The 144,179-nt window shown below is 42.4% G+C and overlaps 1 protein-coding gene across 1 annotated transcript; it reads left to right on the plus strand.

The window, feature by feature from the left end:
• The first annotated feature begins 11,890 nt into the window (after nt 1–11,890).
• Nucleotides 11,891–112,309, plus strand: NUAK1 (NUAK family kinase 1). The gene is made up of 7 exons (XM_040408351.1): nt 11,891–12,557; nt 63,985–64,105; nt 90,549–90,700; nt 95,268–95,333; nt 106,718–106,837; nt 109,092–109,224; nt 109,760–112,309. The coding sequence occupies exons 1-7, from the start codon at nt 12,261–12,263 to the stop codon at nt 110,884–110,886; spliced, it is 2,016 nt and encodes a 671-aa protein (XP_040264285.1). The 5' UTR covers nt 11,891–12,260; the 3' UTR covers nt 110,887–112,309.
• The last annotated feature ends 31,870 nt before the right edge of the window (nt 112,310–144,179 follow it).

A 144,179-nucleotide genomic window follows, 5' to 3' on the forward strand; every position in this document is an offset into this window, starting at 1 on the left:
CTCTTTGACAGCCTTCTCATCCTTCTCGGACATGGCACCATATACTTGCCCTCTTAACTCCTCCCCCTCTTTCTCATCGAGGCAGGAGGCACTGGGGTCTTCAGAAGACTCCTCGTCTTCTGGCATTTTCTCCAGAGGCTCACCCAGGACACTGTTCTCCTTTTGGGGAGGAGTCAGGAGAGCTAGCCCATCGTAATAGCCAGGATTCGAAAACTGATTGTTCACCTCCTCGTACCTCTACCCCAGCAGGCTGCTGGCTATTTGGAAGGCCTTGTAGGCAGAGGGGACGTCTTCCAGGCCTGGGCTACACTCTACCGCGGGTCTGTGGGCTTAGGCATCCACATCAGCCCCATCAACTGGTTCAGCAGAAGCATCTTTCATCTTCTCTGCCTTGGCCAGCACCGCAGTGCCACCATCTCGACCCATTCTCAATAGGCTCTAGCTTAGACTTCTCCAACTCATAGACGTTCTTCCAGATGTCATCCTTTAAGCTCACGAGATCCTCTATCTCTGCTCTGAGTTGCTTGTTCAGCCTCTCAAATTCACCTCGCTCCTCAAACGCTTCTTCAAGGGCTCTAGCCAAGTCTCCGCTCGGTCACGTTCTTTGGCATATCGAGTCGAGATTTATTTCTCTTCAGCCAGCAGTCGGTCAAACTTCTTCTGTTTCTTCTCTAGGTTAGACATAATTTGCTTCTGGTGGTCGAGGTCCACCATCAGATCATCCAATTCTTGCAGAAGTTTGTTCTTGGTTTTCTCCAACTTTTCGGATGTCAGACCCTTTTCTCCAGGCGCTGAACCATCAACTCAATGTTTTTCAACAGTTTCTTCTTAACTTTTCGCACAAGCTTGTGGGAAGCGCCCCGCTTTTGGGCCTCCGGTTCCCTCTGCTCCTCGCTCGGCTCTGCTGCAGCAGATGTAGGAGTATCACCAGGGGCGTACATAGAAATCACTGGGCCCCATAGCAAGAATCTGAATTGGGCCCCCTAACCCCACCCACTACCCAGTCCCACCTCCTGCCCTGGCTCCTCCCATGCCACACCCCCATTAAAGAATCCCTAATGCCCCCCAAAATGCCCAGGGGGAAGGAGTAGGAGAGCACACTGTCCACTATGAGCCCCCCAAACCCTTAATGCCCCCCAAAATGCTCAGGACAGTGTTCTTTCCTTCTACTCCTCTCCCCCCTGGGCATTTTGGGGGGCATCAGGGTTAGGGGGCTCATAGAGGACTCGGGGGGGTGGAGGCTCATAGAGGACAGTGTGCTTTCCTCCTACTCCTCCCCCCCTGGACATTTTGGAGTAATGGGGGCATTAGGGGTTGGGAGGCTCATAGAGGACTCGGGGGGGGGGGGGGGGGAGACTAAGAACAGTGTGCTTTCCTCCTACTCCTCCCCCCATTGGGCATTTTGGGGTAATGGGGGCATTAGGGGGGCTCATAGAGGATTCAGGTGGGGGGGAGGCTCATACAGGACAGAGTAGGAGAAAAGCAGACTGTCCTCTATGAGCCCCCCAAACCCTTAATGCCCCCCAAAATGCTCAGGACAGTGTGCTTTCCTTCTTCTCCTCTCCCCCCTGGCCCTGGGCATTTTGGGGGGCATTAGGGGTTGGGGGCTCATAGAGGACTCGGGGGGGGGGGGGGCGCTCATACAGGACAGAGTAGGAGGAAAGAAGACTGTCCTCTATGAGCCCCCCTCCCACTTCCCCACAAGTCACAGAACAACGGGAAATCATGGCCCAACATTCCCTCATGTATGAGCATATTAATAACATCAAAGTTCACAAGTCCCAGTTCTTATTGGAGTCTCACACTCAGTGAGAACCACAGGATAGTCCTTAATATCCACATGACTGTCCAGCCCCTTTATCAGTCTTAGGTTTCACTATCGTGCTACCTCTTACCCGGGCTAGCATAGGATCTCTGAGTTTTTCCATCCCAAACCTAGCTTTTGTTACGAGCAATTTAGGCAACATAGTAAACTTCTCCCATGCAGACTCCTGTGGGGGAGCAACCACAACAGGCTTACCCGCCTGTTCAGACACTGCTTTTTTCACATTGTCACATATTTTTGCAGCAGTTTCTCGACTGGGAGTCTTACCCCATACTGGCCCAGCAGGTAGCGACTGCTGCCGGCTCACTGTCACGGGGTCTGCCACACAATCAACAGGAACATTCTTACCCCCTGATGTCACGGGTTCAGCAGCCTCGGGAGACGAGGACATTCCAGGGACATCTCTACCGAGATCATCATTCTTCTTCCGGACTTTGGATACCTGCCCCTGGTATCACGATCACCTGCAGACTCCATGATGCAACCGTTGCTACTGGAAACGCCCTGGCCTTGAGTCCAGACTTTTCCTGGACGGTCACTCCAACCGCATCTTTTAGGACTCTGTGCACATTTGCAAGAAATATAGAAATTCCTGAGAGCCAAACCGCTCTCCACCTCCTTTTCTTCCCGTTGGTTGCCCTTGGCAACGGCACATATCTTTGTCTCCGGAACTCCAACCGCAGAACTTGAAGCACTTTTCCCGCTCCAAATCTGCCAAAAGAACGGAAAGTCCTTGCCCAGTATTAACTCTACCCTCAGGGTCTCGCATTTCAAGAGCTCCCACTGTACGGAGCTATAGTCCGTCACAAAGGTCAGTGACACCGTAGTTTATGTCTCTGGCCCCCTCGCTACAAAGTCCAGAATTTCAGACAGGACCCGAGACACTTGCTGGCGGGAGTCTAGAATGACCCCTAGCGGGATTCCTCCGATCACTAACTTGCAGGATTTCTCCCAAGGGCTATACCATTTTGCAGCCATTTTCACCGGTCAATCTCTCGCACTGGGCTTTTGGCCCTTTGAGCTCCACACAGCAATTTCCTTTGCAACCCAGCAAAAAAAAAAAAAAAATTCCAAAACTGCACGGACGCTGCCCTTTGCTGCGATGTTGTTGCTCCTAGCAACCACTTTGCCTCTTACTTTGTGTTGTCCTATCAGCACAGACGTTGCACGCATCCTCCATCAATTGGGAGGGGTAGCTCTCTTTCACTGGGGTCACGCTCACAGATATCTTCACAGATAACGAATTTTCATGTTCAAACTGTGCTTTATTGTGGCAAAGCACAAACAAACAGTACAAAATAAAAGCCTGCCCGTCTGGGCACTAACTAAAACATAAGACATGTCTTTCTGACTCACCTACAGTATACATAACAGTTCACACACTGTTTCAGATTTCTCAGCCCAATAGTCCACCAATCCCCAGGCTGCAGCACGGTCAGAATATCTCCCAGCCTCGTGGTCTCTCAGCCTTGCCCAGCTGAGACCACATTCACAGAGCCTCACCAGGCCTCTGTTTGCACACCCCTTACTGACACCCTGGGATGTGCTTTATGCCAGCCTGAGTACCTCCAGCTGGTCTCACCTGTGGTGGAATAGGGGTGTGAGCCGCACTATCCACCCCTTCCTTGCCTCTAACCTGTGTGAGATCTGTCACTGTCTCACACATGATTACCCTACTAAGCAATATACCTGGTTTAATAGGGTTGATCATGCTGACAGAGGCTATTTAAAGTGCCAGTAGACAGACAATTATAACTACTTGCTGCCCCAAACTAACTGGGGAAAGTATCAATTGAGACACCTCAAATTGATCCAACAAATAACTAACCAAACAACCCAAGAGGCTCAGCAAAAACAAATGGATGACTATAATGTCAATGCTGAGGCTAAACCACTATGTGTAGGAGATCATGTAAGGTTACGAAAACAACACAGGTCAAACAAACTGGAAAATAAATGAGAGTCTGTGCCCTATAAGATCAAAGCAATACCAACTGCTAAAACATATCAAATAATTAAACAGGGTGACAACAACCTAAAAATTGTACACTGTAATCAATTGAAGCTGTGTTTATTATTATTATTTATTATTAAAGCGCCATTTATTCTATAGCGCTGTACATATGAAAAGGGGTATACATACATAATATAGACAATTGCACTAATCATAAACAAAACGAGTTACAAACTGGTACAGAAGGAGAGAGGGCTTACAATCTACATGGTATGGGAGAAGGACACAGTAGGTGCGGGTGAAGTTGGTCATGGCGGTATAGAGGCAGCAGGGTCACTGGTTGTAGGCTTGTCTAAAGAGGTGGGTTTTCAGGTTTCTTTTGAAGGATTCCACTGTAGGTGAGAGTCTGATATGTTGGGGTAGCGAGTTCCAGAGTGTGGGGGATGCACGGGAGAAATCTTGGAGGCAAATGTGGGAAGAGGTGATAGGAGAGGAGAGAAGGAGGTCTTGTGAGGATCGGAGAGTGCATTTAGCTAAGGAACTTGGGGAAGAAACCCCTACATCTCAATAAAATGTTACTGCAAATGTTCCAACTGAAATTGTATTACCAGAAATGGATTTAAACCAAGCTACGGTCAGGGAAACACCCGTTTGCAGAGTAAGGGTCCATTCAAACGTCCGCAAAATAGGTCCGCATCCGTTCCGCAATTTTGCGGACCAATTAATTTTCAACGGGGCCGGAATGTGCTGTCCGCATCTGCATTTCCGGATCCGCACTTCCGTTCCGCAAAAAAATAGAGAGTGCCAGCGATGTGCGGTCCGTAAAATGCGGAACGCAGATTGCAGGTGTCCGTGTTTTGCGGATCTGCAATTTGTGAATACGCAAAACACATACGGACGCGTGAATGGACCCTAAAAACTACTTTATTTAAAAAAGTTGAAAATGTCCTAAAAATTTTTTTCTTAATATTCTTTATTTAGGAAATTTCGTTTTTTTTTAACTAAAGAAATAGGCACCTTAACTTCAGCTGTCCTAAACGCTTTAGAATCAGTAAATTTGTACTGTCATTGATGTACTTGTGTACAGATTCCACTGTACTGGTGGAATGCAGCGAGCGCTGTACGGATTGATGCTCCTGCCTGTGCCCCTTTATCTTGGTTAAATCCTGGCACAGCACTAACCAATGCGCTATGGCGGAATTTAGCTGAGCAGAACGGGCTCCTGATGAGCCCACTTTGTTCAGTTTAAAGCTCTGAATAGCACATTGTTACAGAAGAGCTTCCAGCTGAGCAAAGTGGGCTCAGACAGGAGCCTGCTCTGCTCAGCTAACTCCTGGCATAGCACATCGGTGAGTGCTGTGCCACGATTTAGCCAAGATCAGTGGGCACGGGTGCTCGTAGCTGCCCCATTCCACCAGTACAGTGGAATCTGTACACAAGTACACCAATGACAGTACAAATCCGCCGTCCCCATTCACTTCAGTAGAAATTGTCGCTGCAAAGCTGATGGTGAGCAGATAAACACTGAAGAGAACACAGTACTCACATGAGCGCTGCTTTCTCTTCAAACAGCTGATCACCAGGGGTAACGGCAGTCAGGCCCCCCCCCTATCTGATATTGATGACCTTTCCTGAGGATAGGTCATCAATATTGGAAAAGGGTAGAACCCCTTTAAGTGTTTAATCTATATTAATGCTTTGTACCCTATGGTTTGGAACTGCCTTTGTAAAGAAAAGTCTTCATAGGAGGTGTAGAAAAATCATCTGCAATGTTTTGTTTTTTTGATGTTACTGACAATCCATGCATCCTCAGAAAAGGAAAAGTGTACCAATGAAGCTGAAAAAATACTATTGTCGAGCTGGAAGCTATGCACAAAGGATTTGTAATAGTTGCATTTAGTAATAATACTGTATAGGGCAAACTAGATGGATCTTGTGGTCTTTTTCTGCTGTCAATCTTCTTTGTTTCAAATACCAGCCGGAGAGCCAGTGTAAAATGTAAGAGAGCACCCAGTCCTACATGTCCAAGATCTGCGACCTGATCACAGAACTTGCTATCCTGTTCTGTCTCAGCAGTGACAAACGATGACCTTTCCGATGGCCTTACTGAAGTTCACCAACTTTCAGCTTGATGACCGCAGTCTTGACCCTTCACACCCTGACCTCCACCTGATCTCCAGGTTTTGCCTGATCCTTCAGCGTTCCTCAACAGTGTCCCTTAACCCCCATGGGTCAGCAGTCTACCAAAGACTACTCCATGAGGTAGAGGCCTGGTGGTTTCTCAGTAGTGGAATCCAGATACCTCTACAGGAGTTAAAGTGTGAATCCCTTAGGAGTATCCCCAAGTGAAATCTGTTCAGTAGACACAGAAAGTCTACATCCACTTCATAACACCTGCGAGTATCGGCATGATAAGTTGTAGAGTGTTTTCAACAATCTTCTGTAGACTTTTAGAAGATATATTAGTTATAGATCATTGTTGACCATGCTCTTGGCTTCCATCTGTTCTGTTGTAGGAGCATTGACACACACAGGACAGCATTTTTAAGACATTTGTCTAGTTATCATTGAACTTTTTCACCCCTTTTGTTTACTTTCTAGATCCTTTTATATTAGAGCATTGAATTTAAGTCGGGAGAAGGAGTTGGAATGCAGAGATCCAAGTTACACTGCCATCTAGTGTACAGGTTAGAGGAGTGTGAAATTTTAAAATACTGATTCCTGTGGAGAGATGTTGTGGAGTAAAAATGTAAACTACCAGCATGAAGTCTTAAAAAATATGTGGAGGTGCCTGATTAAGCATAAAGGTGAGAAAAGCAGATCAGTATAATAGGGCCAATGGTTCTTAAAAAATAAATAAATACATTAAATTTCTGGTGTGTACTTCAAATCAGAGAAGACCTTTGAATATGGACTGGTGGTACAATATATATTTAAAAAAATGATGGGACTGTGTCCCTACTCACTGTGGTTGTACAGTATTATCCCAGAGGTGTCCCCACAGTATGGTCTGCACTTGACTTTATACAGTTTATACAGAGAGATCAGGCTACAGGGCAGATCTATCTTTTTTCACCTTTGCCCTGGGCAGAAAAGGAGATTTTGGGGTCTCACACAAGAAAGATACTCAGTCCAGTGGCAGCAATCCAGCCCTGCCTGAAGGCTCCGTGGGTCCTGGTCAGGAAATGAGGTAGTGGCTTCCCTCTTGCTTTAGGCCACAATGCTGTCTAGAGGGCCGGAGTCCTTAATGTTTTCTCTGCTTTTATAATTCATTCCCTATTTTGGATTCAAAATTGCATAAAAACCGTGCATATGTGGCCGTACCCTAAGGCCTTTTCAGGCCTGGCCATTAAGAGTTTAAGGGAGCATAAATCCATTCTTTTGCAGGAGTGTGGTCTCTGGTGGGATTCAACAATTGTGAAGAGAAATGGCACAACAATCATGGCACAAATCGATACCTGCTCATAGTGGGCAGAGAAGGACACAAACAACTTTTAATAAATGTCATGAACACCTTCGCTCTACCATCTCCACTTTGGTGTAAATTACTCCAGGTTTGCTCTGTCACCTCAGGGCTTTCCTGCCAGGCAGTTTTTAGGGTGGCTTTCCCATGGATGGAAACACCTCAAGTAATAATGGCATCCTTTGTGTGGCTGGCACTTTCTTGGGTGAGTAAAGCACCCTTTGGGGTGGCACTTCCTGGAATTATAGAGGAACCCGTTGTGGTGACAGCCCCCAGGATGTCACTGCTTGGGGTGGAAAGTGAAGAAATCCGTGGCACATCACACTTCACTTACTACGGGACGACCTTTCGTCCTCCGTGGGCACCCTTTACCTACTAGGGTGTGCGGATCTCATTACCTCCTATACTGCTTGGGGTGGAAACCCCTGTGATGGTAACCCTTTGGTGTCAGACACTGCTTGTGGCAGAAACCCCTGGAATAGCACCTCTTGAGGTAGAAGCCCCTGAGATGGCAGCCCTTTGGTAACTAGAATACCCTTTTAACCTTTGCATTTTCCCAGTCTCCCTTAAAAAGACCTTGATACAGGGAGAGGAGGTGGAGTGCCCAGCAGCCCAGGTCAGTGACACAACTGAAGAAATCTGGAGTAGCCTGAGTAGCTTGGATGATAAGGATTGGACTGCAAGGTTGATAAACCTTTAAAATACAGTAATATCACTTTGCTCTTCTCAGCCAGTGTGTGAATGCCTAATCTGCTTGTACATTTTCCTTAAAGGGGTTGTCCGGGTTCAGAGCTGAACCCGGACATACCCTTATTTTCACCCCGGCAGCATCCCTGAGGCTAGCATCGGAGATCTGAAGTCAATTCGTTCAAATACTTCCGTTTTAAGGCTATCTAAATATACTAAAATGTATTGCTTCCGTGGAGGCAAAATTCGTCTCACCCGAAGTCGCTGAAGACTTCAGTGAATGAATTCGGTAATCACATCTGCGTCTTTAAAGGGAGTCTGTCACCACATTTGAGCATATTAGACTGATCAAATAGCGTTATATGTGCCACCCAGAACTTAAAAACGGTACCTTTGTTGTATCTAATGGAGTTTTCTTTCAGCCAAAAATGAACTTTTAAGATTCTGTAAATGCGCCCTCTCAAGTGCCCAGGGCGGCGTCTCAATCGTCCGAGCCCCAGGCAGCACCTCCTCAACGGCTCATAACCCCGACCTCCGTGTGCCTCTGCCCGCCCGTTTACTCTCCTCCTCTCTCCTTTTCCACTGCGCTACGAATTTGACCGCGCAGCCGCAGTGGAAAAGGAGAGAGGAGGAGAGTAAATGGGCGGGCAGAGGCACACGGAGGGCGGGGTTATGAGCCGTTGAGGAGGTGCTGCCTGGGGCTCGGACGATTGAGACGCCGCCCTGGGCACTTGAAAGGGCGCATTTACAGAATCTTAAAAGTTCATTTTTGGCTGAAAGAAAACTCCATTAGATACAACAAAGGTACCGTTTTTAAGTTCTGGGTGGCACATATAACGCTATTTGATCAGTCTAATATGCTCAAATGTGGTGACAGACTCCCTTTAAAGACGCAGATGTGATTACCGAATTCATTCACTGAAGTCTTCAGCGACTTCGGGTGAGACAAATTTTGCCTACACGAAGGCAATACATTTTAATGCTGTTCGGAGACAGCATTAAAACCAAAGTGTTTGAACAAATCTCTGATCCAAAGCTCGATCCGCGCAGCACTAGTAGAGACCATGGCAGAGAGAGTTACAGTGCCCAGGGATGTGCCATTGTCTGGCTGATAATCTCAGCTCAGGGGCGTAGCTCATGGCTCATGGATCCTGGTGCGAGACTTCAGCTTAAGCCCCCCTTCCGTCAGTGCTTTGTGGCAAGGGGCAGGGAAGCACATAGCCTTCATGCTGCCTGAGGCAAAAATTGAAGCTGTACCCCCCATGCCAGACTCTCAACCTAACCCCTTCCCTCCAGCCAGAGGTGTAACTTAGGCCTCTTTCACACTTGCGTTGTCCGGATCCGGCGTGTACTCCACTTGCCGGAATTACACTCCGGATCCGGAAAAACGCAAGTGTACTGAAAGCATTTGAAGACGGAACCGTCTTCCAAATGCTTTCAGTGTTACTATGGCACCCAGGACGCTATTAAAGTCCTGGTTGCCATAGTAGGAGCGGGGAGCGGGGGAGCGGTATACTTACAGTCCGTGCGGCTCCCGGGGCGCTCCAGAATGACGTCAGAGCGCCCCATGCGCATGGATGACGTGATCCATGCGATCACGTGATCCATGCGCTTGGGGCGCCCTGACGTCACTCTGGAGCGACCGAGGAAGCCGTACGGACGGTAAGTATGCTGCTCCCCCGCTCCCCGCTACACTTACCATTAATTCCGGATCCGGCCTTGCGGCAAGTGTTCCGGATTTTTGGCCGGAGCAAAAAGCGCAGCATGCTGCGGTATTTTCTCCGGCCAACAAACGTTCCGTACCGGAACTGAAGACATCCTGATGCTTCCTGAACGGATTTCTCTCCATTCAGAATGCATTAGGATAATCCTGATCAGGATTCTTCCGGCATAGAGCCCCGACGACGGAACTCTATGCCGGAAGACAATAACGCAGGTGTGAAAGAGCCCTTAACCAGCATGGACTTTCTATAATACCGGTGTCTTCTTGTGCAGCACAAGGGTTTTTGGGCCCCCTCAGGCTCCTGGGCCCGGTAGCAACTGCTACCTCTGCACCCCCTATAGCTACGCCCATGTCTGAGCTCCAGAAGATATAGGGAGTCATTTAGTATACTTAAATACACCCAAATTATCCGTATTTCAGGTGCACGCCGCTATCTGCGACTTCGCTCATGAAGGTCTAAAATTGCGGGCGGGGAAGGGCAGGGGCTGGCAGGTCTGTCTCATTTATCATGTTTACGCCTGTTTTAAGTGTAGAAAATGGTCTAAATGTAAGACAGCTCGGAAGCTGTCTTACATTTAAAACTGGCGCTGGATGCGCCAAAGTTATGGAGAGGCCGGCGCCTTTATTAAGAAGGGCGTCTAAAATGCCGGTCTTAATAAATGTGCCCCATAGCTTCCATGCAGTGACCACCAGAGGGCGCAGATCCTTCCCCAGCCAACCCACTTTTGCATGACTAGCCAGAGAACCAGGACCCCGGCAGGAGGAGGTTGCTCCCCATATCTCGGCTCTTGGAAGTGATGGAAGCTGGTGTGACATGGGTAGTTACTGCTTAGCTGAACTGACACATGGTGGTCGGGGGCTTTATCTACATCCAGGGTCTTAAAGGGAACCCGTCACCAGTTTTATCCTGCCCTAACAGCTCCAGCACATACCATTGTCCTGATATTCATGAGCTCCTGGCTTTCTCCACCCCCTGCCAAAGATTGACAGTTTTTTTCCAACTGAATCAGCAGTGGGTGGGGGTGGAATCAGCAGCTCATGAATATTCAGGATTCATCATTATGCACTGGAGCTGTTCAATACAAGCTTTTATCAAAACAGCTGGGTCACATAAAGAAAGTGTTAAAGGGGTAGTCCAGGTTCATCGCTGAACCCGGGCACAACCCGATCTGCATTCCTTTTGCCACCACTGCACTGTTTGTTTACATTTGTACACTGCTAGGCAGAGGCTCCCGCCTAGCAGTGTTTCCATGATGTCACCAGCTCTGATGAGCGGTCTTTAGCTCTGCCCTAGCCTGCAAAAACAAGCTAGGGCAGCGCTAAAGCCTACCCATTGGTGCTGGTAACGTCACCCGGCTCGCTGCTGGTCAGAAGCCTCCGCCTAGCTTACCCATGGAGAGCCCCGTACGTCACCGGATCTCAAGAAAATTCCTTTGCCCAGCGCAGGGCAAGGGGGAGCATGAAAAGCTCCGATGCTCCACTCATTCATGGTGAATGAGTGCACATCGGGTTGTGTCCGGGTTTAGCTCTGAACCCAGACAACCCCTTTAAGAGGTTCGCCTAAGAGTACTTTCACACTAGGGGCTCAATACTGGAAAATAACTGATCAGTTTTACCCTAATGCATTCTGAATGGAGAGTAATCCGTTCAGGATGCATCAGGATGTCTTCAGTTCAGTCTTTTTGCCTTTTCAGGACGGAGATAATACCGTAGCATGCTGCAGTTTTATCTCCGGCCAAAAGACTGAACATTTGCCAGATGCAGCATTCAAAATACCAGACTGCTGGATCCATCCTTCCAGTCTGCGCATGCGCAGACCTTTAAAAATGTGAAAGAAATTTTTTTTTTAACGGATCAGTTTGTCCGTATGACAAACGGATCCGTTCTTACAATGCATTTGTGAGACGGACCCGCATCCGGCAGATTGCCTGATCCGACAGTTCCGGCGACGGAACTGCTTGCCGGATCACTCTGCCGCAAGGGTAAAAGCAGCCTTAGTTAGGACATGATAAAACTGGTGCAGATTCCCTTCTAATGTACACTTCTTAAAGGTGACTATTATTAGTGAATGTGATGTGGAGCCTAGATAAGAGGGGCTTTGTTAGTCGACTAGAAGGGGCACCAGGATCCATCCGTTGAACTGCTCGCTGACCCCAGCTCCAGCCTTGCCTGGAATGTGAGGCAGAAGGGAGGAGGGACGGGCTGCTCCACCCACACCAGCTTTCCCTCACACAAGAGGAGAGGACGGGGGATGAAAAGGGCCTCTCACATCAGCCCGTCAGCATCCGCCGAGGAGCATGGCATCAGGAGAGGTGACTGGCAGTCCTGGCAGCCGGCACCGCGCACCTCAGGGCAACCGATCCCCAGCACTGCACCCCGCTCACCGCTCAGACTGAATGGGAAGAGCGCCTCAGCCATCATTACCTCGGAACAATTGGAGGAACCTGAGACAGACCTGGCCACCATGGCTGTGGCCACCATGCTCTGATCTCATCACACCATGGGGAGCTGCTGACGAGCCAGGCTCTAGTGTATCTTCTTCCATGTGCCAAATGCGCAGCTGCAGTAGCCCAACACTCTGACCAGTCTGTAGTCAACCCCTGGAGACATGGATGGAGATGCTGAGGTGGACAGACTGGAGCCCAGCGAGGATGATGAGAAGAGCAAAGAGCATATGGAGCCTGACAGGGGCACCCTGGGCATGGTGGAGCAGATGAACCTCTCCTCTCCATCCCATACACCTTCAGAGGAGGAAACGACCCCAGAGCTGGTGCTCAAGCAACATGGGGTCAAGAGGCACCATCACAAACATAACCTGAAGCACAGGTACGAGCTACGGGAGACCCTGGGCAAAGGCACCTATGGCAAAGTCAAGAGGGCCATAGAGAGGTTTTCTGGCAGAGTGGTGAGTATGTGCCTCAACTTGTAATGATGGTTTACACCGCAACCCAAATGTTTGATCACAGTCTGTAATAAGTGACACCTCGTCATTAGGGATGAGCGAATCGACTTCGGATCTTTCCTCCGAAGTCGATTCGCTTATCCCCACAGGTCATCTTAGATCTGTCAGTCCATATGGCTGACCACCATGATAAGGAACTGCATGTTGGTCCTATGGTAGCTGGAGCAAGAGAGCTTCAATGCAAACATGTATGACTGCCATTGTCTCATGAATGGTAAATCTACTTAGCAATGCAGGTAACATTCTTCACTCTCGTTGATACATCTCCTCTTCGAAGCAGATTTCCTATTCAGGATCCCAGGGAGCTTGAGTTAGAAACCCCTCCGATGGGAGTTGTAGTGGCTGCCATATTGGTTGGGACCCATAACTGCATTTGGATAAGGATTTATTAATCAGATTTTTTTTTCACTTTTATGGGAAATGTCCCTTTAAAGGAAGTCCGTCACCAAGTTTTTACCTATTAAAGGAAGCCTAGGGGCTGGTAGGGCTTGTAGACACAATTCAAGCTGTACCTTTTTTAGGGCAATCTATTGCTGCATTGTGTTGAAAAAGATTTGTTCGAATATGCAAATGAGCAATTCGGTGCATCGAGGGTGGGCCCAAGCTCCTCAGAGCACCAAAGTGCCATCCCTCTGTAGCATATGTCACTTCTCTTTGACATGTTGACAGGGTCATGCTTCTGAATACTGCTCTCGACTGGCCCTGTAATCTCATGTAGGTGCCGTGCACCCGAATTTTGGGTCATACGTGGTACAGTTCATCTCTGCAGTGCCAGATGCTGTACTGTGCATGTGCCGAAACTCTGGTGCACAAGTGTACTGGGCCAGGCGTGAGCAGTATACAGACGGCTAAGTTCCATTCTGTATGTTAGTGATTCAGTTCCTATTCATTTGCAAGATTCTGCTTACTGTCAGTGAATGGAAGCATGCATATTTACACCCAGAGAGTGAAAACCGTCTGCAGAACAGCCACAAAAGTCCTTGCCCTGTCCTGATAATGTGTTACGTGAATGTATCTGTGTAGGCTGGAGTCCAGGCTGTGTAAGATGCATTGTCTAGACTGGACACAGTTATCGCCAAGGGGACATTCACACGATCGTATCCATTTTGCGGTCTGCAAAACACGAATACTGGCCGTGTGCGTTCCTCATTTTGCACGTCCCGCCCTCTGCTAGAAATGCCTATTCTTGTTCGCAAAATGGACAAAAATAGGACACGTTCTATCTTCTTTTGCAGGGCTGCCGAACTGACATATGGATGCGGAGAGCACACTGTGCCCCATTGAAATGAATGGGAATGGGATGCAGGATGAAAATACGCTCATGTGAATGCCCCCTAACTCTGAGCTCTGTAAACCTGTTTAGGACTGTACAGTTTTTTTGCCTCTTTACGTAAACAAGATTCTGCTCACTGACAGCAAGCAGGCAGTGGTAAAGAAGTGACCACTGGGGATATTAGGACATGGAATAGGGTGTCTCATGTAGGTGACGGTCACTTTGATTCTCGTTTGATACTTCTGTATACTGACTGTCTCATGAAACACTCTGTGAGGTCTCGCAACAGTTTATCTAACCTTTGGACCCAAACGGGATCCGGGCCGAGCTGTGCGCAGTAGTGTCGCCGCTGAGCTCAGTCAGACGTGTACACCACTGATTCAGTGTGAAGGCAAGCCAGGGGTGTCAGGTGAAGGCATCTTGTCCAAGAGAGATATTTGCAGTGACGTCCGGCACTTAGTCTCCCGCGTGCCTGAAGGGATGACTGGAGCATAGGGGCATGTTAAGTGTATTTTGAGATAATCTTCCGAATATGTTCCCTGTGATGGAGCCAACATCTCTGCATGCATGACATGACCTATTAAACCTTGATGTTCTAACAGTCACTCCATTGTAAGCAATCTGCCGTGGATTAAAGTGGTTTTCTCAGGAAGACAACTCTTCAGATGGAAGCTGTGGTGACCCCTGCAGATTTATTCCTCACCGAATAGCTCATGTTTCCAGGTTGCAGTTGACTATCTGTGTAAATACATGGCCAACGATGGTACATGAATGGTCTGAGTCAGCCAGAGAGGGGCGTTTGGTAAGCAGCTCCCCACCGTGACTCATAAACTGGGTCCCGCATGATATCCATATTTTCCTAACATGTTATATGTAGTATGTACAAACCTCGTTAGTAAGTACCAAAATGCGTTCCCCCTTTAATGCGAATGTCTGAAATAATATTTCAGGATGACCGTTTACTAATTCAGCCATAACTTTCAGAAGGGTATATATATACACACAGATTGCATTGCCAATATAGCCCTCTACTGGCCACACATCAGTGCGGGCTGCATTACATTCAGAGGAGGTTAACTACTTAAGGGCAGGGCCATTTTCCGTTTTTGTTTTTTTACTCCCTGCCTTCCAGGATCATTTACCTGGTAAGTGATCTTTTTTTACACATACACTGAACAAAAATATAAACGCAACACTTTCAGTTTTGCTCCTATTTTGCATGAGCTGAACTCGAAGATCTGAAACATTTTCTACATACACAAAAGACGCATTACTCTCAAATATTGTTCACAAATCTGTCTAAATCTGTGTTAGTGAGCACTTCTCCTTTGCCGAGATAATCCATCCCACCGCACAGGTCTGGCATATCAAGGTGCTGATTAGACAGCATAAATATTGCACAGGTGTGCTTTAGACTGCCCGCAATACAAGTCACTCTGAAATGTGCACAGTTTAGCCTTTCTTGGGGGGGGGGGGGGGGGAAACAGTCAGTATCTGGTGTGGCCACCATTTGCCTCACGCAGTGCAACACATCTCCGTCACATAGAGTTGATCAGGTTGTTGATTGTGGCCTGTGGAGTGTTGGTCCACTCCTCTTCAATAGCTGTGCGAAGTTGCAGAATATTGGCAGGAACTGGAACACACTGTCGTATACGCCGATCCAGAGCATCCCAAACATGCTCAATGGGTGACATGTCCGGTGAGTATGCTGGCCATGCAAGAACTGGGATGTTTTCATCTTCCAGGAATTGTGATCCTTGCAGTATGGGGCCGTGCATTATCATGCTGCAACATGAGGTGATGGTCGTGGATGAATGGCACAACAATGGGCCTCAGGATCTCGTCACGGTATCTCTGTGCATTCAAAATGCCATCAATAAAATACACCTGTGTTCGTTGTCCATAACACATGCCTGCCCATACCATAACCCCACCACCACCATTGGCCACTCAATCCACAACGTTGACATCAGCAAACCACTCACCCACACAACGTCACACACGCTGTCTGCCATCTGCCCTAAACAGTGAAAAATGGGCCTCATCCATGAACAGAATGCCTCTCCAACATGCCAGACGCCATCGAATGTGAGCATTTGCCCACTCAAGTCGGTTACGACGACAAACTGCAGTCAGGTCCAGACCCCGATGAGGATGACGAGCATGCCGATGAGCTTCCCTGAGACGGTTTCTGACAGTTTGTGCAGAAATTCTTTGGTTATGCAAACTGATTGTTGCTGCAGCTGTCCGGGTGGGTGGTCTCAGACGATCATGGAGGTGAACATGCTGGATGTGGAGGTCCTGGGCTGGTGTGGTTACATGGGGTCTGCGGTTGTGAGGCCGGTTGGATGTACTGCAAAATTCTCTGAAACGCCTTTGGAGACGGCTTATGGTAGAGAAATGAACATTCATTGCACGGGCAGCAGCTCTGGTAGACATTCCTGCAGTCAGCATGCCAATTGCACGCTCCCTCAAACATTGCGACATCAGTGGCATTGTGCTGTGTGATCAAACTTCACATTTCGGAGTGGCTTTTTATTGTGGGCAGTCTAAGGCACACCTGTGCCATATTCATGCTGTCTAATCAGCACCTTGATCTGCCACACCTGTGAGGTGGGATGGATTATTTCGGCAAAGGAGAAGTGCTCACTAACACAGATTTAGACACATTTGTGAACAATATTTGAGAGTAATGGGTCTTTTGTGTATGTAGAAAATGTTTCAGATCTTCGAGTTCAGCTCATGCAAAATGGGAACAAAACCAAAAGGGTTGCGTTTATATTTTTGTTCAGTGTATTTTAACTCTTAGATGGCTTGTCCCATAGACTGCAGACTTACCATTGCAGCCTATGGAAATTGCACTATGTTCCTGTGGAGGTCTCCCATTGCTATGGTAGCCTCAGATCCTTCAGAGGGACCAAGGCTACCACGAGGAACGAACAGCTCCTGATTGCCATAAGAAGGAGCTGTTCGTGCCCGGGAGCACGGTGCTTCTGTCGAAAGCCGCCTCAGATGCTGTGGTCACAGTTGACCACAGCATCTGAGGGTTACATGTCTGCGATCGATGTTTAACAGCAAAAAACTGGTGGCTATGAAGCCCATTGCGCTCAGGAGCGGGCACCATTTTTTAAGAATGGACTTTCACATAAGACCAACGCTACTATAGTTGGGAGGGCCTTGGACATATTTTATAGGAGGGCCTGTGAGCTTGCAGCTATTGCGCACCTTGGCATAAGGTCAGCAATGGACAAAATACTGCAGGCTTTGAACCCAGTTGAATGAAGGAGACACCTATATGATCTCCAGAACTTTCATAGAAATTGTTATAGGTTCTGTACCACTATAGCTTAAAGGGTAACTCCAGGCAAAAACTAAAAATTTATACTAAAGCCAAAGCATGGAGCTAGATATGCTCACAAAGTTTCTTTCACCTAAATGTATAAAAAAATATACACAGCATCACAATGATGACTACCCCCTGCAGGATACTAACAGGACACCAGTGATGATGGGGCTTTGATAAAGATTTATGTCTCTCAGGCTCCATGATGCATCATTTCTATATTTTCACCTCTGTGGGAGAGGCTGTGTGCACCACTCACTGACATCTACTGAGAGGTAATTGCTATACAGCTGACTCACTTACCGGCCATGGAGACATGGAGATAGCAGCTACTTGATGCTGCAATCTATGTAGTAGTGCTATGGTCAGTGATATTTCATACTGTTCTGGGCCTAAGCCTGGTCTGCACTTCCTATTGCTATGTCACTACTGTTAACTTGAATTAGACAACCGTATCCATTACTGTTATTTGCATCACATTTTGCTCCAATTTTTTTTAACATCTGCTGTAAAAACAACTTCTAATTTTAGTTGGGTTCTACAGAACTAAAACATGACGCATTTCAATACATAAGCAAATTACGGAGACGGCCTGTTGTTATAGCAATAGGAAATTTTTTGCCGGTGTGATTGTTTTCCATGGCAGTGTGAGACTGAGAAGTAAGTCAAGAGGAGAAATTTATTATAAAAATGGAAATCAGTAAATCAGTATCTGATACTTCTCAGCAAAGTTCAGAACATTTCTCTTCTAGACGAGCACCATGATATTTTGACAGACCTACTTGGACTGAAATGATGTATGCACAGCATCCTTCTAGAATGCTCTCAGAATAAAATGTGAATTTTAAAGGGTATTCTCACAGAAAGGATGGGGGACTAGTCTGGGACCTCAACTGATGGGCCGGCCACATGAGTAGATTAAGGACTAAGAACAGGATTGGTTTATCTAGCCTAGACTTGCTTGTTCAGTTTTGTCATGGACCCTGACTCCCTGAAGTCCATTAATACAATCCACTGAAATGTTTCATCCTGTGGTAGGAATACTACATTTAAAGTAGTGGATGACAACCAGAAGTACAAATGAGCATTCTCAGCAAGTATAACCTTGGACCATACTTGCTTGATTTACTATGGATGTGTCCATATGCCTATTAGGACAAAGAGACATAACACAGGGGTGAGTAGGCTCCATGTTTTGAGGGACCCTCCTAGTCATAGTGGAGGGCCATGTAAAATGGTGACTTCAAGGCCCAGAACAACCTTGTATCACATGTTCATCTAATCGAAAATATGAATAGGCCTGCAACTTACAAAAGCTGGACCACTGTCTGGGAAGCCCCCACAAGTAAGGTGACTATCCAAGTTGGAAAACTCACATTATAACCATTAGTGATGATTAGAATATTGTTAATAGGATTTCCCCCAATTTGTGTTGGTTTGATGGCTTCTGTTACTCCATTACAGTGGATAGTAACCATGTCTTTTCAAATGCAGCAAAGATCATAACTATCCCATTTCTGGCATTGGTGATACCCTCCCCCACTATTTGGTGTTTTAAAGCCTAGTCGCATGTCATAAAGCATTCTTTTGAATGCATTTAGATCTCATGGGATCTGTCGCCAGGTTTTTGCATAAAGTAATGTCAAAGACCCTGATTCCTTCTCTGGGTCACTTATTTTTATTGGTCTGTAGTTTATTAGCTGCATCGGGAGTTATAATGTACGGTATCCATGTGTTTCTGGTTAACCCGTGACTCCAGCCTCTGCCTCAATGAACAGCCATGGAGATTATACTACAGGGTGGGCCATTTATATGGATACACCTTAATAAAATGGGAATGGTTGGTGATATTAACTTCCTGTTTGTGGCACATTAGTATATGTGAGGGGGGAAACTTTTCAAGATGGGTGGTGACCATGGCGGCCATTTTGAAGTCGGCCATTTTGAATCCAACTTTTGTTTTTTCAATAGGAAGAGGGTCATTTGACACATCAAACTTATTGGGAATTTCACAAGAAAAACAATGGTGTGCTTGGTTTTAACGTAACTTTATTCTTTCATGAGTTATTTACAAGTTTCTGACCACTTATAAAATGTGCTGCACATCTCGTATCATCTGAAGGCAATCGTCTATGCTGTGAAGATACGTAATGTGCAGCACCTGAAACTACGGATACTGGAAGCCTGTGCTAGCATTTCTCCTGCGGTGTTGCTATAAGTGTGTGAAGAGTGGGAGAAGAGGGTTGCATTGACAATCCAACACAATGGGCAGCACATTGAACACATTTTATAAGTGGTCAGAAACTTGTTAATAACTCATGAAAGAATAAAGTTACGTTAAAACCAAGCACACCATTGTTTTTCTTGTGAAATTCCCAATAAGTTTGATGTGTCACATGACCCTCTTCCTATTGAAAAAACAAAAGTTGGATTCAAAATGGCCGCCATGGTCACCACCCATCTTGAAAAGTTTCCCCCCTCACATATACTAATGTGCCACAAACAGGAAGTTAATATCACCAACCATTCCCATTTTATTAAGGTGTATCCATATAAATGGCCCACCCTGTAGTAATGTTGGCAAGATGGCAGGATATTATTGGTTCCCAATAAAAAAGCTGTGTAATTCAGGACTGATCTAGCTGTTCAGTCTGAAGGTGGCCATACACATAAGATTCACATCAACTGTACCCACCAATTTCGGTGGGAGAGGCTGGCCATCTCTTGTGTGTGAGATGTCACAACTGTCCCCTGATGGCAGATGTCGAGAGGGAGAAGGATCGTGTATTGGGCTGTTGGATTTCACCATGCCTTTTGATCTCGCGGGAGATAAGCTGCCATTCTCCTCTCTGCCCTGAGAACACATGGACCCGGCAGAGCATGCATGTGTATGGGGGGATCGGGGATCGGGCGAGATAGCTGTCAGCTGAACGAGTATTCACCTGACACATCTAATGTGTATGGCCAACCTACAGCTACATTTACATATAGTGCTGTTTTCTACATTTCATCTAAAACTAGAGGTGACCATGCACATTAGATAAATCATGGTAAACCATCTCATTTATATGGGGGTATCCCAAATCTTCATCGACAACAGATATGGAGTTCAGAAGGACGGGACATGTTTGATTTCAACATGGCCCATTCTTTGTTTTCATGGGAGATAAGCTACTGCCAGAGATGTTTGGCAGCGGCTTATGCTCTTCTCCCCAAGATTTAGAATACATCTGATTATTAATCTCTATAAAAGGCTTAACTGATCTTATCACAATTGTTTTCACAATGGTAGTGAGTAATCTGGGAGGAGGGAGAATAGCAGTTTTCCATTCTGCACCCTGGCAGACAATCCAGGTATTCATCTAGATGCTCCTCTCATATAAAGCCAGCCTAAGGCCGAGTTTCTTGATTCCTTCCAGTTTGCCTCCTGATGGATAAAGCTATGGTATAAGGAGACTGTGTCACTCAGCAGTTGGATAAAGTTGCTGATTTGCCATGTAAATGGCTCATTAGAATGGAAACTGATACCCTGTCTGTGGGGAGAACACCAGAACAAAGCTCATTCCTGTATGGATGCTGAGGAGCACAATACAGTTTCATATAGCCCAGTCTATTGCATATACACCCCTTGACAAAATCAATAAAATAGTATAAAGCACCCAGATAGTATTGTCAGATACCTGCAAATCTTAGTCTCAGGCAGTTATGTAAATGATGCAGGTGTGGACTGATTAGACACTGGGTCCTGCCACAAGAAGGAATACACGTGCCTCCTCCGCTGCTGTATAAAAAGGATCTCAGAGGCTACTTTTGGGTAGTGTGCCTCTTGATGAGAGATCATTGACTGCTAGATGGGCCTCTATGACGCACTCAAAGACATTTTGCCCAGTTGGGGCCCATCATTGAACTGATATAAGCAGGTTGGTCAATTTGACAAATTTCGGACCTAGCTGTTAGGAGGGGGCAGCAGTGGTTACGTGAGGGCACGCACACACGGCAAACAGCTTCCAGATACCATTGACTATAATGAGATCTGGTCGGACAGAAACCGTTGCATACTTCGTTTTTTGTCCAGCCAAAAGATGGCATTTTGCCGGAAAGTGTCTGGAACCCTGCCAGATCCCATTATAGTCAATGGGGTCTAGCGGTGAATGTCAGTATCTTGCTAGGCCTGCTGTATCAGTTAACCCCTTAGTGACCACCCATACGCCTTTTTACAGCGGTCCCTAAGGGGCCTTAGACTGGGCCGCCGCTTTTTTACGGCGGCCCAGTCTAAGCACTGCATGGGTCTCGCGGGGAGCTGGGGCCCGGCTCTCACGTGAGAACCGCGGCCCTTCTCTAACCGCCCGGACCGGCAGGAGTGCCGATCCTGGCTGTTTAACACTTTACTTGCCGCGGGAAATGGCGCCCGCCGCATGTAAAGTGCTGACAGAGGGAGCGGACTCCCACGGGGTGCTGATGTGTGTGAAGGCTTGTTGGGGTCTCGTGTAGGCCCCAGACCAGCCTTTGGTAATTTCCAGCAAGCTGTGCCTCTCCTGTGCAGCCTGCTGGTCAATGTCAGTATAGCACTGATATTAAAATCCAATGCACTATAGGGATAATGCATTGCATTTTAAAATCAATCAGAATGTTCACTGTTATAGTCCCCTCGTCGGACTATTAAGTGGATAAAAAAAAGTTTAAAAGAACAAAACCCATTTATTCAATAAAAAAAATCCCATAAAAAAATTACGCCTTTTTTCCATTGAAAATACGCTTTTCATTGAAAAAAATTGCAAAAAAAAATGTCCCCCATATGTTTGGTATTGCCGCGTCCGTAACGACCCGGACTACACAAATATCATGTACATTATTCCCTACAGTGAAGGCCGTAAAAAATAAAAAAAAAAGACAGAATTGCTAATTTATTCTTAGTTGCCACCGAAAAAACGTAATAACAAGCGATCAAAAAGCGCCATTTACTCCAAAATGATACCAATTAAAAATACAAGTCGTTCTGCAAAAATCAAGCCCTCACGAAACTCCATAGAAAGAAAATAAAAAAAATTATGGGTCTTGGGAAGCTGCAATGCAAAAACATTTTTTTTTCTTTTAAAAAGAGGGGTTTTATTGCAAAAAAAACTAGTAAAACGGAAAAAAAAAACATATCTATTTGGTATCACTGTAATGGCAGTGACCCAGAAATAAAGATATAATGTTATTTATACCGAAAAATGAACGCTATAAAATTTATAACTATATATTTTTCCCATGTCCATCCCAGAAAGAGTTAATAAAAGTTAATCAGAAGGTTATGTGTACCCCAAAATGGCACCATTAAAAACTACAACTTGTCCCGCAAAAGACAAGCCCTCATAAAGCTATATCGACGGAAAAATAAAAAAGTTATAGCTCTTGGAACGCGACGATGAAAAAAGGAAGAAAAACGCTTGGTCAGTAAGGCCCAAAACAGGCTGGTCACTAAGAGGTTAAACAGAGGTGTGAACCTACCCTTGTATGATCTTTTTAAATAATGGTGGAACTACAATGTAGGGTTGTCCAGATCTAATGATTCTTCCAGATACAATGTACTTAGCTTTACATAGATATTATCCACATTCCATAATTTGTATGATGTCATCAAGAAAATATGTGGCCAAGCTATTGTGTAGGTGAAATACAAGTGATGCAGCCACATTCCCGTTCTTCACTGGCATTAAATATTGGAATCGCTGAGAACACATTTTGTGTGTTGAAAGGTTGGGGGCCCATTTCTAGCAGACTTGGTGAAATTGCAAGAAAATGTCTGTGAATTTTTTCATAGACTGATTTTTTTATTCTTAAGTATACCCTGACGCAGAACAGATGCGGTACGGTCAAATCCAATCCAGAGTCCACAGTCGGTGAGTGAAGCCATAGTATACAACCCCCAATTTAGGCCTTTATTTTCCATCCTCTGACAGAAGGAATATTTTTAGGATTTTCTAAAGTAAACTTATTACTTCACATTACTGCACCTACCACGTGTACCTCCGGATTCCAGACAAAATGTATGGATTACCATATATAAGCTTACAGTATTCCTAGTTATCCATTGATGCTTCATTTCTTCTATGTGGAACACTGGAACGTTATATATCTAATCCTGCAGCGTCTCATTCCAAAGCCGTAAAGTGACACTATTTTTGACTTTTCAGTCTAAGTAAGCACTAACCACAAAATTCTGTGCTAGTTTCTTTATATATCGTTATAGCAATCAGAAGCCCATTTTTCTAATACACAGCTCCAAATTTGCATCAGCCACCACTAGAGGGAGCTTTAGAGCTTACTACATACTGGAGCTCAATAATAAAACCTGAAATAATGAAACTCTTTAAAGTGGTGACCGGTCAGATTTGTATCATTCCGAGAGGACCTGTCACCAATCCTGACTTGTCTTCTTCAGTAAATACTTAAAGCCTCCATGTAATAATAATTTCTCTTAACTCCACGTTGTGCCCTTACTTTGTTATTCCTCCTGAATATTCATGAATTAACTGGGTGTTACCATTTACCTTGTCATAGGGTTGTGTCCTTTCAGTACACTTCTCAGGATAGGTCATCAATATCCGATTGCTGGTGATCCGACTCCCTGCACCTCTGCAATCAGATGTTTATAAACAAGCGCTGTGGTCTCCTTACAGCATACTAAGTACAGTGCCAGACATTGCTTCTCTCTCCCTTCATTTCGAGTAGGGATCGACCGATATTGATTTTTTAGGGCCGATACCGTTAATTTGTGAACTTTCAGGCTGATAGCCGATAATTTATACCGATATTCTGGTAATTTTCATTTAAAAAAATAAAAATTATTCCTACACAAATCTGCAGAAAATTTATATGTTTATTGTTAACGTGTATTTTTTTTTATTATTTCTTTCATTTATACTTAATATTTTGGTGTTTTTTTCGTTTTTTTTCTCCTTTTTTTTCCTAACTTTTAGCCCCCTTAGGGACTAGAACCCTTGTCCTATTCACCCTGGCTTCAGTAGCGTCCTGGCTGCCATGGTAACCGATCGGAGCCGCAGGATTACACTGCTGGGGCTCCGATCGGAGGAGCAGGGGAGAGGGGATCCTGTGGCCACTGCCACCAATGATTAATACTGGGGGGGGGGCAGGCTTGGGTGGGGGGGGTGCACTGCGCCACCAATGTTTTTAATACTGGGATGGGGGTGGGGGTGGGAGGCGCACTGCGCCACCAATGATTAATACTTGGGGGCTTGGGGGGGGGGGGTGCACTGCGCCACCAATGAAGAGAAATCTCTCATTAATTCATATACAGGAGGCGGGAGCTGGCTGCAGAATCACATAGCCGGCTCCCGACTTCTATGAGCGGTAGCTGCGATCCGTGGCACCTGAGGGGCTAACTACCGCAGATCGCAGCTACCACTCATAGAGGTCGGGAGCCGGCTATATGATTCTGCAGCCAGCTCCCGCCTCCTGTATATGAATTAATGAAAGATTTCTCTTCATTGGTGCCACAGCCCCTCCCCTTCTCTTGTCCTCCTTCCTCTCACTGGCTGCAGCGGCAGCAGCACAGGGGGGAGGGAGACACTGCTTCCTTCTCCCCTGTGCTGCTGAGGGAACACGGAGAGCGCTGAGAGCAGCGCGATCTGTGTTCCCCATACGTTATCGGATTATCGGCAAAATAGATGCCGATACCGATAACGGTCAAAATACTGAATATCGGCCGATAATATCGGTAAAACCGATAATCGGTCGATCCCTGATTTCGAGGGCCATTTTCTAGACATAGGAATGGGTTCCCAAGTCGGGACTCATAGCTATCTGATATTTGGTGCATATGCTAGTGATATGCCACAAATCTTGAGATGGAAAAAACCCTTTAACCACTTTACGTCCGCCCATAGGATATAAACGTCCTATGGATGGACCTCTATTTCTGAAAGCACGTTTTAAAACGTCCTTTCAGAAATAGCAGCTGCACGCTAATCGTGCAGCTGCTGATCGGGTTGCCCGCTGTCAGTGACAGCAGGGCAACCCAGTGAGAAGGCAGGGACAGTGCCCAGGTGTCCCTGCCTTCAGGATCGCTGCATACACAGCGCTCACCGAGCGCTGTGTATGCAGAGCAGGAAGCGCTGTGCGCTTCCTGTTCCTGCCCGGCGGTCATGTGACCGCTGGGACCGGAGAGTGCAGGGGCTGTGTGAGGTCTCTCAGAGACCTCGATCAGCCCTGCTCTGAGGCTGTACAGCGCAGTATTATGCTGTACAGCCTCTCTAGGGGTGCATTTCTTCTGTAACTGGGGCTACTATGTCAGCCCCAGTTACAGGAGAAATCAACAGTGAAAAAAAAAAAAAGTGAAGTAAATGTCCCCCAGAGGTCTTGTATGACCTTATGGGGGACGAAAAGTGTAAAATAAAATAAAAAAATTTTCACATGTAAAAAAAAAAAAGTCCCCAAGTAAGGAATAATTTATTTTTTTTAAAAATAGAAAAAATAAAATAGACATATTTGGTACCAATAAAACCATCACCTCATCCCGCAAAAAATGAGCCCCTACATAAGAAAATCTCTCAAAAAATAAAAAACTATAGCTTTTAGAACATGGAGACACTAAAACATCATTTTTTTGGTTTCAAAAATGCTATTATTGTGTTAAAGTGAAACAAATAAAAAAAAGTATACATATTAGGTATTGCCGCGTCCGTAAAAACCAGCTCTATAAAAATATCACATGAGCTAACCCCTCAGATGAACACCGTAAAAAAAAAAAAAAAAACTGTGTCAAAACAAGCAATTTTTGTCACCTTGCATCACAAAAGGTGCAACACCAAGTGATCAAAAACACGTATGTCCCACAAAATGGTACCAATAAAACCGTCACCTCATCCCGCAAAAAATGAGCCCCTACATAAGAAAATCTCTCAAAAAATAAAAAAACTATAGCTCTCAGAACATGGACACATTAAAACATAATGTTTTTGTTTCAAAAATGCTATTATTGGGTTAAAACTTTAATAAATGAGAAAAAGTATACATATTAGGTATCGCCACGTCCGTAACAATCTGCTCTATAAAAATGTCACTTGACTGAACCCCTCAGATGAACGCTGTAAAAATAAATAAATAGAAACTGTGCTAAAACAGCCAATTTTTTGGTCACCTTGCCCCATAAAGTGTTATAATGAATGATCAAAAAATCCTATGTACCCAAAAATAGTACTAATAAAACTGGCACCTTATCCCCTAGTTTCCAAAATGGGGTCACTTTTTGGGAGTTTCTACTGTAAGGGTGCATCAGGGGGCTTCAAATGGGACATTGCATCTAAAAACCATGTGGAGTTCCTTTTCTTCTGCGCCCTGCCGTGTGCCCATACAGCAGTTTATGACCACATGTGGGGTGTTTCTGTAAACCGCAGAATCTGGGTAATAAATATTGAGTTTTGTTTGGCTGTTAACCATCGATGTGTTAAACCAAAAATTGGATTAAAATGGAAAATCTGCCAAAAAAGTGAAATTTTAAAATTTGATCTCCATTTTCCTTTAATTCTTGTGGAACGCATAAAGGGTTAACAAAGTTTGTAAAATCGGTTTTGAATACCTTGAGGGGTGTAGTTTCTACAATGGGGTCATTTATAGGGGTATCCACTATGTAGGCCCCACAAAGTGACTTCAGACCTGAACTGGTCCTTAAAAAGTGGGTTTTGGCAATTTTCTTAAAAATTTGAAGAATTGCTTCTAAACTTCTAAGCCTTCTAACGTCCTAAAAAAATAAAATTACATTTCCAAAATGATGCCAACATAAAGTAGACATATGGGGAATGTTACGTAATAAATATTTTATGAGGTATCACTTTCTGTTTTAAAAGCAGTGAAATTGAAATTTAGAAAATTGCAAATTTTTCAAATTTTTGGGTAAATTTGGGATTTTTTCATAAATAAAGGTGAAATATTTTGACTCAAATTTATGACTATCATGAAGTACAATGTGTCACGAGTAAACAATCTCTGAATGACTTGGATAAATAAAAGCGTTCCAAAGTTATTACCACATAAAGTGAGATATGTCAGATTTGATAAATTTGGCCTGGTCAGGAAGGGGGCAAATGGCCCAGATGGCAAGTGGTTAATGGTGTGATCCGGCAAAAAAAATATTCTACAGTTTTCAAACCAGCACCTGGATCTGAATCCTTTTGTAATTGCAAGTACTTAAATACTTAGTATAGTTATTCAGTAAAATGTATCTGTATAGCTCCTCCTGCTGTTTGTTTTTTTCTTATTTTTTTGTCCAGCTCACTATGATGGACGCACATGCTCAGTTTCATCCTTCAACTGCCTCCTGAGCTGTGATAGGAAGAGCTAAGACACTCCCCCTTAGCTGCAGCAGAAAAGACACTCCCCTTGAGCTGTCAGCTTGATATAAATCTAGCGGAGCAATGAATGGGGAGATCTCTCGATCTATGTGAGGTCCAGGGCTGGTTCTAGCTTTGTTAGAAAGAGATTGTCATGTACTATATTATGTCTGATTTTTATTTTTTACTTTAATCGTGAGATAACCTCTTTAAGTTTTATTTTTGTTCACTTATGTAATTGAGATTGAGAATACTGTGCCACTTTTGGCACAAATTAGGGCTCTTTCACACCTGCGTTCTTGTCTTCCGGCATAGAGTTCCGTCGTCGGGGCTCTATGCCGGAAGAATCCTGATCAGGATTATCCTAATGCATTCTGAATGGAGAGAAATCCGTTCAGGATGCATCAGGATGTCTTCAGTTCCGGAACGGAACGTTTTTTGGATGGAGAAAATACCGCAGCATGCTGCGCTTTTTGCTCCGGCCAAAAATCCTGAACACTTGCCGCAAGGCCGGATCCGGAATTAATGCCCATTGAAAGGCATTGATCCGGATCCGGCCTTAAGCTAAACGTTGTTTCGGCGCATTGCCGGACCCGACATTTAGCTTTTTCAGAGTGGTTACCATGGCTGCCGGGACGCTAAAGTCCTGGCAGCCATGGTAAAGTGTAGTGGGGAGCGGGGGAGCAGTATACTTACCGTCCGTGCGGCTCCCCGGGCGCTCCAGAGTGACGTCAGGGCGCCCCAAGCTCATGGATCACGTCATCCATGCGCATGGGGCGCTCTGACGTCATTCTGGAGCGCCCGGGGAGCCGCACGGACTGTAAGTATACCGCTCCCCGCTCCTACTATGGCAACCAGGACTTTAATAGCGTCCTGGCTGCCATAGTAACACTGAACGCAATTTGAAGACGGCTCCGTCTTCAAATGCTTTCAGTACACTTGCGTTTTTCCGGATCCGGCAGGCACCTCCGGCAACGGAAGTGCACGCCGGATCCCAACAACGCAAGTGTGAAAGAGGCCTAAACGCCAGAATTCAGGTGCATTTTTCCATTCAAAAGATTTTTGCGTTAATTTGAGCCTTATTTAAAATTTCAACAAACCATTTTATTTTGGATTCAGGCAAACAGGAGGGAGCCTTTAAATAATGGATTACTGACGTCTGAATTATTCATGTCTTCCCATCACAGCCACCAGAATAAAAACGGCGCTTATGATGTTCAGATGTTCATGAGTAGTCGACGTCTGTTTATATATTCCGTAGTTTATACACTTTGTTTAGGAATAAATATTTGGAAATCTCATTTCTAAATGGAACCCCGAGATATGGAGCTTTTATGTGCCTCCATTAAAATATAAGGATATGAAACACAGCCTGAAGCTGGGGTAATGGCATAGATGCAGTAGGGTTACCCCTCTTACTACCTATATACATTTAGGATGATACAAGAATATATCTAAGAAATTGAATTACATCCTCTCCTCGGATGAATTGCTGTAGCAATTTATAGTAATGGCCACGTACATGACCAAGTGGCAATATGGGGATAGCGGTAGTATCAGACCTCCATTCACTGTGCTGACAGCTAAAATTAGGTGTCAGCATAATGTAAGTAAATGGAGCTGGTGGCACATCTAGTGAGGTCACCACCGGTCTGAAGCTGGAAGCCATAAGAAGACCTGTAGGGAAAGGGAAGAATAATGGGATTATTTTTTATTATTATGCCCTTAGCATTCCTATCTTATACCCTACAGGAAAACAGGCTGTTGTTAAGCTACTCAGTTTTACTATGAAATTGGTGTGTGTTCTCTTCAATGGCACTGTGGTTGAGATTCCAAGTTATGGAGGTTTCTGAGAAGTTCAGAAGGTTTTCAGGATGGAATTTGCCTTTAAACATAATTTTAATTTTAGCCTCATTCTTGTAGCTAAACAATAAAAGAAGTAAGGTTGCAGAATTCCAGATGTATCTTGAAATGAAACATTTAGCCAATAAAATTGTAATGGCTCTGTTTAGGATTAAGCCATTATTGAGCAGAAACGCCTAGATCCCTACAGGATTAGTCAACTGTATTATTATTCAGTCTTGTTGCTTAGATTTTTTGTACTTTGCATATGTAGCTATAACATAATGAAACAATGGAGCAAATGTATAAAAACTGTTTTAGAGTGCGTTCACACATAGGTATTTTATGGTGTTTTTCAGCACTTTTGAACGTTTTTTTGTGGCTCCAGACACCTACTGACATTTTTTTTCAGTTTGATTGCACTTTCTGGGGGATATTTATCAACACCAGTCATGGTTTCCCCTTCATCGCCAGAGGATGCGTTAATTTATGACAAGGGACATACCTCATCATAAATTAAGCGCATCTTCTGGCAGTCTATGCGCCTAGATTGAAATCACTGACAGCTTGTAGCTGGCATAGACTTTAGCATAAATAATGATAAAATTGTCGAGGCCAATTACTGTCTTACACCATGCCCCCACCACACTCTATTTTCTGAAAATGGTGAAGGCAGCGGTAAAATGGAATTTGTACAATTTTTATGACCAAATAGTGCTTAAAAAGCCACAAACCCTGGGTGTATTTAACACCAGTTTTCTGGCGTATGAAGATAAAAAAAAATCCCCTTTTGTGTCTCCCCCTGGCAGCTCCCTGGTATTCACCCTTTAACCCCTGTACAGGGATCTTGTCTTTGCTGGAGGGAACGCACAAGATCGCTACCTCCCGGTATAGTTTGTGTGTGGTTGGCTGCTGACCCGCGGGGCACCGACGGAACTGGTAAGCTCATAGTCAATACAAGGCCAAGATCAAGGCAGGCAGGGTTTGTGCGAAAATGTGAAAAAGAGCAAAGGTCAGGGTAGGCAGCTCAGGGTCAAAATCTGGGAATCAGGCAGAATGATGCTGTTCTATCATATATGGTTGTAATACAGTGAGGAACAGAAGTATTTGAACACCCTGTGATTTTGAAAGTTCTCCCACTTAGAAATCGTGGAGGGGTCTGACATTCACATTGTAGGTGCATTCCCACTCTGAGAGACAGAATAAAAAAAAAAAATCAGTGTTAATATTTGGTACAGAAGCCTTTGTTTGCAATTACAGAGGTCAAAGGTTTCCTGTAGTTCTTGACCAGGTTTGCACACACTGCAACAGGGATTTTGGCCCACTCCTCCACACAGATCTCCTCTAGATCTGTCAGGTCTCTGGGCTGTCGCTGAGCAACACAGAGTTTCAGCTCCCTCCAAAGATGTTTTATTGGATTTAGGTCTGGAGACTGGCTAGGCCACTCCAGAACCTTGATATGCTTCTTATGGAGCCACTCCTTGGTTATCCTGGCTGTGTGCTTCGGGTCGTTGTCATGTTGGAAGACCCTGCCACGACCCATCTTCAATGCTCTGACTGAGGGAAGGAGTTTGTTGCTCAAAATCTCACAATAAATGGCCCTATTCATCCTCTCCTTAATACAGTGCAGTCGTCCTGTCCCCTTCGCAGAGAAAAGCATGATGTTACCACCCCCATGCTTCACAGTAGGGATGGTGTTCTAGGGATGCAACTCATCCTTCTTTTTCCTCCAAACACGACGAGTAAAGTTTAGACCAAAAAGTTCTACTTTGGTCTCATCTGACTACATGGCTTTCTCCCAGACGGGCCTGGACATGTGATGACTTGAGCAGGGGAACCTTCCGTGCAATGCAGGATTTAAAACCATGACGGCGTAGTGTTCTACCGACAGTGACCTTTAAAACTGTGGTCCCAGCTCTCTTCATGTCATTGACCAGCTCCTCCCTTGTAGTTCTGGGCTGATTCCTCACCTTTCTTACCATCAGTGATACCCCACGAGGTGAGATCTTGCATGGAGCCCCAGTCCGAGGGAGACAGCCCCAGTCCGAGGGAGACTGACAGTCGTTTTTAGCCTCTTCCATTTTCTAACAATTGCTCCAACAGTTGATATATTTTCACCAAGCTGCTTGGTAATTGCCCCGTAGCCCTTTCCAGCATTGTGGAGGTCCACAATTTTGTCTCTGGTGTCTTTTGACAGCTCTTTGGTCTTGCCCATTGTATTAGTTGGCGTCTGACTGTGGGGTAGACAGGGGTCTTTAAGGAGCTCAGACAGGTGCTACTAAGTTAGATTAATGAGTGGAGTAGAGGTTGACTTTTTAAAGGCACAGTAACAGGTCTTTGAGAGGCAGAATTCTTGCTGTTTCTCAGGTGTTCAAATACTTATGTTCAGCAGTGCAAGACAAATACATTCTTTAAAAATCATACAATGTGATTTCCTGATTTTTTTTATTTATTCTGTCTCTCAGAGTGGGAATGCACCTACAATGTAAATGTCAGACCCCTCCATGATTTCTAAGTGGGAGAACTTTCAAAATCGCAGGGTGTTCAAATACTTCTGTTCCTCACTGTGAATGGTATGCTGGTGCATTCTTTCCCAATGGAGTACAGAAGTGCATTCTTTTGGGTGCATCTGACATGTACGCCAAACATAGGGTGCAGTGTGGGCAGATTGTGCCCCACAATTTTATAATTCATCCATCTACCCGTCCATTCTGTCACAATCAGGTGAGGTAATGAAAACCATGGCATTCACTTAGCATGTAACATTATCCAAGCAGTGCACTACAGTACATTGTGTTTAATAAGGCAAAGTATGTTCGGCACAATGGGGTTTTTGTCTCCAGACAATGAGCTATGTAATGTGTGCATACCGTACTTCTCCCTAGTATTTGCTAAGCTTTCAAAAAAATACATCTAAATATGACGCTTGCACAAACAAGTGGTTTGCAAGTCCAGGCCATGTTTGTTCTGCACACACTGCGCTCTCCTGTCCTGTCGTCTTACTGGTCAATGTGTAGGGTCATGATGCCATGCTGAAGAAGAGGTTTCAGTAGGGTGTCATTTGTCACAGCTTGGAGACAGATATTTTAGATGACTTGTCGTGTTGTTTTGGCATCAGCAATAATTACTATTATTCATTGATCAATGTCAGTATAGCGGTATAGGGAAATGAACATTTTAAAGGGAATCCTTCACCTTTTAAGCCCTATACCTGGCGGTGGATCTGCCGAAGTTATGAAGAGGTGCAGGCCTCTCCATAACTTCCGAGCTGTCTTACATTTAGACCATTCTCTACGCCTAAAACAGATGTAGAAAATAATAAATGAGAGGGGCCTGTCGGCCCGTCCCCGCCCACGCCATGACCACTTTTTTAGACCTGAGGTGAGCGGGGAGAAGTCGCAGATTGCGACGCAAAAGATATACATCTAATTAAGGCTACTTTCACACTTGCGTTCGGAGTTCCGCTTGTGAGCTCCGTTTGAAGGGGCTCACAAGCAGCCCCGAACGCATCCGTCCAGCCCCAATGCATTCTGAGTGGACGCGGATCCGCTCAGAATGCATCAGTCTGGCAGCGTTCAGCCTCTGCTCAGCAGGCGGACACCCGAACGCAGCTTGCAGCGTTCGGGTGTCCGCCTGGCCGTGCGGAGCCAAACGGATCCGTCCAGACTTACAATGTAAGTCAATAGGGACGGATCCGTTTGAAGATGACACAATATGGTGCAATTTCAAACGGATCCGTCCCCCATTGACTTTCAATGCAAAGTCTGGGCGGATCCGTCTGACTAACTTTCACACTTAGATTTTTTTGTGAAATATAATGCAGACGGATCCGTTCTGAACGGATACCATCGTTTGCATTATAGGAGCGGATCCGCCTGTGCAGACACCAGACGGATCCGCTCCGAACGCAAGTGTGAAAGTAGCCTTAGGTGTATTTTTGTTTAATAAATGAACCCTATATCTGTGTGAGTAATACTGCAGATAAGGAGTTCAGATCAATAGTTTTTATTTTCATACTGTCCCCCATTTGTCTGAAAATCACTTGCACACAACGAAGAGGACCTCCTGAATGCAAGATCAGCTGTTAAAACTGTGGGGGAGATTTATCAAGACTGATGGTAAAGGAAAACTGGCATAGTTGCCCATAGCAACCAATCAGATTCCACCTTTCATTTGCAAAATGAAAGGATCAATCTGATTGGTTGCATGACAATAAAAAGTACCGCTCCTCTGGACTTTTTATCCATTGCAGGTAATAGTCTCCCTTTAATGTGCATCTCCACTTTTACAGTGAGGAAAATGATTAATAATGAAGGCGGAAATGAGGAATGAAATAGTAGACTGCTGCCAAGAGGCTTTTCCCCTTCTCAGCTGTCAGTACATTTCCAACCCAGCTGAATCGTTTGAAACTGGACAATAAGGATATGCTGAAAGCCTTTTATATGGCGTCTCTAGCAACCATTCGGAGAAAACATGACTCAGGTCTCCATCTAAAATGGAGTCTGTAACCCCGTTTTCGTTTTTTAAACTGCTCCGATAGCGTTATTGCGCATGAATAAAAGAGTAGCTTTGATGTATTTGTCCCATGTAGAGAAGCTGCAAATACGAGGTTATACAGTTATGCAAATTAGGTATAGCGAGTGCCCAGGAGCGGTCTTAGGGCTGTAAGTGCCCAGGCCCTTCGCCAATCTGCACACCTATGGTGTCCTTTGGCCCACCCTGGAAATGAACTTCCATCATCCTCTTCAGTTGTCGCCTGCACACTTCACCGCCGGGCCAAGGAATTGCTTTGCCCACTATCAGCCATGTGCAATGCGCATGCGCCGGTTAATGCTGTGGCTCACCAGCAGAGGACAGCGAGCCACAACCGGTGCATGCGCACTGCACATGCCTGTGCCTCTACCCGTAGTAGATTGTCATGTCTGTACATATATATAATGTCTGATTTTCATTTTTTTTTTTTTTTTTTACAATAGTCATGGGTTAACCCCTTAAGTATTTTACTGAAATCTCACTCTAAATGAAACTGCACTCTTAGACACATGAAAGAAGAACAGCACAACTATGTAGCCGGTGGTGGAAACACTTCCTGTTCCTTCTGTAAGACACAAGATAAGGGAGTAAGTGTTGCTCTTCCTTCCAGTGTCATCCCACACAGATCTTGGGACTGAACCGATTCATCTGCATGCTGACATTGCCAAGTAACATGCGCCGGCACTCCGCAGGAAATCATTACAGACATATTTAGTCTTTCTTCTGAAATACCATTAGAAAGGAATTAACTCCATAGCTTTTTAGCGGAAAAACTCATTAGGTATTAAAAATATGAAGCTCCTTTAATTGTCTATTATAGACGTAGCTGTGTAACATCTGTTATACAGAGTGATCCCCTGCCAGCAGGCCTTGAGATACACTGGAGAGGCGAGAGGTGTATCCCTTCATATATCTACCCAATAGCCTGGATTCTTACCAGAAATAGCCTTGCAGATGTTTTATGCATGCCGGGCGTTTTCTCTGCTGTAGACAAATAGTCAAGAAGAACTCCAAAGTCCATTTTGCGGTTCACTCTGGGTGGTATGTAAGATTTTAGCCAGTAGTAATGATATTTTCAACTTTTTGGGGAGATTGGCTTAGTTGCACATAGCAGCCAATCAGATTCCATCTTTGATTTTCCAAAAGAGCTCTGAAAAATGAAAGGTGGAATCTGATTGGTTGCTATGGGCAACTAAGCCAGTTTTCCTTTACACCAGTTTTGATAAATCTCCCCCATTAGCCTGAAATGTAGTGACTAGGTGCACCAACGCTCTATTCTCATAGGTTGTTTGTGGTGCTAGCAGTTGGATAACTCGCAATCGGACACTTGTCCCCTTTCCTGTTCATTGTGACATGTTCTAATTAAAATATCTGCACAGCGTTTTAGGGCTAATGTAAGCCCCGTGCCCCTGCTACGGCTGTTGAAAAGCCTGATAACACATCTGTTTTTTGCCGCAGTTGGCAGCAGTGTGTGAAAAAAAGCGAATTCTCAGAGTTGTGCTAAAAAGGCACAATTGGATGTAAAATTTCCACGTAAATGTGAGGCTCCTGCAGCTGCTGGTTTTTCTTCTGAGATAGGTTTTTCAAAGGGAACCTGTCATCAGGTTCACGCTGCTTTAACCACCAGCAGCATGAAATCCGGACAGGGTCCCTCATGACAGACAGCTATGTTTCATTCTGTTTTATGCTACAGCATTTCAGAGAAAAATACCTTCAAAAATGTAATTTGGTAAGGAGTTCAGGCACGGGGAGGGGAGACCTTTCCATCAAGCTGGGCAGGGTGGTGGGACTCCTTGTTCTTGGCTAGTTCTTACAAGATGTTTTCTCTGAGACGTCGCAGTGTTTCAGAATACAACATAGCACACTGTCATGAGGAACCCTGTTGAGATTTCATACGGCTGGAGATTCAGGCGGCATGTACCTGATGACAAATTCCCTTGAAACTGTAACTGCCATTTTTTCTGTTAAATGTGTAGTGCAATTGATAATAAAAAAAAATTCAATATACTTTATTAATTTATCATTTTTTTTATAAAGTTCATTTTTGGCCGTGAGCTGCCCGCTCGTCTTCACAGTTCAGCACAGTACTGAAAGTGGTTGCCCGCTTTCTCGTTACTGTTGACCAATGTGTTTGTGAGATGACTATATGGCACTTACTAATACAGTGTTGAAATTCTGCACCATTTTCTATATTTCCTAATCTCCCTAGTTCGATCCATAAAATGGCTGCTGATGGAGGGTCATGTGACCAGGTAAGTGGCCTCCATGTGATGTCTCCTCCATTCAGATACACCCCACCTGCCTTCTGCACTTGCTCTCTTGAGACTTTAGTCTTTAGGTGCAATGTGTGTGAATGGAGGAGATGTCACCCTGAGTTGATTTGCCTGGTCACATGACTAGAGATGAGCGAATTTCAGGTAAGGAAATTAGTTCACGCTTCGTTTACTGGTAAAAGGTAATAGATCCGTCCCGTTTCCATTATGCAGGAGAGGACTCCCCTGCATAACGGAAACGGAACTGATCCGTTTTGCAGCCCATAGACTTCTATTATGGCGGAATGAATGACTTCCGTTATGCATTCCATCATAGAATTGCGTTATGGTCCGTGGTAGCGGAATCCATAACGCAATTCACCTTTTACCAGTAAAAGAAGCGTGAACGAATTTCAAAATATGAAATTCGCTCATCTCTACACATGACCCTCCATCAGCGGCCATCTTATGGACAGGACCTCCATGCGGACAGCACAAAAGACTTTATAAAAAAGGGTGCACACCTTAGGAAATATAGAAAGTGCAGAATTTTAACAAAGGCTATATATAAGTGCCATAGTCATCTTGCATATACATTGGTCGACAGTAACCAGAAAGTGGCCAACCTGTTGAATAGTGAAGACGTTCCTCACTCACTGCGCTGCCCTTACTGCCTGCCTCATATATTCCCTAAAGCTGGCCATGAATACTAGATATTTCTATATACTGCCCTGCCTGACATCTGGGCAGTATCCGTGCGATCTGTATGACCAGCACACTCGCTAACCATATACCCGCCGAGAGATGCAAGAGATCATTGCTGGCTCTCCTGCTCATTAGTCAGCATGTGCTGCCTACAGAACTCATGGACACTGTCAGCGGTCAGTGTATATATATATATATATATATATATATATATATATAGTATTCATGGCCAGCTTTAGGGAATATATGAGGCAGGCAGTGAGGGCAGCACAATGGGTGATGAACATCTAGACTATTCAGTACTGCGCCGGACAGTGAAGACGGGCAGCTCACGGCCAAAAGACAACTTCAATAAATAAAGTATATTGAAAAAATGTTCATTGTCACTTGCCCTACACATTAAGTTCCGACTGTAGATAATAGGGGGAGGCTGGAAAGACAGGCCACAGCAGTATCTTATAGGCGTAACGAAGAAGCACTCTAAACTGCTTTTGTTTCACTTCTGTTGGGGCATTCTTGAAAGACACTTGCAGCTCCTGAATATTTTATGTAAAGTATCTTTAGACCAAAAGCTCTTTAAGTAGAGCTTCTCCTAATTCCCATCTCTCTGACATGTCCCTCTAATGACTTTTATGTTAAAGTGTGTAATGAGAACATTACAGATATGCGGTGTAATGATAAAAAGCCTCTTGCCTCGGTCAAGTCCCTAATTTTGGTTGAACTGATAGAGATAACTTCACATCACTCCAACACATTTCCGTTCTGCTGTGTTAGGCTACTTTCACACTAGCGTCGGGGTTCCGCTTGTGAGCTCCGCTTGTGAGCCCCGAACGCATCCGTCCAGCTACCAATGCATTCTGAGTGGATGCGGATCCGCTCAGAATGCATCAGTCTGGCAGCGCTCAGCCTCCGCTCCGCTCAGCAAGCGGACACCTGAACGCAGCTTGCAGCGTTCGGGTGTCCGCCTGGCTGTGCGGAGGCAAACGGATCCGTCCAGACTTACAATGTAAGTCAATGGGGACGGATCCGTTTGAATTTGACACTATATGGCTCAATTTTCAAACGGATCCGTCCCCCATTGACTTTCAATGTAAAGTCTGGACGGATCCGTCTGAAGCTACTTTCACACTTAGAATTTTTTCTACAATATAATGCAGACTGATCCGTTCTGAACGGATCCCAAGTCTGCATTATATGAGCGGATCCGTCTGGGCAGACCCCAGACGGATCCGCTCTGAACGCAAGTGTGAAAGTAGCCTTAGAGGAGCAGAACAATGGAGATAACAGAAATGCTGCACTCACATACAGTACAGACCAAAAGTTTGGACACACCTTCTCATTTTCTTTATTTTCATGACTATGAAGGCATCAAAACTATGAATTAACACATGTGGAATTATATACATAACAAACAAGTGTGAAACAACTGAAAATATGTCATATTCTAGGTTCTTCAAAGTAGCCACCTTTTGCTTTGATTACTGCTTTGCACACTCTTGGCATTCTCTTGATGAGCTTCAAGAGGTAGTCCCCTGAAATGGTCTTCCAACAGTCTTGAAGGAGTTCCCAGAGATGCTTAGCACTTGTTGGCCCTTTTGCCTTCACTCTGCGGTCCAGCTCACCCCAAACCATCTCGATTGGGTTCAGGTCCGGTGACTGTGGAGGCCAGGTCATCTGGCGCAGCACCCCATCACTCTCCTTCATGGTCAAATAGCCCTTACTTTCAAAGTTTTCCCAATTTTTCGGCTGACTGACTGACCTTCATTTCTTAAAGTAATGATGGCCACTCGTTTTTCTTTACTTAGCTGCTTTTTTCTTGCCATAATACAAATTCTAACAGTCTATTAAGTAGGACTATCAGCTGTGTATCCACCTGACTTCTCCTCAACGCAACTGATGGTTCCAACCCCATTTATAAGGCAAGAAATGCCACTTATTAAACCTGACAGGGCACACCTGTGAAGTGAAAACCATTTCAGGGGACTACCTCTTGAAGCTCATCAAGAGAATGCCAAGAGTGTGCAAAGCAGTAATCAAAGCAAAAGGTGGCTACTTTGAAGAACCTAGAATATGACATATTTTCAGTTGTTTCACACTTGTTTGTTATGTATATAATTCCACATGTGTTAATTCATAGTTTTGTGGCCTTCATAGTCATGAAAATAAAGAAAACTCTTTGAATGAGAAGGTGTGTCCAAACTTTTGGTCTGTACCGTATATAAGATGAACTGAGCTGAAGAGACCCCATTCACTACAATAGAGTCTGTTTAGTTTCCCTTCAGGATCCAGTTTTTTCACAGGACAAAAAAGTCCTGGATTCTGTTATGGAGGCCCGGAATGGAGCCTCCAACGCAGATATGAACAAGCCCTAATACCGACTCAAACTATTAAATGATAATCTTTGCTGCATGCAGTTAACAAAGCTCTATTGTAACCTTTAGGCCTGGCCTCTTGCACACGACCGTATGTATTTTGCGGTCCGCAAAAAAACGGATCCGCAAAAAATACGGATGACATCTGTGTGCATTTCGTATTTTGCAGAACGGAACAGCTGGCCCCTAATAGAACAGTACTATCCTTTTCCGTAATGTGGACAATAATAGGACATGTTCTATTTTTTTGCGGAACGGAAATACGGAAACGGAATGCACATGGAATACCTTCATTGAATGAAAACGGAACAGAAACGGAATGAAAATACGTTCGTGTGCAAGAGGCCTTAGGATATTCTGTTCTGGCATTAGGAACAAAATACGAAAACACGGGTCACCTACATCCCCTGACAGATCCTATTTACTACAGTTTTTTGCGAAGTGTGAATACTGGCAATTTCGTAAAGTACTTCTGCCTGCTGCTATATTTTATTTATTTTTTGCTTGAATCTGCAATGCACAGATGTGATTTCAACCTAAATCTTGTGTTTTTAAAACTGTCTAAAAGAAAACCTGTCTTTATTGCCCATAGCAACTATTCACAGCATAGTGGTCCCTTTTAAAGGAATCCGTCACCATGAAAATAAAGTCTAATCTGCATCCAACTTGTTATAGAGCAGAATGAACTGAGCAGATGGACATATAGTTTAATGGGGAAAGATTGAGTATAATTTGTATTTTATTCATTGAGTAGTCCATAAAAGTATGACTATGCACAGAGAGATAGCTGTCAATCAAAGAGTAGGGCCACCCACTGGACTCCTAAACACAAAGAACAGAGATGTAAATGAACAAAACATACGTTTCTGTTAAATCAAGTATATGGTCCATAGAGCTTCAGTAAATGATGCTCTGTAAGGTTGAGTCCACTCTTCTGAAGCAGGGTTTGAGCAGAATAGATTCAAAAGCTGGCTGGTCCATCCAGTTCCTCAGAGTTTCGATAGAAGTGCTAACTCTGATAGTTGACAGTTGTACACAATTAAGAGCCAATCAGTTATGAGTCATAAGATCATAGAGGGTCTCGGCAATTGCAGCAGAAAAAAGGGTACAAACTGCTAGATGCGTTTCAGTGCTCCTGTTGTCGCTGTTGTCTTCTTCAGTAGCCAAAAATTCTACTGCAGTAGCTGAGACCATCTCTGATCTAATGACACAAAACTGGTGTCCATTAATTGTATCTGTTTCCAGCGATATCCATTAGACATTTGAAGAACCAGTGTACAACCGCCAACTATCTATTGAAGTGTGTGATCCTCAGTGTGCAGGTGCTGACCCATTTCACGAGCACAGACCGTTGCGCACAGCGGGGTGGTTCTCAGGAAGCCGAGAATGCTGCCGTTTGACTCTACAGACCTGCTGGTTTCTCATATTAGTAGTAGTGAGTTGGCTGAAACTTTATTTGATTTGCACTCGAATGGAGAACATTTGTTGTCTGCAAATCAAAAGGCTCTTTGTGCATCTTGCCACTGTCTATCGACAATTCTGATGACTTATTTAGCTGTAAACTGGAACATTTCTAGATACATATCAACTACTGCACTATAGAATATTCTTATATTTCGGCTTTTTCTGCAGGATTATATTGCTGCAGGGCCTGGAACTTTTGGAACACCTCTGAACTATGTACAAGTGGTTACACTACAGTTATTGTATTTTATTGTGTATTTTTATTATAAGTAACCTATCACTATTAACCTTCTGATATAAGCCTACAGAGCTTGCATTCACGTATATTTGATTTACTAATTTCTCTGCTGAAGAGACCAGAATTAGAAAGTGTACTCGGCATAATCGTCCTATTTGTGAGGGGGTGAGCCTCCTAATATTAATACTAATTGGGAACTCAACTACTGATGAATCTTTCTCCATAAAACTTTGTATCAATCTGGTCAGATTAGGCTATTTTCACATTTGCGGCAACAGACCCGGCAGGCCATTCTGGCAGAGAACAGCCCGCTGGCTCAAGCTCTCTGGATCTGGCATTGCCGGACGGTATTGGAATCCCCAGCTGCCCTATTAACTATAATGGGGTCTGGCAGAGATCCACCCACTACCAACACGTAGCGGTTTTTCTCCAGCCGATTCTCTGCATATTTGCTGGGTAGCGGCTGGATCTCCTCCAGACCCCAATAATGAGGCCGGTGGGCATTCCGATACCATCGGGCAATGCTGAATCCAGAGAGCTGAATAGCCAACCAGATCTCATACCGCAAATTAGAAACACCCTCATCCTTCTCTATAACATGATGATTGCAGGTGCTTTAAAGAGCAAAATAGGAAATGAAAGCTGTGATTTGATTGGTTTGCTATGAACAACAAAGACAGTTTTTCATAAATGCCCCCCATATTTTGTAAAGCGTATGTGTAGTTAGATGGTCTACTGCAATGGTACATCTAATATCCCTACTAGAACACCCATCGTCACTGTATGAAACGTGTCAGTGTGTTTCACCACCAAATAAACTTTGCGCTGTGTAGCTCCTGTGTCTCGCTGGAATCGGACATGTGTAATGAAGCCGACATTCTTGTGGATCTCTTCCCCAGTGTTCTGCTTTTCACTTGATGAGATATTGAGGCAGAGAGAATCCTTCCAGAATTAGCCTGGCACACGTCCTTGTCATTCAATCTCGTTGGCTTCAATGTTACAGCGAGGCAGAAAGTTTTATGAGTTTCATGCATTAACCATAATGTGTTTTTCCAGCTTAGGCAGCAGTCTGGGACACCGCTGATAATCTTTCCACTCATCATTGTACCTCACTTCCAAAAATGTAAATATTTCACGGACAGAACAGTAGAAGTGGAAATGTCAGCAGGATATATGCAACATGAAACTCGATCTTTTCAAACATGACATCACTTTTTAGAAATATCACTAATAGAGGGAATGCAGATCACTAATAGAGGGAATGCAGGACTCAAGTCCGAAGCTGAGGAATTTGGGTTTGTCATCATTGCAGTTATTAGGCCTACAGTTAAGGGGTTTCTGACATTCGAAAATCATGGCGGCCTTCTTCTGAAAACAGCGGCACTCTTGCCCATGAGATGTTTATCGTATTGCAGATTATCCCAATTCACTTTAATGGGCCTGAACTGAAGAACCTCATGCAACCTTTTAAAGGGTTCCTTCTTTAATAAAATGGCTCATAAAAAACTGTAATTGGCACAAAGAGCAACTTTCTAATATACACCCTGTCCTGATCTTACCTCCGTACTAAGACTCCATGTAAGAACATGTCCTGAACATCCCATCCTGACTTTTTTTCTGTGCCGAATCACCTATAATTATGTCACACGTGGCAGTAACGGCTTATGTTCCAAGTTGTCCATCAACATATTGCATAATCTTAGATAATAAAATTTTTAAGAAGTTATGCTTTTCTGTAACCCTTTCTGCTTTCCAGGTACTTTGGTAAGCCAGAAAATCCTCTTCTTCTTAATGTTCTCTTTGCTAATTCCACCATGCTGTGTACATTTTTTCAAAAATCTTTTCCTTATGCCTACATTTAGGGTACTTTCACACTAGCATTAAACTTTTCCGGCACCGAGTTCCGTCACAGGGGCTCTATACCGGAAAAAAACTGATCAGTTTTATCCCCATGCATTCTGAATGGAGAGCCATCCGTTCAGTATGCATCAGGATGTCTTCAGTTCAGTCACTCTTACGGTATTTGGCCGGAGAAAATACTGCAGCATGCTGCGGTATTTTTCTCCGTCCAAAATTCCGGAACACTTGGCGGAATGCCATATCCGGCACTATTTTCCATTGAAATGCATTAATGCCGGATCCGGCACCAAGTGTTCCGGCAAAACGGATCCGGTTTTCTGGCCTGCATATGCGCAGACCTTTGAAAATGCAAAAATAAATATATACCAGACGGAACTGCATGCCGGATCTTCAAAACGCAAGTGTGAAAGTACCCTAAGGCTCAATTCACACCTGAGCGTTTTACAGCGCGTTCCTACGCGCTGTAAAACGCTCAACAAGGAGAAACCAATGCTTCCCTATGGGAATGGTTCTCACCTGGGCGTTTTACAGCGCGTACGATCGCGCTGTAAAACGCCCGACGCTCACACAAGTACAGGAGCGTTTTTTTGGGCGCTTGTCGCGCGTTCCCGTACTATAGACTTTCGGGAACGCGCGACACTGTGTGCACACTTGTCTCTGTATGCGCGCTTGTAAACGTCCGTACAATCGCGCATACAGAGCGCTCCTTTCAGAACGCTCAGGTGTGAATTGAGCCTAACAGAATTTTAATGACTTTTATCGGAGAACTTGGTTCTATCAGACCTGACCTCTGTCATTTAATTTATATTACCTTTGTGATGTATGATGTCCAATTTTACACATTCCCTCTTGTTTTTATCTCAGCTCATTTCTTTAGAGCTTCGCATTCCATGTGTTCACTGATTGTTTTAATGAGGTAATTGTGCTAATATTGTGTACTTTATACAATGCTTCAGGAGATGTTGGCATTGTATAAATCATCCATGATAATAAAACGGTGAACAGACAAGAATGCTGCCCTTCACATTGCATACAACATCAGAATGTCTAAAAACATCTTTGTTATAGGAGGTATTTGCTTTGGAAAGTCTCTTGACCATAAGATCACAAAATATCCTCATGCTGGGATCCCCGTGATCGGCTGCGGGGAACCACTGCTCTAAGGCTGGGTTCACACCAGAGCGTTCTGAAAGGAGCGCTCTGTATGCGCGATTGTACGGGCGTTTACAAGCGCGCATACAGAGACAAGTGAACACACATTGTCGCGCGTTCCCGAAAGTCTATGTACGGGAACGCGCAACAAACGCCCAAAAAAACGCTCATGTACTTGTTTGAGCGTCGGGCGTTTTACAGCGCGATCGTACGCGCTGTAAAACGCCCAGGTGAGAACCATTCCCATAGGGAAACATTGGTTTCTCCTTGTTGAGCGTTTTACAGCACGTAGGAACGCGCTGTAAAACGCTCAGGTCTGAACTGAGCCTAAGACTTTGATTTCCCTGCAGCACCTTCACAGGGGAAATAAAGCTTCAAACAGTGCTCCTTCAAGTAGTGCAGAACTGGACAAGCCCTTCAGAATGAGAGACACTTTTTAAAACTATTCTCCACAGTGGCCAAATAATGAGACTCCTGAACAGAGGACCCCTTCTATTAACACAGAATTCTTAGGTCTGTGAATGTGAGTTCTGGAAAACTCCTTTAAATCAGGGCTTGACAAATTTCCTTGGAATCTAGGAGCCAGCTAAAAAAGCTAGGAGCCAGGCGGAGCACGCGTCATAAAGTCCCCAGTAGATGCCCCCATAGTGCTCCCCTCCCAATACTCCATAGAGCCCCCCCAATAATGCTGTATACCATGTTACATATGCAGTGTACATGAGCTGTATAGTATGGTATATGCAGTATACAGGACCATGATATATGTACAGTATATAGGACTATGACATACAGTGTACATGTGCTGACACCTCAGGCTCCTTCCTCACTTGGATGAGAGTAGTAGTAATTTGCACTTGGGGTGGGTAGTTACCTGCAGGTGAACCTGAGAGCCACGAGGAGGGCGCAGGTCAGCGCTATGGCCCCGCACAGCAGGTCAGGCCTCCAGCCCATCAGACACAGCAGCCGCTTAACGTGCTGCCAGGCCGGACTCTGCATTCCGCTTATAGAGCAGATGGGCGGCCCGAGCTCGCTGGGGGCAGGACGGAGCTTCTCCTCATCACACCACATCTGTCACAGTGGACTTCCGCGGCGTACGCTCAGCCATGGGCAGGGAGCGTGTCCAAAGAGCAGCCGCATATATGGTACCTAATGCACCGTCACACAGCTCTCCGCTTATCTCCACTCCTGCTGCCTCTCGACAGAACGGCCCCCCTCCGGAGCTCCTCACCCGTCGCCCGGGCACCTTTGAAAACGGGCTGACAAATACCCAAGCGCTAGGACCAAATTCCTGGTCGCCATGGCGACCTGGCGCCTGGGATTTGTCGAGCCCTGCTTTAAATGTATATGCATTCTGCACGGACAGGGCCATCTCCTCAGTCTTCTGTTCCATTTCCATCATGAAGAACTGGTGTTGCTCGGTGGTGTGAAGCACTATTGACACTGATCCACTGTGTCTAATTTCTTTCACTGGTCTATCATTCAACATCTCTAACCTTTACTAACCATAGATTTCGGTTATCCTTATTTTGTATGAATTAGACAAGGTACATCACTCCAATTGCTGCAGAACCTCATCTATATGAAGGTATAGATTACCTCTTTTGTTATCTGATACCACTTTACTAACCTTCTATTTGGGCTATCCTTATTTTGTATGAATTAAAGGGAACCTGTCAGCTCCAAAACCCATCCCAAACCGCCAGCAGTACCTTTAAGTTGCCGGCAGTGAGTTTCGACTGATGATTCTCTTGCTGCATTCTGATGAGGCAGAAGAATAAAAAACGACCTTTTGTCCTCCGTCCGCACTATTTTCCAGTCAGGCTTAAAGTCAAGGGGGCAGCGGCCTCCTTGCCTCAAGTCAAGGTAACCACGCTCCCTTCCCTGCCCCTTCGCTGTGACTGACAACGCTTATGCCCGACAGCCGGCTGTCAGTCACAGTGAAGGGGCAGGGAAGGGGCCGCCGTTACCTTGACTTGACAGGTTCCCTTTAAACAAGGAACATTACTCCAATTGCTGCAGACCCTCATTGATGTGAAGGCACAGACTAGCTTTTCTATATTTTCTGAGACAGTATGTGTTCATAGAGGGCCACTGTCATGAGACAGTGTGATACCATTATACTAACCTTCGATTTGGGCTATCGTTATTTTGTATAAATTACCAAAGGCACATAATACTCCAAATGCTGCAGACCCTCATTGATGTGAAGGTACAGACTACCTCTTCTATATTTTCTGAGGCAGTATGTGTCCATAGAGGGCCACTATCATGACACAGTGCCATACAACTATACAAAGCTTTTATTTGGGCTATCCTTATTTTGTATAAATTTCCAAAGGCACATTACCTTAAATGCTGCAGAACCTCATTGATGTGAAGGTACAGACTACTTCTATATTTTCTGAGGCAATATGTGTCTGTAAAGGTTCACAGTGGGATACCAATATACTAACCTTGGGCTATCCTTATTTTATATGAATTAGGCAAGTTACATTACTCCAATTGCTGCAGACCCTCAATGATGTAAAGGTACAGACTACGTCTTAGAGATATTTTCTGAGACAATATGTGTCTGTAGAGGGCCACTGTCATGAGACAGTGGGATACCAATATACTAACCTTGGCCTATCCTTATTTTATATGAATTAGGAAAGTTACATTACTCCAATTGCTGCAGACCCTCAATGATGTAAAGGTACAGACTACGTCTTAGAGATATTTTCTGAGACAATATGTGTCTGTAGAGGGCCACTGTCATGAGACAGTGGGATACCAATATACTAACCTTGGCCTATCCTTATTTTATATGAATTAGGACAGTTAGATTACGCCAATTGCTGCAGACCCTCAATGATGTAAAGGTACAGACTACGTCTTAGAGATGTTTTCTGAGACAATATGTGCCTGTAGAGGGCCACTGTCATAAGACAATGGGATACCAATATACTAATCTTGGGCTATCCTTATTTTATATGAATTAGGCAAGTTGCATTACTCCAATTGCTGCAGACCCTCAATGATGTAAAGGTACAGACTACGTCTTAGAGATATTTTCTGAGGTAATATGTGTCTGTAGAGGGCCACTGTCATCAGACAGTGGGATACCAATATACTAACCTTGGGCTATCCTTATTTTATATGAATTAGGCAAGTTGCATTACTCCAATTGCTGCAGACCCTCAATGATGTAAAGGTACAGACTACGTCTTAGAGATATTTTCTGAGGTAATATGTGTCTGTAGAGGGCCACTGTCATCAGACAGTGGAATACCAATATACTAACCTTGGGCTATCCTTATTTTATATGAATTAGGCAAGTTACATTACTCCAATTGCTGCAGACCCTCAATGATGTAAAGGTACAGACTATGTCTTAGAGATATTTTCTGAGGTAATATGTGTCTGTAAAGGGCCACTGTCATCAGACAGTGGAATACCAATATACTAACCTTGGCCTATCCTTATTTTATATGAATTAGGCAAGTTGCATTACTCCAATTTCTGCAGATCCTCAATGATGTAAAGGTACAGACTACGTCTTAGAGATATTTTCTGAGGTAATATGTGTCTGTAGAGGGCCACTGTCATCAGACAGTGGAATACCAATATACTAACCTTGGGCTATCCTTATTTTATATGAATTAGGCAAGTTACATTACTCCAATTGCTGCAGACCCTCAATGATGTAAAGGTACAGACTACGTCTTAGAGATATTTTCTGAGACAATATGTGTCTGTAGAGGGCCACTGTCATCAGACAGTGGGATACCAGGAAGTTAAACTAGGCGATGACTAGAACTCCTACTGTGCATGCTCCTGAGCCCTAATTTTAGAGTGTTGTACTGTATGTACATTACTTCCAATGATGTTCATTAAAGAAGAGCTGACTGGCAGTACTCTTCATTAGGTCCTATTCAGGAGGTTGGTGGAAAGTGAACTATCATTTACTAGCTAGAGACGCTTTATACAGTTAACATTGACTTATCATTAACTGGCCAGTTACTTCCAATTCTTGTAGATCAATCGTGTCACAAAACAGTTACTTTTTGGAATAATCCGTAAATCGTCCTTGACATTTACCTTTACAGTAGGCATTTCTGCTAAACTCGTGCGCAGCCAAGTAAAGAATATTTTAATGGTACAATCTTTTACAGGATACTGATATTGTTCCCTAGTTGACCCCTAGCGTGATCTGTGTGCAGCAAATATAGTGTAATAATATACTTATGAGATTTGTGATCTACTTGACTGTAATAACTATATAAAGAAAAGTCAAATAATCATATCCCCCTAATTTAAGGTTGTAGACAGGACAGCCTGACCTGGGACATCGTAATATTTTCATGGGGTTTCATTAAGCTACACATTTACTCCACTGCTTGTGACATACTTTAAACTTTTATAGCTTTTACTCCTTTTTCTTTTACTTCTTGTCCCAATGATTGATTGCCTAACCTGGGTTTAACAGTCATCATAAAAATATTTTACTGCTAAAGTCATGTTGCTTTAATGTAAACTATATATTACATGTAAAATAAATGTACTTTTATAGAAAAATGGAAGCAGCGCAGATGTAACGCTGTGGTTTTTGTTGAACTACAATATCCCACATGAACAGTTATAGTACATGGTTATTTCCTTTTTTTTTTTTTATTCTTTGTGATATAAGAGCTAGAAATTATATGTACAGCATCACCAAATAATCAGTAAATATCAATATACGAAAACCCACAACCTACAATTGCATTGCATGATTTGGATCTCATAAAGAAAAAAATTGATATTTGTGCACATATGGTTAATACAACTAAAAAACTATCAAGCTTTAGAGAATGGAGTATTTACAGAGTCTCTCTGAGGTCAACTGCTTAGGTTAGATTGTATTATCTAGACTATACTCTTTCTGGGTCAGAATTTAAAGCGGTTATCCAACTTGAGGAAAAAATTTCCAAATGCTATAAAGCACAAAAAAGAAAAAGAGTACCGGTTTTAAAGGGGTTAACTAGGAAAAGATTTTTATGACTTAGGTATCCGTTTTTGCAGACCGCGGATTGCGGATCCACAGGAGATTGATAACGGCTGTGTGCATTCCACATTTTGAGGGTTCAGAACACCCAGCCCTATGATAGAAATGCCTATTCTAAGAATAGGACGGTCAGGTTAAGTCGTATCTGTCCTTGATGGCTCATGCACACTAACATATTTTTTGTCCGTGTCCGTTACGGTTTTTTGAGGCACGTATGTGTTACCATTCACTTCAATAGGGCTGCAAAAAAAACTAAAATTACTCCATGTGTGTTCCGTGTCCGTATATCAGCATATCCCTTCCTCAAAAGAATAAAACGTGTCGTATTATTATCCACATTACGGACAAGGATAGGACCAGAGGTCGCACTATGTTTTTTCCAGAAGGGTAAAAATGCTCCTTTGAACATTTTTGAGGAGTATTTTTACCCGAGGAGGAGTACGAAAGTTGCAGTAATTAGGCCTACACTTACTCATATCTGCGTTGGAGGCTCCGTTTGAAACCTCAGTTGCAGATTCTGTCGAAAGACCACACAAAAAAGCCTTATCTGCAGCACTTTTTTGTCTGGTAAAAAGACAGATCCTGAGCGGAGACTGAACGGATCCCATCATAGTCGGCGGAGTCTGTTCAGCTTCAGTTAGGCCTACATGTGTTTTTTTGCTGAAACTTGTAGGATGGAAAAACGTGGTACACTACACTTTCCCACTTTCCCCCAAAAAGTTTTTATTTATTTATATTTAAAAAAAATGAAACTCCATAGTGACGGATGCCACGGTATGGCATCGGTCTGAGGCGTCCGTTAATATACACGGTTTTTGTGTACGTTGAACGTATCACAAAAACCCAGCCTTACGTGCCCGATCCAGCACTTCTTTTATTTTTGTTGCTCTGCTCATCTAACGGAGGTGGATATTTATGCGGGGGAACCATTACTAATCTAAATAACATCAGGCAATTATAGCCAAGTGATAAAGTCCACTGTTCTATTATGGGCCAGCTGTTCTGTTCCACAAAATGCAGAACGTACACAGCCGGTATCCGTGTTATGCAGATCTGCAATTTGTAGACCGCTAAACGGTTGGGTACATGAGCCATAATACTTTCTTTCCCTGTATGATCCACTCCTAATTTGGGCTTTTAAATCTACCTGCAGAAACCTGACTGTGTGGCCATACCCTACTTGCACCTTCAAAAGCCTTGGCAGTCATTATTGGTGCTCGCTTACTACTGAGATCTTTAGAATTTCTTCAGAATCTGTTGTTCTTATTTTTGGATGTTCTTCTGTATATAAGAGACGGAGAGGCTTTTTGCTGTTGGTCTAACAGCACGAACATAAGCCTAAGGCCTATTGCACACGGACGTTTTTTTTTCCCGTTTACTGGACGTTTTTTGCGTTCCGTATACGGTCCGTATACGGAACCATTCATTTCAATGGGTCCGCAAAAAAAACGGAATGTACTCCGTATGCATTCCGTTTCCGTATTTCCGTTTTTCCGTTCCGTTTTAACATAGAACATGTCCTATTATTGCCCGCAAATCACAGTCCGTGGCTCCATTCAAGTTAATGGGTCCGCAAAAAAACGGAACACATACGGAAATGCATCCGTATGTCTTCCGTTTCCGTTCCGTTTTTTGCTGAACCATCTATTGAAAATGTTATGCCCAGCCCAATTTTATCTATGTAATTACTGTATACTGTATATGCCATATGGAAAAACGGAACGGAAAAACGGAACAGAAACGGAAACACAACGGAAACAAAAAACGGAACAACGGATCCGTGAAAAACGGATCGCAAAACACTGAAAAAGCCATACGGTCGTGTGCAATAGGCCTAACACATAGCAGTATTCACACTCTACATATATATCCTAAGGAGCTCACTGCCAGACATGATACTGGCTTCCCTTTCCAGAGTCTAGATATCCTGACGTGTTTTGACATTGGAGTGGAACAATGTCGTTGTTTCCTATTTCATTCAATATGTATCACAGCCAAGAGGCTATTATTTTGCCTGTATGGAAAATGGAAACTTATAGAATGTTTGCATATGCTTTTATATCCTTTTTAGAAAATGAATATCGGATTGCAAGGGGTGTGAGTGCATTCAAATAAATGAATGGAACGTACACTTGGGAGATTTTTCACGTAAAAATAGCTTTATAGTATAGCAATCCGACAAGTACATTTATTAGACCTCCTGCACACAAAGGTTTTTTTTTTCCGTTTACAGGCTGTTTTTTGCGTTCCATATACGGTCCGTACACGGAACCATTCATTTCAATGGTTCCGCAAAAAAAAACTGAATCTACTCTGTTTGCGATCTGTTTCCGTATTTCCGTTTTTCCGTTCCGTTGAACGATAGAACATGTCCTATTATTGGCCGCAAATCACGTTCCGTGGCTCCATTTAAGTCAATGGGTCCGCAAAAAAACGGGACACATACGGAATGTACTCCGTATGTCTTCCGTATCCGTTCCGTTTTTGCGGAACCATCTATTGAAAATTTTATGCCCAGCCCAATTTCTTCTATGTAATTACTGTATACTGTATATGCCAGCATTCTTAGCAACAGGATGCAATGCTCTGTTTCTCCTTGCAGGGGGCATGTGCTGGGGGAGATTAGAAGTGGGCTGTTGTTTTATTACTGGTGCTAGTGTTTCGGCCTTATGGAGTCAATGGACCTTTTAGGTTCTGATCCAGGGACTCGGTGCTCTATTTAAAGGGGTTTTATCATCACATACAATGGGGGCATATCGCTAGGATATGCCCCCATTGTCTGATAGGTGCGGGTCCCACCTCTGGGACCCGCACCTACAACAACAACGGAGCGGGGAAATGAAGGGAGGGCTCACTGTGCATGTGCAGCTGCCCTCCATTCATTTCAATGGGGCCGCTGAAAATAGCCGAGCGCTGGCGCGGCTATTTCCGTCTGCCCTATAGAAATGAATAGGAGCAGGGGCCGCACGTGCGCCACAGCTCTCCCCGCTCCATTCTCCATGTAGAATCAGACAATGGGGGCATATCCTAGCAATATGCCTTCATTATATGTGATGGGAATACCCCTTTAAACCCCTTCCTGGCCATACACCAGTGCCAGTGATAGGCTCTGACTCACTAGCTAGGTTCCTGGTTCCTTGTTCTTGTGCCTGTTGGATTGCTTATTCCTCTGACCCCAGTTAGTCTTCTGAGTACTCTCTGTCTCTTGTTTGGCACTGCATAGCCTGTCTGGTTCTGACCCATTTACGTACAACTCTGGTATTGTGTTTGTCTGTCTTTTGTTGTTTGCCCGTCTCTGGACTTAAATAGCGTAGGGACTGTTGACCAGTTGCGGTCTAGCTATCTAGGGCTTGTACTGCAAGTAGGTAGGGAAAGTGGGCTGGGTTTTAGCCTTAGGGCTAACTGTCTTTATCTGTCGCTACCTACAGTCATAACAATCAGGTAGAGAAAAAAAATATCTAAAAAATAAAAACAGACTGGAAATAAAAAGGACGTAAATTATAAAAAAATATATAAAAAAAAAGAATATTCTGGGACTCCTTATAAACATGTAAAATGTTAGTAGGGATCTATGTAGACAGGGATGAACACCGAGAGGTTTAAACTAAGTGCATTGATGGAGTGATTAACTTCATGACGTGTGTGAACAACAGGGCTCCAGCCCCTGTTGTTCCTGAGAATGAGAAGATGCCATTCTTGGTTTTGCATGCTTAGTCAATCTTCATTGGCGTGAATGGGCGTTATTAAACTTCAGAGTGAAAGATCTAGTAGGTTTCCGAAGCTCCCATTTCCTTTAAATGACTGTGCATGACTGCATTATCATGTTTCCCTCTCAGAATAGGATATTCTCTTGATTAGCTATATCCATGTCTATGCGGATAACAGTTTATTTCAGCTTCATGGCTCATATCAAAATATGAATTATTTATTAATTAATGATCCGTTTCCTAGGTGCGATGTTTATCTGGTTTATAGACAAACATGCAAAGGATGAATACATTACAGGAGAAGTTTCTTGCACAGGGTCGACAATTAGAAATGCTTTGCACACCTGCATTTCTTGAGTTAATGAATTACTTTGTATGTGGAGCATGTAATAGGAACAAACATATTACAAATACCGAACAGCTTAAAAGAGCAGAAAATGTCCCAGGGGATGACATGATTAAATTGTGAAACAGCACTGACCTGTTGGGTCACATCTAGAGAAATAAGTTTGATTTTGTAATGCTCTAAAATATCTAATATTGGAATAATCTTATTTACAAGTTAGAAATCGGCTATGAATTTAGAGGAAAAATCACAATTTCAGTGTACATGCTGTAAGAATTTTAAGATTTCTGACTCCAATTTGTATCCAAAACCTGCATGGCTATAACCTCTGCAGATTTTGCTGCAGATTTCACCTTTTGTGTTGGAAAACCACTGTTTTACACCCTATTCACTAGGATTGTTCTGCACTTTTTTTTTGCAAATTTTTTAATTTTTTGAATACACATAGAAAATCTACTTCAATTTCACTATGTGTAAACATTGCCATTGTCTCTTATCGACAATGGTATTGACAAACCTTTGATGAGGATTAATATTTTATTGCATAAGGGTACGACAACACGGTGCGATTGTGTTGTGGCTGCGCTGCGGTTGAGAAGCACGAGGCTTTATGAGCTGCAGCAGGCTCTGATTAAACTAGGTAGGAACACACTGTTTAGTCAGTCTGCACTGTTAACGCTTCCCTACTGATCAGGTCTTCTGCAGTAGCTTCTGTGCTGGAACTACGCAGCTCCATCCATTGTGCTGTGGACCGACCTTGTAATTCCCCTCAATGGGAGCATACACAATGGATGGAGCAGCTGCCTTTTAGTGCTGAGCGGACACTACTGCAGAATAGCTGGTCGGTGGGGATGCAGGGTGTCACACCCCTGCCGATCAGATATTGATGGCCTATCCTGGGGATAGCCCATCAATACTAAAGTCACGGGCAACTCCTTTATCTGCTACTTTAGTTCTCGACCAATTGATTTGTATTAAGTAATAAGTAATAAAGGAAGTTGTCTAGGGATATAATAGTTAAGAAAAATGTATTATGTCATAACATAATAAAACAAAAGGACAGTGCCCATATGAAATGTTGTAAGTGAGATTTCTGAAGCATGATGGACAGAACTGTGTGTGTATATTAAAGGGAGTCTGTCACCTCCGACAAGCCTATTAAGTATGGCAATACATGCATAGAAGACCTGCCGCTGACTGCAGATCAGTAATTTGTATGCTAATACTCACCCCCATTCCTCTGCAATGCGCCCACAAACTGGCTGTGGAATGCATGGAAAAGGCTTCTCCTGGAGTCCTCCCTATCATGTGCACATGCACAGGAGTCCTCTCAATGCATTCCATGGCTGGTTTGTGGGAGCACGGTGGGGGAATGAGGGTATATTTCAACATACAATTTACTCATCCAGAGTCAGTGATAAGATGTATTCTACACGTATTACTGTACATATTAGCGCTTTTCGGAGGTGACAGATTCCCATTAAGATGATGGTATTTCAGGTGGCCATACACATTAGATAAAAGTAGGGTAACAGAACATAAATCACTTATTAAGTGGCAAAAACTGTATCTTGTTTTGTTTTCTATTGTTCCTCAATGAGAAACCGTGCTGCCAATCATACACATGGAGTTTTAGGACATGTCCCTTCGTAGAGTAGTTACAAGTGCTCTGTCAGTCCCAAAGGCCCCTTTCACACGGGCGAGTATTCCACGCGGGTGCAATGCGTGAGTTGAACGCATTGCACCCGCACTGAATCCGGACCCATTCATTTCTATGGGGCTGTGCACACGAGCTGTGATTTTCACGCATCACTTGTGCATTGTGTGAAAATCGCACCATGCTCTATATTCTGCGTTTTTCACGCAACACAGGCCCCATAGAAGTGAATGGGGCTGCGTGAAAATCGCAAGCAAGTGCGGATGCGGTGCGATTGTCACGCATGGTTGCTAGGTGACGATCGGGCTGGGGACCCGATCTGTATTATTTTCCCTTATAACATGGTTATAAGGGAAAATAATAGCATTCTGAATACAGAATGCAAAGTAAAGTAGTGATGGAGGGGTTAAAAATAAAAAAAAATTAACTCACCGAGTCCACTTGATCGCGTAGTTGCGGATCTCTGTCTTCTTCTGTAATGTTGAGCTGCCGGCTAAGGACCTGTGGTGACGTCACATCACATGATCCAATCACATGGTCCCTCACCATGGTGATGAACCCTGTGATTGGACCATGTGATGAGCACAGTGACATCATCAAAGGTCCAATTCCTGTGCACAGCAAAGAAGAAGACAGAAGAGAAGCCGGGCTGCGCGATCAATTATTATTATTATTTTTTTTAACCCCTCCAGCCCTATATTACTAAGCATTCTGTATTAAGAATGCTATTATTTTCCTTTATAACCATGTTATAAGGGAAAATAATACAATCTACAGAATACCTAACCCAAACGGGTTTGGGTACCAAACATGCCGATTTTTCTCACGCGCGTGCAAAACGCATTACAATGTTTTGCACTCGCGCAAAAAAAATCACGCATTTTCCCGCAACGCACCCTCATCTTATCCGGGCAAAAAACATGATGCCCGTGTGAAAGAGGCCAAAGAAGTGATGACTGACGTCTGTACCATTCACAGAGGTGATGCCCTGCAATCTGATGTTTAGCACTAAATACTTTTCATGAAATACCCCCTTTAAGTGTATTTAACTCACAACTAAGCATCTCAAGATGTATACACACACTATGCTCACTCAGGAAGTTAAGAAGCTCAAGACTTTCCTCTGGACAGACATGGACATCTCTCTTGGATAACAAACAACCACAGTATGTGTTTACATCTTCTAAAGTGGCGCCAGTATTCATCAGAACACAGTGTATATGTGTTATTTCTTTTGATTTCTAGCTATAAAACGTTACTTACTACAAGCAGGGGTGGACAGGGAACTTAAAGTGGCCCTGGAAAAAAAAAACTAAAAGTGGCCCCAATGTAGATGGGTCCAAATTGACAGGAAGTGGGGCAATACAAGTAGATGGCGCCAATACAAGTTGGTAGGGTCAGCAATACCATTGTGCAGCACAGAATGCCATTCTACAGGACCAAATACCACAGTACAGCACAAAATACCTCCCCAGAAGTTGCCCCTCTGTGGTAGCCATCAATAGCTGCTACATTCTTTTCTCCTTCTTCAGTTGTCTCTAATATGGGTATGGACCAGGGGGCTTAGGAGGTGAGATGTTGCACAACATCAAGCCAGCCCTATCTCCAGCATGCTGCCTGGAATTCCTCTAATAATGACCCCTTTAATTTCCCAGTAGTATGTGCCCACCCCTGACTACAACCCAAAGATCCTTGATATTTAGGATTTTACAATCATGGCAGATGGCAGTGTCATAGATGGTCATAACGTAGCTCACTCCTTCTCAGGTCGTCATGTCCCATTATGTACAGTATTTTTCTATCTTTCAATTTTAAAATAAAATTGTGACCCTCTTTGGAATTGTCAGGCTTAGTTGATCAGATACATTATGTATTGGAAATGGATCTTAACTCAAGAAGTACCTTTTCACTAAGGCTTCGTTCACATCACCGTTCTCCTGCTCCGTTTAGGAGCAGGAGAACGGAAAGGACGGAGAAGGCACATAACTGAGCCGAACGGAACCTAAGGGCCCCATAGACTATAATGGTGTCCGTTATGTTTCCGCTCAGATGATTTTGGAGCGGAAACAAAAGTTGTGGGCGCAGGACTTTTGTCTCCACTCCAAAATCATCTTCTGAGCGGAAACATAACGGACCCCATTATAGTCTATGGGGTCCGTAGGCTCCGTTCGTCTCAGTTATGTGCCTTCTCCGCCCTTTCCGTTCTCCTGCTCCTAAACGGAGCAGGAGAACGGTGATGTGAACGAAGCCTTACACTTGGTGTTTTAACTCTTCACAGATGGGGGACACATAAGGAAATTGTAGTCAAATGTTTAAATACTTTCAGATGAACAGATTTTTTTTTTTTGTGGAAAGAGAATATATTTTGCTTTTAATGTGTGTAGCTAACATCTGGCAAACGTTTGCTTTTTGCATGCTTGAATAGAAAGGAAATCTCATCTTCAATTTAGCTGGGATGTGGTCAGGAATATGACAGTGTTTAAAGGATATATCTTGTGATGTATTGCCATAAGAAGCCTGTACAGATTTGGATGGTTATTTGTTGCAGTGTCTCACTCCACTCCTCCCTTTGTCTGCCTGGCATCTCTCATTAAAATACACTAATGGCTTTGAAGACCACTTTGGAACTGGCACACGTTTTAAGTTTCACCCACAAGCCAAACATACCCTTGTATATATTGAAATGAAATGTTTGAAACCAAGAATTCAGCTCTCCATAAACCAGACTAGAGGAGACTATGAGAGACGTTATTATGTGGGCATCTGACAGGCTGACAAGGTATCTGGCAAAATTTCTGTACTCGAAATAGCTGTATATCATGCGGTAGAAGGGCACTCCATGTTCCATAGCCATTCGTTTGTTTCATTAGAATGCTTTGTCATTTAGCCGTCTGTCTGTCTGTCCTCTTGGGTGAACCTGTGGTACAGGAAGAGAAAGCTACAAGTGAGTGGCCGCTAACTGACCGATTACAGTAGGACTGCAGTATGTGAGCGAGCAGGTGATAGTTTATTAGGAATTTACTTACTTGATGTGCTTCACTCAATGGTGACAGATTTGCCTGCCTGAGACTTGTTCACCCTGAACAGCCAGCCTACATCAGGGCTCAACATTAATGATGACCTCAAGAAGATGAATGTGATGGGGTTTTGACTGATGATGTTTGCCTGGAGTGCAAAATGCACAATTTGGTGGAATGCTAAAAGCTATTTTCAGCAGTCCCATAGAAATGAATGGAGGGTGGCTGTGCAAGCACGGCTGCTCTCTGCTCACTTCAGGGGTCCCAGAGGTGGGACCCGCACCTATCTAATATTGGTGGCTTAGTGCCACCAATATCTCAGATAAGACAACTCCTTTAACTATTGATACAGGATGTGTTTTGTAAGAACATATTTCCAGAAAGGTAGAATGAGGACAGCAGGGGTGGACTGGCCATAGACATTACAGGGAAATTTCCCGGTGGGCCGATGCCCAGGGGGCTGCCCGAGCCTGCCTCATGACTGCCGGCTGAGTGCATAAAGATCTGATGCTCTCAGCTTTAATTTAGCAGCATTAGGTACATATGCACCGGACCAGCATCACTGTGTAATTTAGTTGTGCTGAAGTAGTATTTTTTGCCGCACTGGGGTCTTTGGTTCTGCTGGAGTGGTATTTTGCTGGCCCCACCTACGTGTCTCTGCCTACTTGTGTTGGCCCGCCTTCTGTCAATTTGGACCTGCCTACATCACGGGGCCACTTTTAGTTTTTTTTCCAGGGCCACTTTAGGTTCCCAGTCCTCCCCTGGAGAACAGTAAGTCTCGCCGTACACATCTATTTCTCCTGACCCTTCATACACATATATATTTGGCCAAGTATGCGTGTTTCCTGAAGTAGGAGAGGGGAGACACCTCTAGTTTCAGCTTGTCTCCCTGAGAAATGCAACTGCCGGTTCTTATCTGTATGGCCAGATAATGGTTGTTGCCACATTTAAATACAATAAAAATTCATTTTAAATACGACAAGTCTGTTAGAAAAAAAACACTTGCTCCTACGTCAGTGCTAAGAAGAACAATCCTCTGCAAAATATTTGCTTGTCTCTGTATACACTACTTTCTATCTACTGTGTGCATTAGACTTGCTTTATGTGACTTTCTTATTTTTGATAGCTGATAAGAAAATAAATAAGTGATTACCGCCTGTGTAGCGATTCCCTACGTGTACCTGCTTGCCCAGCTGTACATGTTGGCGCAGCAGCAGGTTCAGGAACATCACCATTTGTCTGGGAAAGCATTCCCTTACTGACATAAGTAAACACATATTTTAAAGCAATTTACCTGAGATAAGACTTATCTTGGCATTGCCCCAGCAGGCTGTGATCCGTACACCAGCCCATTCTAAACACCACTTATTTCTTATGTTTCTAGCTCTATAGCTGATTTATTACTCATTCCAGCATCTAAGCGCTCTCTGTGCCCATTGCTATGGAAATGTCCTATGCAATGCAGCTATTTCAACGTGGATTAGTAGTGGCAATGCATACCAACGCTCTGTTGTGACACATATCATTGGCTATCGTATGGGAACGAGGTTCCAGGTGCAACGCAACATGTGCCCCCTACCCTTAAAATTATAAGTGAAGCACTTTTTCCCCCCTTAGAATCTCTAATCTAGGGTTGGGCATGATTGCTACAATATTACTGAGCATTTGGCTTCACAATCGGTGTAATACCCAGTGTTAAACTTTAGACCACGTGCACATGGGTGCGGGCTGTCTTGCTGAAATTTGTCGCACATTTCTGTGCGTTTCCACATCAAATCCGTATGTCTTACTTGAGGTTTTTGGTGTGGATTTGATGCGGTCTTGCCAGAGACCTCAACCTTGTTTTGAAGAGAGTGAAATCTGCACAAAAGAACCAGACACAAAGAATTTACCGTACATGCTGCTGGTTTCAAAAATTTGCAGGTCAATTTCCTCATCAAAAAAACTAAGTGTACATGAAATTTGGAATGCATTAAGCTATGTTTTTTTCCACACGAGAATCTGTGCAGAAAAACCACTTGTAATCTGCAACACGTCCAGGTAGCCTTCCTTTGGATAGGTCATCAATATCTTATCTGCGGGTTTCTGATACCCAGAATCCCCGCCGATCAGTTGTTTGAAGAGGAGGCGGCACTCCCTACGAGCGCTGCTTCCTCTCTACATTACACTGCCCATCGTCTCCCCTATAGCGGCAGCGCAGTTTAATTGCTATAGTCAAGTGAATGAAGTAGTACTTGTAATTATACTGCACTTCCGAGACGAGGCCAGTGTAATGTAGAGGAAGCAACACTCGCATAGAGCGTCATCTCCTCTTCAAACAGCTGATCGGCGCGGGTGCCGGGTGCCGGAGCCCTGCAGATCAGATATTGATGATATCATTAGGATAGGTCATTACTATATACTGCTTGGACAATCATTTTAAATTTTTCAGGAGCAGGATATTGGGCCTATGAATATGTGTGGATCAACTCGCTGTTCCTCTCCCACAGATCAGCTGACTGAAGAGACCAAACTGCGGATTGTGATGTGCTTCAGCCTTTTCATGGAGGGCCTGTCTATCTGAATGCCATCTACTTATTAGCACCAGTGTATAGTATTACAGCTTTGTCCTTTGCAAGTGAACGGGATGAAGCCGCAATATACTGCATGCCACTAATAAGTAGATGCTATACACGTAGAGGACCCAAAGTAAAAAAAGCCCTTTCAAATCAATGATTGGTGGGGATCCAACTCTTGGCACCCTACCAATCTGATATCTATGGCTATCCTAAATATTGGCCATCAATATCCTAATTCTGGAAAACCCCTTTAATAACCATTTGAAGTCTGGATAACTGCTGGCCTCTTAGAAGATGTCAAGCAGAAATATGCTAACATTTCATCTTAAGATTCAGTGGACTGTTAGCATCAGATGAAAGCATTTTGTTTGGTGTAGTTTTACTTTGGAAAAGGATTGAGAGACTTGTCCTCTGTCTGTCAACATAATGTGAAACCTACAAGTGTTTGCTGCTAATTGGTATCTGCAAAAAACTAATCTGAGAATCTTACATGGGGCTGAGAGTAATAATTTGAGGAGGAAAGTATATGTTTTTCAATCTGTTTAATTTGTGTCTGTAGGAGACTTAAAGTAAACTTTTCATAGGTAACTGAAAATGAGATCATCAACTATTTCTACTGACTACATATTCTTGAGATGCAGATTAAGAGTTCATCAATGGGAGTATACACATTTTTTGCTGCTAAAAAGCCATATTTTCCCAGTTATAATTAATGATTTACAGTTGGAAATTGACGGCACACCTTCACATAATCCAAAGCATTTATGTATTTATGAAAGCTCCTATTATATTAACTTTCTTACTATATTCTACTTTGATTTGTTGAGCCACATTTTCCATCTTATTTACTTTTACATTAAATGGTTTTTGTATTTCACTTATTGTTCAACTTACTGTAAGTCTGTTATTTCATTTTGCATCCACCTTACATTGTATTAATATAGCATATTGGCCAAGTAGCAGTAGCCTGCTAGTAAGGTGACAAAGCAGTTTGGTCACTCTTACTATAAAGGTCACAGAAAAGCAAACACTTTCAGCAAATATATGCAGAAGTGCTGGATGGGTTCTGGAATGCCTTTTAATCCTGTTTTTAAGGCATAGAAACCGAGCCGTTATATGAAAGGTTTAATTTAAGGTTTGTTCACTCTTTAAAGTGCAGCTTCCAAGATGATGAAGTTAGCCTCAGCTGCCTGTTCTATTAATGGGAGGTTGATTGCCACCATATGAATTGAAAGAAAGGCTAGGTAGAGACTGTATATTTCTTGGAAATATTTAATCTTATTTCTGATATGGTCTTAGCTTACTCCTGTCAGCCTGCCGTTCCATGGATGTCAGTACCTTGTCTCTTACCTTTTTTTACTTTTGTCTTCTCCATTGTAACGTACTGTACATTTGAAGAAAACTAAAGCTATGTTAAATCACATTGCATAACTGTTGATCTGGCATTACCCCCCATACACATTCACTCCATAGTTCCCAAAATTATTGAGGTCAAGGAACCTCAGACCAGTTTAACACCCACTGCCAAACCCTAACCCATTCTGCATATAAACAGCTTGTTTTCAGACAATGATGGTCATGCCATCCATGGTAATGTCACCACAACACATCACAATTGGCCTTTAAGGCCAGGTGAAGTGCCCTCAGCAAATACCAACTAAAAATTACAGATGTGTACAAAAAAAATAATAAAAAAATGATGAACATCTCAACCTCTGCAGTGCCCCCAGTATATTAAACACCCACCATATTGCCCCCAATATCTACTAGGGCCCTCTGTACTGCCCCAAAGATCTATAAGGCCCCCATAGTGGCCCCATGATATATAATACTCACCTCATCCACTTGAACGCGAGCGAACACTCGCTCTGAACTGGAGGGAGCAGAACCTGACACTCCCACCGTTGTGACATCATATGTAAAAAGGCTCTTTTACCTGTTTTTAACGGCCGTTTGGGTATTTTCACACTTGCGGCAGGACGGATCCGACAGGCTGTTCACCATGTCGGATCCGTCCTGCGGCTGTTTCGCCGTGCCCCCGGGCCGCCGCTCCGTCCCCATTGACTATAATGGGGATGGGGGCGGAGCTCCGGCGCAGCACGGCGGTGCACGGCTTAAGGCCGCCGGACTAAAATTACTGCATGTCAGGTTTTTTAGTCCGGCGGCTTTCTCCGTGCACTGCCGTGCTGCGCCGGAGCTCCGCCCCCATCCCCATTATAGTCAATGGGGACGGAGCGGGGGCACGGCGAACAGCCACAGGACGGATCCGACATGCTAAACAGCATGTCGGATCCGTCCTGCCGCAAGTGTGAAACTAGCCAATTTAGATGGGTGCACTCCTGTCTTAACAGCTGTTAAAAACAGGTCCATTGATTTCAGTGAGGCCCGCCTGGACAGACAAGAATTGGACAGTTCCTATTTTTTTATGGCCACTATTGACTGCCTGTTAAAAAAAAGTGTCCATTTGAATACCCAATAGACTTCTACTGGTTCTGAAAATGGCCGTGTTTCCTGTTCGTTGGAATATAGTCTAACACGCTGGTGCTGTCTGCCTTCACTGGGTTGACAGTCCATTTTGCTTGCAGAAAGTACAGGAAAAATGTCCTTGCTTTATTGATTATACTTCTTGCTGAAATATTCCAGTGGATTTTGGAAGGTTGTTAAAGGACATTTATTAGGTACTAAAACGTCAATGCGTTATGAGATTATACCAGTATCTTCTTCAGAACAATGTATCAAAAGTCATGGATGGGCCAAACTTTTTACAAACATGGGGGAGTATGGGTGGTCCCCCTACTGATCTAGTATGACTAGTGTATAGGTGATAAATGCTTCTGGCTGGAATACAACGTTAATGCCAGAATAAAGATCATGATCCCTTCATCACTCTCCAGAATTAATTCAGACCACAGACTCTAGACTTTGAACCCCTGAAAATAATTCAGACCACAAAAGTCAGGCTCCAACATACTTCTGCACAAGCAACCGGAGGAGAGGACACAGGTCACTCCTGCATGTGCCGTGTAAACTGTAGGCCATTACCAGCAAACAACCTTATGCTATGGTGGACATATCTTTTGGGTGCTAGATTCTTAGACGGGTTTTGAATCTTTTATTTTCTTTTTAAATCCCTGGGACCATCGTTGCAGGACCTTGGTGAGTGTGACAGTGTATAGTATGTCTGTTGTATGTACCTGTCTCTTTGGGCTCATAGAGATCAATGGATGTGGTGGTGATGGCTGTGATCAATGGTTGTGCGTTGTGTGTTGGGTCGAGCACCATTGACTTACTAAAATCACTCCAGCCATGCAAAGTGAATCCATTTATACCAATATCTATGCAAATTATCATGGTAGACTATATCATCAGATAACCTCAGACATGGACAACCACCAAGGAAAATACGACCTTCTGATCTGAATTATTCTTCCATCTCGTTCATGATTTATGTGGTTTAGATGTGGTTTCTCTGTGTTTGTCTGTATAGAACATTGTATATAATGTTGGATCATTTCTTAGTAATTTTCACATTTGAGGAATATTCTTAGAGGAGGTCTTTTAGTTTTGGTCTGATCCATTTGCTGTGTATCTATTGCCAGCAAACAACATCTGTGTTGACTTTTGAGCAGTTCTAATTGTTGCCTAACATCTGTTTCAGTTCCCAAAGTAACGCTTATTGTTTGAAATATTCTAGGTTGCCATAAAATCTATCCGTAAGGACAAAATAAGAGATGAGCAAGATATGGTACACATCAGACGAGAGATTGAAATAATGTCATCACTCAGCCATCCGCATATCATAAGTATATATGAAGGTAATATTTTGCTTTAAATCATATGAAATATGTGTGGTCCAATCACCCACGATCACTTGTTAGCCGTTCTTGTGCTTGCATGGGATGCACCTTGTTAAAATGATGTGTGGCATTGTAGGACACGTTCATATAAAGTACTCAGGACAGTCTTAAAGGGAACCTGTCATCAACTTTATGCTGACCTCGATGAGGGCAGCATAAAATAGTGACAGAAATGCTGATGTCTGCGGTGTCACTCATGAGCTAAAAGTAAGTGGTTGTTGAGAACCAGCATCATAATCATTACAGCTCAGGCCTTGAAAAGAGTCAGATCTACCTGAAAAGAGTCATGGTTATCCATAATCTCCTGCTCTCCTGCCCACCTGCAGATGATTAGCAGTTCTCTCCTAGAGAGAAAGGGAGAAAACTAGGTAGAAGCCTGTCAGTCATCAGCAGGTGGGCAGGAGAGCAGGGATTCATGAATAACCAGGACTCTTCTCAGGTGGCCGTGACTCTTTTCCAGGCCCAGTCTGCAATGATTGTGATGTTGGTTCTCGGCAACCAATTACATTTAACTTTTAAATGACCGACCTCTGAAATCAACTGAGCTGTCTCTACTTTATTCTGCCGTCAGTATGGGCAGCATAAAGTTGATGACAGGTTCCCTTTAAGACACTGAGTGGGTTTAAGGGTACTTTCACACTAGCGTTTTTCTTTTTCGACATAGAGTTCCGTTCTAGGGGCTCTATTACCGGAAAAGAACTGATCAGTTTTATCCTAATAGATTCTTAATGGAGAGCATTATGTTCAGGATGCATCAGGATGTCTTCTGTTCAGTTTTTTTGACTTTTCAGGACGGAGATATCATTGGTGGCCAGTGCGGCCTCCCCCCTCCCAAATTAAAATCACCCCCTTCCCCCATCATTGGTGGCCAGTGCGGCCTCCCCTCTCCCCCCCCTAATTAAAATCACCTTCCCCCATCATTGGTGGCAGCGGAGAGTTCCGATCGGAGTCCCAGTTTAATCGGTTACCATGCAGCAAAAAACTGAACACTTGCCTGAATGCCGGATCCAGCATTTTTTTCCATAGGAATGTATTAGTGCCGGAACCGGCATTCAAATTGCCGTATTGACGGATCCGGTATTCCGGTCTGCGCATGCGCAGACCTTTAAAAATGTGAAAAAAATAAATACCGGATCCGTTTTGCCGGATGACACCGGAAAAACAGATCCGGTATTGCAATGCATTTTTCTGACTGATACAAGATAATAAAAATTTATGGCAGTGGAAGACGAAAACAACTAAGGCCTCATGCACACGACCGTTTTTTTTGCGGTCCGCAAAAACGGGGTCCGTGATCCGTGTCCGTTTTTTCTTCCGTGGGTCTTCCTTGATTTTTGGAGGATCCACGGACATGAAAAAAAAGTCGTTTTGGTGTCCGCCTGGCCGTGCGGAGCCAAACTGATCCGTCCTGAATTACAATGCAAGTCAAAGGGGACGGATCCGTTTGACGTTGACACAATATGGTGCAATTGCAAACGGATCCGTCCCCCATTGACTTTCAATGTAAAGTCAGGAGTCCCTATTAATATACCATCGGATCGGAGTTTTCTCCAATCCGATGGTATATTTTAACTTTAAGCGTCCCCATCACCATGGGAACGCCTCTATGTTAGAATATACCATCGGATTTGAGTTAGATCGTCAAAACTCAGATCCGACAGTATATTCTAACACAGAGGCGTTCCCATAGTGATGGGGACGCTTCAAGTTAGAATATACTAAGAACTGTGTACATGACTGCCCCCTGCTGCCTGGCAGCACCCGATCTCTTACAGGGGGCTGTGATCAGCACAATTAACCCCTCAGGTGCCGCACCCCCCTCCCCTGTATTTAACTCATTGGTGGCCAGTGCGGCCCCCCTCCCTCCCCTGTATTTAACTCATTGGTGGCCAGTGCGGCCCCCTCGCTCCCCTGTATTTAACTCATTGGTGGCCAGTGCGGCCCCGCTCCCTCCCTCCCCTGTATTTAACTCATTGGTGGCCAGTGCGGCCCCCCTCCCTCCCTCCCCTGTATTAAATTCATTGGTGGCCAGTGCGGCCCCCCTCCCTCCCTCCCCAGTATTATATTCATTGGTGGCAAGTGCGGCCTACCCTCTTCCCCCCCCTAATTAAAATCACCCCCCCATCATTGGTGGCCAGTGCGGCCTCCCCCCTCCCAAATTAAAATCACCCCCTTCCCCCATCATTGGTGGCCAGTGCGGCCTCCCCTCTCCCCCCCCTAATTAAAATCACCTTCCCCCATCATTGGTGGCAGCGGAGAGTTCCGATCGGAGTCCCAGTTTAATCGGTTACCATGGCAGGCAAGACGCTACTGCAGTCCTGGCTGCCATGGTTACTTAGCAATAGAAGCATTATACTTACCTGCAATGTCTGTGACCAGTCGGGCGCTCCTCCTACTGGTAAGTGACAGGTCTGTGCGGCGCATTGCTTATAGCACAGACCTGTCACTTACCAGTAGGAGGAGCGCCTGGCCGGTCACAGACATCGCAGGTAAGTAAAATGCTTCTATTGCTAAGTAACCATGGCAGCCAGGACTGCAGTAGCGTCTTGGCTGCCATGGTAACCGATCGGAGCCCCAGTGATTAAACTGGGACTCCGATCGGAACTCTCCGCTGCCACCAATGATGGGGGGGGGGGGGGGGGGTGATTTTAATTAGGGAGGGGGGGGGAGAGGGGAGGCCGCACTGGCCACCAATGATGGGCAAAGGTGATTTTAATTAGGGGGGGGGAGAGGATAGGCCGCACTGGCCACCAATGAATATAATACTGGGGAGGGAGGGGGGCCGCACTGGCCACCAATGAGTTAAATACAGGGGAGGGAGGCCGCACTGGCCACCAATGAGTTAAATACAGGGAAGGGGGGTCTGACTCTGCCCCCTCCTGCCTGGCAGCACCTGATCTCTTACAGGGGGCTATGATACACACAATTAACCCCTCAGGTGCGGCACCTGAGGGGTTAATTGTACGGATCACAGCCCCCTGTAAGAGATCGGGTGCTGCCAGGCAGCAGGGGGCAGTCATGTACACAGTTCGTAGTATATTCTTACTTGAAGCGTCCCCATCACTATGGGAACGCCTCTGTGTTAGAATATACTGTCGGATCTGAGTTTTCACAAAGTGAAAACTCAGCTCTGAAAACGCTGCGGATCCGTCTGTGTGAAAGTAGCCTACGGCCACGGATCACGGACGCGGATGTCAATTTTGTGTGCATCCGTGTTTTTTCACAGACCCATTGACTTGAATGGGTCCGTGAACCGTTGTCCGTCCAAAAAATAGGACAGGTCATATTTTTTTGACGTACAGGAAACACGGATCACGGACGCGGATGAACAACGGTGCATTTTCCGAGTTTTCAACGGACCCATTGAAAGTCAATGGGTCCGCAGAAAATCACGGAAAACGGAACAACTGACACGGATGCACACAACGGTCGTGTGCATGAGGCCTAATACTCACCTGTTAGATCCCACCCCTGCTCCATGCTAGTCTTCTGTTACCTGGTTGCAACAATGATGTGACCACTGAAGTCTGCTCAGATATTTTTCTGACCTCTGTCAGCCCCTTTTACTACCACACCTACCCAGATCTTATGCCTGCATTTTTTAGGTAATCTAAATTTCATACTCTTGTCTAGTACAGATTCACTCTTCCCTACTGTATGTCATCCTCTGGGATTGTACTGTATGTAATGTGCAGGCAAGTAATCTATGGATCCATCCACAATAAGTACACCCGATTTTAGTCACCCACAGTTTGCCTTGCTATGTAATTTAAAGGGCATCTGTCAGCAGATTTGTACCTATGACACTGGCTGACCTGTTCCATGTGCACTTGGGAGCCGAAGGCACCTGTGTTGGTCCCATGATCTTATGGGCTTGCATTGCTGAGAAAAATGTTTTAATAAATGCAAATGAGCATCTAGGAGCAACGGGGGTCCATACATCCAAAAGGTTAGCAGTCCATAAAGCATAACGTTCCCAAGTCCACTTCAATCTGGAAACACTCAAATACAGTTATTAAAGGGCATCTGTCAGCAGATTTGCAACAGGTCATCCAGTTTAATAGGTACAAATCTGCTGACAGATGCCCTTTAATAACTGTATTTGAGTGTTTCCTCATTGAAGTGGACTTGGGAACGTTATGCCTTCGGCTCCGAAGTGCACATGGAACAGGTCAGTCAGTGTCATAGGTACAAATCTGCTGACAGATGCCCCTTAAATTACATAGCAAGGTAAACTGTTTGTGACTTAAATCGGGTGTACTTATTGTGGATGGATCCATAGATTATTTGCCTGCACATTACATACAGTTATGCTTTATGGACTGCTAACCTTTTTGATGTATGGAGTGCCAGTAAGTAAAACCTTCATGTTTATTTCATTTCCAACTCATAGTACTCATTCTCATCTCCATGTGTTGTATCCCACTAAATCTCTAGCCAGATCCCTTTATCACATGGTCTACTGTTCATATGAATGTAAGATACTGTCGATGGATCACATGATCTACTGTTCATATGAATGTAGGATACTGTCGATGGATCACATGGTCTACTGTTCCTATGAATGTAGGATACTGTCGATGGATCACATAGTCTACTGTTCATATGAATGTAGGATACTGTTGATGAATCACATGGTCTACTGTTCATATGAATATAGCATATTGTCGATGGATCACATGGTCTACTGTTCATATGAATGTAGGATACTATTATTGGATCACATGGTCTACCTTTCATATGAATGTAGGATACTGTCGATGGATCACATGGTCTACTCTTCATATGAATGTAGGATACTGTCGATGGATCACATGGTCTACTGTTCATATGAATGTAGGATACTGTCGATGGATCACAAGGTCTACTGTTCATATGAATGTAGGATACTGTCGATGAATCACATGGTCTACTGTTCATATGAATATAGCATATTGTCGATGGATCACATGGTCTACTGTTCATATGAATGTAGGATACTATTATTGGATCACATGGTCTACCTTTCATATGAATGTAGGATACTGTCGATGGATCACATGGTCTACTGTTCATATGAATGTAGGATACTGTCGATGGATCACATGGTCTACTGTTCATATGAATGTAGGATACTGTCGATAGATCACATAGTCTACTGTTCATATGAATGTAGGATACTGTCGATGGATCACAAGGTCTACTGTTCATATGAATGTAGGATACTGTTGATGGATCACATGGTCTACTGTTCATATGAATGTAGGATACTGTCGATGGATCACATGGTCTACTGTTCATATGAATGTAGGATACTGTCGATAGATCACATGGTCTACTGTTCATATGAATGTAGGATACTGTCGATGGATCACAAGGTCTACTGTTCATATGAATGTAAGATACTGTTGATGGATCACATGGTCTACTGTTCATATGAATGTAGGATACTGTCGATGGATCACATGGTCTACTGTTCATATGAATGTAGGATACTGTCGATAGATCACATGGTCTACTGTTCATATGAATGTAGGATACTGTCGATAGATCACATAGTCTACTGTTCATATGAATGTAGGATACTGTTGATGAATCACATGGTCTACTGTTCATATGAATATAGCATATTGTCGATGGATCACATGGTCTACTGTTCATTTGAATGTAGGATACTATTATTGGATCACATGGTCTACCTTTCATATGAATGTAGGATACTGTCGATGGATCACATGGTCTACTTTTCATATGAATGTAGGATACTGTCGATGGATCACATGGTCTACTGTTCATATGAATGTAGGATACTGTCGATAGATCACATAGTCTACTGTTCATATGAATGTAGGATACTGTTGATGGATCACATGGTCTACTGTTCATATGAATGTAGGGTACTGTCGATGGATATACGTTTGTATATCTGAAGTTAGGAAGCAATATAGACAAACCTGGGGGGGGGGGGGAATCTACTTCGGTATCTATACTGTTGTTTGGTTATTCTTGTAGCATACAACTTCAAGTGGGAACAATGGAGGGGACAGTCCTGTGTTTGAGAGGGATATCCTTCTGTCCAACAAAGGGAAGAGGAATTAAAAAGAATGGTTAAAGGAGTTTTTCAACTTCAACTTTATTTTTACTTCAATTACCCCTCCCCCCAACAAGCTGTGCATTGCATGTTTTGCACATTATTTTGATGAATGCTGTGTAAGTAAAAATGGGACCTATTATAATGGTATTACAGGAAGTGCCTGATCACTCCTGTAATAACCCTTCAGAGCAGCTAGTAGAATAAATATATAATATATAAAATAAATAGAATAAAGGCACAGTTTATGGAAGCCTGTATCCTCCATGCTGACAGTGCTCACAGATGCTGTGATACCGTAGTTTGTTCACGGGTCTTGAGTTGACCCATGGGGGCATAACATCTTTGGGATACAATCTGCTGTTTTGTGGTCCACAAATCTCATATCCGCAAAAAATGCATGCGGCCCATGTGTGATCAGCATTTTCTTTTTGCGGACCCATTGAAGTCTGCATTTTACGGACAAATTGTAGCTTTTTTCAGAATGGACATAGGATGCAGATAGCACGTGGATAATCCATGTTATTTCTTTATCCATTATATCCGTTCCACAAAGAGATAGAACATGTCCCATACTTGGCCACTGAAGTGAATGGGTCCGCAAAAAATGCATATACGACCTGTACGTTATCTGTATTTTGTGGCTGCAATTTGTGTACTGTAAGATACATACAGTTGTGTGCAGAACGCCTTAATGTGTTCCCCAAACTGGATCTTTACATTGTAAATGATTATATAATCAGGCACTTAGAATTGTTCTATGGCAACTAATTTTTTTCTGTAAACTTATATAATCTGAACTTTGCAAAAAACATGAAGTAAGAAATAAATACATTTTACCATCAGTTTCAGAGAACGGACCTGGCTGTCCCAAAGTAACCTAAATTGTTACTGCCAAGAAATGATATTGTTGCTCCAGATGGGAAAGTGAAAGAAGTTTATAGGATCACACAAGTAAATCATCTAGAGGGTTCCTTGTAGTTTATGTGAGGCTACCCCTTATCAGCTGAGGAAGGCAGCAGCCAGGATGAGAGGACCGGAGTGTGGTGTGTACATTGTGTCACAATAGGAGCAGGCAGGGAGTTTCATTCAGGGAGTAAAACAGCAGAAAAGCGTTGTGGGCAAAAATAAAAGGGAAGTGTAGAAACAAGCCGTGCGTACAATGGTCTCTTGAAAAATGATGATTGAAGTCCACACCCTAGTCCAAGGGCAGCTCTTGCCAAGTGCATGAAGCCAAGTAGAAACACCTAATGGGGATTTCCTTTCACTCTGGAGGAAAACCAGAATCTGCTGAATAGACTGTTGAAATACATGCCGGGCAAATTCATACAGAATTATAGAAAATCAGATTTTCTTTGTGAGTGACAGGTCTGTTGGGAGAATAACTGAAGTGCTGCCAAATAATTAACAACTGACCTCACATTGTCCAAGGGAAGGAAGTCTATGGCTAGTCCCTTGCAGTTGACACATACTGAACCCTGCATGGACACATTTTCTGACAACTGTAAAAGAAAAACTGTCTTTGTTGCCTATAGCAACCAAAAACAGCAAAACTTTCATTTTCCAAGAGCAGAATATGAAATGAAAGATGAGCTTTGATTGGTTGCTATGGACCACAGACAGCCATTCTTTTAGATGGTTTAATAAATCTCAGGAATCGGACATACCTAAAGAAATGCCCAACAGGAGGACTACTACATGGAGGTTTATCTGTTAATTCAGAAATATCTGGACCTAGACAACTCATATTCTCACAATTAATGTTTTAACAATTTAAAGAAGTACCTACAGTGCCTTGAAAAAGTATTCTTAACCCTTATACTTGAACATTCAGCCCCTTGTGCTCTGATGCCCCTAAATAAAATCCAGTGTGACCAATTGCCTTCAGAAGTCACCTAATTAGTAACTAGTCAACCAATGGGGAATTTATTCTCAGTATAACTCCAGACCTAAGTCCCATTGAGAATCTGTGGCTTGACTTGAAAATTGCTGTTTACGGACGCAGAGTTTGAAAAGAAGTATGGGGAAAATTTCAGCCTCCAGGTATGCAAAGCTGGTAAAGACATACTCCAAAAGACTTGCAGCTATAATTTGCAGCTAAAGGTGGCCCAGGGGCGCTCAATACAAATGCATGCCACACTTCAAATTTTTGAAAATGATATATCATTTTCTTTTCACTTCACACATACTTGCTAACTTGTGTTTGTCTATCACATGAAATTCCAGTAAAATACATTAAAGTATGTGGGTGTGACGTGAAAAAATGTGGAAAAGTTCAAAGGGTATGGATACTTTTTCAAGGCACTGTATAATGTCGGTCCTAATGTCCTAGTAACAAAATCAGCCACAGTAACCCATATTGATAGCTACAACATGGTGTGCTATTTTGTCCCATGTTTATTTTTGTTTCTTCTTCCCCCACATTCCAAGAGCCAAGTGAACTATAGCTTTTAATTGTACCATTTAGTGGGGTGCTTACAGCCTTCTGATCACTTTCATTCAGTTTTTTGGAGGAGACAGGGTGACCCAAAAATAGCAAATCGTGGCCATACCTATTATATTTCTTTTTTTTTATTGTTTATTTTTATATATAAAATTGGGAAAGGGGAATGATTTGAATGTGTTAAATATTTTTTATTTTATTTTTTTACGTTTTTACACAGTTGGGGGGTTGAACTTGTGATCATCTGATCGCTTGTCTGACAGAATGCAATAGGTACTATTGCGGTCTATGGTATTCTGAGACACTACCTGCTGAGCTGTGCCTTGGGAAAGGCTTTGCAGGCAGTTAATCATGACAAGCATAGGAACCTTCAGAAGGGCCCAGGCATTCATAATAACTGATGCCATGGTTGCTATTGACAGTGGTATCTGAATGGTTAAATGACAGAGTTTGACATCATCTCTGATCCAGGTCATTGTGGCCAGGTGCCTGCTGTATTATACAGTTGCCATCCGCCATGTGTAGAGCAAGCTCAATGTGTGAGCTCGCTCCATACAACCCCATTAAGCATAATCACGTATATGTATGTGATTATGCATGATAGGACTAAGGAGCCTTTGATGCAGAAGTAAATGAAGCCATAGTAGTGTAGTGATTAATGTCACACCTCCCTCAGCACAACCTGTGAAGAGAGCTATACTTACCTTCTCCTAGGGTTGCCACCTTTTTGAACAAAAACATACCGGCCAAGTATAAACAGGTAAAAAGGAACTGTAAGGGAGTGGTGTGACTTGACATGGAGTTTGATTTGAAACCAGTGGTTTGAACATACTTTGAAGTTTTAGGCCATTTAAAAACTCATGTATTCCTGTCATTTTAAAATATAATGCAGCCAAAAATGTAGAGGGAAACATAACATCCTGACTACACCAGGATGTCCTGGCTGAGCTGCTCATCAAGGACATGCTGGTGCTGTGTAGTCAGGGTTTTATGTTTGTCTCAATCAGTTTGGGCTGCACAGGCAGTTGAGCTATCAGTGCTGTATATCTACATTATTACTTTGGCCCATCAGCACTATGATTAGCTCCATGCCCACATGCCATATCACAGAGCAGTGCAGAAGTATCTCCAGCTCTTTGTGTGGGATAGTGCTATAGATGCAGATATCACAGTTAGGGATCGACCGATTATCGGTTTTACCGATATTATCAGCCGATATTCAGGATTTTCAATGTTATTGGTATCGGCATCTTTTTTGCAGATATGCCGATAACGAATTGGGAACAAGGATCGCGCTGCTGTCAGCGCGATCCGTGTTTCCTCAGCAGCACAGGGGAGAAGGAAGTAGTGTCTCCCTCCTCCCTGTTCCGCCGCTGCCACCAATGAAAGGAGAGAGGAGAAGAGGAGGGGAGGGTCTGTGGCCACTGCGCCACCAATGAAGTTAACTCACTCATTCATTCAAATTCAACAGGAGGCAGGAGCTGGCTGCAGAATCCTATAGCCGCATCCGACCTCTATGACAAGTAGCTGCGATCTGCGGCAGTTAACCCCTGCCTCACCTAAGGTGTTAACTGCCGTGGATCGCAGCTACTGCTCATAGAAGTCGGGTGCGGCTATAGGATTCTGCAGCCAGCACCCGCCTCCTGTATATGAATTAATGGGCGAGTTATCTTCATTGGTGGCGCAGTGCGCCCCCCCCCAAACCCCAGTATTAAAAACATTGGTGGCGCAGTGCGTCCTCCCCCCCACCCAACCCCAGTATTAAAAACATTGGGGGTGCAGTGGCAGCTTCTGATCGGAGCCCCAGCAGTGTAAGCCTGGGGCTCCGATCGGTTAGCATGGCAGCCAGGACGCTATTGAAGCCCTGGCTGCCATAGTCAGCTCCCTGCTGCCGTGTGCACAAAGCACAGGGCAGCAGGGACAGTGTTAAGTCCTATTCACCCTAATAGAGATCTATCAGGGTGAATAGGACAAGGGTTCTAGCCCCTAAGGGGGCTAAAAGTTAGTAAAAAAAAAATTAAAAAATGTATAAATGAAAAAGAAAGATTTACAAAAAAAAAAATGTTCATGTTCAGCATATTTGTGTAGGAATTCTTTTGTTTTTTTAAAAATGAAATGCACAGAATATCGGTATAAATTATCAGCTATCGGCCTGAAAGTTCGCCGATTATCGGTATCGGCTCTACAAAATCTATATCGGTCGATCCCTAATCACAGTTTTCTAGTCTGCCTTTGCAGCTCAGACTTGACGTGGACTGATTAAAGGGAACCTGTCACCTGGATTTTGTGTATAGAGCTGAGGACATGGGCTGATAGATCGCCGCTAGCACATCCGCAATATCCATTCCCCATAGCTCTGTGTGCTTTTATTGTGTCAAAAAAAAGATTTTATAGATATGTAAATGAGGCTATTAACGTTTCCAGAGCCCAGCAACGCCCACTCTGAAGGATCCCAGCACCGCCCGCATCCTCCAAATCTCCTCCTTGCTCCCCGATGTAGGTAGAGCGCTGTAATCTCGCAATGGGATTTAGCGTAGGGTATAGAAGAGCATCGGAGCATGAACTGCTCCGATGCTCAAGTTGGGGGCTGCCTGGGTGAAAATGGAGGTATGTCCGGGTTCAGCTCTGAACCCGGACAACCCCTTTAAGTGTTTACAACAGGGTTTAGGAACCTTTGCTACTCATGTTGTTGTGGAACTAAAACTCCCAGCATGCTTCACTTATCTCTGTGGCAGTTCAGGGAAGGGTTGAGCAGTAGTACATGCTGGGAATTGTAGTTTCACAACAGCAGAAGTTCTGGAGATTGCTGGCCCCTGGTTTACAATGTTATTAAAAGGGTTATCCGATTTCAGAAATGTCCCCCCCATGTGCCGGGCCCCTCACAGGTAATATACTTACCCCGCTCCCTGTGCCTCTCCTGGTCCCCACACCGCCTCTGCTGCTTCTCCCTGTGCACCGCTGAAAACATCCGGTGTCGGGGTGAGCAGCCAATGGCATGTGGGGACGGGGACAAGCCTCCCTAGTGTCACCCGCAATGCTAGGAAGGCTCATCCCCGTCCCCACCTGCCATTGGCTGCTCCCCCCGACACCGGATGTTTTCATCCTTGTACAGGGAGAAGCAGCAGCGGTGGTGCGGGGACCAGGAGCAGCACAGGGAGCGGGTTAAGTATATTACCTGTGATGGGCCCAGCACATTGGGGGGCTGTTTCTGAAATCGGATAATCCCTTTAAGCCTCTTTAAGTTCTTGTGTAACTTCACCCAAAGTGTAACACATAAAGAGTTTATAACATTATTGACGATGTACACACAGCGATGTCTTAATAGATGTGTTACTCTGGTCCCAGAACCCTTACATAACACATCTGATTTCACTTTTCATTGTGTGTGGTTTGTTTAAACAAATATTCCCATAAAAAAGGTAATTTACACAGAGTTTTTAGAAATTTATGTCAAGAAAAAATAATAAAACATGGATAGCCTTAACTCCAGTTTAACCCATTTTACACTGTCATTTTTATACCATAAATGTATTTTCACATGTTGTGTTATTTAGTGAGTTACATCTTTAAGTAGGTTGAAAACCCCCCACACAGGATCATCAAGTTTAGATTACTATTTTAAGATTTATTTATGCTTTTTGGGTCTTTTGATTTTATTAAAATTTGCATTAAAGGGGCTATCTGGGAATTAATATTAATGACCTATCCTAAGCTGTTAGAAGAGGCCAGGCACTCCGTGACCGCCATGGTCTCTTCTTAGGCCATGTGACATTACTGTGCATCAGTCACATGGTCTAGTTGCAGCTCAGTCCCTTTCAAGTCAGTGGGGCTGAGCTGCAATACTAAGCACTGCCACAATACGATGTACGGCGCTGTGCTTGTAAAACTACTGGGAACCGGCTGCGCTCACCAGAGCTCCCGGACACAGCTGATTGGCAGCAGTACCTAGACTCTGACCTGCGCTGATGTGAGAATGATGACCTATCCCGAGCATAGGTCATCATTAGTGTTGAGTGAATCAAAGTATCTGAAGTGGACTTCGATACAAATTTCAGGGAAAATTCTATTTGCCGCAAAGCCGAATTTCCTCGTGCTTCGTGGTAATAAATGCATTTTTCCTGAAATGGCGTAAATAAAAAATACATACTTATCTCATCCGTTAGAGCATGAATTGATAGGATAGGTCATCAATATCAGATCGGTGGGGGTCCGACACCCAGCACCCCCACCGATTAGCTAGTTAACTAGAAGGCTGCGCACTATGCAAGCGCAGCCTTTCTATCATTGCTTACGGCTCCTTCCTACTCAAGTCTATATACTACAGAGCTGTCCCATAAAAGTGAATGTTACAGCTTGTAATTACACCTGCTCGCCACTGCAATGTCAATGGCGAGCAGGAAAACAATGAAGAGAAGGCTGCGGACAAGAATAGGACATTCTCTATCTTTTTTGCGGGGCCAGGAAAGGGAACAACGGATGTGGACAGCACACGGTGTGCTGTCCGCATATTTTGCGGCCCCACGTTGAAATTAATGGGTCCTCACCTGTTAGGCAAAATTGTGGAACGGATGGGGACTCATTCGTACGGTCATCTGAATGAACCCTTAGTATTAGACATTTCTAATAAAATTGTTTAGTCTGGAGCTCGCAATGGTGAGATAAATGTATTGTATGGTTATGGTTATCATAAGACCATTTTCATTTAAAATTCCATGATTCTTTAAGACCACATTTCAATAGTATGAAGAGGCTTACTATATTAGTGATAGCATTCTGTAACCCAGTCCGAGCACATTTATTTCCAGAAGTAGCTGGAAGAGATAGACCCTCACTCTCAGTCTGGAGAAATTCCATCCACTCAGCAAGACAGAAGTTGGCAATTGGCTTTGTACAGCTGGGAGGAAAATACTGTTGAAGTGACTTAAAACATCTTGAATAGTAGTGAACAGCTAGAGCTGACTTTGCCAGAATCTTACTTCGGAGAGTATAAATTTAGTCTGAAGAAAGTGCTTCTTTCATGAAAATCCTTAGCACTACATGTCGAGACTAAGAATACCAAGGGCAATTTATTCATGGTCCAGTGATCTACAGACTTAAAATACTGTTATATAAAATGTCCTTATCATGTCTATATTTGGGTCAGTTTTGTTTTTGTGTTTTTATCACCCAATCTAATGTATGCACAGTAGTCTGTTTCCTGAAGGGCGATTTTTGGGTAGGATCATCTCCAACTCAGGTAGACTTTCTTCCCATACAAGATGTAATGCACAGCATTTAGACTGTTAAGAAGCGTTGGCCTGAAACGCATGCTGCCTTTCTTCCCAACAAGGCACGGGAAGGGTTGGCTGAATGTAATCTGGACGCTTCATCCTCATCTTTATATTTTTTAAGTGTCTTTGATGTATGTATTTTAGATTTTTGTAGAATCATTAAGAGAACATATTTTTCCATTGAATTGTTCTGTGAGTCTTTTCTAGGAGGTTTGTAGGTAGTTCCTAATGGTGGGGCCTCCAACATTGTGCTGTGTCTTGAATATGATGTGTCTGCCTGTACTTAACATGTCATACCATACACATTTTAGTCCATGTTGGCCATCACAGTCCCTCAAAATGGCCATGCATGTTGCAAGACGAGTGATCTGGTGCCGTGAAATGTTCTTTCACAAAATGATTGTTCATTTTATGGTTGACTGCACCATATAAAGTTAGCTGCTATCGGACAGAGGTAGTGCTTGCTAAGAGCTCATTTGCATACCTTCTTACCAGAATTCCAGAGGAGCATGTATGGCCTACAAGCTTCTTCACACCGATTTAATGCATTCTCCAAAAGTAAAGATAGTACCCCCCAAACCCTACTCTCAGATAGAAGTTTTAAACACTGCTGACTTTTTGCCAGACAATGATAATCTGTCTTTGATCTGATAAAGCTTTTTGTTGTTAGATTTTACTACTTTAATGATCACCCACAGGACCCCCAGTGACCCCCTATCTATCCCCTAAGGATTGGTTATCAGATCAGCAAGGGTCCAAGTTCTGGCAATGAAAAAAGCTGATTGTTGGGGGTCAAAGTCCTGAGGCACAACCGATCTGCTGTTTTCATTGCAGGAAGTCGTCCCTTGCCAATTTGATATTGAAAACCTACTCTAAGTATAGGTCATCAGTAGGTAAGTTATGGAAAACCTCTTTAATCTATGGGTCCAGGAAAGAAGATAGGGACCAAACAGCAAGAACCATGCCTGCCTAAGGAGTGTGGTGGTGTTAACCAGTGCCAGATGAAGCCCCTTGTTAATCTTAACTATGGAGCCGCTCACCTGATTTTCTTCATGGTCATTCAACAAACCTAGTGATTAACAATATTTCCATATGGACAAGCTCATCAAGTATAGGGATATTGCACCACGACATGGTAAGATAATATAGAATATAACTTTGTAAATGTCATTTTCATCAGTTTTCTAGGGGATGCAATTGTATACAAGGTGGATCCTGAAGAGTGCTTCATTTACTCTAGCATTGAGTCCCTTCTCAATACATTTCTCCGTTTCTGTTTCTTTCATACATAAGGAAGTTTTTTAGGTCAAACGTTCCTTTTTTTTTTTCTTTTCGCCTTTCATGTTATAAAAAGCATTAGACTGGTTTTACAAATTATGAGAACCATTATATATTCCCACCGAGCATACTGGAATGAGGTGACCTTACGTGGAGAAGAAAATGAGCTGAAAAACAAATAATGAAACGATCAGCAGTCTCAATAAATCTGGCATCATTTTACCTTTCAATTAGACTGTGCTTCTAATTAATTTCCTGTCTGGCTGAGCAGTGACGTCAGAGAGTACTAAACTTCTCATTGTTTTCCTTTGATAGCACCCTGAACTTAAACCTTGTCATCTCATGGAGGATAATCAAGAACTTAATCCTTCTGTTACATTCCACCGATCCTGGATTTCCTTACATACTTATTCTACACCTATGTGATTAGTTCACCAAAGATATGTGGACACTTTCCAAAGTATACCACTTAAAGGAAGCGTATGGAAACTTTATTATCATTACAGACAGTATAGAATATGAAGGCTGTAAAAGTAAAACACTGCCATAACCATTATATTTTGTATACTTATCTTTTAAAGGCTATTTACACCTTTGGGCGCAATGCATTAAGCCTTTATTAGGCAGATCAGCAAGCGATTGTCGGGGAGGGAAGCGTTCCCTCCCGACAATCGCTTGCTAGCTAGCCGAGAAGACCGCTGCTATTACATGCAGCGATTTCCTCCGCAGCATGGGAAGGAGCGATCACTATGCCATCGCTTGTCCTCATATTTTCTAGTGGTTTAGCAGATCGCTAAACTGGCAAGCATTGATTTTTAAGCATGCAATCGGCGACAGTATTACACTGTAATATAATCGCTAGTGAGCGTTCATTTAAGCTTTCATAGTGCTATCTTCTGCACTTCTGAGTTCCTGAAGTTTAAAGGGGTTTCCCAAAACCAGAATATTGATGGCTCTTGGTACCTCCTCTGACCAGCTGTTTGAAGGGGCTGGCACTCATTCCTTTGAATGCTGCAGGCTTTTCATGATTTCCAGCAGTCTGTCTTACCTGCATGTCTACCGGGGCAAGATATTGCAGCTTCTTCCCAGTCAAATGAATGAGATAAGTTGCAATACCCTGCACTGCCTCTTCTAAGTAGAGTAGGACCCCATTCATCTGATATCGATGGTCCTGAGATAGGCCATTAATATTCTGATCCTGGAACACCCTTCTCATTTTTCTCTGCCAGACTACTATACTGTGCTTTGTATAAAGACTGTACAGCATTCCTTAGATCATTAGGACAAGCTGTGAACATGCAGGGAGTGCTGGGAAATTTGAGTTCAGCAGCTTGCAGAATTGTGCATGGAACTGTCTAAATGGGCTTAAGATGTAAGGTAACTTAGTGTAAGGTAGATAATTCAATCATTTATAGATTATTTTATTTATATCTACTGTATTTATAGCATCTAGAGGTATGACTTTTTGTATAGGACGTATTGTGTAGTGCGTGTTTTATACAGCATGGGAGTTCAAAGGCTACTTTTTTTTTTTTTTAAAACCTTACTGATTGAGCAACTTAAAAGCTGTTGACATTTTAGAGGGGGTTGCTCTCTCAAGACTCTCACACCCATGATCCATCCATCCATTTGAGTATATGCCATGTATTAGTACATTTGTGGCCAGACAATACTTCCCCAGTGATAAATTCTCAGGTTCCGAGAGCCATATCCAGGATAATGAGCTGATCTATGAGCCGTTTTTTTTTTTATTACATAAGGGATTATCTTGAAGAAACAATCCCTTTACGTATGCATTTGACATGTACAATTGCCATCTTTGGAAGGAATCAACATGTGATCTTTCTAAAAATGTTTGACAATGTCTGAAGTCATTCTTAAAATTCATAATATATTGGGTTCTTGATGCACCAGACAACAATAGCCTGCAGAATGGATGAATACCTAGAGATAAGGCCCCTTACGTGTTACTTTTAGAACAGGGGCTTTTTGAATACTCTGTAGACAGCAAAAGCAGCAAGAACAATTTATCGGTTGTTACTTTGACCAAGTAACGGGGCAGTAAACGGTTTTATTGGCTGAATGGCTACTTTAGCTCCGTACAATTAAAATTAAACACATGCAGGCCTGTACTTTTTGATTGGCGACCCTTTAATAAAGAACCACTTTGTAACTGTGGAAAGGTACTCCTGTCTGCGGTTGCTAGAATAGTAATAAAAATACCAATGCATGGAAAGACACCAGATGGAAGGAATGTCAACATACTGGAACTAATTTAGGTAGATTACTCACATGGAGACAGAAAGCATAGGGAGAGTTCCTGCAGATTCATTGCAAGAACTGGGCTGCCCCTTTGAACCAACAAACTGTTTTTTTCCCCCTATGGTCAGAAGAAAGCCAAAGAATAAGCAGAGACTGAGGTATTCTATTGTCAGCTGCAGACGGCATTTGCTGAAGTCTTATCAGGCTGCATACATCAAGCCAACAATAACTTTAGCTACATATTTTCCAAGATGTAGCAAAGCAAACAAAGCTTTTCCTTTATGCAGCCATTGAAGTAGTGGTCCTTCAGACTCAGTTGGTGGCTTTTTTTCCCATCTAAAATATTTTGTCCTTCATTAAAACCAGCGATGACTGACTTACTTTTAGAACATTCCCAACATTAAAAGATTTTTTGGCGTTTTTTATTTTCCTTATTAGTAAATATATAAAAAATACTGAAGTTTTGCAGTTTTTGCACTGCCTAACTTTATACTACACTGACACTTCCTGTTCTGTAGAGATTACTTTTCACCAGTCATCACATGCAGGATTACAGTGACAGTTAACACCTACAGTGCCTTCGGAAAGTCTTCAGGCCGTTATGCTTTTTTCCCATTTTGTTATGTTGCGGCCTGTTATGCTAAAATGTAAAAAAATTAAATGATGCATTGACATAAATATTCAGACTCTTTACAAAGTTGTCCCTAATCCACTACTGTGTTGTCTTGGCTGTCGGCTTAGGGTCATTGTCTTTTTGAAAGGTAATACTATGGCCCAGTCTAAGGTCCAGAGCACTCTGGATATGGTTTTCATTATCTTTGTACTTTGCTTCATTCAGCTTAACCTCAACTCTGGCCAGCCTCTCTGTCCCAGTTGCTAAAAACACCCCCACAGCATGATTCTTCCACCACCATGCTTTACTGTAGGGATATCATTGGGCAGTGCATAGTTTCTTCCAAAAATGACCCTTAGAATTGAGGTAAAAAAGTTCAACCTTGGTTTTATCAGGCCAGAAAATTTTGTTTTTCACAGTCTGAGAGTCCTTTAGGTGCTTTTTTTGCAAACTTTCATGTGTCTTTTAGTGAGGAGATACTTCTCTCTGGCCACTCTGCTATAAAGCCCAGATTGATGGAGTGCAGCAGCGATAGTTGACCTTCTTGAAATTTCTCCCATCTGCACAGAGTATCTTTGAAGCTCAGCCAGAGTAACCATTGGGTTCTTGATAGGTGATCTTACCAAGGCCCTTTTTCTATGATACTAAGGGTACTTTCACACTAGCGGCACGGACCTCCGGCAGGCTGTAACGGTGGGTGAACAGCCTGTCGGATTGACTATAATGGGGGTGGGGTGGAGTTCCGGGGGCAGCACGGCAGCGCATGCCGAGAGGCTGCCGGAATAAAAGTGCAACATGTAGTGCGCTGCCATGTTGCTGCCGGAACTCCGCCCCACCCCAATTATAGTCAATGGGGCCAGAGCAGTAGTCCGGGGGCACGCGTGCACTAGCAGCAGGATGGATCCGACAGGCTGTTCACCCGCCGGAACAGCCTGCCGGAGTCCCTTGCCGCTCGTGTGAAACTAGCCTTAGATTGTTGGGGCTGCGAGCCCTAGGAAGAGTCTTGGTTGTCCCAAACGACTTCAATTTGAGAATTATGGAGGCCACTGTGCTCTTGGGAACTTTTAGCGCAGTATAATTTTTTTGTACCCTTCTCCAGATCTTTGCCTCCACACAATCCTGTTTCTGATCTCTACAGGCAGTTTTTTCCTCCTAATGGCTTGTTTTTTGTTCTGCTATGCATTGTCAGATGTGAGACCTTATAAAGACTAGGCTGTATTTCCAAAGCATGATGAAATGAATTTACCAAGGGTGGATACAAGTCAAGGTGTAGAAACATCTTGAAGATGATCCAGAGAAATAAGACAACTCCAGAGCTAAAAGTGTCATAGCAAAGGGTCTGAAATGTACATGGGAAATTTGTTTTTCCTTTTTTTTAAATGTGCAAAACTTTTAAACATTCTGTTTTCACTTGTTCATTATTAGGTTTTGAGTGCAGGTTGATGGGGGAAACTTTAATTTTTTTATTTTATTATTATTTTAGCGCAAGGTCGCAACATAACAGAATGTGAAAAAAGAGAAAGGGCCTGAAGACTTTCCAAATTCATTGTGAGCCTATATGCAGCTCTATATCCAGTATATTCCCATGTCATCCACTTCTCAACCACTGAGATAAGCTATGAGCAGCAGATCTTTGATCCCTTGAAGATCCTTGTGGATGATCTTAATGCATTATATCACCATGCATCATGTGTGCTTTCAAATAGGATAGATGAAAAGCATGCCATCAAGGTGAAATATGTAATGATGGGTAGATTAGTTTGTGCTATCATTAATTCCAGGTTATTGTCTGGAAAATCATGAGAAAATTTTTTCTCTTCTGTAGCATGTAACTGTTGTTGCAGAAAAAGGACAAATTTTATAATTTAAAGCGGCTCTGTCACCTGGATCAACCCTTTTAAACCAGACATACTGCCTGGTAGGACTCTGTACCTTTCTTTTGTCTGTATGCTAAAGAGCTGCAGAGATACATGCGTTTTTATTTATCTGTAAATGAGCAAGTTCGAGCACCAGGAGGCGGAGCGGAATCCTTTGAGTAATACCTTATAACACCCCCCTCCCCTTGATTGACAAGGCTATACATGCTGAGGGCAGAGCTGTGTCCTAGCATCTACCATCCACTGTATAGTTTCCGGCATTGGCCCAAAACAGCTGATAAGTGGGAGTTTTGGTTGTCGGACCCCCACCGATCTGATATTCATGAGCTATCCTGAGGATAAATTAAACAAATGTAAGGCTGGCACTCAAATATGCGGGATCAATAGAGGTAACAATTTATTCAAATATAAAATACAGACATCAAATAAGACCATATAATAAATATAAAAACAATGATAAAAAAATATGTGAAATATGGGTATAATAATATATATGAAAACAGTATATAAAAAACCGCAATTACATAAATAAGCACTGGGGGCAGTGGGCTGTGGGTAGATATCAATAACCCCTGAGATCTGAAAATAGATCTTGATATGAAGTGCTGACCTTCTATCTAAAGTCCTCTGAATCAGGTATGCACTAATCTGAAGATGGCCTCTGGCCAAATGTAGATGACAGTCCAGGGATATGAATATTAGTCCAGGGAGAAAGTGTATAATTCTGACTGCTCACACTGTGTCACAGGATAAATGCCGAAGTAGATACACTGTTGCAGATCGTGGTTAGAGCGGGACCGGTTTAATCTTACCCTCTAGTTCGGGTCCGGACGCTGGGGAGTCTCTCCCTCTCACCGCTACTCACCACGCTGTATCAGCTTCCGTTCGTGTTCTATGGCGTCCTCGCTCGAGACTATAGTCACGTGATATTAGTCTCGCGGGTTTTGCCTGTTAAAGTGTCCGGTCTGTTTTCTCCTCAAGATAATTAGAGGTAGGATTTCCGTGGAGCGCTCCAATATTCAGAAACCTTCCTTATTGACTCCGGATCCTTGTTGATGGGGGTGAACTCGCCTAGGCTATCAATAATCAATATCTAATCCCAGAAAATCCCATTTGGCCTGACCATCCCACATCACCAGACCTGTGGAAGGAAACATGCTTATCTGCTCCCCGCTGCTGGGTTCTAGCTCCTTTGGTCCCCAGCTGCTACTGATGCGTCTGGTGACATGGGGACGGGGGGGGGTTGGGGTTCAGGCCGAAAGGCCCCTGAACATGGACAAGTTCTCTTTCAGAGAAATGTTAGAGAGATCTGTCTGGTGCTGAAGTGGAAGTCTGAACACCATTTATTTATGGGTGCCACACATTATTTGAATATGGGCAACACAAGAATGGATTTGTCATCCATGCCTTGGGTCTTTTGCAGTAAATGTACAGTTTCATAGTCTATGACACAAAGGTGACACATTACCTAGTAAAAACATTAATAAAATGTTAAATTAATAAGTGTTTAAAATGGATATTAAAAGCATGTGGTTCTGCATTAATGACTACCGGAAGCACATTACAATAATATAAATACATTTTGAAGATCTCTTACACTGCCTATGAGGAACTCTCCTTGAAGGTTTAGATTCTGCGCACAAGGCTGTATAACAATCCTTGCTTAATTGATACTTTTAGAGCCAGGAAAAGGATCAGATTCTCTCATGTGAGAAAGTCAGTACTTACAGGGATCTACTGTATTCGGAAAATGTTATCTTCATTGTGAAAATACCCTACCATATTGGTATTGCAGGCATTTTTAGTAGTTTAGATGCATTAATTTTCATAGACATGAATAAAACTCAAGAAGTCAAGTATCAGTAACAAAATTCTGCTTTTTGGGTCATTTCCTGGCATTAATAACTATTACTGATGTTTTCCATGTATCACTAAAAGGGGCAGTCATCCATGGATACATAACCTATATGGCAGTGCATGATGGCCCCTTGGTACAGAGCTCCACATCCTTCATGCATTGGCCTACAGGCACCGTCCGGCAACATGTACACATGCAGAGTTGGACTAAAGTCCCTTAAGCCCACCAGAAGAAATGAAGGACCCACCCTCTGTGTGTATATAGGACCTTAAGGGCCCTGTTTTACTAGGGGTCCATTATTGTCAGAGCATGGGCTCACCCGAGGATCCTCTGGTATTTTGGTGGTCCATTCTGACCCTGTAGACATATACATTCAGTGCTGCATGCTACAGTTTTTTCAAGTTATTATAAACTTCTACAGAAAAAAGACCTCTTACGGATCAGAAGTATATGGAGCTCCATTAAAAATCCAATGATCCTTTATGGTAGCCATGTGATGGCTTATTACAAAACACAACTGTAATACCGCCATGTTCATGAGCTCTTAGGTAAAGACCAGCTGAATAGAGTTTAATGGGATTCTCCACTTTTTTTTATATTGATGACCCATACCCCAGATAGGTCATCAATATCAGATCAACACTGACAGAGGAGACACCTGAAATACCTATTTCTTTTTTTGATTGTTTCCATTTTATGAGTAAAATGCTTATTTTAATGGCTGCTATACCATGGTATGCAGTTCCTATGGCTGTCTTGCCTTTTTGTTGGAAGGGTGGCTTATTGCCCAGTGCAGCATTCCTCCACATTTTTTTTTTATTGACCAGATTTCTTTTCCTCTTAAAACATGGAAACTGAAAGCACTGCATTTGTGAATTCTGGCCTAAAATATGTTGTATGCACTACTTCAGTTTATGTGAGTTCTTATGATTAAAACATGTGGGGTATAAAGCATAATTTGTTATCTACAAAGCCATATTGCTGTCCATAATAAAATACATGGAAAAAAGACACAGGAGCATTGTATTACAGAAGTGAACTTTCCATTAGGACGCATAAAGGAGCTCAAAAAGGAAATAATTATGTGCGGTTCTTTATAAACATTTTACCATTGACTGTAGATTGTAAACGTATGAAAGAAAACTGGCTAACGTTCCTTCCGACCATAATTTTATAAATACCACCTTGGACCATGCTGTTTTTTTCGACGCCGCAATTAATATTTTGTTGGAAAGGTATCTTGACCTAGTAATAATGTACTAAATATAGTGTTGTAATCTAACCTACTATATTCACTGACCATCGATTTGCTGCTGAAAACCATGTTTCTTGCTGGCACCTCACCAGTAACAAACAGAGAAGACATATTCCTGGGAAACTCATTATCCCTGTAGTAAAAAAAAAAAGAAAAGAAATGTGCTCATTTTTGGAGAGCGTTATGGATCAAGTAATCTGTCCAGAGACAGCTTCTTCTGCTTTCAGAAGTCTTTCCATTAACGAGGATTACACAGTAGGGAATATCTGACAGGAGAGGACAAGCTGGGCCTTCAGGGCAGGGTACATGCATGCTTCAGCTTCCTTTCTCTCTTTATCAGATCTACTTGGCTGGTAGCACAAGGGTGGGAGCGTGAAACAGACTTTAGCATGCAGTCCAAGACAAATAATGGGGAGAGAAGGGGAAATGATGACTTGAAATATAACATCTCAGTTTGATTTATTAAGAAAATAATCACATTTCAGCATGTCTGTTATGTGTATATATATATATATATATATATATATATAAAAGTAAGGATATATATATATATATATACATACAGCAAAGAAAGTTTGCAGCACAAGGAGTGCTGCAAACTTTCTTTGCTGTCTTCCGTCCTGAATCAAGGGACTACCGCGGGCACCCTACATCTTATACAGCTTTAAAGGGAGTGCTGCCACAGTTTTTTCTATATATATATAGATATACATATATTTATATATAGTGTATACATGTGTGTGTTTGTGTGTATATATATATATATATATATATTTATATTTATATACACTTTCTCCAATGAGTAGGTGTGATCTCTAACCTTTAGTGAAATTTTTTATGACAAGCGACGGAAAATGATGCAAATTTTGGTGCAAATCTACACCTGCAGTTCTAGATTTGGTTTTCTGACAGTCCCAAATGTGCCAGATTTATTAAGAAGCATCTAAAGTTGATACAAAAACATTTCAACCATCTCCTTTCTTAGACTGCCATAATATTCACCAGTCTTAGGCTAGTGTCACATTAGCGCTAAAACCTTCATAGTCAGAAAAGGGCTAGAGCATTGACAATTATTTGTCTGGCCGAATCCTGGCACCAATGCTGGAAACAAGCCGGATCCCCTTCGGGTGCCATGTAGTCAAAGGGCTCTGGCGGGGAGAGGTGGTATCCGGCTATGCAGGATATGATGAACTTCGGCAGGCTGTCGGAATATTTTTGCGTTAGCGTGAATCTAGCCTTAGTAAATGTGAGCCATTGTCATCACTTAAGGCCCCCATACACATTAGTATATTGTTGGCTGAACCCGCTGAGAACAGCAGGTTTGGCCAACAGTCATCTCCCAAGATAGATGATGTCAGCCATGTGCACAGATTGGCCCATGTTTATTAAGTTGATGTAAGCTGCACCAAAAAAGTTTCAAATTATAAGAAGAAGTGTGTGGAAGGAATCTGGAGTATCTAGAGGATATTCACTTATACACAGTAAAAACAGAAACTCTATGCCGCAGTGGACATCAGTAGCGAGTTGGTACAGCTAACCAATAAAGTCCAGTGGAGACCTTCTGTTCACTGTGTTGATGGACATTGTTGGGATCTCAATAGTGATTTTATCTCATTCCATTAATTATACATGTTGTTTCTATAGCATTTGTGCTAAACTATAATACTTTGCATTGTTCCCAGTAGAAAAGGTTCTACCTGTTGTCAGTAGGCAACTCATGAAGCAAAGAACCTTCCTGCAACATTTCAGAAGTGTTTAGACTCGTCAGTGGGAAAAGCTTTATGTGACACATAAAAGCCATGACTGTGGATTTGAGCAGAGTCAGATGCTGACCATCTCCAGACAGTGTAGGGGATGAGCACATGGGCATTTGTCGGCACACGTAGGTGAGGCATGTTGCACCAGTCTATCAGTGCGTTAGTAACATATTAGCAACATTTTACACTCATCATCCAGACTTGCTTACATAGTATCACTTCCTGCACCTGAAAATTGCATCAGGAAGTTGGGGGGAAAAAACTGTCATATCCGCTAATCTTTTTATGCAGAGTATTAGACAATGATGTACAGTAGTTTATTTCACCAATATTGTGTACAATGTAAAAATATGGACATCTCTGGGTCATATAACAACAATCATGCATTCTCTGCGCCATTGTATATTGTTCCTTTCACATCTGCATTTATAATTCAGGTTTTGAGATCCGGCAGAGGATCTGAAAACCTGAATTAAAAGGATCCATTTCATTTATTACATCCTGATGGCTCCGTTTTGGCCGGATCCGGTTGTATGAAATAAAAACTGAACAGACAAAAAAAAAAAAAAAGGATTTTCATGCCTGATCAGGTTTGGTCAGTTTTGTAGACTGGCTCCAAAACGCACCTGATCTGAACTGATACATCCTGATCAGTTTTGTCCCTATTGACAATGAACGGAGACAAAACTGAACTGCCGGATCTCAAAACCTGAATTAAAAACACAGATGTAAAAGTAGCCTAATGTGTATCGTGACCTCCTGATGTAACACATTGATTGGCGTTCATTTAAAAGGCCTTTTGCCCAAGCAGTTACAAACTGTATGGGGGCCAAACAATCGCCAGTACGATCTCTTGTCCCCTTACCGCTAGCATATTGTTGGCAGTACATCCCGTTTTATAAATGAAGATGTGCTGCCGACGACAGTTTTATGGGAATGAGCCTTTACTCATTTATCAGCTGATGCGTAGGCTTTTAATAAGATGATCGTATGAATGCTCGTTCCCAATTATCCGCTCAGGTAAAAGGGATTGAGTTTCAGGTTTGGTAGGCAGATAATAGAGTTTTACTACTGCTCTGATCATAGACTTGATAGCTTGAACCTCATCTGTGGCTGCTGTCTGGTGGGATTTAAATTCCATGTTCAAATATAATCTCATCAAATCTGATTATTGGATAAAGTTGGTCATTTTGAAGGTCATTTTCACCTTACTCCTGTGGATCAAGGAGAATTGGTGGTTTATGGCCAAGCTTATTATACATTGAATACATATTCATGGAAAATCAAGGACTCATTTCCTGTGCTTCTATAACTTCAAGGCTCTTTATCTATATTTTTATTGCCTGTATGGATATAATCTTTATACAATTTCATAAAATCCTAATCTGTACCAGACATTTCCATATATAGATCGAATGATAAAAGTGAAGATCAGCCTAAGCATTTCTAGAATTATAGGAATGTTATTTTCTTTGGGGTTTTCATGATTTCCTATGGTATGGTGGCCTGACACAGAGAACATCTAAGGCTTGTGTATGTCGCTGTTTGCATTCGTTGATCATACTCATACATAAAAACATGCTGGAACATTTGTGTCTTATGTAAGGGATCACATTGTTTTTAGATTGTGTTGATGTTTTTGTGATTATGTAATATATATATATATATTTGCATGGTGTTGGAACTTGCATGGTGACATCATTGTGTTCCTCCTGCAGTGTTTGAGAATAAAGATAAGATAGTGATCATCATGGAATATGCAAGCAAAGGCGAACTGTATGATTACATCAGCGAGAGGAGAAGACTGAGCGAAAGGGAAACGAGGCATTTCTTTCGTCAGATCGTTTCTGCTGTGCACTACTGTCATAAGGTAAGGAGACAACGTGTTGGGATTTGCTAGACTTATTCTTTGGCTGTAGATATGGCGGTTTTGGATTAACAACGCCTTTGCCGTAAATGGTGATTTATGTCCTTGAGTATAAGGTTATGCTGCTATAGTCCACATATCATATTGCTCACCATATGTTGTGTATTATTTTCACGCTCATCTAGCCACTACTTTGCCAAGGTGGTCACTAAAGAGAATCCCAGGCCCTTGCAATGTGCAGAGAAGCGAATAAACTCCTGTTCTCTAATGTAAGGGAGGAGTTGCTCCAGATAAGTAGATAGGGTGTATTTTAGTGTCCAGCGCAGACATTGAAAATATCTCACACGCAAAATTCAGGGCAAATATTTGTGCAGATAAGATCAGTGCTTTCAGATCCTGCTGACCTTTCAGGAACAGTATTCGACTAGTTTGCAAAGCGTTAGTATTTTATGGCCATGAAAAATGAAGATAACTGCATTTCTAGAGCCGTATTTCATGGTGCTCAGAATACAATTCATGGTGAGAAAGTGGAAAATTAGAGGTTGGCTACGCTCTGTCTGCAGTTTGTGACTTCTTGTATGTACTCCTGACATGTCGGTTTTAGTAAATCATTCTATTCGCCATAAAATTTGAATTTTAGAGCATTGTTTTATATAAGTCTAATTTGTGCTTTTTTCTGTTATTTCTCTTCGAAATTATTTCTGAATAAATTGAAAACTGGGTGGGACCATTCCTCTTGCCTAAGCTTTGTGTCCCTACGCAGTCTGGCACTGCCAGCACTGTGATTGGGCAGAGTGTTAGTGTGCAGTGAAACATCCCTATCTGCTAACACCCAGTTGGTAATATATTCATAAAGTTGTAGTAGGAATAGCAGAGGAACATTACAACAAAACTATATGAAGTTGTTATGGTATGAATAATGCAACTAAGTAAATCAGTAGATAAATCAGACATGTCAGGAGTGCTGACACAGAAGACTTAAATGTAATGGGAATAGAGCCTACATAGCTGAACATACACAGTAACTGACTGTCAGTAGAAACATCTTTTACCTAACTGTTAATGCTCTTGTGTGAGATTATAAGAAAGGGTCTCAGCACCATTCGTGCCAATAGACTGTGGTTTTGATATGTCAGTTCAGACACACTAAGGCCTAGTTCACACGAACGTATGGCTTTTATAGTTTTTTGCGGTCCGTTTTTCACGGATCCGTTGTTCCGTTTTTGAGTTCCGTTGTGTTTCCGTTTCTGTTCCGTTTTTCCGTTCCGTTTTTCCGTATGGCATATACAGTATACAGTAATTACATAGAAAAAATTGGGCTGGGCATAACATTTTCAATAGATGGTTCAGCAAAAACGGAACAGCTACGGAAGACATACGGATGCATTTCCGTATGTGTTCCGTTTTTTTTGCGGACCCATTGACTTTAATGGAGCCACGGAACGTGATTTGCGGCCAAATATAGGACATGTTCTATCTTTCCACGGAACGGAAAAACGGAAGTACGGAAATGGAATGCATACGGAACACATTCCGTTTTTTTTGCGGAACCATTGAAATGAATGGTTCCGTATACGGACCGTATACGGAACACATAAAAACGGCCCGTACACCCGCAAAAAAAAACGTTCGTGTGAACTAGGCCTAACTGGAATGGAGCTGAGCTCTCCTTCTAATCTCAGAAAACCCAACTTACCCATAATGATGTACATTTGGTTTGGTGCCACCTATTTGTCCACTTTGTCAGTGCAATGAAATACAAATGTGGACCCCCTTTTTCAGCATAAGCCTCTGCAGTTTTGGCTTATATGCCGGGAAACTCTCTCAGCAAAAGCACACCCCCAAACAAATACCACACAGTATACAGTTATTTTCTTTGCCAAATGCCTATGTAACTTACATTAGTTCAGTTCAATTTTCAGCCCTAATATATAAAGTGGATCAAAACGGACGATTTCAACCAAAAGGAACGTTTTGGCAGGTGAAATTTAATGACAAACAATAATTTTAACTGACTGATGAGAGCATGATTGCCCAAAAAGAAGTCGGCCATGTTTAATATGTCAGTCCAATAGTCGGATGAAAGATCTTTTGTTCAAAGAAAGATTGTTCAAGGATGAGAGATCTTTTTTTGATGCACTGTCTTTTGCCCATCACCCGGTTTCATTGAACATTTATGGGCATTTGGAACAACTGTAACGGCCAATATGGACTTAAATGTGTATAACTGTGTCTGAGAAATGAACCTTCACCAGATGATTCTTTAACTGCTTTTCAAACAACTTCTATCTAATGTATATGGCCAAGTCTGCAAAATGAGCCTTCACCAGATGATTGTTCAACTGCTGTTCATCCAACTTCTATTTAATGTGTATGGCCAGCTATACATGTAGGGTTGCATGCTGCCTATGATGGGTAGTTTAAATCTGGCCAAACATCAAATTTGTAACCTACTGGTATTGGTGGGATCACTCCTTCACTCTAACCGTCTAAGGCTACTTTCACACCTGCGTTCAGGTGTCCGCTCATGAGCTCCGTTTGAAGGGGCTCACGAGCGGTCCTGAACGCAGCCGTCCGGCCCTAATGCATTCTCAGTGGAGGCGGATCCGCTCAGAATGCATCCGCCTGCCAGCGTTCAGCCTCCGCTCCGCTCAGCAGGCGGACACCTGAACGCTGCTTGCAGCGTTCGGGTGTCCGCCTGGCCGAGCGGAGGCGAGCGGATCCGTCCAGACTTATAATGAAACATCAGACTGACCCGCTCCGAACGCTAGTGTGAAAGTAGCCTAATGTGTAATAGCTTTTTGGTCTCAGGGGAGATAAGCCAACTGATAACGGAGACATAGCATTTAGCAGAAGATTCCTCCACCCTCAACCCCATTGAAAACGCATACATACTCAACTGAGCAAAGCATGCACGTGTATGGGGAAATCAGGAGGAATAGCTATTATTCATCTGATAAATGCCTGAAGTGTATGGCCAACTTAACTCATAGTGCATCATAATAGGTTTACAATTGGAGACATCCAGCAGTGTTCCAAACACAAACCAGGTCTCCCTTTGTTCTTAAAGTAATGAGAGTTTGTCCCATCTCACCATGTCCACAGCAGAACAAGCTACACTGCTTCTGTAACTTCCAGCATTAGTAAAGCAGCGTCGCTTCTTCTGCTCCACTGCTTGCGCACCTACCATTCAGTACAACGGGAGCTACAGAAACAGCAGAGCACCTGCCCACTCAGCTGTTTCCATGAACCTAGCCATCAAGGGCTGGCACTTTGTCCCATCTCACCATGGAAACCGTGAGCTGGGACAAACTCTTTAATCTCTAGATTTAGACGCTTGAGATATAGACGTTTGTCTACCAATAGTTGCGTAAATCAGTTATCCTCTTTTATCAAAGTTGTTGTCCAGCTTTTGAACAAGTTTTGGGAGGAAAACTTACCTGCACCCTGTATGGTTCTGGCTCCTTCCAATCACTGTCCCCACTTGTCAACTTCTGGAATGGACGGGGAACGTGTACCACTGCAGCCAATAACTAGCCTTAGTGGTGACATGTTCCCCAGGCATGATGGGGCAAGTAAGTATACTTCTCTCCACAGGTTAGGCAGGAAGGTGGGATCCAAAACTTGTTCACAAGGTGGATAACCCCTTTAATCTGTAGGTAGATGTCAATGTATCTTTAGAAATGATTATACAATAGCTTTCAAACATTTCAGGTACTCAAACGTGAAAGAGAAGTAAAGTTGGCTATACCTTAGGTAACCTCAAGGTACAAGGCAGGTAATAGTCCTGACATGGACACGTCTTTCTTAGCGATGATGGGAGAATAAAAAGACAACTGTAGATTGAAATATGTATTGAGAAAGGCCCCAGAGAACTAGGCTGAAATGCTACATATGGGTAAAGAGTCCACTGATGTTTTCCTCTACATTGCTTGGAGTGAATTATTTGGTTTAGGTCAGTGGCTTTAATACAGCATATTACAGTTCCAGTGAACCGAGGGATAAAGTTGTATTTGTTTCATCACACAAACAGTTTACATGACCATCTTTCCGCTATACTTTTTATAGAAGATCCTTCCTGCTGTCTAGCTCACAGACTAAACACCACAGGACACTTCTCCTTGCAGGGCTGAGATTCTTATGTGCCAACTGAAAATGTTAAAGCTTGGATAAGCCGAACCTACAGCTATAACACATTTTTCCTTCGTAATCAAAGCATAACTTTGTGAAATGTTTATTATATATCTGAGAAGCTCCCTAAAGGAATTAGACTTGCACTTCCAGATCTTGGCACTAAGCTGAAGATTATATTACTCCTGCACACTACAGACTAGGGGAGTTGAAATAAGGTACCAGAAAAACCTTCTGTTGTTTCATATACTTTGGAGGAGGATGGATTCCACTCATTCTTGTCTTAACCTCATAGCATGTGACTAATAGATAACCTGCTGCTAGACTTCTGGATGGTAATGGCTTAGTGATAGAATTTTGTTCAGTGAATATCATCCTAATCGCTATTTCTATATAATATTTCATTTATTTTATTTCATATCATTTTTTATTTATCCAGAATGGTGTTGTACACAGGGATCTCAAGCTGGAGAACATCCTTCTGGATGAAAATGGTAACATAAAGGTAAGAGAGAATTATTTCTTTAGAAGTTCTGGTTAGTATTGTAATCTCAAAGGGGTTGTCTGGCCATATACAGTACAGACCAAAAGTTTGGACACACCTTCTCATTCAAAGAGTTTTCTTTATTTTCATGACTATGAAGGCATCAAAACTATGAATTAACACATGTGGAATTATTTACATAACAAACAAGTGTGAAACAACTGAAAATATGTCATATTCTAGGTTCTTCAAAGTAGCCACCTTTTGCTTTGATTACTGCTTTGCACACTCTTGGCATTCTCTTGATGAGCTTCAAGAGGTAGTCACCTGAAATGGTCTTCCAACAGTCTTGAAGGAGTTCCCAGAGATGCTTAGCACTTGTTGGCCCTTTTGCCTTCACACTGCGGTCCAGCTCACCCCAAACCATCTCGATTGGGTTCAGGTCCGGTGACTGTGGAGGCCAGGTCATCTGGCGCAGCACCCCATCACTCTCCTTCATGGTCAAATAGCCCTTACTTTCAAAGTTTTCCCAATTTTTCGGCTGACTGACTGACCTTCATTTCTTAAAGTAATGATGGCCACTCGTTTTTCTTTACTTAGCTGCTTTTTTCTTGCCATAATCCAAATTCTAACAGCCTATTCAGTAGGACTATCAGCTGTGTATCCACCTGACTTCTCCTCAACGCAACTGATGGTCCCAACCCCATTTATAAGGCAAGAAATCCCACTTATTAAACCTGACAGGGCACACCTGTGAAGTGAAAACCATTTCAGGGGACTACCTCTTGAAGCTCATCAAGAGAATGCCAAGAGTGTGCAAAGCAGTAATCAAAGCAAAAGGTGGCTACTTTGAAGAACCTAGAATATGACAGATTTTCTGTTGTTTCACACTTGTTTGTTATGTATATAATTCCACATGTGTTAATTCATAGTTTTGACGCCTTCAGTGTGAATCTACAATTTTCATAGTCATGAAAATAAAGAAAACTATTTGAATGAAAAGGTGTGTCCAAACTTTTGGTCTTTACTGTATATTGATGACCTATCCTCAGGATAGGTCATCAGTATCTTATCGGCGAGGGTCTGACACCCGGCACCTCCGCTGATCATCTGTTTGAAGAGGAAGAGGCGCTTCATGCGAGCGCCACTTCCTCTTCATTGCACATTGTTGAAAGTGCAGTGTAATACAAGTACTCGCTCCATTCAAGTGAATGGAGCGAGTGCTTGTAATTACACTACGCCACCTCTCCACAGTAGACAATGTGTAATGTAAAGACGAGGAAGTGGCCCTCACATGGAGCCTGCCGACCAGATATCGATTACCTAGCCTGATGATAGGTCATCAATATATATGACCGGACAATTACTGAAGGAAATCACTGATCAAAAACTGAACTAGTCCTAAGGAAATATCAGTCAATTAAAGAGGTTATATAGGATTATAAAAACATGACTGCTTTAGACAAGGGGAATGGTGCGCTTTAGTGGGGGGTGAACTGTAATAAACATACAAAATGCCTTAATAAAGTGTATTAGAAAAACTATTTTTAAGGCATTAGGAACATCTTATTAAAATTTTACTAAAGTTTAGTTAGTCTTTAAGCCAACCATGACCCAAATAATCGTGTATTGGCCATTGCGAATAATCTTCCGCTTATAATTTTCAGATATAACAAAGACAATGAATGTAGCATGTTCTGCCTTTTATTAGATTATTTATGAAAACAGCAGTGCTGTACATGAGCATATGTTGTCATTATGTGTGTGTGTGTATGTATGGATATATATACAGTATATAAATATATATAGATTATATAGTGTGTTCTGGAACATTTAGGTGGTGGATCATATCATTTTGTCCAAAGAGCTTCAGGCTATGCTTCATGTGTACTCATGTTGGTAGCTTGTGTAATCTGTATATTTGCTAATACTTACAAATGTTCTTCATTTTTTGCCACTCACTCATTACTTATTCTGTTTGACAGCAGGTATTGTGTTATACCCATATATCACTCAAAACCAAAAGTTCAATACTGGCACTCATACAAAATGTAATCATGTAGAAACGTGCAGTGTTCTTCCTGAAGCTCACACTCCCATGCCAGCAGCCAAGTACAAAATTGCCACCCACACCACATGAATAACTAGCACGTACTGTACACACATCATCTGTATCCCACCTCCAGCTTATTCCAAAATCCGGTTATCGCTCATATATCACATTTCAGATTAATCTTAAACTGTGTGTAAAGGAAAAGAACAAAAATCCAGTACTCTCTGTACATTTCACAGTAATCATTTTCTCACCAAAGGTTGGGCATACACCAGATACCTGGCAGCAGAGATGCTCATTCGGTTGACAGCTATGTCTCCTGCCTTCTCTATGCATGTGTATAGCTTGGCCAAGCCTACATGTGTTCTGATTGGGGAGAGAGAAGTTGGCTTCAACCATGCTTTTTTGGTTCCGGGTTAGGCTACTTTCACACTAGTGTTCGGGGCTCTGCTTGTGAGTTCCGTTTGAAGGCTCTCACAAGCGGCCCACGAACGGATCCGTCCACCCCTAAAGCATTCTGAGTGGATGCGGATTCGCTCAGAATGCATCAGTTTGGCACCGTTTGTCCTCCGCTCCGCTCAGCAGGCGGACCCCTGAACGCAGCTTGCAGCGTTCGGGTGTCCGCCTGGCCGTGCGGAGGCAAACGGATCCGTCCAGAATTGCAATGTAAGTCAATGGGGACGGATCCATTTGAAGTTGACACAATATGGCTCAATTTTCAAACGGATCCGTCCCCCATTGACTTTCAATGTAAAGTCAAAACGGATCCGTTTGCATTATCATGAACAAAAAAAAATATATATATTTTTTTTTTTTGTTCATGGTAATGCAAACGGATCCGTTCTGAACGGATCTAAGCGTTTGCATTATAGGTGCGGATCCGTCTGTGCAGATACCAGACGGATCCGCACCTAACGCAGGTGTGAAAGTAGCCTAATCTACCTGAGACCAAAAAGATGTAGCATTAAAATCCAGCTGCCTTATACTTATCTCTTCCAACATCTTCAGTTGGGTAATAGGCGGAGTGTCCCCACAGTGATTACATGGTTGGCCAGTCCTGACAAAATCATCAGGCTCAGCCAATATACATGGATTATATGACCAGTGTAATTATGTGCAATGTGTCACCTGCACATCTCTAACCTAAAGTGACTTTGTCTCTAAATACAAGCTCGGGATGAGCGAATTTCTTGAAATTTGTTTCGTGTCTGATTTTGGGAATTTTGGGTCTGAATAAATTCTACCCGAATCAAATATGCTCCAGTTGTTCTAAAATTGGCGTATAACAGTCTCTAAACTCCTAGAACTCATATTTTTCTGAATCAGAGAGTATATATGAGTCCTAGACAAGAGAGGCTTCTGGGAAAAAAATATGTAAATTTAGCATTCCTGACAAAAAGGAAAAGAGTTAAGCCTGTCTCATGCCACTAGAATTAAGATATGCTAATTTGTATACATTTCCCAAGAAGTCAGGAGCAGTGTTGTCAGGCATAAAATATTCATCAAGTGTACTAAGTGGTCTATATATAATGAGAAAGAGTCTCCCTGACCCTGGCAGAGGCCTTTTAGATATCTCTTCAGCTGGTGTGAGACAATCTGTTTTCTTGTTCTCTTGGAAGGAGAATTTGCTTGTATGTCTCTCTCAGACAAACATTTTTTGGGGACATTCAGTTTTCTTGTCCTTTTGGAAGAAAAAATGTATTGCAAGTCTTATTTAGAAAATTGTACTGCAGGAGCACTGAGTTTTCTTGTCCTTCTGGAAGGAAAACTGAATTGCAAGTCTTATTTAGAAAAGTGTAATGCAGGGACACTCGGTTTTCTTGTCCTTTTGGAAGGAGAGCTGAATTGTACATTTCTGTTCCAGAGAAGCGTAACGAGTTGGTCTCTCTGTCTCTCTCTTTGTAATTTGACTCTAACGAACCACCAAAAATTCAGGATGAATTCCAAATCAATAGAATTGATTTTCTCTCCTCTAATACAAACTAATTCATCATTTTATAGACTTCCAAATCTTACAATTTGCTCTGTTGTAAACATAGTCTGCTTTGCATAATTTTCATTTTAATATGCAAAAATGCAGAGTGAGAGCATTTCCGACTCACACACACCAGAGACCTTATTGTTATTGCAAATTCCTGAGTCAGAAATGACAAAAGTGGTGCAATAGTTTGTAGTTGTAAGCATGCAAATGTCTGTTTTTATTTTTTGTGTTAACTCAGGCCCAAGGTCAAGTTAACCACTGTGACAGAGTAAGAAAACAACTGCACCTTGAATATTCAAGGAATGGCGAACATTCAGAACACTTTGTAATAATTAAACCTAATTGCATTTTTCAAATAACATTGCTGTATTCTTGGGATCAAAATACTGGTAAAATATAATGGCTCAGAACCCTCTCTGAATTCCAAAGAGCTGCAGTACGGCACCCATAGAAATGTATAGGCCAAATACTGTATATACATTTTTTCTGTATGAACCGAAGCAGGGAAGTCTTTCTATATATAATAACCTTTCATAAAAGTACTGTATCATTGGGGTTTTCTGCTGCACTCTTACAGCATGGTTGACCCTATCAAATTAGGAGGATAGGGTCAACCATGCTGTAAGAGTGCAGCAGAAAACCCCAATGATACAGTACTTTTATGAAAGGTTATTTAAAATACTACTATAGAAAAGCTGTGTTTTTTCTTTTACAAACTTAATGGGATATTCCCATGTGGGGCATTAGTGGCATATAGCTAGGATTTGCTGTCAGTGTCATATAGGTGTGGGTCCGACCATCGGGACCCGCTCCTATCTCCAGAACAGGGCCCCCAACGTGGCTACCCTCCGTTCACTGCCGTGGCAGTTCTGAAAGTAGCTATTTCTGGCAGTTCCATAGTGGTGAATGGAGAGGTGGCTGCGCATGTGTTGCTTGCTCTCTATTAACTGCTATAAAACTTTCAAAAATAGCAGCGTATTCGCCCTCAGCTATTTCTCGAAGTCCCATAGCAGTCAATGGAGCAACCGCTTATGCGCAATGTGCACTCCTTCACTTTATGGCCTCCGTTCTGGAGGTGGGACTCACACCTATCTGACATCGGTGACATATCCTAGCGATATACCATCAATGGTGTGGGGTGTCGGACAGATAAAAACTGCTGCACTGTTTTTTGTGTGGTAAAGACCCGGTACTGATGCCAGAATCCAGGTGTATCCTCGTTGGATCCCATTATAGTCAATGCGGTCTGGCGGTGAACAGCAGTATCAGGCTTTGCCGGATATGGTGAACTCTGGCACGCTGTCCCTCTGCCAGAACAGGTAAATGGAGATGTCAAACTAACCTAAGATTACCAAACAGTTTTTGGTCTCAGATGAGCCACACAAAGTCCAGATGTTGCAGTCTTAATATGATGGCAGCCATTGATAGCATGTTGGTAACCATACATAGTACAGTTTGCTTCCATGATCCTGAATATCAGTGTATGAGCAGCAGATTTATGATAAAAATGTATACATATTCAAAAAAATAGACAAGGGTATAATATTTCACCAAATCCTTTTCATATTTTTTCATTTTTTTCTTTTTATATAACTAAATTGCTGTGTTTTATGTGCCAAGACCTTTAAGTAATCTGAAATCCTATTAATCTTGCTTCATAGAGTCTGACAAGCTTAATGGGAAAGCTGATAAGCATCAGTCTGTGAGGATGGGAGTGGACTTCAATGTAAATACTTTTTTTTCCTGAATAGCCATAATGAAAACATGGCTGCAGAAACCGCTCCTTCATGAGAAAACAAATATATTAAGCCTTGCATTTCACGTTTCATACATTCCATACCATTAAGAACTGTGTTTTTGTAAGGAAAGCATATTGAGCAATTTTAAGGGAAAATGCTTGTAGTACGGAGAGCCTGGACAAAGGTCAGGGACTAGCATTGAGTCATTAGTAGTGTAAATGTCTCATTATTTGCCTCTTGACTGGCAGGACACACGTCTAAAGACTTAACAGCAACTTCCTGCAATGCAACCAGTGAGAATTAATATGAGGAATTCAAGGAAATTAAAGGCAGTCTGTGTGTGTCTGAGAATTAGGGTTCGGGACAGGGCAAAAGCCCTTTTTAGTTCACCATACTTGCGATTCGTGTGTCATCTGCATTTTTTGCAGACCCATTGACTTTGGTCTGCATTTTGTGGACATATATAGGACATTGTGTGAACCCCCTGTCCCATGTGACCAATCTCCTCAGAGGGTGATGGCTAAGTGCACCCCTCGTTCTTCGCAATACCTCTGATGGTGAGGATAGATTTTCCCGAGGGGTACATCAGGTGCTACCTCTGAGGTGGATTGGAACATGAGGGAAACGGGACCTGGATGTGGACCCACTGGACAGACCTCCAGATGGTACGAGACATCCAGAAGGTGCTAGGAGGCTAGAAGCTGATCTAAAGGGTTGAGACAGGTGGAAGTAAGGCAAAGTCTGTGTACAAGGTCCGAGGTCAGGGCAGACAGACAGCAATATGGAAAAGTCTGTAAACAAGATCCAAAGTCAGGGGCAGGTGGCAATATGGCTAGGTCCGTTAAACGTAATCCGAGGTCTTGTACACAGTAATAGCAAGAGCAATGGAATACTTTCACACTGGAACTAGACAAGCTAGGGACCAATATGGTTCAGGAACCTTCCTGGGGAAGAAGGCTCCTATATATACATAATGGTTACCAGCCATAGGATGGGGAACATTGATGGTACATGTGCGCTGCCCAATATTAGGAAGGGGAGCGCACACGTTCCCTATACACTGACAGCAAGCTCTGTGCAAGGAGTGCAAGCTCCGGCCACAGCAGAAGAAAGACAAGGAGACCCGGCGTCTGTGCCGGGATGTGGAGGAGGAAGCGCCAACACTGAGCGCCGGTAACAGACATGTTCTACCTTTTGCAGAATGTACTTACAGATGCAGAAAGCACATGGTTTGCGCAAACACATTTGGTCATGTGCATGAGGCCTAATCCAGCACCAATAACGCTAAAATGTGTGTATTATAGTCCAGAACTCCATTCACAGATTCACCTAGATCACAGCATGCCAGTGGAGGCTGTTTAGCCTATAAGTGGGAAAAATTCTCAATATGTATGTAAAGGTTCGTTGAAGAGGTCCCTGGGTGCCTTTTCCATAAATTATAATATCACAAGTCATTAGTACCAGATTTCTGGAGATGAGATGTTCTTCAAGGTATTTAATCTGATTTGGAGTTAGGAAGGACATTTCCCACTAATAAGGGGCAATTGGCCTCTGGATGAAACACGGTAGGATTATATTGGACTCGATGGACCTGTGTCTTAAAAGTGCTCATGGGCATCTGTCACCATGTTCTTGGACTTTTATCTGCATTAATCCTGCAGATAAGAAGTCCAGATCATAATTTTTTATTTTCCTTCTGCCCCCTATTCCCTCACTGTCAGTGCTCAAAGCAGATGTGGAATACACAGTTTGGACAGTTGTGCCATGCTAACATAATGGAGAGGACTCCTGTGCGCATGTTCGGCTGTCCAGACTGTGTATTTCAGCGCAGCCTTGAGTGCTTATAGTGGGGGAACAGGGACAGTAGGAAAATAGAGATCTGGACTCCTTATAAGCAGTACTAATCATTTGGTTGATATAATTGGTTATATTATTCAACTTTAAAGACATAATGCTAGTGATTTTAGATTGTGAGCTCCACTGAGGTTTATGTTGGCGGTATATAAGCAAAAAAATAAATATATACAATTGTATGCAAAAAATTACACCTTAGCTGCACCTATTGATAGATTTCAGTTAAGGGCTTCGTATAAAGACTACATTTTTCAGAATCTAGATCACTGAAGTAGGGTCCTAAGGCTCTGTTCACACTGATGTCATATGTTTCATTTTTACAGGATCCATGACAGACATGTTATTTTAACCTCTATCATGATCTATTCTATAATTAATCCAATTAATTTGCAAAGTTCTTGTCTTTCTTACCAGATAACATAGTTTATAATGCTATCATGGTTTTCTGCCATTAAAGGGCAACAGAAGAGACACAAGTGTGTGCAGAGCCTAAGTCACTCATCTCCTTGTAAAATGATATTCAATGGTGGACATATCCAACAGCAATAAGAAAAGAAGTGGTCAGATTTGTCCCATAATAACCCTGAAGAAAATTTCCATGTATATTCCTGGAGAACACTGTAAGGATTTGGCAAGAACCTCACACAAGTCTCTCTTTTCAGTTTATGAGTAACTCTGCCAGAGTCTTTTTTTTAGAACAGTGTTAGGAAAACACACTGTCTGAGTACATGTGGATTGACAGCTATTTTTTTTCTATTAATGTATTTTAAATTAAAGTGCACTTGCATCTAATGGTTTTGTTTATGATCTAACTTAGACTTCTTTCACATTAGCGTTAGGAGTGTCCAGCAGGCTGTTCCGGCAGAGGCGCTTGCACACTGCGTTTTTTGTCTGGCTGCCTCTTGGCATGTTTGCTGTGCTGCAACCGCAACTCCTGCCCGTCCCTATTATACAGTGCTCCAGACTAAAAAAAAATACCTAGTAGCCATTGGCTCCTGAACTGAAAAATTTAGGAGCCAAATGAAATTTTTTGTCAAGAAAATCTTTTTTTTACTTACTATTAGCCCCCTTAGGGGCTGAAACCCTTGTCCTATTCACCCTTATAAATCTCTATTAGGGTGACTAGGACTTCACACTCTCCCTGCTGCCCTGGGCTTTGTGCACAGGGCAGCAGGAAGCTTACCATAGCAGCCAGGGCTTCAGGAGCGTCCTGGCTGCCATGTTAACCGATCGGAGCCCCGCGATTACACTGCTGGGGCTCCGATCGGAACTGCCACTAAACCACCAATGACTTTAATACTGAGGTGTTGGCGCGGGGGGGGGGGGGGGGGGGGGGTGCACTGCGCCACCAATGTTTATTATACTGGGGTGTTGGCACTGCGCCACCAATGAAGATAACTGACCTGTTAATACAAATACAGGAGGTGGGTGCCGGAATCAAATAGCCGGCACCCGACCTCTATGACAGGGAGCTGCGATCCGCTGCAGTTAACCCCTCAGGTGCCGGACTTCTCCACTGCGCTGCTGAGAAGAACATCGGCGGCGGGGCAGAGAACTATCATCTCCGGTGCCCCGCTGCTGTATTCAACTGCAGAGCTGCGGCGGCGGGTCTAGTCGCAAATGGCGGCAAGACTAAAAAGTCCATTTTGGTCGCCATCTGGAGCCCTGTTATAGTGAATGGGGCCAGGCCGGACTTCCGGCAGCACATGTGTACAAGCGTTAGTACCGTTGCGGCAGGCTGTTCCCCTACCGGAACAGCCTGCCGGACAAGCCTAACGCTAATGTGAAATAAGCCAGAGATTTTTTCATACTTATGAACCTGCAGAAAAAGTACCTTTATGTGTCTGAATGCTCACTAGATGATGCCACCATAGCTCAGATTTTAGATTTTCTTTATCTTTGCCAGCTCTGTGCAGTTCATTTGTTTTTATGTTTCCCAGGCTTTCTATGGGTGTTATTACTATGTAAAGGACTACAGTTTTGATGAATAAGCTACCCTCTTACATACATTGCTTGATTTACAGTTGTCTGCATGCCCATCTATTAGAAGAATTATATAGCAGATATAGCAGGATTATTTTTAACATAATTAAATCTTGGATATACCCAGGATACAATATTTGGATAAAAGCTAGATGGCTACAGGGGGATGTCATTGGATGTCATGTATCTTTACAAAGAATTCCTCTGTTTTGATTTTCCCGCTCTGGAGTATCCTAATTGCATCCAGATGTATACTATGAATATATATACGTCACATCACTCTTTGCTAAACCAAATGTCACAATTAGTGTTGAGCGAACTTCTGTTTTAAGTTCGGCGTCTAAAGTTCGGCTTCCGGTTAGCGGAGGATCCCTATATGGATTCCGAATTCCGTTGTGGTCCGTGGTAGCGGAATCAATAATCGGCCATTATTGATTCCGCTACCATGGACCACAACGGAATTCGGAATCCATATCGGGATCCTCCGCTAACCGGAAGCCGAACTTTAGACGCCGAACTTAAAACAGAAGTTCGCTCAACACTAGTCACAATCCTATTGGCTTATTTGTATTTTTAGGTTGTGTGGGTGACACCCAGGGCTTTGCTGATAAAGAGAGATCCTTCTCCCGTTTGGAGTTGGAATACCACCATGAGTCATGTCTTCTCATTCTTTTACCCCTAGACTAAATTTTAAGATTTTGAGCATTGCCGACATGGTTAGATCCCTTGTTTAGGGATCATACAAAAATTCTACCATGATAAAGGTGTATAGGCGTGCGGTAATTCACGGACAACACATCTATGCTACTGAGACACTGCTCTGCTATGGACTTACATTGTATAATCTACTGCCCAGCATGTGAAACACGCCTCTCCAGAGACAGGTTTAGCGGAGGAGAGCCAGGGAGAGATAGCACGCAAAGAGTAGGACAAAGATGTATATTATCATCCCACAAGCAAGAGATAAGCACCAGGAACATGTCCCAGTATGTGAGACTGGCTTAGAAGTACATTAGTAATTGATAAATCATACTGTATTTAAACCATTTGCTCATCATTTTAAAGATTACAAAATCCATTTAATCTTTTGAGTTCTGAAAAGGTAATAGAAGAATATAAAAGGGTAGTTACAGGTTAAGAAGAGCTCAGACATGCCAGCTTTTCTAATGAGGTCTAAGCATCATCGGACCGTCATTCTCTGGGAACAAACATTGTTCTGCTGATCATGCGGCAAATGAGCAAAACACTTTTGTTGTTTGATGGGTAATCTTTCGTTTTGTGGCACCTCGACCTGTTAAAATAGGGGTGTGCTTCCCACAAACAATGAATATGTATGGGGATGAATGATCACAGTAGCAATCCTGATCATTGTCCTGCATATTGGCCCAAGTAAATGCCCCTTAGACAGTTTGATTTGTTCTGTTGTCCATCTTTTACTGCTTATATTTCTTAGATGAACTGGAAATTACCTTAGAAGGGCACGTGTGGCCCCAGGATATCTGTGTATGCAGTCTAATATTAGTAATAAAGTTTGTTGTTATCGTTCTCCGTGATCACTATTAGGCCCATCATTTGTCCATTAAGATGGTGCAATTACTGTATGTATGTTAGAAAGTATAGGGAAATTTGTTGCAGAATATTTTCTTGTATGTGTTCAGATGACTAGATGAAGCTAAATGAGCAAACAAATGAGTGATTTACTTTTCATATGCATCCTGAGCGAATATATGTATTGTGAACTTGACTGTTAGGTCATAGGTAATGTTGGCTTTACATATTTCACCTTTTCTTGCAGATTGCAGATTTTGGTCTGTCAAATCTCTACCAAAAAGACAAGTTTTTGCAGACATTTTGTGGTAGTCCTCTTTATGCATCCCCAGAAATTGTAAATGGAAAGCCCTATCGAGGTCCCGAGGTAAGTCGTGTCTGCCATTGAACATTGCCCTAGCAACATTCTGTTATCTCTAAATATTGTTAGCATTCTGACAGAGTTTGGGGACACCCCTGTAAATATAAAAAATATTTTGTCCCTACTTTTAAAGTGTTGCTGCCAGGTCTCAAACCCAGAACCTTCAGTGTGCTACAGGGTACATTATTAGGAACACAGGGATTAAATGAGTTTTTTTCCAACCCCTTGCCAGACTCCGCAGTACATGTATGGTGGAAGTCAGGACTTTGTACAAAAAATAGCAAAACGTAAAAAGAAAACTATCTTTGTATTTGGTATTGCTGTAATCGTTCTGCCCAAAAAGAGCAAAGTTATCATGTCACTTATGCTGCAAAGTGAACTTTGATATATCACTAATATAAAAAATAATTAAATTACAGTGGCTCTAACTACTTTAACCTTGTGATGTAGGTGCACTCTCCTCGACACACCGACTGTCAATATAATCAAATAGAAATCAGTAAATTCTACTGCAGGGCACTCAGTTTTCTGGTGTTGCACAGGATACTCCAATATACAAATACTACAATATAAAATAAAATTCAGAAGTAAAACATCATAAAATAAAACATAATAAATGAAACAAAACACATCGCCATATGAGAAATTGGTCTACATCTATTTGTATATTATATATTTTTTCTTTTTTTCTTTCTCCACAAACCAAATAACTACATAAATGTAATCTCTATAACACTGGGCTGCTGTAGCCATATTGGATATTGTATTATATATGAAATAAGACATTTTGCCTACAAACACACTATTGTATGATATACTATACTATCCATAATGCAAGCTAATTGACCACCTACTACCGCTATTTTATTATTTGCTACGTAAGCATCCAATACTAGCTGCCTACAATAGTGCATTTTTCTATATATCCTTTTGTATATTGTTAGGGGTATTAAGGGCGTCAGTTATATGCTGGTCTAATACCTCAAGTCTCATCAAGCTACTACAGATGCAGCAAACCCTTAGCTCAAATTTCATTATCTCATTGCGTTATCTTGAAACAAAAGCCATTGAAAAGCAATTGCTTAACGCATTTAGTTAACTTTAGTTTAGTTAACACATCTCATAAAGCATGAGTCTTAACCCTACTACATCCGTACGTATGGGCAGTGGCGTTTGGATCAGCAATATACATGACCGTCTTTCAGTCTGTGGTCTGTGTTGTTTTGTTTCATGTATTATGTTATATTTTATGATGTTTTACTTCTGAATTTTATTTTAGATTTTTGATATTAAAGAATTGTATACTCGCCTATATTGGAGTATTCTGTGCAACACCAGATAACTGAGTGCCCCCCAGTACAATTTACTGATATCACTAATATAACTAATGTGTGTGCTCCATCCACCAGGTGTTTGCGTCACCTATAGTTCTATTGCTTTGGCCCTGTCTAACAGTGCAATGTCTTACTTAAGCTGAGTTCCTGCATGCAGTATTTTTAGTCTCGCCAAAAATAACTCATCTCTGACAGAGCTGACACAAACTGATGCTAACTGATCATAACTGATGCTCTCCCCTCGTTGTAGAGATTGTGGGGGTCTCAGCACTCAGATGTCTCAAAGGCATGTTTTAATCAAGAGGATGATTATTACTTAATTCAACTCCTTTGAGTTGTATGTGTAGACATAGATCACAAGGCAGAATTGAGGTTTGTTAACTGGGGGGTGAGCTCCACCTCAATCTACCATAAAAGTCCAGTGTGTACGAAGGGTCCAAAGCACCGACAGATACATATCTCCCATCCTCTGCCTGTCATTCTACTTCCTGATTGACATAGCCAGGTAACATGACTATGCAGGAAGCTTGTACTGTCAATCAGGAAGGAGAGGCTGGACATGGAAGCAGGAGGATCAACAATGCACAGTCACTTGGGCCCGCCCTTGGTGCACTAAGTCTTAAATGCTGATTTGCATATAGATTAAATTATTTCTTCTCCTGAACGAGTAAATGTATCATTGAATTGAGCTGAGGTAGCCATTAAAGGTATTGTTGCTGGTTTGAATTTCCTAGTGACAGACTCACTTTAATAAGAATGACCCTGGTTCTTCCTAAGAAGTTGTGTAGGGTCTATTTGTGCCTCTTCTTAAAGACTACAGTGCCTCTGATAATTCAAAATTGCAGTTTTAAAGCATTGTTCTTTAAAAGAATGACATGACTATATATATTGCTTGATACAACTGAAATAAATCATTTCTGTTTCAGGTTGATAGTTGGGCACTTGGAGTACTTCTCTATACTCTGGTTTATGGCACCATGCCATTTGATGGTTTTGACCACAAAAACCTAATTCGACAAATAAGCAGTGGCGAATATAGAGAGCCAACCCAACCCTCAGGTAATTGTATGGTGGGAATGCTGGTATTAGTTGCAGTTGTATATTATAGTGTGTCAGTTATACTATTTAGTTGTGTATTCTATGGACTCAGAATATCGCGCAGAAGTGCATTTATTTCAGTAATGCAAATTAAAAGGAATTTCATTAATGCAGCTTAAAATTTGATATTTTTTGAAAAGGTTCAATATTCTAGGCTCAAAGTGTCACACTCTTGTCAGTTTATTAATCCATACCCCCTGAGCAAAGGGTACCTGAGATTAAGACTTTGGGGTTTCATAAGCTATAAGCCATAATCTTCCAAATTATAACAAATAAAGGCTTGAAATATCTCACTATGCATGTAATGAGTCTATCTCATATGTTAGTTTCACCTTTTAAATTGGATTACTGAAATAAATTAACTTTGCACAATACTCAAATTTGTCGAGTTTCACCTGTAGATAATTGTACTGTAAGAACAAGAATTGTACTTCTGCACATGGCTGAGTATAGTATTTACAGTACTTATATTTGTCATGATCTTTATTTTATACAGATGCCCGTGGACTAATCAGGTGGATGTTAATGGTTAATCCCGAGCGTCGAGCAACCATCGAGGATATTGCAAACCACTGGTGGGTTAACTGGAGCTACAAGACTAGTGTGTGTGACTGTGATGTCTTAAAGGATTCAGAATCTCCATTGCTTGCCAGGTTCATTGACTGGCATCATCGCTCCACCAGCCGGCAGATGGAATCTGAAAACAAAATCAAGTGCCTTTCAAAGCCATCTGAAGCATCTGTTGATCGACAGAGGTCTTTGAAGAAATCCAAAAAGGACAATGACATTGCACAGGCTTTACAAGAAGAAACAAGCATATCAAAGAGGCCTAAGAGTATCTTGAAAAAGAGGAGTAACAGTGAGCACCGTTGCCACAGTGCTAACTATATAGAAGGGGTCATCAGCCCAGTATTGTCTCCTACGTGTAAACCTGACACTGAGAAAGTGCTCACTAATACATGTTCTACCAGTACAAGGGAGCTTGAGAAACCAATATTATATAGCTCAAAGCAGTGTACGCCAATGCCAAAGAAAGGCATTTTAAAGAAGACTCAGCAGAGGGAGTCTGGCTACTATTCATCACCAGAAAGAAGTGAATCTTCAGAGCTATTGGACAATGATGGAACAGAGAGCAACGAGATGCCTCAACTTATTAATGAAACAAAACGAACAGTTTCTCACAGCCTATCATACAGGCGGAAAGGAATCTTAAAGTACAGCAGTAAATATTCCAATAGTAACACAGACTCCTCAGTGGCTGGTTCTGCCACAACATCACTGGAATCAATGGAGCAAGATCTTGTGCCCGTGGAAGGTCTATCTCGAAGCTACAGTCGTCCATCTAGCATCATTAGCGATGACAGCGTTTTGTCCAATGACTCTTTTGAATTGCTTGAATTATCAGCTGGGAGACCAAACAGACAAAGAATACGTAGTTGTGTTTCAGCTGAAAATATACTTTTTATTAAGGATTTTGAAGGACTTCCTAAAAGTCCTCGGCCGCAGAACCTGAAACGTTATCGCAATCGCTTTGCTGACAACAGTTTTTCTTTACTTACAGATATGGATGACGTCACTCAGGTTTACAAAAAAGCTTTAGAGATCTGCAACAAGCTCAAGTAGTTACTGAGCATTGAAACTTTTATGGCAAGATGGTTGTTTTGCTGACAGTGATAGTTTAGAAAGTCGGATCCTATAGGAACACACCAAGACAATACCCTGAGCTGTAACTTACATAAAATACTGGTTTACTTAGAAAAATATGGCCTAGCTGTGGGAGGATTACATATATGATTACTTGTGTAGAAGGAATTATAAGTCAATTATCCATTGGCCTGTTTTGGCTGACTTTTAATTTTGTTTTGATGCCTTTTTTTTGGAAAAAGAATTAATAGGGATATTTTATGAAATTATTATTATTCCTTTATTCATTTTATAGTTCCTACTGTACATATTCCACAGTGCTGTAGAGCAATGTTCCTCTACTACAGTCCTCAGGTCCCACCTGCCAGGCATGTTTTCAGGATTTCCTTAGTGATATCATTGATGTCAATGCATCAGGACTTACCACCGGTAATTCAGTGGGATATTCTCAAATCATGCCTGACAGGTGGGCCCTGAGGACTGGTGTTGAGGAACACGGCTGTAGAGGGATTGTGATCACCTGTATCGGTCCCTGCCTCCATGGGAGTCAACTAGCCAAATTCAGAATTAACCTATCCGTATGTTTTTGTAGTGTGGAATGAAACTGGAATACCTAGCGGAAACCAACACAACCATGGGGGCACATTAAAACTTTATACAGATGTTGCCTATGGTCAGATTGGAATCCAGGACACCAGTGCACAAGGTAACTGTTCTAGACATTTAACCACCGCACTGCCTGGATCAAATGTATAACTTATGGGATTAAAGAACAAACAGAAAATGTAGTGACAGGTGGCTGAACATTTTTGATTTGGGTGTTCCCTGCTTTATGTTTTTTTAGGATTTCAAACACATTTGCAAATTCATGCCAAACATAATTTAAGAACGCCTAGCTGAAAATGAAAGGGCTGCTCTCTTTGGTTAAGTTGTATCTAAGACACACTTCCAGATGTCTTTCACATGAAGAACCCATTACAACAATTTTTGTTGGCAAATACTCAGTGGACCTCAGTGCGGATTTCTTTACTCTCACTGTCAGCAAACAGAAGATGTGAAATATTCATGGGTTGAGCGTATGATATGTGACCTTGGATCAGCTCGTTTATAAAATGTTGATGGAAGTGGCTCATGGCAAGTAGAAAGACTGCATATGTAGAATGTCAATGGGATGTGGAATTCAGTGGGAATGAAATAGCAAGTAGAAAGCATATGGAGGGTAATGGAGGACAGAGGATTGAATTGAATTGTTGTGGATCTATTAAAGGTATCAGTTCTTAGAACGTGATAGAAGTAACTTCTGCCATAAATGTGTAAAGTGGTCAACTGGATTTCCTGAAAACATGCACATTGGGTATGTGACAGGCCTGGGCAAACTATATGCGGAAACCTGTATTGCACATACTAATAAGGTTTGTTTGTGTAGAGTAGACATAAAGTATAGTAATTTGAGGTTTATATATTGTAGGCAAAAGCTTTTTTTCTGGTCAGCTCAAGGAACCTTTCACATTAGTGCCATGGCTTTTGCTTTGACGGCTTTGTACTGATACAAAGAAAACTTGGTGAGGAACAGCGCTGCAGGCCTCACTATTCTTACCATCAAAAGGGAAAAGAAAACCAATGAAAGAGAGACTGTGACACGTGACACATCAGTTGTGATTAGACATTTTGTGCAGGGAAAGCATCAATCATGATGAATATACCTATAAATCTTGTGGCAATTACATTTTCCATTCATATTGACACGTTTGATGGTCCTATGACATTTGATGCCTCATGTCATCATATGATTAGCCTAGACAAAAACTGAGAGATACTTTATCACATCCCATACTTTAAAAGGGGCTGATACTGTATACTATGTATGGATGGGCTTTTCCCATTACAATAGTAAATCTAACAACTGACATCCTTTATTTTATTGGTGATTGAAGAGGCCAGGGACAGATTTTACATGGCAGATGTTTGAGAAACCTGGTAATATGAAATATAGTAATGGATCTTCTCATAGTCATGTTTAAGAATGATTAAGTATTTTCTAATTAAGATATTTCTTTTGTATTCTGTGCATGTTGTGCCCTTTCACTGTGTTTCTTGCTGTTCAGTCATCTGGGCATGCTTATGGTATTTATTATGTTGGCTATTTTGTATAGTTTGCGTCATTCTTGTGTTTGTCGGCATAAAATAAAACTGAAGCAATATATTGTACTTTAAAGAGTTGTCTGATGAAGACCCTTACCAGGGGATATGAACATGTTAGGGGTTCCCCTGGTCAGAACCCTTTAGCTAGACCCGAGAGCTGCTCACAAAGAGTCTCTCTCTGATGAATTAAGCATGTCCATGTAGTGCATGGTCATCCTTGCATTTGAATGGATGCCATGCAATACTATATTTCTGTTCAGCCTCCCTGGGGCTAAAAGCCGACCACTGGCCAACTTGAGTAAAAAAAAAAAGAAGGTTGTCATCATGAGAGAACTCTTTAATATGGCATAATTTTAGATTTATTATACAGTACTACTATATATAAAACTGCACTAGTTTGGGATGACTATTGTAGTTATTGTTGATGGACTTTAAAACAACAATGTAATAGTTTATTCATAGATATAGGTTTTGTTTGCATAGATATCTATAATTTTTAAGAATTAATATGCGAATACTATTTTCTATATGCTGTTATCATTCTCTAGGGGTTTATATATAGAATACGCGGGGAAGAACTATACAGCATATATACAGTATATGCAACTAGAGGCCATATTTCCCAGATGAATGTATTCTGAAAAGTGCATGCTACCAAAGAACTGGTACTTTGTAGAGACTGTGTTTGCCCAGGCCTTTTGTTTTTTGTAAGTAGACAATAACTATCAATCATGTAAAAGAGCAGCGACTAAGTGAGTATTGCCAAACTGGAAAGTTATTTAGGGACTTACTGGCATGTTTTCATTCCTAGAAGACAAAAAAAAACTTGACTGCACATTGTTTCTAGTATTTGTTATTTTATTTAATATTTTTGTAATGGAATTGTGATTTGTATTTGACTCTGCCTTTTATTTATTGCTCTTAAATCATTTTCAAAAGTATAATATATTTGGTGTAATTTAATTGGTGCAACTTTATGCCAGTTTTTTGGGTTTATTAATTAAAGCCGAGTTTGTACACAAGGATGTGTTGCCTAGGAAGTGTTAACCGCATAAATGTTGGAATTTTTATTGGATTTTTGTATTGAATAAAATACCGTGATTACTGTTTTTCTTTGTCTTTTATTTCATATTCATGTTCTATGCCATAAATTGCAACACATTTGAAATAAGTTTACAATAGCATTAGGCCCCAAGCATTCGACTGTACCCATTTTGCATTTCGTAAATCATGGATCCGGAAAATAAGAATGTGGTCCATGTTGAATCCGCATTTTTTGCAGACCCATTGACTTCAAGTCCACGGTACGCATTGTGCAGACAAGTATATCTTTTTGCAGAACATCCGCATCAGATCATCCATCTGCCTTCTGCATCCATACGTCTGTTTCTCAAAAAGACTACGGGCCAATTGAAAACAATGGGTCGACAAATAACAATATTAGTAAATGTGTGTCCAGCTCTCCAGGTGGGAAGATTTGCTGTTTTTTTTTTATATTAAATCTTTATTGTTATTGAGACAGTTCATTACAAACATCAAACATTATTAATTATTTTTACATTATAAACACAGCATATATACAGTTATTGTTACCCACCCCATTTACCCCTGTGCCTGTTGGTTGGTCCCCTTCCGGGAAAAAAAAACAAAAAAACACACATCTCCTCCCTTCCTTGCCATCAAAGCTTCTTACTCGCAGTTAGCTTAGTTATATTGGCTATAGGCTGCGGAAGGGTAGATATATGTGTTCCCTTTCCTACAGATGTCCGCAGAGCGTGTTTCAATTGAAGATAAAAAAAGTCAAATCTCTACTTTCCAATCCGCAATTATTGATAAAATCTAAATATGCAATTATGTCACCCTCCTTCCATATCTGTCCCAGTTTATATATTCAATTTTTCCACCAGACTTCTTGTTGTATTGACTTTAGTTCTCTAAGATAAATATTGTCCCATAGTAGTGTCCGCATGCACTCCCATCTGTGGCTACATATCTCTTACCCCCTTCCAGATTTTAGTCCATAACACAAATAATGGTATTTTTTTGGTTTGCTGTTGTGACAAGATGTCAGCTTCCACCAATTTAAAAATATTGCAATTATTAAATTTTTTATTGATCCCATCTAACATAGCTTTATATCTTTGTGATTTACTCCAGTTTGTCATGTTCCTAATATGGCCAGAAAAAAAAGTTCCAAGTCCGGAGCGGATAATCCGCCCTCTTTCTCTTGAATATACAAAATTTGTGCTTTTATTCTAGGTTTATTACCGCGCCATATCAAGTCCGTCAATAAGGAAGCTATCATTTTTAGGATTTTCTTAGGAACTATTGCGGGCGCATTCCACATAATATAATTCAAGGAGGGAAGAATACACATTTTTACCAGTGAAATGCGCCCTGCCATTGAAACATATAATTTTTTTTTTGGGAAGCACATTCAAGTGCAGGTAATCCTTGGGGTTAGGGGTAATTTGAATGCCTAGATATTTTACTGGTTCATCAATTTTCTTAATTTCCAGTTGACCCAGTATTAAGTTGTTTAGGGGATCAATTGGGATACAGGCCGATTTTCCCCAATTTATTTTTAGTCCGGCATATTTACTATATTCATCAAATATCTGAAAGATCCTTGGAAGTGAACCATGTGAACCCACAAACAGCATAATATCATCTGCGTATAGAGCAATTTTTTCTTCATGTGATCCATACTTAAAACCCACAATCCCCCTATCTTGCCTGATCATATCTGCTAAGGGTTCCATCGCTATTGCAAACAGCAGGGGGGAGAGGGGGCAACCCTGTCTAACCCCCCATGTTATCAGAATACTCTCCATTCACTATCAATCTTGCGGATATTTCAGTATATAATAGCTTAATCCAAGAGACAAATATATCGCCAACTCCCATTTTCTTTAATGTTGCCAGTAAAAATGGCCATTCTATGGTGTCAAAAGCTTTTTAGGCGTTTAAAGTTAAAATCATACGCTCACCGCTGTTTGTGGGTTCCACTTGGGTGTTTACACAGTATCTGATAATGTTTTCAGTTGTTGTTTTACCCGACATGAATCCCGTCTGATCCTCATGTACCAGTAGCGGCAGCATCTCTCTAAGCCTAGCTGCCAATATTCTTGCTAGTATCTTATTATCCGTATTGATCAGTGAAATGGGGCGATATGAATCTGGAGAAGTTGGGTTTTTACCGGGTTTTAAAATAAGAGTAATCAGGGCTTCCCTCAAGGAATCTGGCAATTTTCCCGATTCCCTCAAGGCAGTCCACATTTTAAGCAATTTCGGGGTCAATATTTCTCTGTATTGGGAATAAACCTCAAACTGGATACTGTCTGTGCCTGGGGTTTTATTTTTGGTTATCTTTAATAGTGTATTATCTACCTCCACTGGATCTAAAGGAGTTTCCAACCTATCTCTCGGATCTATAGTTAATGAGGTAATTGTGATTTCCTCCAAAAATTGTTGTATTTGTACTAAATTCTTATTTATTTTGGTGCAGTATATATTCTTAAAATATTCTTTGAGTAGATCTATTTTTGCCGCTTGTTCAGTGATGTTATGTCCGAATTTATCTGCCAAACAGTGTATATACTTGTTTTTATTTGACTAAGCTGCCACCAGTGCGGCTAGCTTTTTACCAGGTATATGCGCGTAAATATAGTTGTCTCTCACAGAGTTCTCTTTTTGTTGTTCCACCATCAAAAATAATTCATTTTCCATCTTGGTGACTTTATCTATCCATTCTTTATAATTTTGCTCTATAGGATTTTCAATATATATTTTTTCATATCTTTCCGCTTCGTGTTCCAGTTCTGATATTTTCCCCCTTAATTTTTTTTTGGTGTATTGCCGTGTATTTTATAATAATCCCTCTAATAAAGGCCTTTGCGGCCTCCCAAACCGTACTAGTTTCCGCTTAGCCCTCATTTATAAGAAAATATTCCTTGATCTCTTTCAGAATTTTATCATGTGCTCTCCAAGTGGGAAGATTTGCTGTTTAATCCCGTATGGATCCGGAGTCGGTCCAGGCTCCTCAATACGGATGACCGACACATAGCAAAGGATCCAGCGGATAAAATCCAGCGCTACTTTATTTCTTCATTTAAAAGTTAAATTACAGCACAATAGTCAATATTTTTCCCTTCTGTTGCGTTTCGACCTATACGGTATTAGTCATAGAGTGTTCTATCAATCGGCAAATAACATACGGACAGCATCCATATTTTGTAGATCCGTGATTTGCGGACTACTAAACGGATAGAGTGGTGTGCACGTGGCCTTAAACAGTATTTTGGATGTACAGTACTTTATTTCATGGTTTGTAAGGGACAGAAATGGAGTGGAAAGTTCTTTCACTATGATAAGTCAACCTTCTGTGCAACCAGGTGACAGATAGATTAGACCCATGTAAGGTAATATGGAGGAAAACATGAACAAGGTTAAAATGGTTGGGACAATCACAAGGCCATATGCAATTATTTCCTGGTAGGAAATGATAGAAGTCACATTTCATGTGACTTCGTTCTGGTCTATAGCCCATGACCTACATTTTAACTAACACTGATCGAAAACTATTGATTTGAAGGCAACTAGAAAACACCATGACCTGGGTTTAGAAGGATATTTTTGTTCTGCTACCAAATAACCCATCACCAGTGAAAAACATATAGAAAGAACATACCTATGTAAGACACTTACTTTGCAGCAGTTCATTTAAACCTGAAGGGGAGAATCATGGCTGCCATGCTTTGCTTTATAATAGTATAGGAGCAGTGATGGTCAGTTCGCAGTGTTCGCCAGCGAACATATGAGGGCTGCCATCTTTAGTAAGGTAGACTCACCCGTCCGGCGATGCACAGGTAAGCCCTTACCTGTGCCGGGAGCCGGTCTGAAATCAAATGCAGTCACCGGGAGCAGGCAGTTCCGAGAACAGCCCAATGAAGGCCCCCGGCGGCTGTTCTTGGAACTGCCTGCTCCCGGTGACCAGCTCCCGCTGGCGAACACTGCGAACTGACCATCACTGTATAGGAGGCCTAACATAGTGGTACTGTGTGTATGATTCATAACAAAACATATCTGACATTATTAAGGGTCATTTTGCCCCTGCTGCAATTATGTATTTCTCCATTGCTTTTATATTATGAACCTTTATCTATGAGGATCTTTTTGGTTGATCTTTATTGAAATTTCTAAAATGTGTAAAACATATGAAATTATCAGCATTATCTTGTTGATACCGCATTGGCAAATCTACTGTAATTCTAGAAAAGCAACCAGAGATCATTATATAACGTGAACGTGTTCCCATTCGGCAATGGCATTGAAACAAAATGTGGGAAATATGGCACTGAAGATAGGGTAAGAAAAGGAAAAGAAGCAAGAAAGAAACGTATTACAATGGTGAAATATATTTAGAAATGCCAAGAACACAATAGCAAGGAAAAAAGTTTCATCAAAGACTTTGCAGTACTGCTCAAGTGCATGCATGTCACCCAACACAGTCTGTGGAGTGTACAGGGCACCCAATCATTGCATAGAGGAGCCTGCTCATCTACAGCTGTGTCTCATAAAAAGCCTTTTTTTGTACAATGTTCTTGCCCCATACATTGCACAGACATATATGGTATCCATAGAATTATACGTCTTCATACTCTTCTTGGTTGTTCAGAGGGCCAAAGTTTTTTTGGGGTTTTTTTTCCCATCAGAATCTGCCAAAAAGTTGGCCTTTCCAATTTCTACAGGATGATGACGCTGATGCTCTGTAATACAAACCCATAGAAGACTCACTGTAAGGATTTACATTACAGCAATAAATTGCAGCACAATAGTCCATATTTTTCCCTTCTGTTGCGTTTCGACCTATACGGTATTAGTCATAGAATGTTCTATCAATCGGCAAATAACATACGGACAGCATCCATATTTTGCAGATCCGTGATTCGCGGTGTGCACGTGGCCTTAAACAGTATTTTGGATGTACAGTACGTTATTTCATGATGCTCTGTAATACAAACCCATAGAAGACTCACTGTAAGGATTTGTGGACATGGCAGTGCCATTCACATGGACCCTATGAATAGATCCACATGGCATGAAAAGAAAATCTCATGTGGATTTTGCAGATTACATGCAGATTTGCCATGGATTATATTCTATGCATTTCAAAGATGGATTTAATGGGACACTGCCATCAAATAATTTTTAGGACATTAACAACCTATATGTGAATATTACAAATAAAAAACAGGTGGATCAAGTTCTGGATATAATTTACTAAGTCGCTCCATGTATTCTACTACTGGCCTTTTTTTTTTGCTCTTTTAGCTCAGCAAATTAGCCTTGATTTTTTTCAGTCAGCCCATTCCATTCTAACGACCCCCCCACCCGCCGTAGTTACTCAATTAGAGATATTTTACTGCTATCCCACTTCTACAGGAAGATTACCTTTCAGATAATTTCTTTCTCTCACAGCAACCGTAAACTGACAGTGGATTAGGAAGTCTTATGATTTGTGTTCACTGCTACAGAAGGACAGTATTTTTCACTGCTAAAATGAAAAATAAAAGCCAAAAATTCTAAAAACAAAAAAAGCATGTGAATTTATGCGTTGATATTTTTCTACAGTGTGTGGATGAGATTTGTTAAAATCTCCTTCACTTAGCTGTTACTATAATATGAAGTGTATTTGCGGCTCCCAGTTCCAGATGGGACATCCACAGCATTTCCTCTACATGTGAATACAGTGTGGGGAAAAATAAAAGGTGCTATATAAAGGTATAGGCATGACAAATACCAGAGGATAATCTGTAATGGAAATGCTTATTCGTTTTAGGGCTTGTTCACACAACCGTGTGATGCCCGTGCTGTGGACGGCAAATTGCGGTCCGCTAAGCAAGGGCACCTGCCGTGTGGCAGCCGCATAGGGATTGCGGCCCCATTCACTTGAATGGGTCCGCGATGCCTCCGTTCCGCACAAAAAGATAGAGCAAGCTCTATCTTTTTGCGGTGCGGAAGCACGGAATGGAACCTCAGGAAGCACGCCGTAGTGTTCCGTTCCGGATTTGCGGACCCATTGAAATGAATGGGTCCGCATCCGTGATGCGGAACGGCCACGGAACGGGACCCGTGTATTGCGGATCCGCAAATGCGGTCCGCAATACGGGCACGGGCTTCACACTGTCGTGTGAACGAGCCGTTACTTTTAGAAAGTTGAAAATGATAAAAAACATTTCATTAAAGTAAAAAATTTATTTTTGCTAATTCTTCAAATATCTTTTTATGTGTGTGATTTCGATGGAATAGTTACTATGTAAAAAAAATCTAGATTTTGTTATGTCCTGAAATGGCTTTTCCTTCCAAGCAGGTCAGGGCTATAAATATACAAAATGTTTAAGCAAGTAGATATATTCTGTTTGGAAGTATTGTATAGTGTTTCTTTTTCTCTTTGTATGTAGTTGAGCGTTGTTAACCTGACCGCCGTGCAGTCAAGACCCAAATTAAAAACAGATGCTCCATGTGAACACTGAAAACGAACTGTGCGTTACAGAAATGAACATTGTAATCTGTTCAGAAAGATGAGTTAAATGGGTCTGAATGGGCAGGAATGCTTTGAAATTAGATGGTTTAAATCATTGGCATTTGTTGCTTTTCTATTTTCAGAATAGATGTGTTGAGGTAAAGCATGTTATATTGGTTGAAGATGAAAAGATAAAAACATATCTGCATTAGCTCATTTAAAGTCAGTCTTCCATTATACTAAACCAGCGTAATGTTCTAAAAGAAAACATATTTGACGGCTGTCCAAAATGTTACACTTATGGTCTGTGCTCGCTGCCATCTCCCTCTCCTCTAAGTTACAGCCACTGGAACACTCACCTGTCCCGCTGCTCTGGTCCCCTGGTGGTCCAGTGTCCTTCTGCTTCCTCTCAGTTGGCACAGCCACCAGGTAGCACAGTTTTGTCCTCTCCACACAGGCTGAGGTTTGCTTCTTGCCTACCTCTGCCTTTCTCTGCTGGTAGGGGGTGAGCGCACTGCAGCTTCGGCTCTTAAAAGGCCATCGCATGTAAACTTAAATCTACCAGAGCCTATGGCTGACCATCACAGGGTATTTAAAGGAGTTGTCCCAGTAAGAATATTCTCAAATATTTTTCAAAGCAGCACCTTGATCTGAATAATGTGACGATTGCATGTAATTAAAAATTTTGTATAGTCAAAAAAAATCAGCATAGCACCACCTGTTTTTGTGCTTTTCCTTCCTGAGGTGGACATACATGTTCAGTTCATTCCTTCAGCTACCACCAGCCATATCTTCCGTTACAAGCTGTGACAGTTACAGGTAGAGAGCTGCAGCAGAAAGGATGCGCCCCCTGAGAAAGGAGACGCCTCCTGAGCTGCCAGCCTGTAATAAATCTAGCAGAACAATAGGAGCAATCTCTGGATCCATGTGAAGTATAGGGCAAGTTTGAGTTTTGTTAGAAAGAGATTGCCATGTACTATATGATATCTGATTTTAATTTTTTTTACTTCAGTCATGGAATAACCCCTTGAAGGCAAGTCTTGTTTGTTCTTCCATGTACTGACTTCTTCCTGACTCTAGATTTGACCCTTATCTGCCTGACCAGACCTCTGCCCGATCCTAGTACTGACCCAGAGCTACCTGCCCTGACCCTTGGACTGCCTTTGGATTGCACAAATTTTGCCTGACCTCGACTTTTCCCTAACTACAGTTTTGCCTAACCCCACCGTGTTTTGCATTGTTGTCTCAACCTCCATGGTCAGAAGTCTATTGAACAAAGACTAATCCAAGGGGTAGTGACCTCATGGTTCCCCTGCAGCGGAGTCCAGATCCCTGTATAGGGGTTAAAGGGTGAAAACCAGGGGAGCCACTAAAGTGACACCCTTAAGAGTAGCCCCAAGTCAAATCTGTTTAATAAACACAGCAGATCCACGTTCACATGGAAACACAGAACAAGTCCACCCTTTTCATACATATGTAAAGGAAATGGTATCCTATCTTTTTATAAGATGCAAGCAGAAACATGCAGCAATTGGCATCATATTGTTTCAGTTCACTTGAGATCTTGTTTTTACCTAGAAAACTTAGCATGTCACTACTTTTAGGACGTAAATGCAGAACCAGATCTGAAAAACTGATGTAAACTCATCCCATGCAGGAAAAAAAAGTATTCCCTATATTTTACTAAGAGGCAACTATCTAACACAGCCCACTTAAAGGGCATCTGTCAGCAGATTTGTACCTTTAAACTGGCTGACATGTCGTATGTGCGCTTGGCAGCTGAAGGCATCTGTGGTGGTCCCATGTTCATATGTGCCAGGATTTCTGGGAAAAAAAAGATTTTTTAATATGTGTAAATGAGCCTCTAGGAGCAAGAGGGCAGTTGCCATTACTCGTAGAGGCAACTGCAGCGCCCTCAGCATTTTGATTGACTTTATGAGGTCAGGGCTAGGCATGATCACATTAACGCTGTCTGGCTCTGTCAATCAAAGTGCAGTGGGCACAAATTAAAAAATGTCTGACATGATAAATTTGACGCATATTATGCTAAAACTGACTTCAATTGTTATCCTCATGGTAAATTCTCAACTTGAAAACCCTGTAACCACCAATTCTAACTTTCTCATTTTAAAGTCACAGGGGGACATTTATCAACGGAACTGTTTTTCTGTCACTTTAAGAGCTTGTACACACGGCTGTTGCTGTTTTTGTGGTCCGCAAATTGCGGATCTGCAAGACTCGAATACCAGCCGTGTATGTTCCACATTTTGTGGAACGGAACGTCCTTACCTCTGTATAACTGTCATATCCTTGTCTGTAAAATGGAAAAGAATAGGGCATGTTCTATTTATTGGCGGGGCCACGGAACAGACATACAGATGTGGAGAGCACACAGGTGTGCTCTCCGCATCTTTTACGGACCCATTGAAGTGAATGTTTCCGCATCTGACCCGCAAAATTTGAGGGTCAGACGCGGACCAAAAATACGTTTGTGTGCATGAGCCTTAAGTTTGCCTTTGGAGTCTTGTGCTGAGCAAAATTTATGAAATGGAGCACAAGTTTTCTAATTTAATGTGGTTTTGCCTTTTTAAGTGATTGTACATCAAGGGGTTATCTGATGTACTTTACGACTAGTTGCACCATTTTGTGTGACATTTTTCAGTGTCCAACATCATAAACGCACCTTAAAAGTGATCTATTTTCTGAAGCCGACCTACTTCTCACTCCACTTCTGAAAGTGGCATGAGAAACAAAAAGTCGTAACGCTTTGCTCAAATTGTTGTGGGCCAAAACATGCGATAATTTCAGGCGACAAAACTGGCCTTCGTGAATGTCCCCTCACAGTCATATCACCCCGAAAATGATTGTCCATTATGTCATGCCATGTAATGATACTGACATTCTGTACAGTAGTGCCCTGCACTATTGCCACACAGTAATGATACAGACACTTCATATTCTTTACATATAGCATAGTCTATTGCATTACATTACCACAGTATGCAAGTGCCGTTATCATTCAGATTTCTCTCATATTATTCCTTTTTATTTATTGGAAGACTTTGGAGTTTGCAAATGATGATATTGGTTTCTTCCTACTTAACGTGTGAACTTCTGCTGTGAGTAACAAGGGACTAATCTTACTGGACTCCGTAATATAATTTGTGTTTATGCTAAATATGTAATTACATAATCGCATTATCTAAATGTATGAGATTAAGTATGCTAAATTACAACCCTTGTTGAAAACAATGACATAAGCACTGGACTGAAACAGCTGACATAAGGTATAGCTTCAATGACTAGTGTTATATAGGCATGTTACTGCCCCCTGGAGGAAAGAGCTATAATTCACTTAAACAGGAAAAGCATATATACTCACAGTGTGAGCTCTTGACGTTCAGTTATCCTATACAAGAGGAGTTCAAATATTGGAGGATATTAACAATTGTGTCTATAATTTTCCTACATCTGAACATATAGTTTATCAAACAAATATTTCATATAAGCCTTAAAAGCTGTATATAGGGTTGTTACTGATCAGACAGTAATAGGGATTCATGATATTGAATATGTGTGACTATTGCCTTGTTCATTGGATGCTCTTTTTCATAATTTTATCATAACACAAAACCGTATAGGATGGCTTGTCACTGCATAAAACTGGGGTAGTTCTACTTTTTAAAGGGTTTGCCTCTCAGTCAAAATTATCACCTATAGGATAGGTGTAACATGTCTGATTGCTGGAGGTCTGACCACCGGGACTTTCACCAGTCATGACATCTGCGGTCTTGTCTCCTCAATATAAATGAAGTAGCGGTGGAGCATACGGGCTGCAGCTCCATTCCTCTCTATTGGACTGATGGAGATAGCCAAGTACTAATTGGATTCTCTTTGACAATCCCACAGAGATGAATGGACCACCACTCCATTCATGCAGACTGGGTAACATGTGACTGTGGGGATCCTAGCGTAGGGTGGCCACTGGCTTCACCCTAGAAAGCCGGACTGACCCAAACCACACCCACAACACACCAAACCACACCCACAATGCCCCAAACCACACCCACAACGCCCCAAACCACCCCCACAATGATCAAAACCACGCCTCCAAACGGCATGAAGCCACGCCCCCCATATCCGTGAAGCCACGCCCCCACCATTGGCTGGAAAAACACGGGGGAGAGGAGTGGGAAGAACTTTGTGATTGGAAGGTGAGCGGGGCAGCCGGGGGGGCTTCTCTCCCCCTCAGTCAGCCACAGGGAGTCATTTCTGCGGCTCTAGTGACTGACTGGGGGTGAGAGAAGCCTCGGTCAGTTGCTGCAGCTTACGCTCAGACAGCACAATGCTGCTGTCTGAGACGTGAGCCACTGAAAAGGAGGACATCCCTGCGTCCGTCCAGGCACTGCGCCGGACGGAGGACAGGGAGCCTGAAAACCGGACTGTCCGGCCTAAAACCGGACGTCTGGCCACCCTATCCTAGCGGTCAGACCCTATTAGACACTGATTATGGGGTCATTTATCAAACTGGTGTAAAGTAGAACTGGCTTAGTTGTCCATAGCAACCACTCAGATTCCACCTTTCATTTTGGACTGCTCCTTTGGAAAATGAAAGGTGGAATCTGATTGGTTGCTATGGGCAACTAAGCCAGTTCTACTTTACACCAGTTTTATAAATGACCCCATTATTCTCTATACTGTGGACAGATGATACATTTAAATATCAGGGAAATTCCTTGAAATAGATTTTCTGTGAGGAAAAAAAAGATGGCCGATCATCAGGATAGGTTATCAATATCTGATTGGTGGGGTTCAGACACCTGGCACAGTCACCCATCAACTCCAGTGATTGCTGAGGCCTCTTCACAGAGCCGTCCATTGTATAGTGGTTGTGTTTGCTATTGCAGCCCAGGCCCTTTCACTTAATTGTGGCTGAGCTGCACCTAGTCCATGTGACCCATGAAAATGATGTCAGTGGCCTAGGCAGAGGACGCAGCTGTCACTGGAACGCCACTGCCTCTTCAAACAGCTTGTGGGGATGCTGGGAGTAGGACCCCTAGCAATTAGATATTGATGACATATCCTGAGGATAAGCCATAAATATTACACTCCCGGAAAACCTCTTTAATATTAAAAATTAAATGTATAGTATTTGCATGCCATCAAGAAATCATGCCATGCTTTCACTAATTATTCCAAATCTACACCCAGATTAAATTACATTTGCAATATTTTTGATTAGAAGTATTAATACAAACCTTGTGGCAAAAAATGTCCGTCTAAACAGGGGGATCTTATTAGAGGATAATAGAATGAACTTCTGCCAGCAGAATTTTCATTGGAAAGTTAGTGTTTGGCTTCAAAGATAAAACCAGACATAATATGAGATCTATAAAAGGGACAACATTCACTTTCAGCTTAATAAAGTCTTACTCATATGCCACATACCCGCATATGTTCCAGACACTTGGGTAGCAGACAAGTTGACATAGTGCAGATGGAATGATTTAAGCTGTGGTTATGGTCGCTGGTCAAGCTTACCTTTAAAATATATTTAAATGAAACCCAATTTTATTAAAATAATATAAAACGGCATACTAATGTATTTTACTGTACCCTTTAGTAAAAAAAAAACATCTTAGGCGGAGTTCACATCAGCGTTCAGTCTTTCCGTCCTCCTGCTCCGTTATAGCAGCAGGATAACGTAAAGGACGGGTTCGGCACATAACTGAGACGAACGGAGCCTACGGACCCCATAGACTATAATGGGGTCCGCTAGGTTTCCGCTTAAAAGATGATTTTGGAGCGGAGACAAAAGTTGTGCGCGCAGGACTTTTGTCTCCGCTTCACAAATCTTCCTCTGAGCGGAGTCTATTGGGTCCGTAGGCTCCGTTCGTCTCAGTTATGTGCCGAACCCGTCCTTTACGTTATCCTGCTCCTATAACGGAGCAGGAGAACAGAAAGGCTGAGCGCTGATGTGAACTCAGCCAGACTTGGCACTGGTAGTTTACAAAGAAGGTATTAGTAAGATCTATAATGACAGGAATATAAAGGAAGTTTTTGACTCTCCTATTATGAGTGTTCACATGTTTAGCGTCCTATTTCTTGTGCATGGTTTTGTTTCTACTGAGGAATGGTTTTTGGTAGAAACTCATCCAAGAAGATCATTACTGACTTCTCAGAACTGTAGAGCGATGTCCTTGGGTTAAAATGGTTTCACTCAGTTCACGGTTGATTCCAGTGCAGTATTTCTACAGTTCTGGATACGTTTTTTATATTGCATCTCAAGTCTGTCATGGCATAGCACCGCATTTCAGGTCCTAATGCTTGCCTGTTGTTTGGAATAGTCCAGAAGAGCATGAACATCTGGAAACCCCTTTCCAACAGAACATTCCTGCTTGTGAAAGATTTGCTGATGTAATATTGACCCCCAGTCTAAAGGCATTGTCTATTTACAAACCCATTTTAAATAGCACTTTAGGGAATCCTGAGCTAAGAGGACGGTTCTCAGTTCAGGTCATTTATTTACATGCTAGAGCGGCTACAAAGAGCGACTCACTCTGGGGTCCCAAGTAATTGTCCGACCGTGTAATTATTCATTTCCCCTTTGGCAGTTCTGCAGCGAACACTGTTTGATCAAGTTATTTTCAAGAGTCTCTTCAAACATAAAGAGATTGTTAAAAGAGGACAAACCCTTTAAAGGGATTGTCCTATGAAAAATATTCTACATTTTTAAAGCAACACCTGGATCTGAAGACTTTTGCATGTAATAAAAAATTTTGTACAGCCAATGAGTTATTCAATAACATCTTTGCCACTTGTAGTTTGTTCTTTTCCTTATTTCTCTGTCCACCTCAGTAACATCTCACATACTAAGGTCGAATGCACATGGCCGTGTTCCGCGGCCGAGAGCGGTCCGTGGTATGCCGGGCTGGATTCCTGTTCAGAGCAGGAGCGCACGGCATCATTGGTCTATACGAGTGTATTACTGTACAGCAGCGGCGGCATGAAGCACACGGCGTCATAGCAACCAATGACTGCTCTGAACAGGAATCTAGCCCGGCATACCACGGACCGCTCTCGGCCGCGGAACACGGCCGTGTGCATTCGGCCTAAGTTGCATTCGGCTATCAATACCAGCCGTATATTCTGCTAACAACTGTGCCTTAACAGGTGACAGATTTGGTTGCAGAAAATTTCTGCAGCTGAGAATCCGCCTGAATAGGGTTTTTTTTGCAGGAAGAACATGGATTTCTGCAAGCCTCATTCAGGTGAATGGAACTGATTTTCTGAAATTTTCTAGAATAAAATCTGCTGGGTTTGAAGACATTAGGCTACATGCACACGAATGTTGTTTTGTTTCCGTGTCCGTTCAGTTTTTTTTTGCGGATAGGATTCATTTCAATGGGTCAGCCAAAAATGCGGACAGCACACCGTGTGCTGTCCGCATCAGTATGTCCGTTCCGTAGCCCCGCAAAAAAAATAGAACATGTCCTATTCTTGTCCGTTTTAGGCATTGTTACAATGGATCCGCAAAAAAAAATGGATGGCATACGGATGTCATACTATTTTTTTGCGGATCCGCAATTTTCAGACCGTAAAACACATACGGTCGTGTGCATGTAGCCTTAGTCACACGTCAGTGATTCACAGACGTGTGCTGTCCCTATTCTACATGGATTCCCACATCAGTGTTTTGGCATTGTCTGTGGTTCCCTGTTTTTGCATGGAAGCGTGCCTTATTTTCAGCCATGCTTACTGAACCATTACACCCACTATAGTTTATGGGGCTGTGAAAAACATGGACCCCATCCTTGTTTCATCCAGGTTTTACAGACCATTTATAGGAGATGTTCTGAATTTTTTTTTTCAGCAGTGCAATGTCCGTGGAACACGGATGACACATGGAGAGCCAAAAAAAGAAACACGGACCAAACACAGATTCTTAGTGGAAGTCTTCACGGATGAATCACTGACCATCTTATGAAAGATTTTTATCACAGACATAAAGACCTTAGGCGTCTTTCACAGGAGCGAGTTTTCCGCGCGGGTGCAATGCGTGACGTGAACACATAGCACCTGCACTGAATCCTGACCCATTCATTTTAATGGGTCTGTGTAGATGAGCATTTTTTCACGCATCAGCTCTGTGTTGTGTGAGAATCGCAGCATGTTCTATATTCTGCGCTTTTCATGCAGCTCTGGCCCCATAGAAAGACACACCCCTTGAGCTTCCAGCCAAAAGACAATCTAGTAGAGCAGATGAAGCAATGAATGAGGAGATCTCTGGATCCATGTGAGGTCCAGGGCTGGTTCTAGCTTTGTTAGAAAGTGATTGCCATGTACTATATGATGTCTGATTTGAATTTTTTTACATTAATCATGGGATAACCTTTTTAATAATGCACACTGTTATATATCTACACAGTAATAATTCTTTATCTGAACACTGATTTGTTGAGATATTTCCTCAAGTTAGAAAAAGTAGTGGTACTAGTGGCTCAACCAAATTGCCCAAATGATGGACAGGTGCACTTACGGATTTCCTCAAGTTACATAGTAACATAGTACATAAGGCCGAAAAAAGACATTTGTCCATCCAGTTCGGCCTGTTATCCAGCAAGTTGATCCAGGGGAAGGCAAAACCCTGTGAGGTAGAAGCCAATTTTCTCCACTTTAGGGGAATAAAAAATTCCTTCCCGACTCCAATCATGCAGTCAGAATAACTCCCTGGATCAACGACCCCTCTCTAGTAGCTATAGCCTGTAATATTATTACGCTCCAGAAATATATCCAGGCCCCTCTTGAATTCCTTTATTGTACTCACCATCACCACCTCCTCAGGCAGAGACTTCCATAGTCTCACTGCTCTTACCGTAAAGAATCCTTTTCTATGTTTGTGTACAAACCTTCTTTCCTCCAGACGCAGAGGATGTCCCCTCGTCAAGTTAGTAGTAACATTTACAATTTGCTCTTCTCGACTGTCGCATTTATGCAGAAAACATCGAAGACAGTCTTTTTTTTTTTTTTAACGACCATTGTGTGGTTTATAGGAACATTTTGCTGCTGCTTTTCATCCTATTATAGACTTCCTGTCAGCATGACAATACATGATTTGGTATTTCTGGACTACATTTGTGAGTGCAACTAAGATTTATTTTCAGAACACATACTGAATCGTTTCTATCCTGACTCATCAATCTAGTACAAGTCTTTTGTTATCATTTTTGTGTTCGGGTACTGTTACAATGACTGTGCTCTGTATAACATGGCTTGGCATCTATTGGTCTATATGAAAATGGGAGAAATGTTGTATTAGCAATGACACAATCAACCACTATTGTGACATATTCTAATATAATCTTCCTGCACAATATGCAAGCATTTGGCACTGGTCACAGGGTAATGTGTATATATAATACATACAGTATATTTAATAAAACATACCACATTCTTAATTAGTGGTTTATGGAAATTTGAGTTTCCCATTTCCACTCAAACCTTAAAAATGTCTATGCCTTAGTAAATCAGAAGTTACAGCAAAAGCAAAACAGTGACCACAGAAAGGCCAGCCATATTGGTTGTCACATTCTCAAGAGCATTTTGTTAGCATAGATGACTGTTGAAAACCTTGTTAGCTCTATGGCTTCAATCATCTTCCAAGGACATGGCAGCTAGACTCCGTTTACTTTCCTCTACACCACTTTTCTGGGATTCTCCAGGTGCTTCCTTTCCATAACTAAGTTCTGCACGCTTGCATCTGAGCTGGTGGGAAAATGGCCATGTACAAATGGAAACAGAGACTAACCACAAACATGTTGTTGTGGATATGATATATACGGTAGATATTGTTCTAGTTCTGTGGGAGGCTACAAAAACAATATTACCCACTTTGTACAGAGGCCTAATAACAACTTGGGCTTTTTTATTTTTTTTACCTTTGAGATAGATGGTGATTGAACTAACTTGATTAAATTGATGTTTTTTCCTAGGAGTTTGATAAAGGAATAAAGGAAGCCTATCACCATCCTCTCTAAAAGACATAGTGACATAGAATGCAGAGGGTAGGACACCAAATGTTAAAACCTGGAGAACCCCTTTAAGTATTTAGGTATTTTAACACATGGAAAATAGAAGTTTTTTCAGCACTCAAATAAAATCCATCATACTTTATTTAGCCTTGAAACATGTAAAATCTATTTTAAAGGGAACCTGTCACCGGGATTTTGGGTATAGAGCTGAGGACATGGGTTGCTAGATGGACGCTAGCACATCTGCAATACCCAGTCCCCACAGCTCTGTGTGCTTTTATTGTGTAAAAAAAAAACGATTTGATACATATGCAAATTAACATAAAAGAGTCATATCTTACTTGTGTGACCAGAGAAGAGTCATATTTTCAAGCTCTGACTCATCTCAGGTTAATTTGCAGATGTATCAAATCGGTTTTTATACACAATAAAAGCACACAGAGCTATGGGGACTGGGTATTGCGGATGTGCTAGCGGCCATCTAGCAACCTGTAACGGGGTTCCGAAGGTGCACTCGGTCCCCCATTACCCACAGACCTGTTGCTTAGCTTTGGGAATGAGGATCTGTGTTTGACCTCATTCCCAGGGCGGCTTTACTGCTGGGTAGCTCCCTGCTCCTAAGTCTGCCTTGAGCGCCGAGCTGATCACTCGGTGCTCAACTGGTTGGTCTGTCGGTCATGTGACGCTTGCCACGTCACATGACCCTCACTCCCCACTATAAATACAGGCAGCCTGCTAGCCACAGGTTGCCTGTTAATTTCTAGGTTCCTGGCTATTTGTTGGACTACTGAATACTCACCTGATTCCGTTCCCTGACGATCCTTTGCCTGCTCCTCCTGTACTGCGCATCCATCCTGGTATTGTGACCTCGGCTCCCACCTGACTACTCTCTTAGGACTCCTCTTGTACTTCTCTGCTCTCCTGGTATTTGACCCCGGCTTCTCCTGACCATTCTTTGCTTAACCCTTTGTACTGCGTAGCTCTCTTGGTTCTGACCCGGTCCGTTCATGTTCCGTATTTTGTCTTGTCTGTCTTCCCTGCACGTATCCTAAGTTAGGGACTGTCGTCCAGTTGTCCCCTGTCATCAGGACTCGTGAGGCAAGTAGGCAGGGCCAGGGGTGAGGGTGGAGCGCAGTGGTCACTAGCCCTCCCCCTGTGTGTGTGTGGATGTGATCGTTACACAACCCATGTCCTCATGTCTATACCCAAAATCCCGGTGACAGGTTCCCTTTAAGGTGGATTTACACGTATTAATAATCGGCCAGATTATCGGGAACGACCGTTCCTGCAAACACTTATTCCTGCTAATCTGGCCATCTAAATGTGCCACCAATCACACGATGAATGAGAGAAACGCTCGTTCATCAGGTGATCCTGTCATTTGTGCAGGCACCACCTATTATCGTTCCTGGACAGCAGATCGTGGTGTCTAAACAGCAATCTGCTGCCCAGAAGCAATGATTCTGTATGGGGACGCTATAGCGATCCCTCATCCTCATACTGTGAATGAGAGGTAAATGCAGCAGCCTCCTTCACTGAGCGAGCAGCTGACTGTCAGGAAGGAGCGCTCCTTTCCCGACAATCGACTTTTCCATCATCCCTTTAGGGATCATGCACACAAACGTATTTTTTTCTGTGTCCGTTCCATTTTTTTTTGCGGCCCGTATGAGGAATCATTCACCTAAATGGATGAAACACACAGTTATTTGGTCAGTTATTTCGATCAGTTATTTTGAGCCAAAACCAGGTTTGGGTCAAAAACACAGAACAGGTGCAAATCTTTCCATTATACCTGATCTCTGTGTAGGCTTCACTACTGGTTTTGGCTCACAATAACTGATGAAAATAACTAACCAAATAACTGAAGTGTGAACTCAGCCTAAGGGCTCATGTTTTGCGGTCTGTAAATTGCGAATTTGCAAAACACAGATACCGACCGTGTGCATTTTGTATTTTGCAGATAAGAACAACTGGCCCCTAATAGAACAGTCCTACCCTTATTCGTAATGTGGACCATAATAGGACAGGTTCTCTTTTTTTTTGCGGACTGGACATACGGGATGCACACGGAGTCATTTTGTTTTTTTTGCAGCCCCATTGAAGTGAATGGTTCTGCATGCAGGCTGTAAAAATAAATGAAAACGAAATGGACAAGGAAAAAAATACGTTCATGTGCATGAGCCCTAGATAATTAGCAGTTGTGGCCATCTGCTCTTCTATAACATACTCACTACCTTGTGCATCAACTTAGGTATACAACTTCATCTTTGAAACTACTTTTGACATTACTAAATTCAATAATATTGATACTTCACATTCACTATAAAGTGATGGAATTGTGTCTACAGAGAGAAAGGCCTACCTAAAATAAAAATAATTTCCCCTGCATCCGGGGGTTGTTAATCACAGAATAGTGTGTTCTACTGCGGCTTGTCTGTATGCCAGGAATAGTCAAATAATCAAACTACAGATGTTGGTAGGAAAAAACCTGCCTATATTTAAACAGTGGCATGAATCCAAACAACCAGAGAAAATGTGCTGTGCAGAATGTAATGCCCTCCCTGTTTTCCTTAGTGTGCAGTGTATAATAACCATTTGTATTGATCAAAGACTGTTCCATGGGTGGACATGTGAAGTCTGCTTTTGATCATCTTACACGATTCATTTTGCATTCACATTTCTATATTGATTAGTACATGGTATTGGTGCTACATTCTGACTTTCGGAAAGAACGAATGAGTTCCCAGACAACTACGTAATGTATACAATTTTTTATTTTCTTAACATTCCTGGTATGTGTCACCGGCTACTACTGTGATGACTGAAAAAAAAAATCCAAATATAAAAATTTAAATCTTGCATGCAACATGGCATTATGAAAAGCTTTAGTAACATCAATACTGTCTCTTTATGAACAAGTATTATCCTGATTAAGGCCTCGTTACATTTCCGTGTCTGTTTGATCCTTGTTTTATCGGTGAAGATGTCCAAGATCCTTGTTTGGTCCGTTTTTTGCCCTCCACATTCCACAGACACTGCTCAGCTGAAAATGAATTTCAAAAGCAGTGGTCAGTGAAAAACGGACCTAGCACGGACGCCATCTTTGTTCTGTTCATGATTTTTAGGACCCCATAGACTTCAATGGGTGTATTTGGTCCACATCACAGCCCAATGTAGAGCATGTCTCCGTAATTTTTCACTGACCCATAGTCAGTAAAAAAATACTGATGTGTTAACAAACATATTAAATTTAATGGATATGTGTGTTGTCTGTAGCAAATGCAGGCAGCATACGTCAGTGAAAAACAAAAATGTGAATAAGGTCTAAGGCAATGGTCACAAAGGGCGATGATGCAAAAATCTTTTCTTTTGTTAAAAAAAGTTGTGCAAAAGTTTATTGTGCAAAAGTATTAAACATAAAAAAACTACTGTGTATATACATATATATATACACACTGCCTGTCCAAAAAAAAAGTTGCCACCTGTATTTAACTAAGCAAATAGTTATGAGCCTCCTATTGGATAATTACTGCATGGGCGATTATCTTTCAGCTGGCAACAAGTTATTTAACCCCAACTGGTGCAATGAGTTGCTTCTCATTTATTAAACAACCATGTCTAAAGACACATCTCGTGGTCGTGGAAAAGATGTTAGTCTGTTTGAGAAGGGTCAAATCATTGGCATGCATCAAGCAGAGAAAACATCTAAGAAGAATGCAGAAACTACTAAAATTTGGTTAAGAACTGTCCAACGCATTATTAAAAACTGGAAGGATTGTGGGGACCCATCGTATTCGAGGAAAAAATGTGTCAGGAAAAAAATCCTGAATGATCGTGATCAGCGATCACTTAAACGTTTGGTGAAATCAAATCAAAGAAAAACAACTGTAGAACTCAGGGCTATGTTTAATAGTGAAGGTAAGAGCATTTCCACACGCACAATGCGAAGAGAACTCAAGGGATTCGGGCTGAACAGCTGTGTAGCCGTAAGAAAACCACTAATCAGTGAGGCAAACCAGAAAAAAGGCTTCAATTTTCTAGGGAGCATAAAGATTGGACTCTGGAGCAATGGAAGAAGGTCATGTGGTCTGATGAGTCCAGATTTACCCTGTTCCAGAGTGATGGGCGCATCAGGGTAAGAAGAGAGGCAGATGAAGTGATGCACCCATCATGCCTAGTGCCTACTGTACAAGCCTGTGGGGGCAGTGCTATGATCTGGGGTTGCTGCAGTTGGTCAGGTCTAGGTTCAGCAACAGTATGTGCTACAAGAATGAGGTCAGCTGACTACCTGAACATACTGAATGACCAGATTATTCCATCAATGGATTTTTTCTTCCCTGATGGCACGGGCATATTCCAAGATGACAATACCAGGATTCATCAGGCTCAAATTGTGAAAGAGTGGTTCAGGGAGCATGAGACATCATTTTCACACTTGGATTGGCCACCACAAAGTCCAGACCTTAACCCCATTGAGAATCTTTGGGATATGCTGGAGAAGGCTTTGCACAGCAGTCAGACCCTACCATCATCAATGCAAGATCTTGGTGAAAAATAATGCAACACTGGATGGAAATAAATCTTGTGACATTGCAGAAGCTTATCGAAACAATGCCACAGCGAATGCATGCCGTAATCAAAGCTAAAGGCTTTTTTTTTGGACAGGCAGTGTATATCTATTTGGTATCACTGTAGTCAGAGAATAAAGTTATCACGTTCTTCATGCTGCAAAGCTAACAAAATTTTATATGTAAAAATAAAATGGTGAAAGTGTTGTTTATTTTCCATTCCCCAAGATGGTGCATTAAAAAAAAAATTGTCCATCTAAGAATAAGCTCTCATATGGCTACATGGACGGAAACATAATTTTTTTTAATTATAGCTCGGGGGCGGAGCTAGCTGCTGAGCTGTGTGGAAGCAGACTGGTAGAGCTCTGTACACAGCCTGTCTATAAATTGATATTCCTTCGCCTGAACCGGATTAAACATTCTAATAACACCAGATCCTGGTCCAGGACAATACCTGGAGCATAAAGATATCAACTTTATTGAGTTCTGAGGCGGCTGGATATCGCGGCCTACGGTGCACTGCAAAGCACCGGACTTTATTTCGGCACTCAGCTGCAGACCAGGGACTGTTTCCCGGCGGCTTCCGGGGTCATTGCCGCTCGGGATCATCGGCGGCTGGCTTGAACTGCCTTATACTTGGCGGGAGCCTCCTTAGAAGATCTTATTTAACCCCTTTACATGGACGATATTGTCTAAACTCGGCTGTGCACAACAGAGATACATCCGACCGGCCCGCTCAGTGACTGACTAAGGTCTGTTCCAGACGAACCGGCCTGTTGGTGGGGGTCAGATCCACGCTCCACCGAACCTCTGAGCTGTCACCGGACCACTGCGGCTGAGACACTGTTGCGCCCTGAGTGGGAATACGAAGTGCCGGCAGAGAAAATTAAGACCACATTGTCATTTCGGAGGAGCCCTGCAGACAACTGAGGTCCGAAGCAACCACCCGATCTCGTCAGAGAACAGTGCGGCACACGCTTGCCCCAGCCTCGCTCACATCGGGGCCAAAACTATAGCGGGAAACGGGGACCTGGTTGCCGGGCCAGCTTTACTGCCGTCTATTAAAGAGACACTGCGCTAAATCAGCGGCACCCTACACATAGCCGAGGACGCTGAGGTCTGCACATAAGAGATCTGTTATTAAAATATCTGTGTTCCAGAAAAAGCTGCGCAGTAAATAGCAGCGGAGCCCAAATTAAAACTAGAGACCTGTACTACCACCTGCGGCTGCGGAGGACAGTAAATTTGCTCATGATGGTCGCAGAATTCAAATCTCCTCTTTCAGTGACTTGAGCGCAGTCTATAGCCTGCTACAGATCGAATCACTGGCCATCTCTAACTGGGACCCCCTTCAAGAACTCGGTGACCTGCCGGAACTGCCAAGACAAGACCCCTGGGAAAGACAACGCACTCCCAAGTCTGCTAGAGATAGAAGAGACAAAAGGAATACTACTCCCAGAAGACTCCCAATAGGAGACTGATATATCTAAACCATACGCAATGGAGACGTCTTTTCCAGCCTAAATCATCTCCTCCAGATATTATGCGTATATTGGGCTCTAGCCCTATACCTTACTAGCTCACTCTTTTAGGACCATCTACCCCCTTTCTTCTCTTCCATCTGTCTAGATTCTACGAGTCTTTGACCTGATCCTCATTTCTACCGTAGGGTGCTGTAACACACTACTGTCCTCCCCCCCTTCTATACCCACCTATTCTAGTCACTTCTAGTTAAATGATACAAGCTGTACTCAAAAGGCTATCTATGCTTAGATTAGCCATATGTGTTTTAACCTGTTATTGGTTATTTTGTTCTGATTCTGTTTCTTGTTACAGTGAGTGCTCCCTAACATATATCTCTCCAGAAATGACACAGTGGAGTCCTTGTGAATCCCCTTCTCTTCATCCAGGGAGGCTGAGTATATATATTCTTAATCTACACCTTATGACATACCAAATAGAGCAGAGACATCACCCCTCTGTACGATTATCTAACCATGGCTAGTCTCAAAATAGTTTCTTACAATGTGAAGGGATTTAATTCACCTTCCAAAAGATGCCAGATCCTTTCACATTTGAAGAAAATGGATTGCTCTGTTCCTCTCATACAAGAGACCTATTTTAAATTCAACCATTACATAAACCTTTCTTATTCTCGGTTTCCTACCTGGTTCCATTGTGAATCTGACTCCTCAGCCTCCAGGGGTGTAAGCGTGGGTTTCAGTAGAGATTTACCCATCCAATATTGTCACCATATCCAAGATAGTAAAGGCAGATATATTCTAGTGAAAGGCAAAACCAAACATATACGTTCATTAATATCTACGCCCCTAATGTTAATCAGATTGGTTGGTTCAAATCTCTCTTCCCAATAATAGAATCCTTCAGGGAAGGTGTAGTTGTCCTGGGAGGAGACTTTAACGTTACATTAGAACCCCAATTGGATTCAACCTCTCAAAGATCTGCCCTATCCCAGAAAGCTCTGAAAATCATTCACAGAAATCTCCAAAATGCCCACTTGGTGGATGCATGGAGAATCCATAATCCCTCAAACCGTGACTACACCTTCTTCTCCAATGTACACAGTTCCTATCAAAGATTAGACTATCTGTTCATCTCAAAAGAACACTTACAATTGTGCCAAGAAACCCAAATAGGATCAGACCACTCACCAGTTTTCCTGAAAATCTCTACTCCCCAACGAGATCCCCGTGCTTTTAAGTGGCAGCTCAATGAACAACTACTATCCACTCAAACTCAGAAGGAGCTAGTGCAAAAACTGCTGGATGAATATTTCCTATTAAATTCCCTCCCAAAAACCTCCCCCCATGTAGTTTGGGATGCCCACAAAGCTTATATAAGAGGTCAATTCATCAGCATCGGAGCCAGACTTAAAAAAGAGAGGGCAGCCCAGATCGATGCTTTGTTAGAAGAGATACACAAACTAGAACATCTTCATAAACATTCCTTAGTTACCTCCCACTTAACGAAATTGACAGAACTTAAAAACCTACTGAACAAGGCCTCCGCCAAATACTACCTACATTCCCAGTACAAATATTTTGCACATGGAGACAAAGCGTCCAAATTTATGATGAGCCGAATCAAACATAGGAAAGCCCAAAACTACATCTGTAAAATTAGTAAACCAGGAGGAGATATAGCAGTTACAACAAAAGAAATAGCCCAGCAATTCCAAAATTTTTATCAAGAGCTATATAACATCTCTCAACATGACCCGAAGAAAGACCCTACCCCATCCCAGAGCCCTGTTGATACCTTTCTTGAGTACTTAACACTCCCCATACTAGATAATACTCAGAGGGAATCTCTGCAATCTCCTTTTACTGGAGAGGAACTATTAGCTGCTATAAAAAACCTTCCCAATGGGAAAGCCCCGGGACCTGATGGTCTACTGACTCTTTATTATCGCTCCTTCAGTATATCTCTACTTCCTCACCTACTGGCCATTTGTAACCCATCATTACAGGGATCCCCTCTCTCATCCGACATGACCAAAGCACATATAACAATCATTCCAAAAGAAGGGAAGGATCCAAGTCAATGTGCAAACTACCATCCAATATCATTACTAAATTTAGACCTTAAGCTGCTGGCTAAAATGTTAGCCACTCGTCTATCCATATTCCTGCCCTCCCTGATACATAGGGACCAGACAGGATTTATTAAAGGAAGAGAGGGTCGCGATAACACAGCAAGAATATTAAACGTATTATTTCATGCCAAAAAACATTTCCTTTCCCCTGGCCTTCTTGAGCACTGATGCTGAGAAGGCTTTCGACAGGGTTAACTGGGAATTTATGTGAATTACTCTAGAGAAATTTGGCCTCCCTATCCCCTTTGTTAGAGCCATCTTTTCGATGTACACTAATGCCTCAGCAGCCATTATAGTAAATGATACGTTATCCTCCACGTTCACTATCAAGAATGGCACTAGACAGAGCTGTCCCCTCTCCCCACTAATCTTTGTCCTAATCATGGAACCACTTCTCCAGGCCATTAGACAGAACGAGAGGATCAGAGGCTTCAGATTGTGCTCCCAAGAACATAAAACTGCCGCTTTTGCGGATGATCTCCTTGTCATAACCTCAAAACCTGAGACCTCTCTTCCTATCATCTATGACTTACTGGAGAAGTTCAGCCCATTATCCAATTTTAAGATTAATATGAAAAAGTCACAGGTCCTTAGTCTGGGCCTTAAACCCACTATACGGAGAGATCTTGAGATGAAATCCCCTTTTAACTGGAGCGCCCCATACCTCACCTACCTTGGAGTGAAAATAGATTCCAACTTAATTATCTACCCCTTCTGAAATCTATACAGGAGCAACTTTCCTCACTACATTTCCCAACACTGTCATGGTTTGGACGTAAAAATGTGGTAACATCTTTAGTAACCCCTAGACTAAGTTACCTTCAGCAAGTCCTTCAAATCCCGATACCAAAATCCTTCTACAACTCCCTAACTAAAAGTATTCGCTACTTCATCTGGGCGGGTAAAAAATCTCGACTATCTATCTCTCTCCTACAGAGACCTAGATCCTCAGGAGGTATAGGTCTACCTAACCCCTCGCTATATGGCAAAGCCATCTTTTTGTCTAGAATAATAGATTGGTTTAGACAACCTCCACAGAGGTCATGGGTAGATATGGAAATTGATAATTTCTCGACATCTTTTAGGAGTTTATTACTAGGCCCAACGGACCCTAAAATCCCTCTAGCCCAGCGGTTCTCAACCTAGGGGTCGCCTGAGGCTTCCTATTGTGGGTCGCCCGCACAATGGCAGCGGCCCCTTATCCTCGCGCACAGGAAGTGATGTCCTATCACTGCCTGTGCTTGAAGGAGCCTGACGTCTGGACGGGTAAGTCGGGCCGCCAGTCTGCTGAGGTCCGAGTTTTTTCGTTAATGACACCGCCGCTGAGCACCACTGCCACCAATGATTTAATTGAGCCTGGCTGAGCCTGGCTAATTTTATTTTAATTATTTGGCTGAGCAAGGCTTAATTTATTTGGGGGGACATGAAGCACCGCAGATTTATTTATTTGGGGGACCCTGAGCACTTCTGATTTATTTATTTGGGGGACCCTGAGCACTTCTGATTTATTTATTTGGGGGGGACTTGAAGCACCACTGATTTATTTATTTGGGGGACCCTAAGCACTTCTGATTTATTTATTTGGGGGACCCTGAGCACCATTGATTTATTTATTTGGGGGACCCTGAGCACCATTGATTTATTTATTTGGGGGGGGACCTGAAGCACCGCTGATTTATTTATTTGGGGGACCCTGAGCACTTCTGATTTATTTATTTGGGGGACCCTGAGCACCATTGATTTATTTATTTGGGGGAAACCTGATGCACCACTGATTTATTTATTTGGGGGTACCCTGAGCACCGCTAATTTATTTATTTGGGGGAGACCTGAAGCCCCGCTGATTTATTTGGGGGACCCTGAGCACTTCTGATTTATTTATTTGGGGGGGACTTGAAGCACCACTGATTTTATTTGAGGGGTACCCTGAGCACCACTGATTTATTTTTATTTTGTGGGGGGGGGGAAACTGTGAGCACCACTGAGTTATTTATTTGAGGGGTACTGTGCGCACCACAGATTTATTTTTTAGGGGGTATTTGTTTATTATTTATTTTAAAGTTATTTATTTGGTTTACAAATATTTTGTATTTATGCTAAAGTTCTGTGGTTATGAATGAATACTTGTGTATTTGAATTAACATTTGGTGTATTGGTGTCTGTGCGTGTTTTTGGTGGGTCATCATAACAGTAGCAAAATTAGTTATGACGTAGCAAGGGAAAAAATGTAATGGTTGGGGGTCACCACAACATGAGGAACTGTATTAAGGGGTCACGGCTTTAGAAAGGTTGAGAACCACTGCTCTAGCCCAAACCAACCATGTGGTCAGGGCCACTATTAATACTTGGTACTGGTTCCAATCGTCTTCATTGGGGATCCCCCTACCATCCCTGCTGATCCAGTTGAGAGACATAATTAGTGCTGCCCCACTGACACTGAGGCAGATTCTCCCTACATATATTCGACAAATGAAAACACCAGTACTCTCCTTCTTTGATGAGAATGGGCGGATATTGGATGGAGAGTCCCTTACATCCATGATCCCAGATTTGAAACCTCCTATCCCTCTAATGTCCTTTCTCCGAACATTTATATCTAAAAACATCCCAAGAAAAGCACTTCTCAGGCCTCTCACCTGTTTTGAAAGCTTAATAGCTACAGTAGGTCCACGCCAATACCTAAACCAATCTCAACCTTTTATAAGGTACTTAATACTCCCCTCTCTTCACCAAAACTGGCCTTTATGGGTCTATGGGAACGAGATTTTGATTGCTCCTTTACACCTGAAGAATGCACTAGACTACTCATGGCACCCTACGTTACCTCAAGATGTGTTAGAATTCAAGAAAATGGATACAAGATTCTCTCTAGGTGGTACAAAACACCTGATATCACTAGCCGGTATGACCAGACAAATTCAGACATTTGCTGGCGTTGTATGGGCGAAAGAGGTTCCTATTATCATGTGTGGTGGCTGTGCCCATTAATTCAAAAATGGTGGATGAAGATCTTCAACAAAAGTAATAAAGTGTGCAAAACGAAAATCCCTATGTCCCCCCAATCAGCAGTGTTAGGCCTATATCCTTGATACCCAGGAGTGGGAATGCCCCCTCTATATAAAATACTTCTAGCTAGTGCCCGTCTTCTAATACCCAGATTCTGGCTCAAGCCTAGAGCAATGGATAGGAAAAGTCGATGATATATATAGGTTTGAAGAAATAGCAGCTTGGGAAAACTGCAAATACCAAACTACCTGGGAAAACTTTGAACATTTCAGGAATTTCAAGTGTTTGAAGCTTTGACCCATCATAACCACACTCTTTCTCACTGTTGTTATCATATACAATTATAATGCGAGACATTCACTGTATTCTTTTGTTAACTCTTATGTTAATTCTAAATGCTGTTACAAAAACTTGATGTATCACTGCAGCCATGATCACTGCAGCCAATCACAGTTGACCTGCTCCTTTTGCGTCACTAAAACTGGTCACGTGATGCAAGGGGAGCAGGTCACCACTGCAGCCTGTGATTGGCTGCAATGGTCATGTGCCCCCCGTTGATGGATGAAGATCTGAGCGCAGCAAGGAGAGGAAGAACCAGCATTGGAGTGTTAGACACCGAACTCTGAGACGGGGACCAGGTAAGTATGATCTCACTGAGGGTTGACCACTCTGAGAGGTCTGTCTTACTCTTGGATAACCTCTTTAAGTATGGAATGCCGTGACATTTATATAAATATATAAAAATACATAACATTATAAATAACATAATAAATAACATTTATATAAATAAGTAATATATTAAATATATATATATATATATATATATATATATTGCTCTATTATGAACCATTTAGGCCTTCCTGCACTACTATTATTGTACTGAAATACAATATAGAGTTAAATAATATTCGGGAGTTTATTGAATAGGATGATTATATTTAAAAAATTTCCATACCCTTGGAACAATACACCTATGAGCAGGTCTTAAAGGGAGTCTGTCACCTGTAAAATCTGTTTCAAAGTAAGCCTACCCTCATGTTGGGTGCCCAAAATATAGCCATACCTTTGTTGTGAAAATCCAGTACTCTAATACTGAAAAATTTGGAATCTTTTTATGCAGATAAGTTTTTGGTGCACTGAGGGCAGAATACCATACTGTGTCATCACTACCAGCTCTTAATTCTGAAGGAATGTCAATGAAGCAACAGGGGGAAGCAATGGGCAGCATTACTGGCTGAGCCATGTTGCACCAACAGAATGGTCCCAGCCACAATGCACCAGAAACTGTATAAATCTAAAAAAAGAAAAAAAAACATTTATCAGAATTTAAGAAACATATTTTTTACAGAAAAAAATATGGTTGTTTCAGATCACCTACCCTACATGGCAGTATGCTTACTTTGAAACTGACTTTGGAGGTGACCCCAGTGGTTGGAACCCCACCAATCAGACACTTATGACCTGTCCTGTGGATAGGGGATGTGTTTGTCACGGGACAACTTCCTTTAAATACACAATAATAACTCCTTTCTTGCTGTGGATAAGGTCCTCTGTCTTTGTGACCCACCCCGTCTACCTTAAATAAGTGTAATTAGCTATAGACCGGCACACTACACTTGGAATAACACAGACAATTAAGCTGGCAATATCTTAATATACATTTATTGATCAATACAATATTAAAAAAAATTAAAAAAATTAAAAAAATGATTGCATAAAAACCAAAACAAGTGCATATATTTTGGGACTTTGGACATATAGTTCCCTCTCTGTTTGCTATATACGAGGTGAGTATGGTCATCTTCACCTCCCACAAAGTTAACAGTGGGGAAATTCCATATATAATCCCTATATTGTATTTCCTGCATTGCATTAAAAAAAAAAAAACACATGATCATCTCCTAGCTCACACTGGCAGAAGATCTTTTCATGCGAATGGACGGATCCCTCTGGCAGTCTTTTTCACAGTTTTCCCGGTCTGTGCATGTGCAGACCGGAAGGACGGATCCGTCCTTCAATTGTTTTGCAATGCCGGATCCGGCAGGCGGTTCCGTCGTTGGAGCTGCCTGCCGGATTCACCGATCAGTGTGACAACTGACAGCATTTGTAGACTGATCCGGGTGCGGATCCGTCTAGAAATGCATTGCAAGAACAGATCCATCTAGAAATGCATTGCAAGAACGGATCCGTCTACAAATGCATTGCAAGAAACAATCCGTCTATCTGCTTGTCATGCGGATGGACGGATCCGTCCCGCAGTCTTTTTCACAGTTTTCATGGTCTGTGCATGCGCAGACCGGAAGGACGGATCCGTCCATCCGCTTGCCATGCGGATGGACGGATCCCTCTGGCAGTCTTTTTCACAGTTTTCCCGATCTGCGCAT

The sequence above is a fragment of the Bufo bufo genome, chromosome 1, assembly GCF_905171765.1.
Source record: "Bufo bufo chromosome 1, aBufBuf1.1, whole genome shotgun sequence".
Lineage (NCBI taxonomy): Eukaryota > Metazoa > Chordata > Amphibia > Anura > Bufonidae > Bufo > Bufo bufo.

What these genes read in the sequence shown, in the direction of transcription:
- NUAK1 (XM_040408351.1), top strand. Translation starts at nt 12,261, where the DNA reads ATGGATGGAGATGCTGAGGTGGACAGACTGGAGCCCAGCGAGGATGAT. An exon ending in AGAGGTTTTCTGGCAGAGTG is followed by an intron (nt 12,558 to 63,984) that starts GTGAGTATGTGC and finishes GAAATATTCTAG; the next exon opens with GTTGCCATAAAATCTATCCG. An exon ending in ATGAAAATGGTAACATAAAG is followed by an intron (nt 95,334 to 106,717) that starts GTAAGAGAGAAT and finishes CTTTTCTTGCAG; the next exon opens with ATTGCAGATTTTGGTCTGTC.